This window comes from Aotus nancymaae, unplaced genomic scaffold (assembly GCF_030222135.1).
Source record: "Aotus nancymaae isolate 86718 unplaced genomic scaffold, 86718_ANA_hifiasm-v0.15.2.pri h1tg000076l, whole genome shotgun sequence".
NCBI lineage: Eukaryota > Metazoa > Chordata > Mammalia > Primates > Aotidae > Aotus > Aotus nancymaae.
In genome coordinates this window covers 10,785,918-10,926,342 of record NW_026988491.1, presented here as the reverse complement: position 1 = coordinate 10,926,342, position 140,425 = coordinate 10,785,918, and the positions used below count along the sequence as shown (strand labels likewise).

General features: G+C 51.2%; 2 protein-coding genes and 1 pseudogene across 3 annotated transcripts; 1 reads left to right on the top strand and 2 right to left on the bottom strand.

Annotated features, from left to right (window-relative positions):
- Window positions 1-23,127: 23,127 nt before the first annotated feature.
- MYH9 (myosin heavy chain 9) lies at window positions 23,128-139,197 on the top strand. Of its 2 annotated transcripts, none has more exons than XM_021676246.2 (41): window positions 23,128-23,292; window positions 63,602-63,953; window positions 73,341-73,497; window positions 92,067-92,094; window positions 92,887-92,980; window positions 96,985-97,077; window positions 97,667-97,730; window positions 98,912-99,010; window positions 99,441-99,584; window positions 100,831-100,926; window positions 102,087-102,205; window positions 103,594-103,746; window positions 105,636-105,809; window positions 108,054-108,227; window positions 110,720-110,834; window positions 113,499-113,692; window positions 114,066-114,187; window positions 115,138-115,207; window positions 116,038-116,198; window positions 117,520-117,628; window positions 119,569-119,700; window positions 120,154-120,360; window positions 120,955-121,092; window positions 122,164-122,287; window positions 124,165-124,336; window positions 126,250-126,462; window positions 126,882-127,026; window positions 127,789-127,995; window positions 128,243-128,347; window positions 128,605-128,757; window positions 129,851-130,099; window positions 131,479-131,691; window positions 131,837-132,049; window positions 132,360-132,521; window positions 133,830-133,958; window positions 134,706-134,794; window positions 134,878-135,001; window positions 135,319-135,527; window positions 136,102-136,210; window positions 136,328-136,500; window positions 137,731-139,197. In XM_021676246.2, the coding sequence occupies exons 2-41, from the start codon at window positions 63,621-63,623 to the stop codon at window positions 137,846-137,848; spliced, it is 5,883 nt and encodes a 1,960-aa protein (XP_021531921.1). In that variant the 5' UTR covers window positions 23,128-23,292; window positions 63,602-63,620; the 3' UTR covers window positions 137,849-139,197. The 2 variants fall into 2 exon arrangements, with proteins under 2 accessions (XP_021531921.1, XP_012331782.1); XM_012476359.3 differs by lacking the exon at window positions 23,128-23,292 and adding an exon at window positions 54,748-54,822.
- On the bottom strand, window positions 66,144-66,945 carry LOC110569398 (large ribosomal subunit protein eL29-like). Its single transcript, XM_064367996.1, has 2 exons — window positions 66,756-66,945; window positions 66,144-66,452 (listed from the first exon to the last, which is right to left on the bottom strand). Exons 1-2 carry the CDS (start codon window positions 66,924-66,926, stop codon window positions 66,144-66,146), a joined length of 480 nt encoding a protein of 159 aa, XP_064224066.1. The 5' UTR covers window positions 66,927-66,945.
- Window positions 118,594-119,228, bottom strand: LOC105733757 (dynein light chain roadblock-type 1-like; annotated as a pseudogene).
- Window positions 139,198-140,425: the final 1,228 nt, after the last annotated feature.

The following is a 140,425-nucleotide window of genomic DNA, read 5'->3' as shown; positions in this document are numbered from 1 at the left end:
TACAAGCATGTGCCACCATGCCTGGCTAATTTTTGTATTTTTAGCAGAAACAAGGTTTCACCATGTTGGTCAGGCTGGTCTGGAACTCCTGACCTCAAGTGATCCACCCACCTTGGCCTCCCAAAGTACTGTGATTGCAGACCTGAGCCACTGTGCCCGACCTTCTTTTTCTTTCTTAAAAAAAAAAAAAAGGATTCTGCTAACCTCCGGGGAAAAGTGCCTATCACATATCACATAGTAGGTGTTCAATATTTGTTTCTTTTTTTTTTTTTTTTTTTTTTTGAGACGGAGTTTCGCTCGTTACCCAGGCTGGAGTACAATGGCGCGATCTCGGCTCACCGCAACCTCCGCCTCCTGGGTTCAGGCAATTCTCCTGCCTCAGCCTCCTGAGTAGCTGCGATTACAGGCACGCGCCACCATGCCCAGCTAATTTTTTGTATTAGTAGAGACGGGGTTTCACTATGTTTACCAGGATGGTCTCGATCTCTTGACCTCGTGATCCACCCGCCTTGGCCTCCCAAAGTGCTGGGATTACAGGCTTGAGCCACCGCGCCTGGCCTCAATATTTGTTTCTTACTTTTATTTTTTAGAGACAGGATCTTTGTCATCAGGCTGGAGTGCAGTTGCTCAATTATAGCTCACTGTAACCTCCAACTCCTGGGCTTAAACAATCCTCCTGCTTCAGCCACCTGCGTAGCTAGGACTATGGTATGCCACCATATCTGGCTAATAATATTTCTAGTTAATGAACGCTGAATGAAGGTTTTCCTGCATTGTTCCATCTTCTAAATGTGAGCTGAAGCAGAATCTTAACACCAGTGGATGGGAATTACGAGGAGACAGAATCCAGGGCAATTAAAAAAAAATTGTGTAGTAATAATAGGCACCACTTATTAAAGTCTGTTGTGTGCTGGACACATAGTAGGCGCTTTCTATACATCGTCCTACCAATGCCCACAATGGTCCTATGAAGGTAGTATATTAGTGGAGAGGGAACCTGCCCCTTCAGCAGGTGAAATCATCTGTCCAATATCACACAGTAAATAAAAGGCCCAGCCAGGGCCAAGGTCATGCTTTTTCCAGTGTGCTGGCTGCCTCACCATACCACTAACTAACATTGGTGTAATGTTTTCCTGTTTATAAACATGTGTCATAAGCTATTTAAGACTCATGACAATCCTATGAGGCAGGCAGGGCAAGCATTAACACATACAGAAGACAATTGGTAAGATGAAACCAGGTTCCAGGAGGCACCATGGTTCTGCCACCACATGTGGCCTGGCTCTGTGCCAAGTGCCTTGAAAATCTTAACTCAGGCTGGGCACAGTGGCTCACATTTGTAATTCCAGTACTTTGTGTGGCTGAGGTGGGAGGATTGCTTCAACTCAGGAGTTCAAGACCAGCCTGGGCAACACAGTGAGATCCCATTTCTAGAAAAATAAGAAAAAAAAGTAGCCAGGGGTGTTGGTGCATGCCTGTAGTTCCAGCTACTTGGGAGGCTGAGGCAGGAGGATCGTTGAGCCTGGGAGGTTGAGGCTGCAGTGAGCTGTGTTTGTGCCACTGCACTCCAACCTGGGTGACAGAGAGACTCTGTCTCAATCAATCAATAAACCTTAACTCATTTAATTCTAACAACAGCCCATGGAATTCTTTACAGTTGAAGAAAGCGAGAATCAGAGGGTAAAGTAAGTAATTTGCCTAAGGTTGGACCACAACTAACCGGGAAAACTAGGATTTGAATTCCAATCTGTCTAATCCAAGTGATACTCTTTTTTTTTTTTTCTCTCCCAGACGGAGTTTCGCTCTTGTTGACCAGTTTGGAGTACAGTAGCGCGATCTCGGCTCACGGCAACCTCCACCTCCTGGGTTCAAGCGATTCTCATGCCTCAGCCTCCCAAGTAGATGGGATTACAGGTATGCGCCACTATGCCTGACTAATTTTGTATTTTCGGTAGAGACGGGGTTTCTCCATGTTGGTCAGGCTGTTCAGGTGATCTGCCCACCTCTGCCTCCCCAAGTGTTGGGATTACAGGCGTGAGCCCCCACACCCGGCCCCAAGTGATACTCTTAACCACCAAGCACAATGGCTTGCAAAGACCCTCGTGTTTTCCATTTGACTAGCCATTGGTCCTCATATCGTAGCTGGGAGGGCAGTGTTATTATTCCCATTTTCCAGATGAAGAAAATGAGGCTTAGAAAGGTGACGCGGATTGCCTAAAGTCGCATAGCTAACAAGTGGTGGAGGCAGAATTTGAACTTGACTCTTGTTCTCTGAAAGGCTCTGACCCCCAGCAGCGAGGCCTTGGTTCTCCTGCTAACTCAGAGCAGCGTGGCTATGTATGCAGTGATTTCTCTGCGTTCGTCTACGTGGGCACCGGGCACCTGGCACCTGGCACCTGGCACCTGGCACCTGGCAGGAATTACGCGGAGGGAGGGAAAGGGTCAGCCTAGGGATCAGGCGACATGGCCTGCAGTCTCCTTGAAGCCTGAGCCTGTGATTGCAGGGCTGTCGGCCTCGCTTCAGCAGTCTTGATGCCTGCTTGTTTCTCAGGCTCCTGCAATTTCAGCTCTTCCTGCGGCAACAGAAACGTGGCAGAGCTCCTGGAGCATCGTGAGAACCGGAATTTGGGCGACCTGCGGCGCCTCCGGAACCATTGGTTGTCCTGAGGGTCGGGGAGGTGTGTCAATTTGCATAACGTATTCGATTGGTTCATGCGACGGAAGTGGGCGTGCCCAAACGAACCCACCTGTCCGTGGGTGGAGCGCGCAGAACTTCCGAGCAGGAAGGGTGGAGGGGCTACCTGGCTGCGGTGAGTGGGGTCGGGCAGGGACCTCAAACCTCTTGGCTGACGCGCTCTCGGCCGCACCGCCCGTGTAACCTGAAACGGCGGGTGTGAGGACTCACTGTAAACAGGAATCGGCTGGAGCAGGACACGAAACATAATGACGTTGGTAACTTCTTGGGGTGGGCAAATTATGGAAAGGAAATTTTCATTGTAAAACCTTTTATGCCCAAACTAAATCATGGGAGACTAGTAAAACATAAATTAAAAGGCCGGGCGCGGTGGCTCATGCCTGTAATCCCAGCACTTTGGGAGGCCGAGGCTGGCGGATCAACTTGAGGCCAGGAGTTCAAGACCAGCCTGGCCAATATGTGGAAACCCTGTCTCCACCAAAAATACAAAAATTAGCCGGGCATGGTGGCAGGCGCCTGTAATCCCAGCTGCTCTGGTCGAGGCAAGAGAATCACTTGAACCTGGGAGGCGGAGGTTGCAGTGAGCTGAGATTGCACCACTGCACTCCAGCCTGGGTGACAGAGTGAGACTCCATCTGAAAACAAAACAAAACAAGGGAAGGGGTCAGCCCTAGAGAGTGACATTGGTTCATTTGGAATAGGGCTTTAGCAATGGCATCTTTGTGGAGGTGACATTTTAAGAGTGTCCTGAGTGAAATAAGGGAGGGTGCCATGTAGCATCTGGGAAAACTGTGCTCCCAGTTGAGGGACAGCAGGAGGGAGTAGCTATGTGCCTACTCAGTGCCCAGAAAATAGACATGAAATTAAATTGGGCAGTGGAGGAGGGGAGAGGAGATGGTCACTGGTCCAGACATCTTAGATTCTCTAGAAGTGGCCAGCCTGGCCTCTACCCAGGTGACTGAGCTGTAACCATTTAGCATAAGGTTTGGAAGCCACATCCAGTGAGCTAGAGTTCTCTAGGGAGGCAGCAGGGGATTGCAGGAAAGAGAACCTGGCTGTGGGTTCTGGTCCCAGTTTCGATCTTTTTTTTTTTTTTTAATTTATTTTTTTAAAGATGGGGTTTCACCATGATGGCCAGGCTGGTCTTGAACACCTGACCTCAGGTGATCCACCCATCTCGGCCTCCCAAAGTGCTAGGATTACAGGCGTGAGCCACTGCGCCTGGCCCTTTTTTTTTTTTTTTTTTTTTTAATAGAGACAGGGTTTCACCATGTTGGTCAGGCTAGTCTCGAACTCCTGGTCTCAAGGGATCCACCTGCCTCGGCCTCCCAAAGTGCTGGTGCTGGGATTACAGGCATGAGCCACCACACCCGGCCGATGGTTTCAGTCTTTAGGAGCCACTTTGGCTCCCTGAATTTCACTTTCTACCCTTTTAGTAGGGTTATAAAGCCCAGCTTGCTGGTGTGCTGTAGGGACAATGGTATTAAGAGCTGCCTTTTTTTTTCTTTTTTTTTTTTGAGATAGTTTTGCTCTTGTTGCCCAGTCTGGAGTGCAATGGGAGGATCTTGGCTCACTGCAACCTCTGCCTCTCATGTTGAAGCAATTCTCCTGCCTCAGTCTCCCAAGCAGCTGGGATTACAGGCATGCACCACCTAGCCTGGCTAATTTTTGTATTTTTATTAGAGACAGGGTTTCACCATGTTGGTCAGGCTGATCTTGAACTTCTGACCTCAGATGATCCACCGGCTTGGCCTCCCAAAGTGCTAGGATTACAGGCATGAGCCACCATGCCCGGCCTGTCTTACTTTTTTTATTATGTTTTGAGGCAGAGTTTTACTCTGTCACCCAGACTGGAATGAAGGGTTGTGATCTCGGCTCACTGCAACCTCCATCTCCTGGGTTCAAGCAATTCTCGTACCTCAACCTCCCAAGTAGCTGGAATTATAGGCACGGACCGCCGTGCCCAGCTAATTTTTGTAATTTTAGTAGAGACAGGGTTTCACCATGTTGGCCAGGCTGGTCTCGAACTCCTGACTTCAAGTGATCCTCAGCTTCAGGTGATGCCTCAGCTTCCCAAAGTGCTGAAATTACAGGTGTGCACCACCATGCCTGGATAATCTTTGTATTTTTAGTAGAGACGAGGTTTTACCCTCATTCGCCAGGCTGGTCTCGAGCTCCTGACCTCAAGTATCTGCCAGCGTCAGCCTCCCAAACTGCTGGGATTACAGGCATGAAACACCGCGCCCAGCCAAAATGCTGTTTTTGACATTGCCATGGGTAAAGCAGCCACTACAGAGTCTGGCACAAGTGGTTTGCCCTGAGGGTTGCTATTGGAATGTAATTAATTAGGCAGCACACACGGAATTGCTGGGTGGTCCTGAGCCCTGAGACCGCCATGACTATTATTATTAAGGTCCTAAAAATGACACCTAGCCCTAATCCCTTTGCTACTTGGCTCTCAGGCCAGGCTCTGACCAATCATCCGCATCTCAAGTCTAAAAAGCAGAAGATTAGCTAAGAAAGTGGGTCCTGGGGGCTGGGTGCAGTGGCTCACACCTGTAATCCCAGCGCTTTGGGAAGCCAAGGCAGGTGGATCACCTGAGGTCAGGGGATTGAGACCAGCCTGGCCAACATAGTGAAACCCTGTCTCTACTAAAAGTACAAAAATTAGCCAGTTGTGGCGGTGGGTGCTTGTAATCCCAGCTACTTGGGAGGCTGAGGTGGGAGAATCCCTGGAGCCCAGGAGGTGGAGGTTGCAGTGAGCCGAGATCGTGCCACTGCACTCTAGCTTGGGCAACAGAATGAGACTCCCTCTCAAAAAAAAAAAAAAAGAAAAGAAAAGTGTGTCCTGGAGCCAGATGGCCTGGGCTTGAAGCCTGGGTCTGCCACTTGCAAGCTCTGTGATCTTGGCCAAGTCACTCAGCCTTTCTGTGTGTCAGTGACCTCATTTGTAACAAGGAGAATCTAAGCTGTACCTCATAGAGTGTTGTAAGGATTACAGGAGTGAACCTATGGAATTGTTTTCAGAAAGTGCCTGGTGCATCCTATGTGCTATATAAATGTCAGCTGCTATTGTCCTTCTCGAAGGCCACAGGAAGCCACCGAAGGAGGCAGGGACTGTAGGCACAGGAGGAGTCCCCAGCCCTCTGGGAGCCACCTTAAACTTGGGGATCAGCAATGACAGGAGGACTCCGTCTGTCCCCTGCAGCCGGCCTCCAGCAGCATGACCCCTTTGCGGCCTGTTTACCAGGAGGCACTCAGCTGCGAGCCTCTTGCCCCACTTGCTGGCACCTCCCTGTCTTGCCCAACGGTGCTCTGTGGTTTTGTCTCCATTTCCTTTGGTTGAGTGACTTCGAGGTGGAGGGGTTTCTCTTGGGTAAGAGCAGTGCTTCCTCAGTCACTCTGCCTGCTGGGATCTTTGCCCTTCTGCCAGGAGCCTCAGCATTGCTCAGAGCCTTCTCTCATCTCCGGAATCTTGCAAATCACTCTCTTTCCACGTTGGCCAACATAACTGTGCAGGCCTCTCAAGTTTCTATGGGGTTTTCCCCACACGTTTTGCCAGAGAAGCGTCAGCAAACCAAGCTTGTTAAATGGGGCCTATCACATTATTGTCTTTTGACAGATGAGGAAACAGGCCCAGAGTTGAGAAATGACTAGTCTAAGATCACACAGCAAGGAAACAGCAAAGTTGAGACCCCAGTCCAGATCTCTTTTCTACCTAACAATAAAACACCATCCAGCCTCAGCAACGCAGGGAGGCCCTGTCACTATAAAAATAAAATGAAATTTGGGAGTTCGAGACCAGCCTGACCAACATGGCAAAACCCCATCTCTACTAAAAATACAAAATTAGCCGGGCATAATGGTGCATGCCTGTAATTCCAGCTACTCAGCAGGCTGAGGCAGGAGAATCGCTTGAACCCGGGAGGCTAAGCCTGCAGTGAGCCAAGATTGCACCATTGCACTGCAGCCTGGGCAACAAGAGCAAACTCTGTCTAAATAAAATAAAATAAGCTGGGTGTGGTGACATGCACCTGGAGTCCCAGCTACTCGGGAAGCTGAGGTGAGAGAACTGCTTGAGCCCAGGAGGTTGAGGCTACAGTGAGCTGTGATCAGCACTGCACTCCAGCCTGGGCGACAGAGTGAGACCATGTTCCAAAAACAAAAAAAACAACCAAACAACTCCCCCCGACCCTGCCCAGTAATATCCATATGTATGGCACTGATTTTGTGCTAGGTTTTAAAAGACAAAATCTTTTAATTTTCACCCAGCTAGTAGGTAGTGGAACTAAGATTCACACCCAGGTGTTTGGGTACCAGACCCAGGATGCATATCCTTCTATCCCAACTGCTTTGCACTGGAAGGTCAAATTGCATTTGCTCCAAATTGCTTAAATCCTGTGATGTCACCCGGATTCCAATAGCACCCTGCTGGGCTGGGCTGCTAAAAGGGCTTTGGATGTTGGCTTCCCTCTTGGAATGAATTTCACACCACGTGGCCTGACCTCCCAGCAAGGGGTATATTATGACTGTAAAGTCCTTTGCCATGCAGAAGTAACACGAGGCCAAATGTTTAAAATGCAACCTTGAAGAGTCTGAAAGACGCTACCACACCAAGTCAAACATGCCAAACTAGGCTGCGGTGCTGTGCTGGACCAGGCTGAGAGGAGGCCGGGCACGGTGGCTCAGGCCTGTAATCCCAGCACTTTGGGAGGCCGAGGTGGGTGGATCACCTGAGATCAGAAGGTTGAGACCAGCCTGGCCAACATGGTGAAACCCTGTCTCTACTAAGATTACAAAAATTAGCTGGACGTGGTGGCGGGTGCCTGTACTCTCAGTTACTCAGGGGGCTGAGAATTGCTTGAAACTGGGAGTCGAAGGTTGCAGTGAGCAGAGATTGTGCCACTGCACTCCAGCCTGGGTGACAAGAGCAAAACTCCATCTCGAAAAAGAAAAAGGCCTCTATCATGACATGCGTAGAATGAGATGACTTGTTAGTGGTTCTTACCTTCAAACACCTGTTTCCATGGAACTGGAAAAGACAAAGGTCACTCCATTTCTTTCTTTGTATTCTTTTTATAATAGCTTTATTGAGATATAATTCACATACCATAAAATTCACCCTCTTAAAATGTGCGTTTTCAATGACTTTCAGTATATTCAGAGTTGTACAACTCTACCACCACAGTTGAATTCCAGAACATTTTCCTTTCTTTTTCTTTTTTGTTTTGAGACAGCATGAGGCTCTGTTGCCTAGGCTGGAGTGTAGTGGTGTGACCGCGCTCAGCCTCCAGAACGTTTTCATCACCTCATACCCATCGATACAGTCACCACCCGTTCCCTCCTCCCCAGCCCCTCGCACCACTACTCCACTTTGTGTTGCTAGAGATTTGCCTATTTTGGTCGTTTCATATTCATTGAATTATATAATACATGGCATTTTGTGGCTGACTTCTCCCCCCCAACGTTTTTTTTTTTTTTTTTTTTTTTTTTTTGACAGCTTCTCACTCTGTTGCCCAGGCTGGAGTTCAGTGGCACGATCTCAGCTCACTTCAGCCTCTGCCTCCCAGGTTCAAGTGATTCTCCTGCCTCAGCCTCACGAGCAGCTGGGACTACAAGCACACACTAGCCTGGCTGATTTTTTGTGTTTATAGTAGAGACAGGGTTTCAGCATGTTGGCCAGAGTGGTCTGAAACTCCTGAACTCAGGTGATCTGTCTGCCTTGACCTCCCAAAGTGCTGGAATTACAGGCATGAGCCACCGCACCCAGCCTGATTTCTTCTATGTAGCATGATGTCTTCAGAGTTCATGCATGTATGACTGTGTGTCATCACTTTATTCCTTTTTATTGTCAAATATAATAGTCCATGATTTGGATATGACACATTTTGTTTATCCATTCATCAGTTTGTGGACATTGTTTTCCATGGTTTTACTATTACAGATAAAACTGCTATGAACATTCATGTACATTTGTATAGAAATGTTTTGTGGGCATATGCTTCCATCTCTCTTTGGCAGATTCTTTTACCTAAGAGTAGGAATTTCTAGGTGATAAGGGCAGCACGGTGGTTCACACCTCCTGTAATCCCAGCACTTTGGGAGGCTGAGGAGTTCGAGACCAGCCTAGCCAACATGGCGAAACACACAAAAAATTAGCTGGGTGTGGTGGCAGGTCCCTGCAATTCCAGCTACTCAGGAAGCCAATGAAGGAGAATTGCTTGAACTCTGGAGGTGGAGGTTGCAGTGAACCAAGATCATGCCGTTACACTCCAGTCTGGGCAACAAGAGCGAAACTCAGTCTCAAAAAGAAAGAAAGAAAAAGAATTTCTAGGTAATAAGGTAACTCTATGTTTAATTTTTTTTTTTTTTTTGAGATGGAATCTCGCTCTGTCGCCCAGGCTAGAGTGTAGCAGCAGGATCTCAGCTCACCACAACCTCCGTGTCCTGGGTTCAGGTGATCCTCCTACCTCAGCCTCCTGAGGTAGCTGGGATTACAGGCAAGCACCACCATGCCCCGCTAATTTTTGTATTTTTAGCAGAGACAGTGTTTCACCATGTTGGCCAGACTGATCTCAAATTCCTGACCTCAGGTAATCCACCCGCCTTGGCCTCCCAAAGTTCTGGGATTACAGTTGTGAGCCATAGCACCTGGCTTTATTTATTTATTTTTAGTCACCTACTCCATCTCTTACTGTCTTAGGCTTGTAAACTTTGCCTTTCTGTGTCCTCAATTTTTCTTCTATTAGAAGGAGATTGGACGTCACATCATGGGGTTATTATCAAGATAAGATGGTAAACATGCAATAAATGCTAGATGTTTTTATTAAAACACAGGAAGATCCATTCACCCCACCACGGCTGACAGACTTCCTATTTAGTGCCAGTTGCTGTGATACTAAGATGATTAGGACCCTTGAAGTTTTCGGCTCACAGATTGGGGGAGCAGACATATAAACAGATAATTGTGTCCCAGTACGGCAAGTGCCGTAAAGGAAGCGTGTTTAAAGTTCTCTGTGGTTGTAGAGGAAAGGGTGTGGCAAGAAGGGTCAAGCAGCAGGAAGTGGCGATGGGAAGGGCTGGGTGGCACTGGAGCAGGTGGGAGAGGTCCCTCTTCTGCAGAGTGAATGGTGAGGCCCAGTGGATCCCTGAGCTGTGGGGTTCCTCTTGGCTATGCCTTACCCACCTACATCCGGGATCCAGAAATCACCTGCCTGCACTCAGGCTGGAAGGAGGGCTGACCTTTGGCTCAGGAATCCAGTTCAGATAAGAGCTTGACACCCTCCCAGAGCGCACACCCGAAAGCTCTGGGTATCCAAGTCCAGCTGGCCATAGGTGTGGACACCGTGAAGAGTGGTTGTATGAGGGGAAAAGAGTCTTGTGGCATAGTTGGATTGGGGAGGGAGGCAGAATAGCGCAGAGAAAAGGGCTTCGAGTTATGACTCTGCCAATTAATAGCCTGTGATTTCTGTGGCAAGTCACAACTGCTCACTCTGGCCTCGGTTCACTCATCTGCAAAATGAGGCTAAACACAGCCCTCCTCAAACAGTAAACATCAAGATGAAGTGAGGCGGCATGAAAATGCCATTTCAAAGGCCAAATGCTGTACACCTGGGGAAAGGTTAGTTATTATCTGATGAACGAATCCACAAAATGTGGCTCATCCATACAATGAAATAGCATTTGGCAATAGAAAGGAATGAAACAATCAGAGATGCTACAACACAGATGAACCCTGAAGACATCATGCTACGCCAAAGAAGCCAGACACAAAAGACCACATACTGTATGATTCCATTTATATGGAATGTCCACGCTAGGCAAATCTAGAGACAGAAGGTAGAGTAGTGGTTGCCTAGGGCTGGGGGAGGGGCTGGGGGAGGGGCTGGGAGAAAGCAGGAAGTGACTGTTAATGGATACGGGGTTTCTTTGGGGTGATGAAGATGTTCAGGAATTACTGGTCATGGTTGTACAACTCTGTGAATATACTGAAAACAACTGAGTTGTACACTTTAAAGGGGTAAAATGGAAGGTGTGTGAATTTTTTTTTTTTTTTGAGACAGAGTCTCACTCTGTCCCCCAGGCTGGAGCGCAGTGGTGCAATCTCGGTTCATGGCAACCTCCGCCTCCCAAGTTCAAGCGATTCTTCTGCCTCAGCCTTCCCAGTAGCTGGGACTACAGGCATGTGCCACGACGCCTGGCTAATTTTTTGTATTTTTAGTAGAGACGGGGTTTCATTGTGTTAGCCAGGATGGTCTTGTTCTCCTGACTTTGTGATCCGCCTGCCTCGGCCTCCCAAAGTGCTGGGATTATAGGTGTGAGTCACGCCCAGTCAATAATGATGTTTTATCCCAATAACGCTGTTTAAAAAAACAGAAGCATGGTTACTATTTTCCGGCACCCCTTTGTGATAAGACCCCACAGAACACACATAAATGGATTGTATTACCTAGCTTATAATATATATTCTTCCATATATATATATATATATATTTTTTTTTTTTTTTTGAGACAGAGTCTCACTCTGTTGCCCAGGTTGGAGTGCAGTGGCGTGATCTCAACTCACTGCAACCTCTGTCTCCCAGGTTCAAGCAGTTCTCCTGCCTCAGCCTCCCAAGTAGCTGGGACTACAGGCATGCACCACTGAAGCAGGAGCAGCCATGAACAAACCTCTCAAACACCGAACTGGGAAAGAAGTGGCAGTTTTATTCAGCTGGGAGCTGCGGTTGGCTCAAGCCTCAATAACTGAGCTCCCCGACAAAGAAAGTCCTGGCCCTTTTAAAGGCTTACAATCTAAGAGGTACACATGTGAGAGGGTCGTGATCGGTTAGGTAAGCGTGGGGGACGTGACTAGGTAGGGTCTGAGCAGTTGAGCAAGAACAATACCTTCCCCGGGAAAATTCCTCCATACCATGTCCGTGATCTAGAGATAGGACTGTAGTTAGGAGTAGGGGGTTTAATCCTTAACCTTTAGACCTGGCCAGTGCCGCCAACTGGTCCTTGTAATGACCTCATCTGGCTGACCTTAAACTTTTACTTCCTCCTTTTCTTCAAGCCCAGGCTTAGAGAGGGGGTCTCCTTCCTCACCACCACCCCTGGCTAATTTTTTTTGTATTTTTAGTAGAGACAGGTTTCACCATGTTGGCCAGACTGTCTCAAACTCCTGACCTCAAATGATCCGGCTGCCTCGGCCTCCCAGAGTGCTGGGATTACAGGCGTGAGCCACTGCACCTGGCCCACATACATTTTTATTTCAGTTTATTAGCTTATTTATTTGCTTATTCATGCCACAGACATTTATTGAGGGTCTTGCAGAGTGCTAGGTTCTGCGCCATGTACTTGGGATATAAGCATAAAGCACTTGTCTGTTTTTAGTAAGCTCATGGCCTCCTTGTCCAGAGGTTGGCAAGCTGACAGCTTGAGAATCCTATGACAGAAGCAACCCTAAGGCCAGGTGGGGTGGCTCTCTATTATAATCCAAGGACTTTTGGAGGCTGAGGTGGGAAGATCGTTTGAGGCTAAGAGTTTGAGACCAGCTTGGGCAACATAGCAAGACACCGTCTCTACAAAAAATAAATTAGCTGGTTGTGGCAGCACATGTCTGTAGTCCAAGCTACCTGGGAGGCTGAGGCAGGAGGACCACTTGAACCTGGGAGGTTTAGGCTACAGTGAGCCATGATCACACCACTACACTCCAGCCTGGGCAAGAGAGTGAGACCCGGCCAGGCGCAGTGGTTCACACCTGTAATCCCAGCACTTTGGGAGGCCAAGGCGGGCGGATCATGAGGTCAGGAGTTTGAAACCAGCCTGACCAACGTGGTGAAACCCCGTCTCTACTAAAAATACCAAAATTAGCTGGGCGTGGTGGCACGTATCTGTAATCCCAGCTACTTGGGAGGCTGAGGCAGGAGAATTGCTTGAACCCAGGAGGCAGAGGTTGCAGTGAGCCGAGATTACACCACTCCACTCCAACCTGGGAGACAGAGTGAGACTGCGTCTCAAAAAAAAAAAAAAGAAAGAAAGAAACAAAAAACATAAAACAGAAGCAACCCCAAGTACAATGGGAGTGCAGGGGAGAACATCCGTGCCAGGCAAGAGAATCCAGAGAGGCCTCCGGTAGGAGTTACCACACTCTAAGACTCAAAGGGCAGTGGGGAAGGGACAATAGTATGCAGACCAGGGTGATCCCTAAATATACAGTGTTGCAAATCAGGCACAGGAGCCATTGTCTCAGATTCCTGGAACGTTTGTTGAGTGCACGCTAGAGAGAGGGGCCCTGAGCGCTGATCCAGGGAAGGAGGAGGTGTGGTCCTTCAGATGGAGGGCACAGAACTGATGCTCAGTGATCATTTGCTGAATAAATGGTATGAAATGTGGGTGTTCAGGACTCGCCACCTGAGATACTGGTTTAATTAAAATCTCCCTAGGTGGCTGGGCATGGTGGCTCATGTGTGTAATCCCAGCACTTTAAGAGTCTGAGGGAGAAGGATTGCTTGAGCCCAGGAGTTAGACCAGACCAGGAAACAAAGCAAGACCCATTCTCTAAAAAAAAAAATAAGGCTAGGCACGGTGGCTCACGCCTATAATCCCAGCACTTTGGGAGGCCGAGGCAGGTGGATCACGAAGTCAAGAGATCAAGACCATCCTGGTCAACATGGTGAAACCCAGTCTCTACTAAAAATACAAAAATTAGCTGGGCATGGTGGCGCGTGCCTGTAATCCCAGCTACTCAGGAGACTGAGGCAGGAGAATTGCCTGAACCCAGGAGGTGGAGGTTGCGGTGAGCTGAGATCCGTCTCAAAAAAAAAAACAACAATGAGCTGGGTGTGGTAACATGTGCCTGTAGTCCCAGTTTGCTGGGAGGCCGAGGTGGAAGGATCCCTTGAGCCCAGGAGTTTAAGGTGGCAGTGTGCTATGATTGTGCCACTGCACTCCAGCCCGGGCGACAGAGTGACACCCTGTCTCTTAAAATAAAACCAAAACCAAAACCCTCCCCCAAAAAAACTCCCTAGAGATTCTAATGTCTGATGGATTAAAAACTCCTCAGCACAACCACAAGACACTTCCTGATTAAGCCCAGTGCTTTGCACACTTTAATATGATGCCAGCCACCTGGGGGCTTGTTGACATGCAGATTCAGATTCAGTGGGCCTGTGCCGGATGCTCAGACTCTGCATTTGTTTCCCTTCCCCTTCTCCTTCCCCCTCCCCTTCCTCTTCCCCTTCCCCTTCCCATCCTTCCTTTCTCTCTCTTTTTCTGATGGAGTTTCACTCTTGTTGCCCAGGTGGAGTGCAATAGTGTAATCTCTGCTCACTGCAGCCTCTGCCTCCCAGGTTCAAGCGATTCCTTCCTCAGCCTCCCAGGTACTGGGATTACAGTGGCATGCCACCATGCCCAGCTAATTTAGTAGAGACAGAGTTTTTAGTAGAGACAGAGTTTCACCATGTTGACCAGGCTGGTCTTGAACTCCTGACCTCAGGTGATCCACCCATCTTGGCCTCCCAAAGTGTTGAGATTACAGGCATGAGCCACCTTGCCCAGCCCTTTTTTTTTTTTAGACAGGTTCTTATTTTGTCGTCTAGGCTATAGTGCAGTGGCCTGATTATGGCTCACTGTAGCCTCAACCTCCCAGGCTCAGATGATCCTCCCCCTTCAGCTTTCTGAGTAGCTGGGACTATAGGCATGCACCACCACCACACATGGATAATTTTTTTAGTTTTCATAGAGATAAGGTTTTGCTGTGTTGCCCAGGCTGGTCTTGAACTCCTAGTCTCACGCGATCCTCCTGCCTGGGCCTACCAAAGCGTTAGGATTACAGGTGTGAACCACTGTGCCTGGCCTGAGACTCTGCATTTCTAAAGGTTCCAGGTGAGGTTCGATGCTGCGATGCTGAAGTTCCCAGGATCCGAAGGTCCCAGATCGCACCATCTGCTGCAGGGCCTTGCCCCTTACAACCCCCGCTGCCTTCTTGACATTCCTTTCCCTTACGCTGAGCTGCACACAGTCCTGTGCAGGCTGTCTTTTCCCCTCTGGGCTATGCGCCCAGTTTTTCCTGTGTAGAATAGAGTGCTACTCCCCCTTTCTCTACACAGCTCGCCCCCTCTTTCCCCAACAGCACCCTGTGCTGAAGCCTCTGCAGGACTTACCAGGCTGACCTGTTAGTGCCTGCGTGGATGTCTTCGGAGCAGAGACTGTGTATTGTCTATCACCGAGTTCCAGCACCTGGCACAGGATCTGGCAAATCACAAGCCCTTAGGAAATATCTGGGGAATGGAAAATGAACCTCTTAGAGGAGATAAGATAGGAAGATGCATAATCATCATGACATCATCACAGCAAATACCACTTGGCACTTACTCTGTGCTGGTCCTGTTGTTGGTGCTTAATATTTAGTTAAGTCATTTAATTTTCACAACAACCCAGTTTTGAAGGGATTATCATCAACCTTACTTTAATTAATTAAGTTAATTATTTGAAATGGAGTGCAGCGGCATGCTATCAGCTCATTGCAACCTCTGCCTCCTGAGGTCAGGAGTTTAAGACCAGCCTGGCCGATGTAGCAAAACCCTATCTCCACTAAAAATACAAAAATTATCCAGGTGTCACAGTGGCACGTGCCTGTAATCCCAGCTACTGGGGAGGCTGAAACAGGAGAATTGCTTGAACCTAAGAAGCGGAGGTTGCAGTGGGCTGAGATTTCGTCACTGCACTCCAGTCTGGGTCACAGAGCAAGACTCCATCTCAAAATAATAATAATAAAAATAATAATAATACAAATATCTGGGCTGGGTGCGGTGGCTCACACCTGTAATCCCAGCACTTTGGGAGGCCAAGGTGGGCAGATCATGAGGTCAGGAGATTGAGACCCTCCTGGCCAACACGGTGAAACCCTGTCTCGGGGCCGGGCGCGGTGGCTCACGCCTATAATCCCAGCTACTCGGGAGGCTGAGGCAGGAGAATCGTTTGAACCAATAAATTGGAGGTTGCAGTGAGCTGGGATGGCGCCACTGCACTCCAGCCTGGCATCAGAGTGAGACTCCTCAAAAGACAAACAAACAAACAAAACCCTCTGATTGTGGTTGAGAAAATGACAAAACAGTTTAGTAACTACCTAGCATTTACATTCTACAGTGTATTAGGGATTATAAGTAATCTAGAGATGATTTAAAGTATATGGAAGGATGGTTATGTAGGTTATTTAGCAAATACTGTTGTTTTATACAAGGAACTTGAGCATCCGTGAATTTTGGTATCCTCAGTGGGGGGCAGGGGCATTTTAAAACCAACCCCCTGTGGATACTGAGGAAGGGCTTTTTAATAAAAGATAATGTAGGACGGGCGCGGTGGCTCACGCCTATAATCCCAGCACTTTGGGAGGCCGAGGCGGGTGGATCACTAGGTCAAGAGATCGAGACCATCCTGGTCAACATGGTGAAACCCCGTCTCTACTAAAAATACAAAAATTAGCTGGGCATGGTGGCATGCGCCTGTAGTCCCAGCTACTCGGGAGGCTGAGGCAGGAGAATTGCTTGAACCCGGGAGGCAGAGGTTGCGGTGAGCCGAGATTGCGCCATTGCACTCCAGCCTGGGTAACAAGAGCGAAACTCCGTCTCAAAAAAAATAAAATAAAATAAAATAAAACAAAATAAAAGATAATGTATATGCCAAACCCTTAGCACCATGCCTGGCATATAAGGACTCCTTAAGTCTGTGCCGAGCTGATGCTTACAGCTGGGCTTCGGGACCACTAACCAAGGATGCAGAGTTACAGGTAGGAGTGGGAAGAAACGGTGGGGGAGGCCCTGTTGGGAAGCTAAGGTCGTGGTGTGGAGGGGAGGAAAGGAGGGCAAGTATCAGAGTGGGGCAAGAGTGCTGGGGAGGAGAGGATGGCTGGGTAAGATGGTGGGAGGAGTGATGCGTCCTGGGAGCCACGGAAGAGGGAGGAGAAGGACTGCGCGTGAGTCCGGTTGACATAGAGAGGCTGGAAACCTGAGCGGAGCAGGAAGTCAGGCATTCGGACAGGTTTGGCAAGAACCAGGATGCTGGGAGCCCAGCTAGACACTGTGTGCTGGATTTAAGGAGAAGGTGGTTAAGCAATAGGGAAACATGCCAAGAATCTTGAGCTTGAGAATAGAATAGAACTACAGGTAACTAAGGTGGATTTTCATTCTTTTAAAATATTTTCTTTCTTTTTTTTTGGAGGCAGAGTCTCGCTCTATCCCCCAGGCTGGAGTGCAGTGGTGGGATCTCGGCTCACCGCAACCTATGCCTCCCAGGTTCAAGCGATTCTCCTGCCTCAGCCTCCTAAATAGCTAGGATTACAGGCACCTGCCACCATGCCTGGCTAATTTTTGTATTTTTTTCTGTTTTTTTCTATTATTGAATTAAAATTCCTATGTTACTGCTTAAGGTGTTCTAATATTTTTGTATTTTTCAATAGAGACGGGGTTTCACCATGTTGGCAAGGTTGGTCTCGAACTCCTGACCTCAAGTGATCTGCCGGCCTTGGCCTCCCAAAGAGCTGGGATTACAGGCGTAAGCCACCGCACTGGGCCTTATATTTCTAACTTTTCAAATGAGCACGTATTCTTTTGTATCTATATTTGAATTTATAGCATCATTTTTCACATTAAAAATGGATTTACTTTAATAGGTAATACAGCCGGGCGTGTTGTAATCCCCAGCACTTTGCGGGGGCCAAGGTGGAAGGATTGCTTAAGCCCAGGAGTTCGAGACCAGCTTGGGCAACAAAGTGAGACACCCCCTCCCCATCCCTACAATAAAATACAAAAATTGGCTAGGTGCTACTCTGGGCACACTGCCTATAGGGTAGCCCTGCTCTGCAAGGAACAGCACTGGGGGAAAAAAAAGGAAAACAAAACAAAGGAACAAACAAAACAAGAAAAAAAAAAAGAGAAAAAAAAATTAGCGGGGCATGGTGGTGAGTGCCTGTAGTCCCAGCTACTCAAGATGCTGAGGTGGGAGGATTGCTTAAGTCCAGGAGGTTGAGGCTGCAGTAAGAGTGATCAGGCCACTGCACTCCAGCCTGGACAACAGAGCTCACTGCAGCCTCAACCTCCTGGGCTGAAGTGATGCTTCCACCTCAGCCTCCCGAGTAGCTGGGACTATAGGTGCACAGTACTCTGCCTGGATGATTTTTAAATTTTTTTGTAGAGACAGGATTTCGCCATGCTGCCTGGGCTGGTCTCCTGGACTCAAGTGATTTCCCCACCCGTGACCTCCCAAAATGCTGGGATTACAGGCGTGAGCCACTGCATCCTGCCCTTTTTTCTTTTTTGTGAGATGGAGTCTCGCTCTGTTGCCCAGGCTGGAGTGCAGTGGCACGATCTCAACTCACTGCAACCTCTGCTTCCCAGGTTCAAGTGATTTTCCTGCCTTAGCCTCCTAAGTAGCTGGGACTATAGGCGCCTGCCACCACACCCAGCTAATTTTTGTATTTTTAGTAGAGACAGGGTTTTGCCGTGTTGGCCAGGCTGGTCTCGAACTCCTGACCTCAATTGATCTGCCCACTCTGCCTCCTAAAGTGTTGGAATTACAGGCGTGAGCCACCACGCCCACCTACAAAGTTTGTTAATAGTAGTTCTGTTGGGGTTGTAAGGTTATGGGTGAGTTTTCTTTCCTTTTCTTTTCTTTTTTATTTTCCACACCAAACAAAATAGTAATACTCAGCTGGGCGCCATGGTGTGGGCCTGTAGTCCCAGCTACTCAGGAGGCTAAGGTGGGAGGATCGCTTGAGCCCAGGAGTTCTGGGCTGTAGTGCGCTATGCTGATCGGGTGTCTGCACTAAGTTCAGCATCAATATAGTGACCTCCCGGGAGCGGGGGACCACCAGGTTGCCTAAGGAGGGGTGAACCAGCCCAGGTCAGAAACAGAGCAGGTCAAAACTCCCGTGCTGATCAGTAGTGGGATCGCGCCTGTGAATAGCTGCTGCACTCCAGCCTGGGCAACATAGCAAGACCCCGTCTCTTAAAAAAAAATAAAATAAGACTGGACAAGGAAAATGTGGCACATATACACTGTGGAATACTATGCAGCCATAAAAAATGATGAGTTCGTGTCCTTTGTAGTTACAGGGATGAACCTGGAAACCATCATTCTCAGCAAACTGACACAAGAACAGAAAATAACACTGCATGTTCTCACTCATAGGTGGGTGTTGAACAATGAGAACACATGGACACGGGAGGGGAGCATCACACACTGGGGTCTGTCGGGGGGAAATAGGGGAGGGACAGCGGGGGGTGGGGAGTTGGGGAGAGATAGCATGGGGAGAAATGCCAGATACAGGTGATGGAGAGGAAGGCAGCAAATCACACTGCCATGTGTGTACCTATGCAACAATCTTGCATGTTCTTCACATGTACCCCAAAACCTAAAATGCAATTAAAAATAAAATAAAATAAAATAAAATAAATAGTAATACTCAGACAAAATGAAGAAATCTTTTTCCTAAAATGTACAGGAGTAGAAACCATTAAGGGTGCAGGTTCTTAGAGGATGGAAGAGGGGTTAGGCTTTATGCAAGTGAGACGACTACCTTAGTTAAGGGACCCATGTAGCCTAGGGGATGGGGAGGAAAGAATTCAGGGCCTGCCTGATGGAGGCCTTCTGTCTTCTCAGTGACCTTAGCTTTCTCTGGAGAGCGTGATGCTCGGAGGCTGGGGGCATGAGGAAAATGGAAATAATCATTACCAATAATGCTCTGTTTTAAATGCACATTGCTTAGTGGTTTATAAAACACTTTCAAGTCCATAGTGCCCTGTGCTCCTCCCAACAGTCCTGTGGGCTGGGCCAGGTCCAGTGATTACACTCATTTTGCAGATAAGGAAACAGGCTCTCTGAGTCCTGCTCAGGCATTCACTAAAGGCCATTTTATGCCAAGCCTTGTGCTAGTTCTGGACCCAGAGAGACAAATAGGGCTCAGTCCCTGACTGTCCTCAGGCAGCTTCCAGCCTGGGCAGGAAAAGCACAAAATAAATGAATGATTAAAACTCAGTGTGTAAGTACAATGAGAGAATGGATACAAGAGACTGGAGTACAGAGGAGGAGCTCCTAACTGACCTTGAGAGTTAGAAAAGATGTTTTAGAAGTGGTGACATCGAAATGAGTCTTTTTATTTATTATTATTATTATTATTTATTTATTTATTTTTATTTATTTATTTATTTTTTTTGAGACGGAGTTTCGCTCTTGTTACCCAGGCTGGAGTGCAATGGCGCGATCTCGGCTCACCGCAACCTCCGCCTCCTGGGTTCAGGCAATTCTCCTGCCTCAGCCTGCTGAGTAGCTGAGATTACAGGCACGCGCCACTATGCCCAGCTAATTTTTTGTATTTTTAGTAGAGACGGGGTTTCACCATGTTGACCAGGATGGTCTCGATCTCTTGACCTCGTGATCCACCCGCCTCGGCCTCCCAAAGTGCTGGGATTACAGGCTTGAGTCACCGCGCCCGGCCTATTATTATTTTTTTGAGATGGAGTTTCGCTCTTGTTACCCAGGCTGGAGTGCAATGGCGCGATCTCGGCTCACCGCAACCTCCGCCTCCTGGGTTCAAGCAATTGTCCTGCCTCAGCCTCCTGAGCAGCTGGGATTACAGGCACGCACCACCATGCCCAGCTAATTTTTTGTATTAGTCGAGACGGGGTTTCACCATGTTGACCAGGATGGTCTCGATCTCTTGACCTCGTGATCCACCCGCCTCGGCCTCCCAAAGTGCTGAGATTACAGATGTGAGCCATTTTTTTTTTCCAACTCCTGAGCTCAAGCAGTCCACCTGCCTTGGCCTCCCAAAGTGCTGGGATTACAGGTGTGAGTGACTGCTCCAGGACAAAGCCATATTGTAAGAGCATTTTATAATTTGCTTGTCTTCACTTAGATTTTCTTTTTTCTTTTTTTTTTTTTTGAGACGGAGTTTCAGTCGTTACCCAGGCTGGAGTGCAATGGCGCGATCTCGGCTCACCGCAACCTCCGCCTCCTGGGTTCAAACAATTCTCCTGCCTCAGCCTCCCGAGTAGCTGGGACTACAGGCCTGCGCCACCATGCCCAGCTAATTTTTGTATTTTTTAGTAGAGACGGGGTTTCACCTTGTTGACCAGGATGGTCTCGATCTCTTGACCTCGTGATCCACCCGCCTCAGCCTCCCAAAGTGCTGGGATTATAGGCGTGAGCCACTGCGCCCGGCTCTTTTTTCTTTTCTTTTCTGAGACAGGGTCTCACTCCCTTGCCCAGGCTGGAGTGCAGTGGTGCGATCAAGGCTCACTGTAGCCTCAACATCCCAGGCTCAAGCAATTCTCCCTAAGTTTCCGAGGTAACTGGACATACAGATCTGTGCCACCGTGGGCGTCTAATTTTTGTATTTTTTGTAGAGATCGGATTTCGCCATGTTGCCCAGGCTGGTCTTGAATTCCTGGGCTCAAGCAGTCCTCTCCCTTTGACCTCCCAAAGTGCTAGGACTACAGGCATGAGCCATTGCATCTGGCCACTTAGTATATTTTCACTCAGCAAATACAAATCTACATAAAATTTTTTTTTTAATTTAAATTTAAATTTTTAATTTTTATATTTTAGAGATGAGGTTTCGCCATGTTGGACAGGCTGGTTTTGAACTCCGAGGTGATCCACCCGCCTCAGCCTCCCAAAGTGCTGGGATTACATAAAAATTTTAATGACCTTTTTTGGTACTTTTTGACCTATGAATATATCACAGTGTATCACAATGTATTCAATCTCCTAATATATTGTACATTTATTTCTAACATTTAGTGACTATAAACAATGTTGCAAAGAACTTTAAAGTTCATATCTGCGTACTTTTCTAATGTCTTTTCAGATGAATTCTCAGAATTGATCAATATACTTTATCTCTCTTTTTTTTTTTTATCAATATACTTTCTCATCTGTATCTATAAACCTGACCAATATTGGGCATTTTAATTCTTTTTAATTTTTTGAATGAAATAGGTGAAAAATAGCATTCTATGTTGTTTTGTTTGCATTCTGATGACTTTTAAAAATAATTATTGGCCATTTATAATTCTTCTTTAAAGTCACCTGTTCCTGTTTTTGGCCATGTTTATTTTGGAGTCTTTGAGGTTTTTCTCATCAACTGGGAAGAGATCTTTATATATTGCTGATAGTAATTCTTTGTCACAGACTTGCAAAATCTTTTTTTCCCAGCTTTCTTTTGCCTTTAGAACATAGTTTTTTTTTTTTTCTTCTAAAGTTAATTTGGAAGAATGGTTTTGTCATGATAGCAAGAACATTCCAGTAAGAGAGTAATGATGAAAAATTTGCCCTCATAGATATAGAATGTATTATAAAGCTATCATCATTAAAGCATTGTGGGATTGGCACAGGTGCACACAGAAAGATCAATGTATCCAAGTCAGAAACAGCTTCAAGTATAAAATAGTTCAATAGGCAATGGAGGTGCCAAATAAAATCAGTGGGGAAAATAGAGTTTGGATAAATGGCTATTACAAAAATTATGTTAGGTTTCTTCCTCACTAATAAATAAATTTTAAAATAAATTTATTCCAAAAATAAATTCCAAATGGATCAAAATATTTTTCATTTAAAAATGAAAACATTTGTCCCCTCTTGTAGTGGACGGTAACAAACAAGTGCAATTTCTAACAAGTACTTGAGAGGATGTATGCGAGTTAATGACATGGAGTGAAGAGAGGCTCAGAAGGGTATTATTCCAGACAGAGAGAACAGCCAGAGCAAAGATTTGGAGGCTGAAAGGCAGCAGCGTGCTAAATCCAAAGAGGCAGGGTCAGGAATCGAACTCAGGACGCCCACAAAGGAATGCAGGGCTGAGTCCATGCCCGCTCCCACAGGCATCATAATTATGTAAAATAGCGCTTTTCCCATATATGGTACTTAATATCTGTCCTTCTGGTGGGACGACAGGAGTCTCAGAGCACAGCTCGCGGGGCGGGGGTGTCAGAGTTCCAGACCTTCCCAGTAGGCTCCCGCCCGGCCTCGCCCGGCCCAGGCAAGGCACCAAAACCCCGGTCCGGAGCTCTCCGCGCCCCGAGTCGCCGCCTCCTGATTGGATTCCCTCTGTGTCAATCCTTGTCCTAGAACCTGGCTGTCCGTTGGACCCGCCTCAGGGGGCGGAGCTCCCGCCTAGGAAGCGCGGGGGAAGGTGGAGCGGGCGGAGGTGGGGGCGAAAAAGGAGGATGAATCTCCACCCCTCTGGCCGCAGAGGCTCCGCCCATCCCCCGTTTCCACAGGCCAACATGTCTGCCCATCAAGACCAGGCGCGGTCTGCAGTGGGTGAAGCAGGAAGCGGGGCGGGATAGTTCCCCAGGCACCGCCCCGGAGCCGGCTCCTGGCTGGGAATGGGCCCGCGGCTGCGAGGGCGGGGCGGGAAGGCGGCGAGGAGCTGAGCTGGGTGCGGTGAGGCGCGCAGATCACCGCGGTTCCTGGGCAGGGCACGGAAGTCTGAGCGAGGCTGACCTGCTGCAGCTCCCGCCTCGTGCGCTTGCCCCACCCGGCCGCCGCCCGAGCTCTCGAGAAAGTCGTCTCAGGAGAAGCAGCGCCTGTTCCCCGGGCAGATCCAGGTTCAGGTGAGCGAGCCCCACCGCGGTCCCGCCCCGGGCAGGCGGGCGGGGGCGAGACCCGCGGCCGCCGGGTAGACTTGTGGTTCTTGGCCTCGGTGCGGCCCGCCACCCTCGTGGGCGGGTGCGAACGCCGGCGACCGGGGCCCGGCACCGCATCCTGCCCAGGGGCACCGGGACCCCCGCGCGGGCGCTCGGGGAGGGCGCCGCCGGCTGCGAGGCCTCGGGGTGCAGGGGCAGCCCCGGGACCCGGTGCTCCCCGGCGCCCCCCCGTGCCCCCCGGCGCGTTCCCGGGACTGGGCACCGGAGCCGACCTCCCCCTGCCGCTGGGGCACGCGCCCCGCCCTCGCCTCGCCTTGCCCAGGCCCGACTCGGGCAAACTTTTTAACCCGCTCTGTAGCCGCGGCCCCCGGGACGCAGCCGCACGGGTTGGGAGCCCGGGGCAGCTGCTCCCGTGGAAGTTCCCGGCGTCGGAGGCACGGAGGTAACGGGCAGCGGGCACCGTTTGGCAGCTGTCAGGGCGTCCTCCTGAGTCAGAGTCGGCCCGTCCCGCCGCAGACCTTGCACCCGGCCGGGTTTCCGCCTCCGCGGCCGACTTCCTCATTCGCCCGCTGCGGTCGGGCCGGCCGGGGAGGGCCCGGGGGAAGGTGCGGGGGCTGCCCGGACAAGGGGGACCCGGCGGGGACCCGGGCGCGAGGCAGGAAGGGCCACCCCAGCCCCTGCTCCAGCCCTCGACCTCCAACGTCTGTTCCCCCCGGGAGGAAGGCCCGGAATGCGGCAGCCGTCGGGGCCTCCCGGGCGTGCACCTGATTCCACCGCACCCAGGGGCCGTCCCGCCCGAGCGGGGCGCGGGGGCAGCTGGCCCTGCCGTTACCACCAGGCCTGAGCGATTGCTTGTTTCGTGTTTGAGCCAGATCGGAGTTTTCGATTCTCCACTCCCCGCACCCGCTTCCCTGTGCTGGGGTCCTCACCCCATCCTGTTCTGGGGCCACGCCCAGGACACAGGACCGCGGCACCCCTATTCCTCCTGTGAAGCCCCGCTGTTTCAAACTGACATGGAGCACCCCCAGCACTAGCTTGCCGGCTGTCCTGAGGTGGAGGGGTGGGCAGGGTGAGCGCGCGGCCCCACCCATCCGGTGTGGGGAGAAGACTCCTTGGGAAGCCCCAGGTCTTGGAGACTGGCGGCTCTCTCCACCGGGCAGCTGAGAGGCCCAGCCACTTCTCGGTTCACTGCGCCCTTTTCTGGGCTTAACAGGATTTCAAAGTAACTGTTGAGTAACTGTGGAAAGGGAAGAGAGCCTTAGCTCCCTCTCCACGCGGGGCAACACTGTGGCCATTCTAACTCCACTGTCTGGGCCAGGGCTGATCACCTCACCTGATGGCTTAGGAGTCCCTTTTTGGGTAAGGAGGGAGGCCTGTTGAGACAATCACTCAATTAATAATAGTCAGTTTATATACAAGGCTGCTGTGTGGGGGGAAGGGGACACAGATGTGTAATTGAGCAAATATTTAACTGGCCTTTCTGTGCCAGGGACTCTGCCAGGTGGTGGGGGGTGGGAGGTTGAGTAAGACCTGGCCCGTGCCCATGGGCACTTAGAAGAGAACTGAGACAAATCTGTAGATGAGTCTATCGTGAGGTGGAGATGACAGGGACCCCGGAAAGGTACCGTGAGTCATGGAGATTGGGAGAAGGGAGCCAGATTGCCCTGTGAAATCCCGGGGCCCTGCCTCTGCCCTTGGGGAGTTTACAGTCCTCAAGGGGAAAGTGGCAGAACGAGTGAAATACAAAGGCAGCCTGTGATGTGTTTCCCAGGCATGCCATAGACAAAGGACTCGAGGAATTTCAAGGCTGAGAGGGGCCACTTCTCTGGGACAAGGAGGAAGTTGCTATGAGGGAGCAGCACATTGCAGGTTTGGCAAACTGAGGCAAGCACGCGGTGTTAGAAAGTGAGGAGCCTCTTAGTGGGTAATTGGGGGATAATTAAAAACATGGAGAGATTTCTCAGTGTAATTTAAGAGCCACTGTGCCCTCCATGACTGTGGGGAGACACCAAAGAGCTTCATTCTTCACGCTCAGCAAGCCCTGGCAGTATAGGTGGGCAGATCCAGGTGTCTGGAGAGCCGGGCGTTGGCAGACTCTGTTTGGGGAGTTCTCCAGCCCTGGAGAGAAGAGCAGCATTCTGTGGGGCTGCTCATCTGAAAGGTCCGGGAGGGTAGAGGAGAGGGAGGATCAGGGCCCTGGCTTTCTTGCTTTTATTTTTAAACTTTTTAACCTAAGGGGTTGGAGATGGGACAGCTTCTCTCTTGTAGGATGAAGGACGCATGTTAATCACAGCCTGTCTTTTGCCCGCTCTTGCTCCAGAAAAAAAAACAAAACAAGGATGTGTTAGCTCTTTAAAAGAAGAAAAACACACTCAAAAAATGCAGCATTGTTGTGTAGCCTGGTAGGGTGTTGCTAGAAACCAGGCTGGCTGTGCTTCCTTGACTTCCTCTTCTAGCTAATCCTTCAGTAAAGTACTTAAGACACCCCTTACCAGCTTGACATCTTTATTTCAAAAGGAGCTGAGGGGCTGGCTGTTGTTTTCCTCCGAGCCTGGCCCTACCCTTCTCTTGGAGGGGGAGAAAGAGAAACCCAAAGCAAAGGAAAAAAAAAATCTATGTCTTGACAGCTTCCTCCTAAGCATCATGTTCCAAAAATATTTAGAATAACAAAATCTGTGTGTCGTCTTAATTAAACAAACGACCTAATTTACTGAGCATAAAACAGCATCTCTGCCTGCTGGGGCAGGAAGTACATTTCCCTTTGTGCAGCCCCAGAGAGTCACTGCCTCTCAGCCTTAACCCTTGATGTGCTGAGACCCTGGGCTGGAGTCCTCTGCTGACAAAAGAATGCAGCCCTGGTAGTGCTGCTCCTGTGGCTTACTGAATCCCATTGTTAGAGCTGGGAAGAGTGGGGTAGTGGAGAGACATGAGCTTTGGAAACAGGCAGAGTTCAAATCCTGACCCTGCCACTTACTAGCTTTGTGACCTTAGGCAAGTCATATAGCCTTGTTGCCTTAATGTGCTTATGTGTAATATGGGAATCAAGATACTACTCTGCGGGGTTAGATGTGTTAACTGAAAGAAATAATGTATGTATACAGCCTAAGATGTACTGGCTGTATGTATAATATATATGTAATATACATGTAACATATATAACATGTAATATACAATATATGTGTATATGTATATGTGTCTATAACTTGTATATGTATATATTAATATATGCATTTATTATATATAAATGTAATATATATAATAAATATATGTGTGTGTGTGTGTGTGTGTGTGTGTATATATGTATGGTTTTTTTTTGAGACAGAGTCTTGCTCTTTTGCCCAGGCTGGAATGCAATGGTGGGATCTCAGCTCACTGCAACCTCCTCCTCCCAGGTTCAAGCAATTCTCCTGCCTCAGCCTCCTGAGTAGCTGGGATTACAGGTGCCCACCATCACATCCTGCTAATTTTTTGTTTTTAGTAGAGACCAGGTTTCACCATGTTGGCCAGGCTGGTCTCGGTCTCCTGACCTCAGGTGATCCACCTATGTCCTCCTCCCACAGTGCTGGAATTACAGGCCTGAGCCACCATGCCTGGCTTGTATATGTTTTGTTTTCTTTTTTTTTTTTTGAGACGGAGTCTCTGTTGCCTAGGCTAGAGTGCAGTGGCACGATCTCAGTTCGCTGCAACCTCTGTCCCCTAGGTTCAAGTGATTCTTCTGCCTCAGCCTCCTGAGTACCCGAGTAGCTGGGATTACAGGTGCCTGCTACCACACCCAGCTAATTTTTGTATTTTTAATAGAGTTGATGTTTCACCATGTTGGCCAGGCTGGTCTTGAACTTCTGACATCAAATGATCCACCCACTTTGGCCTCCCAAAGTGCTAGGATAACAGGCGTGAGCCACCATGCCTGGTCCCCTACCCTTTCTGTTTTTTTGAGACAGGGTCTTACTCTGTCACCTAGCCTGGAGTGCGTGGCACGATCTCAGCTTACTGCAACCTCTGCCTCCTGGGTTTAAGCAATTATTGTGCCTCAGCCTCCTGAATACCTGGGACTACAGGCACCCGCCACCACGCCTGGCTAATTTTTTTGTATTTTTAGTAGAGACGGTGTTTTACCATGTTGGCCAGGCTTCTCTCAAACGCCTGACCTCAGGTGATCCACCCATCTGGCCTCTCAAACTGTTGGGATTATGGGTGTGAGCAATGGCACCTGGCCCGCCCCCCGACCTTTTTTTTTTTTTTTTTTTTTTTGAGACGGAGTTTCGCTCTTGTTACCCAGGCTGGAGTGCAATGGCGTGATCTCGGCTCACCGCAACCTCTGCCTCCTGGGTTCAGGCAATTCTCCTGCCTCAACCTCCTGAGTAGCTGGGATTACAGGCACGCACCACCATGCCCAGCTAATTTTTTGTATTTTTAGTAGAGACGGGGTTTCACCATGTTGACCAGGATGGTCTCGATCTCTTGACCTCGTGATCCACCCGCCTTGGCCTCCCAAAGTGCTGGGATTACAGGCGTGAGCCACCGTGCCCGGCCCTTTTTTTTTTTTTTTTTTTAAATATAATTGATCAGTCTTAACTCCCTGGGTTATCAGGTTGAAGGGGTGGGGGTGAGGGTGGGGGATAGATTGTTTTCCTGGCTTCTAGCTTGGTGTTCTTTCTATCCCTATGCAGTACAAGGCATGCATGTATTGTGCTTGTGGACTGTGACACCCAAGTGGTGAATACGCAGGTGGCTCTGAGGCCCATCTGCTGATACTTTTGGATGCACTTGGTGATGAACTTGTGCTGAGTAACCTCTTCACAGGGCCCTGGCTGGGCCAGAAGGTGTGCAGACTGTGGTTTTAGTTCCAACACATGGTTTCCCGTGGTCTAGGAGATAGCCAAAGGGCTATACAGGAAGAGGACTGCACTTGGGTGACTGGAGACCTTGCTTCCAACTCTGGCTCTGGGCAAGGGAAGGTTTGATTTCCTTTTTGTTTTTGATTTAGTTTTGAAGCAGGTCTTGCTCTGTTGCCCAGGCTGTCGTGCAGTAGCATGATCATAACTCACTGCAGCCTTAAATTCCTAGGCTCAAGCAGTTCTCCTGCCTCAGCCTCTTAAGTAGGCAGGACTACAAGTGCACACCACTACCCCTGGCTACTTTTTGTGTTTTTTGTAGGGATGGGATCTTGCTGTGTTGCCCAGGCTAGTCTCAGACTCCTGGGCTCAATCGACTTTCCTGCCTCAGCCTCCCAGAGTGCTGGGATTACAGGTGTGAAATATTGCACCTGACCAGAAGGTTTGATTTCCTAGGAGGTGCCGTATCTCCCTAAAAAGACATCATACCAGCTTATGTGCCCACAAGTTATGTGTGGGAGTACCTGAGAAACTGAAAAATTAAGAAGTAAATTTATTTATTTATTTATTTATTTATTTTAGATGGGTTCTTACTCTGTTGCCCAGGCTAGAATGCCCCATAAGCTCTTGGCTCACTGCAGCCTCCGCCTCCTGGGTTCAAGCAATTTTCCCACCTCAGCCTCCTGAGTAGCTGGGATTACAGGGGTGTACCACCATACCCAGCTAATTTTTGTATTTTTTTTTTTATCTCTTCAGTATTCTGAAAATTTTGTATTTTTAGTAGAGATGGGGTTTCACCATGTTGGCCAGGCTGGTCTCCTGACCTCAGGTGATCCACCCACCTTGGCCTCCCAAAGTGCTGGAATTGCAGGCATGAGCTACCGCATCCTGCAAAATTAAGTAATTTTAATTTCCTATGTACTCTTTTTTTTTTTTTTTTGAGATGGAGTCTTGCTCTGTTTCCCAGGCTGGAGTGCAGTGGCACAATCTCAGCTTACTGTAGCCTCTACCTCCCGGGTTCAAGCCATTCTCCTGCCTCAACCTCCCAAATAGCTGAGATTACAGGCTCCTGTCACCACACCTGGCTAATTTTTGCATTTTTAATAGAGACCAGATTTCACCATATTGGCCAGGCTGGTGTTGAACTCCTGACCTCAGGTGATCTGCCCGCCTCGGCCTACCAGAGTGCTGGGATTACAGGTGTGAGCCATCGTGCCTGGCCAGCACTCTTGTACCTTATTGATGGGAGCGTATATTGTATAACCCTGTTTTTAGATGGTCATTTTGGCCTAGGCATGGTGGCTAACACCAGTAATCCCAGCACTTTGGGAGGCCGAGTCGGGGAGGAATACTTGAGCCCAGGAGTTTGAGATCAACCTGGGCAATGTAGGGAGATTCTATCGCGTTAAACAACAAAAAGAAGGTTATTTGGCAATATCTGTCAAAGCATAGTCCTTCTGCCTGCATTCTAGGAATTTATCTCACAGATAAACTCAAATGTGCTAAAGGAAATGTCTGAGAATATTCATTGCAGCATTGACATAGAAAATGACAGGAAACAGGTTGTTTATTAAAAAGGCCAACTAAATCATGGCATAGCTGTACAGTAGAAATCCTTGCAGCCCTTTGAAAAATGAGGCCAATCCATAACAATCTTGGCTCAGTGCAACCTTTGCCTCCTAGGTGCAAACAATTCTCCTGCCTCAGCCTCCTGAGTAGCTGGGATTACAAGCGTGCGCCACTACACCCAGCTAAATTTTTAAATATTTTCAGTAGAGGCGGGGGTTTCACCATGTTGTCCAGGCTGGTCCTGAACCCCTGACCTCAGGTAATCTACCCACTTCTTCTTCCCAAAGTGTCGGGATTACAGGCATGAGCAACTGCGCCCGGCCATGATGTCCTTAAAGAATAGAAAATTCAGCCAGTTCTTAATTTTCTTACCTCTAAAAATAAGGGGGTCCAGCTGGCCAGTCTGTAGTTCTCAACTTTAAAGTGCATTGCTTTAGGTTCCATGTTACATATTGAATGCCTATCTTGTACAAGGAAGGAGGGAAGGGTCTTTGTGCTTGAAACCTTTGGGTCCTGCTTTCTTCCCATGATGTCACATCACTAGAGTAACCCCTTAAATTGAAGTCCCTTCTGATCCACTTCCTCATATTCTGGAAAATGGAGATAATTTTGCTTTTTCTTTGCTGTATGAGAGGAGAAATCCTGCATGTATGTCTGGAAAGCATTTTGGGATACCCTCTTGCAAGGTTTCCATAATTTGCTAGGCTCCAAATCATAAGCTATCTTGTCCTGGGGAGCTTACCCCAACCTGAAGCCCAACCCAGGTCCTCACATACCTGTCCTTTTTTTTTTTTTTGAGACAGTCTCACTCTGTTGCCCGGGCTGGAGTGCAGTGGTGCAATCTGTTCACTGCAACCTCTGCCTCTCAGGTTCCAGTGATTCTCCTGCCTCACTCTCCTGAGTAGCTGGAATTACAGGCACCTGTCACCACACCTAGCTAATTTTTGTATCTTTAGTAGAAACAGGGTTTCTCCATATTGGCCAGGCTGATCTCAAACTCCTGACCTCAGGTGATCCACCCGGCTCAGCCTTCCAAAGTGCTGGGATTACAGGCGTGAGCCACTTCGCTCGGCCACCTGGCCTTCTTTTTTAACTTGGAGTCATTGTATCCACTAGTATGCCCCTTCCCACTTTGTCCCTAATTTCCCCTGAGACATCTGGCCTGTGATTTTTATGTATAAAAACACTGGAAAAGCCCAAATTCTTGAGAAAATATGATCAGGGAGTGTTTTGAATTGGAGGTCCCTGACCCCCTCTCAAGGACGTCTGTCTTTCGCCTTGGATGGTGTGGGCTCTGGAGGAGCTACCGGCGCTGCTGCGCTCGGTTGACTCCTTTCATGACTGAGGTCTGGAAGACCCCATCAGGGTCCTGAGGTCCTGCAAAGCAGCCTCCAGGCCTCCTGGGGGAATGTCATGAGTCACACATGAGTACACGCTGTGAGCCTGGCTCTAAAATGGGACCGCCACTGCACGGGCAGGCGGCCTGTATCTGTACCCAGCCTCCTGTCCCTTGTGCTTAGATGGCATAAATATTTGGGAGGCAGGAGGGGAGCTGCCCACTCAGAGGCATGTCTTTTTAAAAAGTAACCTAGGCAGGCTTCTGTTGGAATTACTCAGGTTCCCATTCCCACGACTAGCTTCTCAAGCCTGAGATGATTCAGCACCCAGGCAGGTGTCCCCAGAGAAGGCCCTTGGCTGGCCTTCTGCCGAGGGCCGGACCAGCTGGGAGTCCCTCAGTGGCTGTCTGCATCTCTAAGCCGGGACCCTCCTGCTGTGGCTGGAGGGAGCCTTATGGGGCTTTCTGGAAGGGTGTGGCTTCCTGCCACGCAGGTTGGGCTGAGGCCTGTAGTGCGGTTACAGGTAGCTGATCTCCTCCACCCTGGTGTCACTTCCTTGGTACCTCTCAGAGGCCCTTATTGTCCTTATGGTGTGTCCCAGAGGAGAAAGGCAGCTTCTCAGGGAGGTCCCTCTCTCACCTTCTTGGGCCAGCATGATGCGTCTCTGTACATTTTTTTTTTTTTTTTTTTGAGACGGAGTTTCGCTCGTTACCCAGGCTGGAGTGCAATGGCGCGATCTCGGCTCACTGCAACCTCCGCCTCCTGGGTTCAGGCAATTCTCCTGCCTCAGCCTCCTGAGTAGCTGGATTACAGGCACGCGCCACCATGCCCAGCTAGTTTTTTGTATTAGTAGAGACGGGGTTTCACCATGTTGATCAGGATGGTCTCGATCTCTTGACCTCGTGATCCACCCGCCTCGGCCTCCCAAAGTGCTGGGATTACAGGCTTGAGCCACCGTGCCCGGCCCATTTTTTTTTTTTTTGAGATGGAGTCTCACTCTTGTTGCCCAGGCTGGAGTGCCATGACTCTATCTCGGCTCACCTCAACCTCTGCCTCTAGGAGTCAAGCAATTTTCCTGCCTCAGCCTCCCAAGTAGCTGGGATTACAGGCATGCGCCACCATGCCTGGCTAATTTTTTTTTTTTTTTTTTTTTGTATTTTTAGTAGAGATGGGATTTCTCCATGTTGGTCAGGCTGTTCTCGAACTCCTGATCTCAGGTGATCTGCCCATCTTGGCCTCCCAAAGTGCTGGGATTATAAGCATGAGCCACTGCGCCTGGCCTCTCTGTACAATTTTTAATGTGTTGGAGGAGCTCAAAGCTAATCTCTTTTAGTAGGTTGCCACTCACCAAAAGGACATTTACATTTTGGGAACATGGGTCTTAGAAAGAAGAGCCTTTCTTCTTTCATTTTAACTCTAATTTGAAATGATCCCTTGCTTAAAAGAAACAGCAACAATAATGAAATGAAAACCCTCCTGACTGAATTTAGAATTATAGAATGCCTGGCTGGAAGAAATCTTGGGAATATTTAAAATAATATATATATTTTTCTAATTAGAGAAAGGGTGATTTGCCCAAGCTCATTCAGTGAATCAGTAGAAAACCTTGGCCCCTGGTTTCACTCATCCCCGGTGCCTTCCAAATCAGGAGGCTTCATTTAAACGTGTTTTCTAAATGGTGAGTCTCCCTTTTTTTAATGTTTCTGCCCTGTTTAGCCAAGCAACACATACTTAGCTCCTTTAATCTTTCCTTAAGAGTCTATTCTACTTTCTTCGTCTTTTTTGTTTGTTTTTTGGTGAGGGGGCACTAGGGTTAAGGAATGGGGTGGGAAGTGTTTTGGGTTTCTCTGAACTTCTTCCAGCTGGACGTGACCACTTGGGCTGAAAGTTCCCACAGCTCGAAAAATCAATATTTCACGTGGAGTGGTGCCAGGTAGCAGGGTGGGCCACTCAGAAAGCCACACTGCTGTCCACTGCCCTCAGCCAGCCCTGATTTCTAGTAACTTTGGGTCACTTAATGTCTTGGGCGATAATTTGTTGTATTTTCAACACAAAATGCATGGGAGAAGGGACAAAGCAAGGGTTTGGGGTCAGGCAGAGCTGTGACCAGACCACCTGCCTTTTCTCCTGCTGCTCGCCTTAGTTTTCCCATCTGCACCATGGAGAAGCCTCTTTCTTAGCATTATAAATGGATGTGAAGTGGTCTGTACCTCCTCTTCCCCCCTCCTCTGCCTCGTCTTTTTTTTTTTTTTTTGAGACGGAATTTTGCTCTTGTTGACCAGGCTGGAGTGCAGTGGCTCTATCTCGGCTCACCGCAACCTCCGCCTCCCGGGTTCAGGCAGTTCTGTGCCTCAGCCCCCTGAGTAGCTGAGATGACAAGGCGCCTGGCACCACACCCGGCTAATATTTTTTTTTTTTTTCTGGTAGAGACGGGGTTTCACCATCTTGGGCAGGTTGGTCTTGAACTCTTGACCTCATGATCCACCCCCTTTGGCCTCCCAAAGTGCTGGGATTACAGGCGTGAGCCACTGCACCCAGCCTCTTCTTTTTTTTAGAGATAGTGTCTTGCTTTGTTGCCCAGGCTGGAATGTGGTGGTGCAGTAACAACTCACTACAGCCTCGGCCTCCGTCTGAAGTGTTCCTCCCACCTCAGCCACCTGAGTAGCTGGGACCACAGGCATGCACCAACACACCTGGCTAATTTTCTTTCTTTTTTGGTAGAGACTGAGTTTTGCCATTTACCCAGGCTCGTCTCAAACTCTTGAGCTCAAGCAATCCACCTGCCTTGAAGCACCCAGCTTCTCCTTTTCTTCATACTAACATCAACATCATCCCTCCTTGGGTAGTAGGAAATACATTTTCAAGTTTTAAAGATTTCATATTTATCCAACAAGACTGTCCCTTGATAACAAGGTGTGGTGATGAGGATGACTGAGGAACCTGCTGGAACTCGCCCCCAGCATTGATGCTGGGGTTTCTGATGCCTGCAACTTTTGCATCATTTTCCCAAACAGTACAGTTCATCTCGTCACACTGATCCGAGCTGGTTTAAGTGTTTTTTCTTTTTAGAAAGACTGTTACAAAGCAATAGAGAGGCACCTTTATTTAGAGTTGTCTGTGTTCAAAAACCACTGCGTTTCCTGTGTTTTACATTAAGTCATTGAGCTAGAGAAGGCAGCTTCCTGTCTGATAAATATAAAGAACGAGGCATTTGGGACAGTTTGGGTGACTTAATCTAACTGAGCCAGAATGGCAGAGAAGATTTGAGAACTCGCTGGCCTGTGTGTCAAAGGCAGGGTCTTCTTTCATTTCTGTCCTCAGGCTGAAACCCCATGTCTGGAACAGTAAGAGTCGGCTCCTAGTCCTTGTTGCACAAATGAGGTTCAAGTCTCACTGGTGTCTTCACTTCTTTTTTTTTTTTTTTTTTTTTTGAGGTGGAGTCTCGCTCTGTTGCCCAGGCTGGAATGCAGTGGCATGATCTCGGGTCACTGCAGACTCTGCCTCCCAGGTATAAACGATTCTCCTGCCTCAGCCTCCCAAGTAGTTGGGATTATAGGCATGCACAACCACACCCAGCTAATTTTTGTGTTTTTAGTAGAGATAGGATTTCACCATGTTGGCCAGGTTGGTCTCAAACTCCTGACCTCAGGTGATCGATCCGCCTCAGCCTCCCAAAGTGTTGGGATTGATTACAGGCATGAGCCACCGCGCCCAGCTGGTATCTTCACTTCTAAGCCTGTGATGGGGAGGCCTGGACAGCCAAAAGCTTTTGAATGCCAGTTAGTGACCTCTTCGTTTTATGAAACACTGAAGGAGTAGTCCCTGGGAGGAGAAAGGTGGTGGCAGGGAGGCATTTTAAAGCTTTTATTTTTTATATTTAAGATCCAAGTATTGGGTGTAAGGGAGTTGCCCTTTGCCCAGTCAGTCTGCAGAGACTCCCTAAGCTCCAGCTGTGTGGTCTGCACTGTGCTGGCTTGGTGTGGCTCAGCAGGGATGGAGGCCTAACAGCCCATCCCTGCCACCAAGCAGCGTTATCCTCCAAGGATAAGGAGTTGGGATACTGAGGCAAGCCCATGCTGCCCTGAGTCACTGGAGACATCTGAGCATCTTGAGCCAGGTTTCTGGAGGCTAGGATTGCCTGGCAGGAGGAGGGAAGATGGGAAGGTGGACATGGAAGGGAGGAAGAGCTGCAGCCTAGAAATCAGGATATCTGGGTCTACATCCCAGCCTTGCTATTAATTATAATTATTAAAATTTATCGGCCCGGCGCGGTGGCTCACGCCTGTAATCCCAGTACTTTGGGAGGCCAAGGTGGGTGGATCACCTGAGGTGAGGAGTTTGAGACCTACCCAACATGGTGAAAAACCCTGTCTCTACTAAACATACAAAATTAGCCGGGTGCGGTGGTGCATACCTGTATTCCCAGCTACTCGAGAGGCTGAGGCAGGAGAATTGCTTGAATCTGAGAGGCGGAGGTTGCAGTGAGCTGCGATTGTGCTATTGCACTGCAGCCTGGGCAACAAGAGCGAAACTCCATCTCAAAAAAAAAAAAAATTATAGAGCACTTGTATGTACTAGGTACCATGCTGATGCTTTTAAAAAATTATTATTTTATTTAAAGTTGTTTCATTAAAAAAATTTTAACTTACATTTTAAAAAATGGGCTGGGCGTGGTGACTCACGCCTATAATCGTAGCATTTTGGGAAGCTAAAGCAGGTGGATCACCTGAGGTCAGGAGTTTGAGATCAGCCTGGCTGGCCAACATGGTGAAAACCCGTCTCTACTAAAAATACAAAAATTAGCTGCGAGTGGTGGTGCGGGTGTGTAATCCCAGCTACTCGGGAGGCTGAGGCAGGGAAATCACTTGAATTCGGGAGCTGGAGGTTGCAGTGAGCCAAGATCATGGCATTACACTCCATCCTGGGCAAAAGAGTGAGACCCTGTCTTAAAAAAAAAAAAAAAAAAAGGAGATGGGAGTCTCACCAGGTTGGTCTAAAACTTCTGCTGGCCTCAAGTGATCCTCCTGCCTTGGCCTCTCAGTGTGCTGGGATTATAGGCGTGGGCCACCACCGTACCCACACCTGGCCATGCTAGGGCTTTTACATGGATTATCATTTAATTCTTCCCTTGTTTCCATGAGGTAGGAACTTATCCTCAGTTTTGCAGATGGGGATACTGTGCAGGGATTGAAACTCGGGTGTGTCAGCTCCTGACTCTCTGTGGCCTTGGAGACGCCCTGCACTCCCGGACTTGTGTTTCCTCACTTGGCGGTGAGTGGTTGGGCTGGTCCTTGAAGCCACCACCCTTGCCAGTGGCTGAGTATTCATTCAGTGGGCAGAGAGAATGTTGGGCTGCAGCAGAATGGGACCTCCCGTACTGCAGTTGGCAACCCACAGCGGGGTTTCCGGGTCAGCAGTGTTGCCGTGGCTACTGACTTCACCTTTAACCCCACTGGCCACTTTTCGAATGAATGTGGTTGGTCCTAAGGGAGAGCAGGTGGAAAGACCCTGCCCCCAGTGTGAATCCAGGTACTGCTGTTCCTGCCTGAATACTGCCTTCTGGGGAAGCAGGTAGCTAGATGACTGGCCGTCATCTTGCCTAGTGGACTCTTGACATCAGCCCACTTGAAACTGTTGGGTTCCTTTCTTCCTTTGTATGTCCACCCATCAGATCCATAGTCATTCGGTAGTGACTCCTTAGAACTTATTCTAGGTACAAGGCATGGGCTGGGTGCTGGGAATATAGAGGTAAAGGAAACATGGGCCCTTGTTTCCTTTATAGCTGATGGTCTCCCACCAGATACAGATGTTGGGAACCCAGGGGGAAGGGTTGGGGGAGTCTGAGAAGGCTTCCTGGAGGAGGCAGCCTCTGAAATTGTGAAGTAGAGACATGGTGTGGCAAGTCCAGAGAGCAGGGCTGGGACCTTGTTCAGTTGCCCAGACTCAGGCAGAGCTTTGTTCAGGGGTGATTCAGGGTGGCGAAGGCCCTGTGAGTCACCTGGGACTGGCGAAACGTTTCCTCTCCTCCTTAGGCCAAGACCAGCCCCTTCATAGGTCAAGACAGCCCATGAAGGCTTGCTTCCTTGTCCCATTTCCCAGGAAATGTGGGAGTGCAGGATTCCATTCCCAGGTCGCTCACCTCGGGGTGGATGCTGGGAATGCTGCCTGCGCCTTCTGGTTGTGTGGTCAGCACATTTTTCCAGCCAAAGGACTTGGGATGAGATGTTTCATGGAATACTGATAGAGACATAATTGTAATTAGAATCAGTTCTTCTCTTGTTATTTATTTATTTATTTATTATTATTACTGTTTTTTGAAACAGTCTCACTCTGTTACCCAGGCTGGAGTGTACTGGTGCAATCTCGGCTCACTGCAACCTCTACCTCCTGGGTTCAAGCAATTCTCCTGCCTCAGCCTCCCAGGTAGCTGGGATTAAAGGCACCAGCCACCACACCTGGCTGATTTTTGTATTTTTAGTAGAGATGGGGTTTCACTATGTTGGCCAGGTCACAATTCATATTTTAATGACTCTCTTATGTCCACTGAGGGGAGGGACCATTTTTCATGTTGCCAGAAAGTTCCGTGGGTTTTACTGACTCTTTTGGAAATTCATTCAGCAAATGTATCCAGTACCTCTATTCTAGATCTAGGCCAGAAATGGCCCACTGGTCAGGATGCAGATGAATGAGAGGTCCCAGGCCCTGTCCTGGAGGGGCTCGCAGTGAAGACTAGGAACATACCACTTCACTCTGGTGTTGTGGTTGTGTTTGAGGGGGCTGAGGAGGTGGTGGCTGCTTGGATGCCCAATACCAGTTGATTCCAGTCGATGGAAAACAGGTAAAACCACTTTGTCACTAGTGGTGAGAAAGCTTAGGAACAGGGAGCTCGCAGATCTTTCTGGGCTTTTGGAGGAGACTCTTCAACCTGTTCACTCCTCCTCTGCTCTGTGTGTCATTTCTAAGGCCCCTGGCCAGAAAACCCATCGGGAGGAAGTGAGGGAGCGAAAAAGTCTCCAAGGGACCAACGAGGAGGCTCGGGAAGTAGCCCTGGGCCCTACTGAGAGAGACCTTATAGAGGGTGGCAGGGGGGCAGGGGCAGGGGGAGGACAGTGGGATGGAGTGGTCTTGGAAAGTTGAAAGGTCACTGGCAGGGGACTGACTTGGGCTCTGCTGAGGCCGGTGTCTTTCCTTGGCTGGCGTGAGAATGGTAGCAACAGGTTGCAACAGTTTAGTTTTGTTGTAAAGAGGAAGTTTCAGAATCCTAGTGGCTACTTTTGAGCAGACAGATGTTTGTAGAAAGAGGATTTGGGCCGGGCGCGATGGCTCAGGCCTGTAATCCCAGTACTTTGGGAGGCTGAGGTGGGCAGATCACGAAGTCAGGAGTTCGAGAGCAGCCTGACCAACATGGTGAAACCCCGTCTCTACTAAAAATACAAAAATTAGCTGCGTGCGGTGGTGGGCGCCTGTAATCCCAGCTATTCGGGAGGTTGAGGCAGGAGAATTGCTTGAACCGAGGAGGTGGAGGCTGCAGTGAGCAGAGATTGTGCCACTGCACTCCAGCCTGGATGAGACAGTAAGACAACGTCTGGATGGGGAGGGGGGAATAATATTTAGGGGAGGGACTAAGGGGAGAAGGTGAGTGTCAAGAAGCTAGAAATTGGAACGCAAGAGTTGACTTTAGGCCGGGCGCAGTGGCTGACGCCTATAATCCCAGCACTTTGGGAGGCCGAGGCGGGTGGATCACGAGGTCAAGAGATCGAGACCATCCTGGTCAACATGGTGAAACCCCGTCTCTACTAAAAATACAAAAAATTAGCTGGGCATGGTGGCGCGCGCCTGTAATCCCAGCTACTCAGGAGGCTGAGGCAGGAGAATTGCTTGAACCCAGGAGGCGGAGGTTGTGGTGAGCCGAGATTGCGCCATTGCACTCCAGCCTGGGTAACAAGAGCGAAACTCCATCTCAAAAAAAAAAAAAAGAGTTGACTTTGCTCTGGTATTTCCTTTCATTCCAGAGAAAGGCTTCCTGGGCCGGGTGTTGTGGCCTCCTCTTTTGGCCTCCAAGAGCAGTCCCCCCCACCCCCGCCCCCTCACCCCTTCCAAAGTCTTTTTGCTCCCCACCCCGCCGAGGGCACGAACGGCGCTGGGGGCCCAGGTGGTCACGGTGGCCACCGCTGCCCTTGTGTGTTGCAGGTTTGCCAGGCTCCTTGCATCCCCTCCAGCCTGCTCTTGGAACCTGGATCAGCACCAGGCCTCTTGGGTTTGAGGTTTCAAACTGAGCTCTGTCACAGTCCCTAATACCCTCCCACAGTTAAATACGAACTCAACAAAAACACAACCTAAATCTTAACCTGTTTTTTTTTTTAATTACTGTCAATTTTTTTTTTTTTTTTAGAGACAGGGTCTCACTCTTTCTTTTGCCCAGGCTGGAGTGCAGTGACAGTCATAGCTTATTGCAGCCTCAACCTCCTGGGCTCAAGTGATCCTCCCACCTCAGCCTCCCAAGTAGCTGGGACTACAGGTATGTATCACCACACCTGACTGATTTTAAAATTTTTGGTAGGAATGGGGTCTTACTGTGTTACCCAGCCTGGTCTTGAACTCCTGGGTTCAGGTGATCCTCCTGTCTCAACCTCCCAAAGTGCTGGGATTACAGATGTGAGCCACTGCACCTGGCCTGAATTTATACTATTTAGACTTATTTAGTAGCTGTTATATTAGAGGAAGGAGAGGTGAGTACAAGGAATAGAGAAAGCAAGAGGAAGTGGGGCGTGGGACAGGGAGTGGCTGACTTCAGAAGCGGCAGCTGGGTTTACATCCCATTTTTATTCAGTTTATTTGTTCATTAAATACGTGCTGGTCTCGATTCTCAGTTGCTAGAGACTGTTCTAGGTTCTGGGGACACATCATTGAATAAGGCTAAGGCAACTGAAATCCCTGCAGTTTCCTCTCTAGTAGCAGAAACAGACAACAATCAAACACACTTACTAGGTAGGTCAAGACTCAGTAAGAGCTGTAGAGAGCCCAAGTCAGGTGAGGGGATATGTTGAGAGGTAATAAATTGCTCAGGCAGCCAGGCACAAGGGCTCATGCCTGTAATCTCAGCATTTTGGGAGGCTGAGGCGGGTGGATCCCCTGAGGTCAGGAGTTCGAGACCAGCCTGGCCAACACAGCAAAACTCTATCTCTATTAAAATTACAAAAATTAGCTGGGCATGGTGGTGTGTGCCTGTAACCGCAGCTACCTGGGATGCCGAGGCCGGGGAATTGCTTGAACCTGGGAGGTGGAGGTTGTAGTGAGCCGAAGTGGCACCACTGCACTCCAGCCTGGGAGACAACGTTTCAATCAATAAATAAATAAACAGAGCGAGACTTCATTTCAATAAATAAATAAATAAACTGAGCGTGACTTCGTTTCAATAAATAAATAAATAAAATAAAATAAATTGCTCAGGCTGCCACGATAAAATGCCAGACTGTGCTATTAAGCAGCAGACATTTAATCTCTCAGTTCTGGAGGCTGGATGTTCAAGATCAAGGTGTGGGCAGGCTTGGTTTCCTTGGATCCCTCTTTCCTTGGCTTGTAGGTGGCCGTCCTCCTACTGTCCTCACGTGGTCTTCCCTCTGTGCACGCACATGTCTGGTGTCTCTTCCTCATCTTGTTTTATAAGGACACCAGCCATGGGATTAGGGCCTACCCGAAGGACCTTGTTTTAACTTAATTACCTCTTCGACAGCCCTGTCCTCAAATACCATAGTCACATTCTGCAGTACTGGGAGTTAGGGCTTCCACATAATGCATATTTTTGGGAGGGACATAGTTCAATCCATAACAGGGAAGAAGGGAGCAGGGGAGTGTGTCTTTGTCAGCAGAGGGTTCTCTGATCCAGGGACATTCCATTGATGCCTTCAGGTCTGGGGGCCGAGCCCTCCAGGACAGTGCTCTACTAGTTGTTTATTTCATTGCTCTGAGCTCCAGTTTCTCCATCTGTAAACTCCGATTCATGAAACTCTCTCAGTGTTCTCTGGGTAGCTAAAGTATGGAATGCTGTCAGCACAGTGTCTAGTTTATGATGGACTCTCATGATAAGTATCAGTGCCCCTCCTGCCCTGCTTCCTGTGCCACCCCCCACCCCCGCCCCTGGTTCACCAGCACTTTTTCCTTTTGTCCCACTTTCTTTTTTTTTTTTTTTTTTTTTTGAGACGGAGTTTCGCTCATTACCCAGGCTGGAGTGCAATGGCGCGATCTCGGCTCACCGCAACCTCCGCCTCCTGGGTTCAGGCAATTCTCCTGCCTCAGCCTCCTGAGTAGCTGGGATTACAGGCACGCACTACCGTGCCCAGCTAATTTTATGTATTTTTAGTAGAGACGGGGTTTCACCATGTTGACCAGGATGGTCTCGATCTCTTGACCTCGTGATCCACCTGCCTCGGCCTCCCAAAGTGCTGGGATTACAGGCTTGAGCCACCGCGCCCGGCCTTGTCCCACTTCCTTGCTCTGGGGTTCTACTTCTGATGAAAACACTTGAGTACCGGAGTTGCCCCAGCTGCTCCCAGCTCCCAGGCTGCCCTGTCTTCTGCCCAGTTCCTGTGGGCCAAGTGTTCCTGGAGGTGGCTCCTCCCCTCTGTGAAGTCATAAGCACTTTTGACACCAGTAAGGAGGAACTGGTTGAAAGAAAGCTGGTGCAGGACTATAACCTAAACTCCCGGTTGCTTGCCTGAGTGCCGGATGGCTGCGGTTCGAGCGTGCCTTGCCGAATGCATCACTTATGTGATGGGAACAGCCTACTGTTCCCAGCAGGGCTTCATGTCTTAGCACTTCTCTGCTGGCTTATGTGCTGATCTCGCTTCTCCTTTTTGAGGTCTTGCCACCAGGACCCTTGCATGGTGCTTTGCCCATGGTAAGCGCTTGATACATGCTTGAGAAACAGGTGAGGATATTCATCCTTGAATGGCAGACCCTGGTGTGCCCTGGGTAGATGGCTTTATTTCTTTGGCTTCTGAGCCTCGCCACCATGATGGGTGTGTGTCTAGTGCTTAGGTAAACAGGCAGGTACTCTGCACTTGGACCATCTGCCCTAATCCTAGTTCTCCCCTTGCAGGCTCTTTGACCTTGAGTGAGTCATACAATCTTTCTGTGTCTCAGTTTTCCTTATCTGTGGAATGAGGAAAATAAGAAATGCCACAGAGGGTTTTGATGCTCAGTAAAGTTTACCTTTACTTTTTATATGTTTTATCTGTACACAGTTTGTCCTACACAGTGCCAGGTTATGTATTTTTATCCATTTACAGTTTTCAGTCTACTTTTTCTATCACTTGATAAAGGTTAAAGTCACTTTCAGGTTATTGCAACAAAAATCTCTCAATTCCATGAGGGTTGGCAGTATTGGTATTCCTATTTGATAGCTGCGAATGTTGAGATTCCAAGAAAACCTACGTGACTAGCCCCAGGTAGCAAGTGAGAGATGTGAGATCCTTATTCCCAGCTCATTTTCAGGCCAGTTATTTTCCATATCTGCTTCCATCGCCTCTCCTGCGTTCTCTTCCCACTTTAACCATTATATGGACAGTATTTGTGAAACTGGGTTTTCGTAGACTTCCATACACAGCCACACAGCAGTGGTTGCTGGGTCGTATTACCTAGTTGGCTTTATGGTGCCAGGTGTAAATTACAGTCCTCCCTGTCCCTGTTTCATCCTAAGAGACCTGTCAGGTAGATAGGTCTAGCAGGCTGGTGTGAGGTCTAGTCAGCCTGGTCCTTATGGGGAGTTTGGGCGTTTGCTGTTCTCCCTGCAAAGAATGGATGCCACCCCCTCGTACCTTCCTAGCCCACCAGCATGCCGTTCTCAGCCTGCCTTCTGCCCAGAGCCGGCCTGCCACCCACCGTTTCCTGCCTTTGCCAGGGCGAGGGGGAGGTGGATATATAATGCCAAGTGCTCATGAAAAACGCCTCATCATGAGATTAATTACTTGCTGCCAAGCACTGTGGAATTCACAAGGCTCCATCAGCACCTTGATGTCTCCCCTGAACTCTACGTGGGATTAGCTTCATTGACTCTCTGGCTAGAACTTTAAACCTATGTTAGAAAGATTTAGATAGTGGCCTCTGGTACCATGCTGAAGATCAGTCTGGCAGAGTCCCTCCTGCCTTTGACTAGCTGTGTGTGCCCTGGAGCCTTGATGTCCTCAAAGCGGGGACTCGGGGGCTGAGGGTGCTTCCGTGGGTTGTGAGGCCCAGGTGTGCAGACCTGTGCATATCATACACCTTGGAGGACCAGCATGGTACAGAGGGGCCACAGAGGGGTAGGTCTCTTCTCTTCTAATACAAGTCACAGGCTTTAATGACCCTTAGGTTGAAATTAGAGCCCCTCACCCCCACCCTCTCGCCTTTCTCGCCTTACTTCTGGCTTTTACACAAGAATCTGAAGAATGTGATGCTCTGTTGCAGAAGGGGCAGGCTTGCAGGCTCTTCCGGGGCTTTGCAGGGCAGCTTTTTTTGTGCTGCAGGACCTGGGGCATTCGGATTGGTTGTGGTTGGGAGTCAGAGACAACTCCAGGCTCATTAAATTCCTGGCTGTTTAGGGCCATCTAGACAGCTGGGAGGGGTAAGGGTGGAAAGATGACACTCCTCCACCTCCCGCACTCTTATCTTAGAGAAATTGGGTTAAAAGTGAGTATGTGGGGAGGGGGTTGGTAGCAGCCAGGAGGGCAGATACTGCTGCTTTGGCTCTGGGCGACTGGGAAGCTTGTGAGATGCTTGGAGGCTTGCTGATGCTCTGTGTGCATCTGCTGTCTCATTGCATCCCTAGAGGCAGTGGAGCAGAGTGGTTAGGCATAAAGACCCTGAGCCCCAAGTGAGACCTGCAGGGTACAGACACCAGCAGCCACTGCCTGCGTGCCCTTCAGCAGGTAAGCCTTCTGGCCTTCAGTCTACCCATCCGCAAAACAGGAGTCCAGTAGAACCTACCTCACAAGGTTGCTGTGTGGTAAAGTGAGATTCCTGGTGAAAAGCACTCAGAATAAAGTGCAAGCGGCCATTATTTCATTGCCAACAACGTCCTGGGAGGTGGGCTTTTTCATTCCCATTGTACAGATGAAGAAAGGGAGCTTCAGAACATTTAAATAATTTGCCAGATTTCCTGAACCAGTGAAGAGAATCCAGGGCTGACTCTGGAGTATCTCATTTGGCCATATCCCAGCATCCTCTGGGGTGCCTGTGTGCAGGCATCTGTGGGTGTATTTGTATATGTGCATATCTGTGTGCACAGGTCTCTGTGTGCATGTCTCTGCTCCTCTGTGCACAAATCTTTGCACGTGTCTGTGTGCATGCATATCTGTGTGGATGCAAGTCTCTGTGCACACATCTTGGAGTGGGGAGGGGAGGAGGGGGCTTGGGGCTTGATCCAGGGCAGGATGGCATGGCCCAAATTTGGCAACTCTCTAGGGCAGGGGCCACTCCCTGCTGCTTCCTTCTCTCATGTGCAGCTACAGCTTTGGCCACTTTCAAACCAGACTGTGGCCTGGGCAAAGGAGCACTGCTTGGTGGGTGGTAAAGTAAGCGGTAGTCAGGTTTCTGGGGAAGGACATGGTAAGGTCATCCCTGCCAGCCAGGCTCCCTGCTCAGGGACAGCTGGGGTTGGCCAGCCTTTCAGACAAGGGTGCTGCCGCAACCCAATCTAGGAACAGTAAGTTAATTTTCTGTAAAGTGTGAAATAAGTGGATTTCATCCTCGCTTGTATTTGATTTCCCCCGGGGAATGCAGGAGGCTCTGGGATGCTTCTCTGGAAAGCTTGGCACTGCCTGCCATGCCTTCTGTGTGCCCAGGGCTGGCTCTGTGCTGGCTCAGTAGAGAATCAGACCAAGGGATGGAAATGTAGGGAGGAGAGACTGTTCACCCTTCAGTATTGGGTTTCTTGTTCCTGGAGTCCAGGGCACCCCAGAGCAGCCCAGGAGAATTGGCCTCCCTCCGGTGCCACACAGATTCTCACTATTGGATTGTTCTGCCCACAGCTTTGCTTCCTCAGTGAGATCCTGCTTAACCCTCTGGAGGGTGACAAAGGAAGCGATCTTGCCTCAAGTCTTTGTTCATGTTGCCTTGGTAGAAAAGGAGGCCACTTGAGGCCAGGCACAGTGGCTTATGCCTGTAATCCCAGCACTTTGGGAGGCCAAGGTGGGCCGATCACCTGAGGTCAGGAGTTCGAGACCAGCCTGACCAACATGGAGAAACCCTGTCTCTACTATAAATACAAAATTAGCCGGGCATGGTGGCACATGCCTGTAGTCCCAGCTACTCGGGATGCTGAGGCAGGAGAATCTCTTGAACCTGGGAGGCAGAGGTTGCGGTAAGCCAAGATCACGCCATTGCACTCCAGCCTGGTCAATAAGAGCAAAACTCCATCTGAAAAATAAATAAATAAATAAATAAAAAGGGAGGCCCCTCTAGTGCCCCATTACCTTTGAGCTTGTGATCAGGGGACTCCTAAAAGTCCGTGGACTGCACTTTAGAGTCTCTGTGAGCCCCCTAAAGAGATATGCAAGGCATTCACCACCTTTCACAAGTTCTCAAAGGGGTCCTTGACCACTGACCTAGAGAAATTGAAGCTTTGGGTTTTCCATTTGTAGAGTGTGCACACATATGAGTGTTTGGGTAACAGAGGCAGCCCGAGGGCAGTTAGGATCAGGGTGGGAGTTTGTTCCAGTCTAGGTTGTGGCACCCCAGGGGTAGAAAGATGTGGAGAGCACCTTCCTGGGGCTCGTCACTGTAGCTCCAGCACAGGGGCCCTCCCCCACCCCCATGATCCTTCTCGTATTAAGCCTTTAATACACTGTCACTTCCCGGTGTCTCTTCAGTGTGGGGCTGGGCCTGGAGATGGGAGGGGCGATGTTTCTGATGCCAGACTCCATGTGTCGTTACCTTGGGTGCTGAGGAAGGTGGGCTCTTCTTTCGTCCTTGTGCTCCTGCACCTGCACATCGGCCAGGATGTTCCCAGGAAGCCCTGTACCTCAGCAAGTCACTTAGTCCCTGAGCCTCTGAGGCCCTCTCCTTTTTTAGGGGGAGGGGCAGCGTGACCCTTCACGTTGCCAAGGCTGGCAGAATCAAATGATGTAAACACCGCAAAATGAATGTGTCAGGTGATCGTGTTGCTGCAGCTGTGTCTCACCTGCCTGGTGTGGGACACTCCTCCTCAACCCCCTACCTGGTTTCCCTTTGGCTTTGGACTTGAGTTTCTGCTCAGCCTGACTGTGTGATCTTGGGCAGATCGTTTGAGCCTCTCCTGCCTAGTGGAGATGAGGCAGGGTGGTGGTTTTCAAAGACTTTCAAGTGAGACTCATTGGTGGGTCGTGAAGTGAGTGGCAGCCAGTTTGTTGGTGTGTTTATTTATTTATTTTTGAGATGGAGTCTTGCCCTGTCACCCAGCCTGGAGTGCAGTGGCAGGATCTTGGCTCACTGCAAATTCCGCCTCCCAGGTTCAAGCAATTGTTTTGCCTCAGCCTCCTGAGTAGCTGGGATTACAGGCACCCACTACCATGCCTGGCTAATTTTTGTATTTTTAGTAGAAACGAGGTTTTGGCATGTTGGCCAAGCTGTCTTGAATGCCTGACTTCAGGTGATCCATCCGCCTTGGCCTCCCAAAGTGCTGGAATTACAAGCGTGAGCCACTGTGCCCCGCCGGCAACCAGTATGTTTAGAAATGAAATAAAATAGACTTGAACGGAAAAAAATCAGAGTGCATAGCATGTGTATGTCACGTTGTGACAGTTTTGTTAGACATGTTTGTATTTGTGACAAAAAGTTTTTAAATTAAAATTTTTTAAAAAGGCTGGGCACAGTGGCTCATGCCTGTAATCCCAGCACTTTGGGAGGCCAAGGTGGGTAAATCACTTGAGGTCAGGAGTTTGAGACTAGCCTGGCCCACATGGTGAAACTCCGTCTCTACTAAAAATACAAAAATTAGCTGGGTACAATGGCACATACCTGTAGTCCCAGCTACTTGGGAGGCTGAGGTAAGAGAATAGCTTGAACCCAGGAGGTAGAGGTTGCAGTGAGCCAAGATCGTGCCATTGCACTCCAGCCTGGGTGACAAAGTGAGACTCTGTCTCAAAAAAATAAAACAAAATAAAATTATAGCTTAAGATAAAAAATGTTGGGGCCCCAAGGATGAGATGCCCTGGTGCCTCTGGCTGCCCTGACTTAGGGTGGTTCCTGCCTCCAGGTCCGAGCTGAGCTGCGTGTCCAGCCAGGGTAAAGGGAGCCCCTTGCCAGATCAGACTCTTTAACTAAAGGGCTTAACAAAATTCTGGGAAATGAGCTACATTCCTGGGTTGGAATAAATCATGTCGAGTTGGGTTAGGCAGGATGTGACTTCAAACCCTTGAAGCGGGCTGTGTGAGGGCAGCGTCTGTGACTGACTCATTATGAGCTCAGGGGCGACACAGGCTGTCTTGAGAGAAGGCAAAGATCATGGGGGAGGGGCTGGCATGTCGGGGTGCCCTGAGCCCAGCTCTGGGAGCTTATTTTTTCCTCACAGTGGCTCTGTGAGTTAGACAGTACTCTGATCCAATGCAGAATACGGACTGGCAGAGGTTGGGGTGGGGGCTGTCAGCTAAACTTACTGGGGCTCCCTGTAGCTGTCCACAGGGGTAACTGGGATCAGCTCCATTTTTTTTTTTTTTGAGAGGGAGTCTCGCTCTGTCACCCAGGCTGGAGTGCAGTGGTGCGATCTCAGGTTCAAGCAATGCTCCTGCCTCAGCCTCCTGAGTAGCTGGGATAACAGGCACCCACCACTACGACTGGCTAATTTTTGTATTTTTAGTAGAGATGGGTTTCACCATGTTGGTCAGGTAGTCTCAAACTCCTGACCTCGTGATCTGCCCACCTCGGCCTCCCAAAGTGCTGGGATTACAGGCGTGAGCCACTGTGCCCAGCTAGCTCCATTTTACAGGTGGAGAAACCGAGGCTCGGGGCCCAAGTCAGGCTGGCAGTTTGTTCTGTTAGTTAAGTGGTGGATCTGGCATTCCGCATCCAGCCTGTCTGCCTCCTGGGTTCGGTTCCTCCTCAGATGTCTTCTGTGAAGGTTTTAAGTGAATAATCACCATTGGAAGGTCCCTCTCCTTTTGAAGCCCGTGATCAGAGTCGACTGCAATGACCACTTGATCAATTCAGGAAGATTGCTTTTGACCCCTGGCCAGTGATGTGTCTCTTGGAAATAAAGATTAGGGTACAGCAGACATAGTTATCAGTAAGGCAGAGGGTAGGGCGAAGGGTGAGGACCCTGCATGGCCACAGAGAAGCCATGGCCTGTTGTGGGTGGCCCTTGCTGTCTGTCCTACTAAAAGAAGACATGAACCACGTGATAGTCACGTCTCTGGACAATAAGATGGAAGATGGTGGGACTTAACAACAGGCACTTAAGAATGGGTGACGCTGGCTGGGCGCGGTGGCTCCCACCTGTAATCCCAGCACTTTGGGAAGCCAAGGTGGGCAGATCACCTGAGGTCAGGAGTTCAAGACCAGCCTGGCCAACATGGCAAAACCCTGTATCTACCAAAAATATAAAAATTAGCTGGGTGTGATGCTGCGCACCTGTAATCTCAGCTACTCGGAAGGCTGAGGCAGGGAGAATTGCTTGAACCTGGGAGGCAGAGGTTGCCATGAGCCATTGCACTCCAGCCTGGGCGACAGAGCAAGACTCTGTCTCAAAAAAAAAAAAAGGCCAGGTGTGGTGGCTCACGTCTGTAATCCCAGCACTTTGAGAGGCTGAGGCAGGCGGATCACGAGGTCAGGAGTTCAAGATCAGACTGGCCAACATGGTGAAACGCTGTCTCTACTAAAAACTACAAAAATTAGCTAGGCATGGTAGCTCATGCCTGTAATCCCAGCTACTTGGGAGGCTGAGTAGGAGAACTGCTTGAACTGGGACCCGGGAGGCGGAGGTGCAGTGAGCCAAGATCACGCCACTGCACTCCAGCCTGGGCTACAGAGCGAGACTCCACCTCAAAAAAAAAGGGTGACGCAGATTTTACTGAACTTGATCCCTGGAGTCTGGACCTTTGGGAAGACAGGAACCTCCCCCATGACTTTAGTTCAGCACCTCCTATATGTGGGACACTGAGGATGCAGTGGTGACCCAATCTCTGCCTTGGAGCCCTCAGCCCAGCAGGACTTGAGGCAGGACTTGAGGTGAGACGGCTACTGGAGGGAAGTGGCTTCTCATTCATTTGCTTTTTTTGTGTTATTTAAATATCACTCAGAGGATACAAGCTGCTGAAGGCCCAGCAGATTCTAGGCTGAGGGACTTTCAAAAGTGCTCTTCTGTTTTGGTCTCTGGTTGTACTTCTCAGCAGTTGTGATGTGGATTCAGAAAGCCCTCATGCTGCACTTTCCCTGAGACCGTGGCCATATAATTACATCTTCTGAGTATGGTTATTTTTCTGTGTTGGGTTTCAGCAAACTGTGCTCACATGCTTGAAAGAAAAACCCTTCTATCAGCAGAAGCTAAGGGAAGGAATAACTTTGCTACAGGAATCTGAAGGGCTCAAGTTGCCCCTCCTGGGTGTGTGGAAGCCTCCAGCCAGCCGGGGAGATACCATCTGCAGGAGGACATGCTTGGTGAACACAGCCAAACCGTTCCCCTGTCAGCCTCTTCCAACTTGGGGGCGAGTCACAGGGGATCAGCTGCCCCTCGCTGTTTAGGAGAGGATGCCCCCACCATACCTGAAACAACTTGCTTCTCTGCAGTTTCTCCTGGGTGGCTGAGAGAAAACTCGTTACTGAGTAGGTAAGGCACAGGTGTGATCTCACTATGCAAATATTGAACAAATTAAAAGCAAAGCCAAGGGTCCAGTGAAGACACCTTATCTGCAGATCCAGCCCTTGGTCTGTCTGCCTGGCCTCTTAACACGGGCAAAAGCTGCTTAACCTGTTGTTTCCCTCCCTTCATCCCTCCCTTCGTCCCTCCCTTCATCCCTCTCTCCCTCCAGATACCCTTGGAGTGGTCACTCTCTGGGACAGCCAGGTTCCCAGAAAACACTTGCAAGCATTTTGAACAATTCATTTCTTTTCAACAAGCATGGATGCTCTCTCTGCAGTACCCTGGGCTCAGTCCACACTTGAGCAAGAGGGGTGGGGAGACAGTCCCTGCCTCCAAAGAGTTCTAAGGGACAGTGCAGGAGACAAGCAGAGAAGCAGTGGTTCTGGTATAATGCAGATTGTGCTGGGGCTGTTGAGGAGGAGGAAGAAGGATGAGTCATTCATCCTAGGGTGTCAGGAGAGGCTGCCTGGCAGAGGTGGCATGTCCACTTGGTTTTGGGGACTCTCAGTCTGTGGAGAATTGGGGAGATGGGCCCTCCAGCTTGTCTCTAGGTGACAGCGTAAGCAAAGGCTGCTCTGGGGAGTCTGCTCTGGTGGATGGAATGGAGGGTTCCATCAGGGGACGAGGCGTGGCTGGAAAGATGGTTGAGAGGCCGTGATGGAAGGAGTTAGGGTGGAGTTATAAAGGCTGTGGGGGCACACTTCTATCCATACTGAATGGGCTGTCATTCTGGGGTGATGGCAGGGCTGACCTCAAGCTCTTGCTGCTTTCTGCCCTGGCTCATTGGTTGATTGATTTATTCATTAAAAAATGGTTTTAGACCTAGTGCAGTGGCTCACGCCTGTAATGCCAGCACTTTGGGAGGCCAAGGCAGGTGGATCACTTGAGGTCAGGAGTTCAAGACCATCCTGGCCTACATGACGAAACCCCGTCTCTACTGAAAATACAAAAATTAGCAAAGCATGGTGCCACACACTTGTAGTCCCAGCTGAGGCAAGAAAATTACTTGAATCCAGGTGGCAGAGGTTGCGGTGAGCTAAGATTGTGCCACTGCACTCCAGCCTGGGCAGCAGAGCAACTCAGAAATGGTTTCTGTGCTGAGGACCCAAAGCCATGTCTGTGTGGTCCTGAGGTTGGTATCTTAGTGGAGGACACCCAGTTGGACACTTTCTTATGTAGTCCGTGTGACATGTGCCGCATGAGATCTGTGCCCAAGATGCTTTGGAAACACTGGCCCTAGAGCTGCTGGGATTGCTGGGTTACTTCTCACCGTCGTAGGACAGTGATTCCAGGACTCTCCTCGAGCCAGGCTCTTTGGAGTAGGAGATCAGAGGGCGAAATCTGTGTCTGCACTTGTCCCTCTCATGTGACTTCATCACTCTCCACCTGGCCTGGTCAGGGAACTGTCTTTTCTTCTCTTAGATTGGAAGCTGTCTCCTTGCAAGTCCCCGGTACTTTCCAACCACTGGCTTCTCACCGCCCCCCTCCATGGAGGTAAGGGAGGATGATTTCTTTGTTTGTTTGTTTGTTTGTTTGTTTTTGAGATGGAGTCTCGCTCTGTCACCCAGGCTGGAATACAGTGGCGCGATCTCGGCTTACTGAAACCTCTGCTTCCCGGGTTCAAGTGATTCTCTGCCTCAGCCTCCTGAGTAGCTGATATTACAGACACGCACCACCATGCCCTGCTATTTTTTTTGTATTTCTAGTAGAGATGGGATTTTACCATCTTGGCCAGGCTGATCTTGAACTCCTGACCTCATGATCCGCCCGCCTCAGCCTCCCAAAGGGCTGGGATTACAGGTGTGAGCCACTGTGCACCCTGCCAATTTCTTTAAAATACAAATCTGATGATGTCACCACTGCTCCTTCCCCCCACCCCGCCCCCCCCCAGAATAAAGTCCACATTCCTGAATGGCTGATAAGATCCTGGGTTAGCTGCCCCAGTTTATCCCCTCCAGCCTGTCCCAATCTGCTTCCCCCACCCCTTCACACACAGGAGGAGGGAATCTATGCACAGCATTCTGGCGTCATTTTTAAAATAAATTGTTCATTTAAGTTTTAAGTTGACAAAAATTGTTTATATCCATCGTGTACAACATGATTTGAAATATGTACTGGTGCTGTTTTTGATGGCCTGGGTTTCCTTGGGTGCCAGGCAACTCCCAGGCCCTCCCTTGGGCAGGCAAATGCCGTCATCTTTCAGTGTTCCCTGGACTTTCAGCAGTCAACTAAGCCCCTCCATGCCCGCTTTGAGGAGGCAAAGACAGAGCCTGCACATGGGCAGGCTCTGTGGCCCTGGCACTAAGTTCCTCTCTGGTTTTCTTATCTGCTAACCATCAACACAGGCTTGGGTTGGAATACTGCTAATGGAAACAAGTCCCAGCTTCTTCTGTAAGCAAACAACATTCCTGAGGTGGGAAGGGAAGGGGGGCGCACCCGCAGTCCTCAGCTCCTACTCCTGGGCCCTGGGCAGCTGGGAGGAGCCCCCCACCCTTGTTAGCCTGGAGAAAATGAGCGCCTACGCCCAGGCTGCTGTAGGTTCGCCCTGGGTGACAGAGGAGCCACTTTGCTGACCCACCCTGTAGATAACTGCTTAACAACCCTGATGTGTATTGCAGAGAGTGGGCCTGTGCATACCTGTGAGCACACAGGACATCTTGCAGGTGGGAAAGCTGAGGCCTGGGTGGTGCCTGCAGGATGGCACAGCTGGTCAGCGCCTCGCCAGACTCAATTCCAACTCTTCTGCCACAGGCTTTGTGCACATCTCACCAGACCAGTGTTTCCCAGACCAGCATGGAGAGAGATCTTTCCTGCAGGATATTCCTGGGTTGGAGTTAAGCAGATTTCCTTTTGCAGGCTTCCTACAACCTTTCATGCATATTGGGATTGCAGGAGGACCATAGGGAGGCAGCATTCCAGCCTTACTCGGCCATGATGTAAATTTCTCTCTGCAAATTGCTGTCCTTAGGAGTCACCGTCCCCTTGAGAGCTGTGCTCTATGGATGGACGTAACCTGCAGAAAGAGTCACTAGTCTTCTGGAAACTGATTTTCAGAGGGCCCAGATGTCATTCCTAGGAAGGATAGGGATTAAATAGCTCAGGATCACAAGATAGAGGAGTTGGGAGGGGAATTCTATCATGTTATTCTCCGCTGGGAATTTGAGCTGCAACTCTTCTGATATTAGGTGTTGTTGGTTTTTTTTTTTTTTTTTAGAGACCGAGTCTTGGTCTGTTGCCTAGGCTGGAGTGCAGTGGCGATGTCTGGGCTCACTGCAACCTTTGCCCCCAGGGTTCAAAGGTTCTCCTGCCTCAGCCCCCCAAGTAGCTGGGATTACAGGTGCCTGAAACCACACCCGGCTAATTTTTTGTATATTTAGTAGAGATGGGGTTTCACCATGTTGGCCAGGCTGGTCTTGAACTCCTGACCTCAGGTGATCCACCCACCTCGGCTTCCCAAAGTGCTGGGATTACAGGTGTGATCCACTGGCCCGTTGTTTTTTCCTCATTTTACAGCTAGGAAATTGAGGTGCTAACAGCTTCAAGGTCACAGGAATTGTGAGTAGGGGACTTGGGACTCCAACCCAGGTCTGTCTGGCCCAAAGCCATAAATCCCATCATGGTGCATTACAAGCATTTATCTTGGGATTTGCAGAATCAGTGCCTCACATGGCTGTGGTGGTTCTACCTTCCGTCTCTTGGTTCTGAGTTGATACCAAAGGTCAGTGTTGCCAGCATTTACTTGATAGGTGGAGGCATAGCATTCCAGGAAGGCACAGAACCTTCTCATGGCATCCCAGTGAGAGCAGAGGCCATGCCAGCCAAGATTCTTTCTGGTATGTCGGTCTGGTAGTAGGTGGTAGGTGCCTCTACACTGGTTAATCAGGGGGTGCTAGAAGGTTCCAGAAAACTGAGATGGTTGAACTCAGCCAATAAATTATCTTCAGTACTACTTCTCTTTGTAGATTGAAAGCCCCAGTATGTATTCTTTCCCTTTTTGTTTTGAGGGTATAAAAATTAGTCCATAAATGGTTTGGTGTTTGTGGGTTCAACTTGGCTCTCTTGCTACCTTCAGCTCTCCAGCCCTGGCCCTCTTTGCACAGCCACAGCCCCAGGGGATTTTCCAGCCTCTTGGGACCTTCCCCATGAACTCTTTCTTCCTCATTTTGACCTCGTTCCTCATTCATTCATTTAGGACACTTTAACTGAGCACCTGGTCTGGGCCAGGCATTGTGTTTGGAATTGATGAATGAGACCCAATCCCTGTCCTCAAATAAAACTACAAATCATGAATATTTAGCTGTTTGGTTTCAGTGGAACAAGTACAGAACACAGACAGAGGGACATACATACGAGGTGTCCTTTTGCTGCAGAAAGTCTTTAGAGAAGGGAGTGTTTGAGCTGAGATCTCAGAGAGGGTTCCTAGCACAAAGGACACTTCTGGCTTCTTCGAAGGCCTGGAGGCCTGAGCAGAGTGCACTGTGAATGGGAAATTGATTATATGGCGCTGGCAGGGGCAAGATGAATGGGTGGGGTTCTAGAGGGTTTGCTTAACCATGCAGAGATTAGATTTTATTCTGAAGGAGGTATGGAGCTGTTGGACTGTTTTGAACTGGCCAAGTAATATCAATAAAGTAGGAAGTCGTATAAATAGGAATTTGAGTTTGTGAGTCATCAGAAATGAGTTCTGTAGAAGTGGCAGAGGAGATCAGGAGGGAGGCAGTTGTCACAGCCCAGAAGGGAGGGCATGTAGGGCTGGACTGAACAGTACACAGGCGGTGGTGTTGGCGGAGGGCTGGGGAGGAGTTTACGGTGACTGTTTTGGGTGACCAGATGGACAGTGTCTCCCAGAGTTGGACACACAGAAGAGGGTATGGACCGGGGGAGAGAAGGTGGGGGGAGTTCAGGTGTGATGGTGCTTATGGGTCCTCCAGGCAGAGACGGCTTGTTGGTAGGTGCTTAAATATATTTATTAATAATGAGGGGTGTCGGGGAGAGCTCTGGGTGGGAAATAGTCATCCAGGTATCCCAGTGGTGGAAGCTGTGGATTCTCTGGGTCTAATCTAGATTGATTTGCCAAAATTATTCAATAAATAGCATTTGATGGGATTCCGAGGGTGGGGTGAGCTGACACAGCCATGGGAACAGCTCCCACCCCCGACCTCCAAAATGTAGCTGCCGCTTTGTCTTCCGTTAATCATCTGGACCCTTTGATGCTGGTGACTTTGCTTATGAGTCACAGGCTGAGCTGCCGTGTTGGAGGTTCTGAAGGTGCTTCCGCCTGATTGATTGGTTTACTTTTAAAGTGGTTATTCAGGATCTGGAAAGCTCAGTCCAGTAGGCAAATCTAGGTCGGATCTCTTAGAATACAGGATGTTACAAGGGGCTGTATTCCTTGGTGACAGTGCCATCCGTAATGGCCCCCCTTTTTTAACCACATTTCAGCTAATATAATGGCCATTTTTATGGGGTCCTGTTAGTCGTTTTGCCCTGAGGACTTAATGTTTTGTTAAGGAGATTTGGCCCATGCACTTCAGAGATGGGGGAGGATGCCAACTCAGAGGTCTGGCTACATAGTGCAGCGTTTGCTCACATGCATCCCTTAAATCACTGCGCTCAACTGGGGGGAATTTATCTTCCCCCCAACCCCCAAGTCTCACCTTTGGCAATGTCTGGAGACATATTTGGTTGTCACAACTGGGGACAGGGTGAGACTGGCATTTAGTGGGTAGAGGCCAGGGATGCTGCTCTGCTGCTAAATATCCCACAAGGCACAGGACAGCCCCACCACAAAGGATTCTCTGGCCCCAGATAGCCAGAGTGCTGTGGAGCCGTTTAGTATGTGGTTAATGAGCGACTGTATCTTCTTTCTGTACATTGGCTCTTGCTCTTCTCCCTCGGCCTGGAATACTTTTCCACCATCTCTTCCCTTCTCCATCGATGTTCTACCCATCTTCCAGGACCCAGCTTAAATGTCACATCCTCCACAACACTCTCGACTGAGTTTCCAGGGAATTGTCCCTTTCTCTTTGTTCCCACGGCAAGTTGCGTGTTCCTCTTCTCTTCTTCATTGAGTCTGTGGTGGAGCTGGCTGTGGACACACGTCTTCCTCTCTGCATGAATGTTCCACAGTGGCAGGTGTCCTGTCTCATCGTTGTGTGCATTTAAGGAATATATGTTGTATTAAGCAGTCCCGTGAGGCAGGGAAGGCAGCATAAAATATTATCTGCATTTATAGTGAAGGCCAGAGAGGTGGCACTGGACCAGGGTCACACAGCAAGGAGTGTCTGCATTCATCCATACTGCAGATCTGCCTAGTGGGTGCTTACTGCATTTGGGTGTTGGGTTCAGCAGTCAACAGGACGGAAGGAAGCCAGGGAGCTTGCTTTCTGTGTACTCTACCATATCACCCAGGTGGACACTCTGCCTAGTCACCTAGTCGTGTGCATGCCGGTCCTGCCGCCCCACCTCATTAGAAACCCCTTGGGATCTTTATGCCTTTGTCATGATTTTTTTGCATGTGAATTCTCTATGTATCAGTTGATTGAATAAATGAATCTAATGAGCTTGAAAAATTCTACATTATTATAGCAGCTGCTTTCAAAGAATCTTTTTTTTTTTTTTTTGAGATGGGGTCTTGCTCTGTTGCCCAAGTGGGAGTGCAGTGGCACAATCTCTGCCTCCCAGGTTCAAGTGATACTTGTGCCTCAACCTCCCAAGTAGCTGGGATTACAGGCACACACCACCACGCCTGGTGAATTTTTGTATTTTTACTAGAGATGGGTTTCACCATGTTGGCCAGGCTGGTCTCGAACTCTTGACCTCAGGTGATCCACTCTCCTTGGCCTCCCAAAGTGCTGGGATTACAGGTGTGAGCCACCATGCCTGGCCCAAAGAATCTTAAAAATGGAAGCCAGCTACTTTGACAGTTTTATTTAACTCAAAACCAATGGCTGTAAGGAGAAAGAGAAAGGACTGAGTTCATCTGTGTTCTCCAGAATGGGGGTGGGGAGAACAAAACAAACAGAGGGGCTGCTTGCATACATCAGTGGTGAGGCTGGAATAGGGCTTCCAGTGTCAGAACTGAGGCTGCTGGGGTGTCTCAACTGAAACCTTGGCGTGCCCAGGGCTGTTGGAGATTGGTTAGGTCAACTCCTGGCAGACTGGGCTCAGAGAACTCAAATGGCTCAGCCAAGGTCACACCCCCACCTTCTTACTTTTAGCCCTAGCAGTTTAGGTTGGAAGGATGGAATCCCTTGTGCAAGCCAGCATGGGGAGATGAGGTTTACAGCTTTTAGGTGACATTATTATTATTTTTGAGATAGAGTTTTGGTCTTGTTGCCCAGGCTGGAGTGCAGTGGCATGATCTTGGCTCACTACAACCTCTGCTTCCTGGGTTCACGCGTTTCTCCTGCCTCAGCCTCCCTAGTAGCTGAGATTACAGACATGCACCACCACACTGGTCTAATTTTGTATTTTTAGTAGGGATGGGTTTCTCCATGTTGGTCAGGCTGGTCTCAAACTCCCAACCTCAGGTGATCCATCCGTCTCAGCCTCCAAAAGTACTGGGATCACAGGCATGGGCCACGGTGCCTGGCCCGAGGTGACATTATTAATGTCTGTTTAGCCAGGGGGGTTCTCAGTTTGTTTGCTTCCTGTAGCTCCAGTGACTTCACCAGGGAGGCACCTAAAGGGGAAACCGAGCAGGGCATTGAAGCCACATGAGGCTGAGTCTGACCGTAGGTTTTGTGCCTTATCTGAGCCCCATTTTCCCCACCTGTAAAATAAATATGACAGCACGTATGTGCCTCCTGAAATTAATTGAGAGGACTGAGTGAAACACACAGCGCTTACTCACAGGCCCTCAGTCTGTACAGCTTTACGGTGAAGGTGATGACTTGGACACTCCCAGCCTAGAACTGGGCCCTTGGAAAGGTTTATATCAGCCCGCGTTGTCTAGGAGTGGAAATGCTCTCAACATTTCGACCAAAGATTTGATAGTAGAATAAATTCTGTCTTTAAGGTGCTAGCAGTTCATTTTCCAGACAAACCCACAAACAAGTAAAAAGAGAAATGGAGGGAAGAAGGGAGGGAGAGGATTCTATGAGAAAACGGGAGAAGTAAAAGATCCATATGGATGTTTGGAAGGAAGGGGAGAAGGCAAATAATTGAGGCATTACATTTTGGGTTGAAAGAAGATGTTTTTGGTCAACCTATTTACTTTCAGTTTCATCATTTCCTGAGAGTCCTAATTTAGCCTCTGGTTGTGTCCTGCTCGATTATGGCCTAAAAAGGCAACTGCTTGGGTTTCTTAGAGTTGGACTGGCACCCGCAGGAAGCCGGCGGGAAGGAAAGCACTGGGGGTTGGCCTCAGTCTGATCCAATCTCATCTCCAGGGGCGAGAGCTGCTTGCTTCCTTCTGAACCCTTGCTGGCCTGCCCATTCCCACAGGAGCTTGGGACTTTCTGAGCCACGGAGATCTTTCCTGTGTGTGTGTGTTTTATAGTGGTAGACAGTGCTGGTTGGTTGCTCTCACACATACATCCTGCTCAAATGGCAGTGCACGTCAATTCAGCCCTTTTGGAAAACAATTGGATGAGACATCCCAGGACTGTAGAAGTGTTTGTATGTTCTTTCCTCCTGTAACTCCACTTCTGGGAATGTATCTCAAGGTGGTATACACTAGGGCCGGGTACGGTGGCTCACTCCTGTAATCCCAGCACTTTGGGAGGCCGAGGTGGGCAGATTACCTGAGATCAGGAGTTTGAGACCAGCTTGGCCAATATGGTGAAACCCCATCTCTACTAAAACTAGAAAAATTAGCTGGGTGTGGTGACGGGCGCTTGTTATCCCAGCTACTCGGGAGACTGAAGCAGGAGAATTGCTTGAACGTGGGAGGTGGAGGTTGCAGTGAGCCAAGATTGTGTCACTGCACTCCAGCCTGGGTGACAGAGCAGGGCTCTGTCTCAAAACAGTATACTAGGTAAGAGGTTGAAAAAACCTTGTAAGTGGTCCTTAAAAAAACCACTTGAGAATATGATGCAGCCATTAAATGATTGACAGTGAGGCCTTGGATTCAGGAGTTCTGGGTTCAAGTCCTCATTCCCCAGCTTGTGTGACTGAGTAGAGTTACTTTCTTTCAAGGCTACTGCTGCATCATCACCTGTAAAATTGATTAACAAGCAAATCTGAGGCCAGGCCTGGTGGCTCAGGCCTGTAATCCCAGCACTTTGGGAGGCCGAGGCGGGCAGATCACTTGAGGTCAGGAGTTTGAGACCAGCCTGGCCAACATGGTGAAACCCCGTCTCTACTAAAAATACAAAAATTAGCTAGGCATGGTGATGGGCACCTGTAGTCCCAGCTACTCAGGAAGCTGAGGCAGGAGAATTGCTTGAACCCAGGAGGCAGAGGTTGTAGTGAGCCGAGATCACGCCACTGCTCTCCAGCCTGGGTGACAGAGTGAGACTCCATCTCAAAAAAAAAAAAAAAAAAAAAAAGAAGTTTTCACAGAGGCCGTTTAGCACGGCCCCAGAACAGAGTAGGGAAGAGTGGCTGCATGCTGGCTGCTGTGTTTGATAGATTGCCACCCCCCACCCCGGGTATCCTGCTGTCGTGCCCCTTATTGAATTTTTAGTAGCTCTTTACTGTCCCCCATTCATAAATGAGGCATATGGATTGTAGATAAGGTGGTTTAACCCTCATGCATCCTGGAGAGGTGGGTATTAACCTGACTGAACACACTTATACCCACGCACATGCACGCACACCCTCACACACGCCCCCAGGGCACAGGAGCCTCCTCACTGGATACAGGTGGAAACAGCAGCTCAGCTGCAGCCCTGTGGCCCCCCAGTTTGTGGCTTATCCTGCCCAGGTGGGCGAGGGGGCTTTCATAGAAACTCCACTGTTTATCCTGACCTTCGCGGCTCTCCCTGCTGGTCTAACCCATGTATTGATCTTGGCGCTGCTGCTGACCCACGTCATTCCAGCGGAGTTGCTGAAACCAAATAGCCCCGTCCTTGGCCAGGCCGAGCAGAGCCCAGCCTTGTTTAATGAAAAGTTCTGCTGGGAGGGAGGTACCCAGGCAAGCGGGGTCTGTGACCTTCAGTGAGAGCCTTGGTCTTTAGAGGCGGGGGGTGTCCCTAGGGGGATACATTCTCCTGTCCTCTTGCAAGAACCATGGCTTTGTTGCCAGGCCTCTGCTAGCCTTCGAGGGGACACCACTGGCCTGTGACTATCCCCTGCCCTCCCACTGAGGCCTGAAAGTCAGTCAGGGTGAGGTTCTGAGGGTGGTTGGTTGGGTAGAGTTCCTTCCCACCAGCTGGTGTGATGTTTGTGACCCTCCAGAGTGGATTTCCAGGACAGTCTGAGTGCCTGGGGCCTGCAGCCTGAGGGAGCCCATGGGCTGCCCAGAAGCCAGGCTACCAGATGGATTCTTTGCTGTTAGGGTTGGCATTGCAGGGGTGAAGCAGAGTTTGAGGAAGGCCAGACCTCATTCTGCCCTTGCTGATGGGCTGCAAGCTTGCTGCCAACGGTATCGGGCCGAGGGAGTGAATGGTGAGTTGTAACGTGCCTGCTTTTTGATGGGCCACGTGGTCCACACTGGGAAGGCTCACTCAGCCTTCCTGCCTGCCCAACAACCTCCTGTAAATATTTGTTGAATGCTCTGGGATGCATTCCTCTCCATTCCCCATGTCACACTCAGCTCATGGGGACAGTTATGGCCCAGCTCCAGTTCCGGCCTGACTTCCAAGGGATCCCAGGCACAAGTATTCTGGGGATAGGCCAGGCACAGGGGCCTGGCGTCCCTGGGTTAGCGTCCTACTCCATGACTGGGCTGGGCAACTCTGGTCAAGTGACTTGCCCTTTCTGATCCTGTTTTCTAGTTTATGATTTGTGGATGATGAGAGCGCTCTTTTCCAGGGTGGTTGCCGGTTAGGTGAGGTGGTGAATAAACAACTTGGTTCTGGGACGTACTTAGTAACTGTCCCCTGCCCCTTTTGCTCTCAGTAGGAGTCTCATGAGGGGCAGCGATGTCCTCAGATACCTTCATTGGCAGGGTCATTCGGCAGACTTAGGATTTGGGGGCATGGGGTTGAAGTGAGTCTCCCTCTGCTATTCATGGAGTTATCCATCGTGAGTTTGGGGTCTGTGAAAAGGTTGAAAACCAGCAGCCTCTGAGACCTGTGTTCTGTGATCGCCGCACGGTCTTGAGCAGGGCAGGGACACGATGGGGAGACTCCAGGGAGCCTTGGTGCTGGGACACTGGGGGTGTCTATTGACTAGTTAGTGGTCAGATGCATGGTAGGGAGGCAAAGAACTAGGATTTACCTTGCAGGGATAATTCTTGGATTTGCTTGAATGGACTGGCCAGGGCGGAAGTGCAGACAGCTGAAAATAAGCTGGCGGTGCCCTGGGGGCTGATCCTGGTGTTGACCCTAGACCTTAGACCCCCAGCAAAGACAAGGGGCAGCCAGGCAGTTCACAGCCACTGTTCCTGCCTTGTTTGCTCCCACTGACTCTGGGCCTTGCCTTCTCTCAGGGTGGTCCTTGCAGAGTGGCTGTGCCCGTGGTCCTCACAAGGGTCTATGGGGTTTGCCTGTGCTGGGAATGTCAACGGAGGAAGCTGGTGAGGCTGCCAAGCTCTGCTCCTGGCACTTGTGTCCCTCCTGGCAGGAGGGAACCAGCAGGGCAACCCCTCTGCCTTGTCTGAAAACCACTTAATGAGCCCAGATGAAAAGGTCTGGGCAGCCTAGACTTTGCCTTTTGTTCTCTGCCTCCCATGCGCCCAGCCTCCTTGGCATCCAAGTCCCTCTTGGAATCTGGAAGCGCAAAAGCCCATGGTATTCCTTATTTGGATCTGGGGACTTCCTGGATTGCAGGGGCCTGAGGGGAGGGGGCTTGAGCTCACAGAGGGAAAAGCCTTCCTGATGTTCCTTGATTTCACAAGGAAAGCTGCGCAGTGAGCTTCTGGGCTACCTCCTCTGGTGGCCACGGACTGAGTTTGTTTTATACTAGAATAGTCATCTCAGGTGATCCCAGCCTGCGTCTCTGAGCAGGAGTAACTGCTGTGTTTGCAGTGGAAAGGCCACAGGACTGGATGACTATGGAGAAACTCCTTACATCCAGGGAGCATGTTTCCTCATCTGTAAAATGGTGATAGTAATATATACCTTTCCAGGTTTACAGAGTTGTTATGACAAAGACCTTCCCACTCCATGACTGGGCTGGGCAGCTCTGGGCAAGTGACTTGCCCTTTCTGAGCCTGTTTCCTAGTTTATGGATTGGGTTTGATGAGAGAGCTCTTTTCCAGGGTGGTTGCCAGTTAGATGAGGTGGTGGATAAGGTTGTGAAATATGTGTGAAAGCATTTCATAAACTATAAAACCACACAGATATAAGGCACTATTATTTTATGTCTTTTTTTTTTTTGAGACAAAGTTTCGCTCTTGTTGCCCAGGCTATAGTTAAATGGCACGATCTCAGATCACTGCAACCTCCACCTCCCGGGTTCAAGTGATTCTCCTGCCTCAGCCTCCCGCATAGCTAGGATTACAGGCATGCGCCACCATGCCCGGCTAATTTTGTAATTTTAGTAGAGACGGGTTTCTGCATGTTGGTCAGGCTGGTCTCAAACTCCCGACCTCAGGTGATCCGCCTGCCTCGGCCTCCCAAAGTGCTGGGATTACAGGCCTGAGCCACCTCGCCTGGCCTATTTTATATTTTCATTTTGCAAATGAGTTTTCAAAAAGCAAACACACATGAACTTAAGTTCTCCTGGCCCATGTTTTGTGAGGGTCACTTTTGACCCTAGTGTCCCCAAAGGGAAACACTGTTAGCATTCTGCATGTTTCCTGGAGCCTGGCCTCTTTTCTGTTTGCTTTTTTTGGGCTGTATTATCAAGATGGAATTAGAATCTAGTGGCAGCATATATTGGTGTTTTATTTTCTTCTCGTGTCTTAGTTGACTTCATGAAATAAGAACAAGTTTTTTAAGCTGGAAACTTCTGCCATGTGGAGTTGTAGTCAGCTGCATTTTTTTGGCTAATTAGGAACCTGTTTTTGTTGGAAATCCTTCTAAACTGTGTGGCTGCTTCGCTGCCTTTGTATGTGTAGCATCGCGACTTGAATTGCATCTGTCTTTGAGATTCTTGTCATGTTCATTGGGGCAATAGTTTTCTTGATAGATTTGTTTGATTGTGTATTGACCCTAGGGTGATACACCTTACCATTAATTGCTAACAAAATCCCTGCTATCAACTTGTTTCTCCGTTGCCCAGGCTGGAGTGCAGTGGTACGATCTCGGCTCACTACAGCTTCCACCTCCGGGGTTCAAGCGATTCTCCTGCCTCAGCCTCCTGAGTAGCTGGGATGACAGGCACATGCCACCACGCCCAGCCAATTTTTGTATTTTTAGTAGAGATGGGGTTTTGTCATGTTGGCCAGGCTGGTCTCGAACTCCTGACCTGAGGTGATCTGCCTCCTTTGGCCTCCCAAAGTGCTGGGATTATAGGCTCAAGCCACCGTGCTGGGCCCAACTTGTTTTTCCAATGATGCATATCTTTTTTCTCCCAAAAGTGTGGAGCAAGAAAATTGTGCAACCTGGTTATATAGCATTTTAGTGCGTCTTAATCCTATACAGTTTGCAAAGAGAAGAGGTGTGAGCATGAATGATCTTGTGTGACTGAGGTAGTTGTATGTAATGTGTTGTCTTTTTTTTTCCCCATCTTAGGTCCTGGCTATAAGTCACCATGGCACAGCAAGCTGCCGATAAGTATCTCTATGTGGATAAAAACTTCATTAATAACCCGCTGGCCCAGGCCGACTGGGCTGCCAAGAAGCTGGTATGGGTGCCTTCCGACAAGAGTGGCTTCGAGCCTGCCAGCCTCAAGGAGGAGGTGGGCGAAGAGGCCATCGTGGAGCTGGTGGAGAATGGGAAGAAGGTGAAGGTGAACAAGGATGATATCCAGAAGATGAACCCGCCCAAGTTCTCCAAGGTGGAGGACATGGCAGAGCTCACGTGCCTCAATGAAGCCTCAGTGCTGCACAACCTCAAGGAGCGTTACTACTCAGGGCTTATCTACGTAAGTAGCTGCCGTGGCACCCCGTAGGACAGGGCCAGGGGCTCCGAGGTGAGGGCAGGCCAGGTCTTCCCATCACCCTCACATGCCTGGGCCCTGGCTCTGTGGTTGAGAAGGGGGCTCGAAGGAGTGCTGGGGTGACATCCTTGAACTTTGACAATGAACATCCTAGTGGGATGTTCGCATAGCATTACTCTTTTTTTTTTTTTTCAATGAATGAGAGGTTCTCATATTGCCCAGCTTGGCATCGAACTCATAGCCTTGCCTCCTCAAGCACTAGGACATCTGGCCGGAGCCATCGCGGCTCCCAGCATTACTCTTTAACCTTTGCAGCCAAATACAAAACAGGAAGCCTGTTTTAGAACAAGTGGAGGGAGAAGAATATGGCCCTTTCTGAGGGATGCCCACTCACTGGCTTTTGTCCTCAAGTTTTGGTGGAGATAGGAAGGTTCAGTCAATGTTGTAGATTCCTTCTTTTTTTTATTTTTTATTTTTTTGAGACAGAGTCTCACTCTGTCGCCGAGGCTGGAGTGCAATGGCGTGATCTTGGCTCACTGCAACCTCCATCTCCCAGGTTCAAGTGATTTTCCCACCTCAGCCTCCTGAGGAGCTGGGATTACAGGCATCCACATAGCTGGGATTACAGGTACCCACCATAATGCCCAGCTAATTTTTGTATTTTTGTAGAGATGGGGTTTCACCATGCTGTCTAGGCTGGTCTTGACCACCTGACCTCAGGTGATCCGCCCGCCTTGGCCTACCAAAGTCCTGGGATTACAGGCATGAGCCACTGCACCTGGCATCTTTTTACAATTTTTAATTATTTTTAAAAATATCTTTTTTTTTTTTTTTGAGACGGAGTCTTGCTCTTGTTGCCCAGGCTAGAGTGCAGTGGTGTGATCTCGGCTCACTGCAACCTCTGCCTCCTGGGTTCAAGCAATTCTCCTGCCTTAGCCCCCCAAGTAGCTGAGATTATAGGCATGTGCCACCATGCCTGGCTAATTTTGTGATTTTAGTAGAGATAGGTTTTCTCCGTATTAGTCTGTCCGGTCTTGAGCTGCCGACCTCAGGTGTTCCACCCACCTCTGCCTCCCGAAGTGCTGGGATTACAGGCGTGAACCACCATGCCCAGCCTAACAAATATCTTTATCTCTTCAGATTTCTTTCCAATAAGCCTTTTGCACTCAAAATACAGTAGATTCCTTGTAAAGTAGGGAGTGCCATCTCCTGGTTTCCTGCTTTGTTCCTCTCGCACCACCTGATCCCCTCTCTCTTCACCATTTTTTGTCCGAATCCCATTTTTGGTATCTCTGCCATTTTTTTTTTTTTTTTTTTTTTTTGTGACGGGGTCTTGCTGTTGCCCAGGCTGGAGTGCAGTGGCATGATCACAGCTCACTGCAGGCTCTGGCGATCCTCCCATCTCAGCCTCTCTGGTAGCTGGGACTACAAGCCTGTGCCACCACGCCTGGCTAATTTTTTATATTTTTAATTAGAGACAGGGTCTCATTATGCTGCCCTGGGCTGGTCTCAAACTCCTGAGCTCAAGTGATTCTCCTGTCTAGGCCTCCCAAAGTGCCAGGATTACAGGTGTGAGCCACTGTGCCCAGCCCTTCTTGTTCTTTACAGATGCATGTTGGTGTGGCTTGCTTCCCTAGGGAGCGTGTTTTGAGCAGAGGTGAACCACCAAGAGTAAGACTTGCACTGGGACTCTGTCCAACACTTTAGTGCTGGTTCTATGCCAGGCTTGACAAAGGGGAAGTGTAGGGAGAGTCCAGAGAACAGCATGTGCAAAGAAAGGCCCAGCATATACAACTGATCGGGGTGGTCATTCTCTTTCTTCTGGCAAGCCTACATTTGCAGAAAGACAGCCCATCACCAAGTTAGGAGACGGGGAGATGAGCATTTACGCGTCCCGAGGCAACCGGCCCTGGGATCACAAAGTCCTTTCCAATATCAACCCCAAATTCCTCTGTTCAACTTGAAGATATTTCCTTCTGGTTTTGTCCCCAGTGGGAAAGAAGTATCTGGTTGTTATTATTCCTAAAATAGCTCTTTCTTTCTTTTTCTTTTTTTTTTTTTTTCCTGCATCAGGTTTATTTGTACAAATAGCACAGGAGGACCCCAGCCCCATGCCGATGGCAGCCCCGGGGGTCGCACCAGTCCTTCTATCCTCATGTTGGCAGACAGAGATATTTACTCTGAAGCTTTTGTAGGGGCCTGGGCACCTTTGGGAGCCTGAGCTGGAACTGAAGCTGGAGCTGCAGCCTGGGCCTTGGTTTGATCCTTGGCCTTGGCCTTGACCTTTGGCCGGCAGAGCCTGAGCCCCTTGGCAATGCGTGCACGAGCACGCTTCCCAAGCTTGGGGTGGGCAATGTAGGCAAGTCGATCGAGCTTGCGGCTGATACCCTTTGGGATCTTGGGCTTAACCTCCTTGGGCTTTACGAGGGCCTTGATGGCCTCGGCACGTGCACTCATGGCCTTGGCATTGTTGGCCTGCATCTTCTTTAGGCCCTTCTTTTTTTTTTTTTTGAGACAGAGTTTTGCTCTTGTTACCCAGGCTGGAGTGCAATGGCGCCATCTCGGCTCACCGCAACCTCCGCCTTCTGGGTTCAGGCAATTCTCCTGCCTCAGCCTCCTGAGTAGCTGGGATTACAGGCACGCGCCACCATGCCCAGCTAATTTTTTGTATTTTTAGTAGAGACGGGGTTTCACCATGTTGACCAGGATGGTCTCGATCTCTTGACCTCGTGATCCACCCGCCTCGGCCTCCCAAAGTGCTGGGATTACAGGCTTGAGCCACCACGCCTGGCCCTTTAGGCCCTTCTTGTTGTGCTTCTTGGCAAAGCGCATGTTTCTCAGGAACTTGGGGTCCACCCCCTTAAGGGATTCGTATCTTTGTGATCGCGGTTTCTTGATACCATTTCTGTGCCATTTTCGGGACTGGTTGTGTGTGGTGTGGTTCTTGGACTTGGCCATGTCTGCACCTAAGCCGCGGTTCCTGGCTCTTTATTTCCTTTTTTTTTTTTTGAGACGGAGTTTCGCTCTTGTTACCCAGGCTGGAGTGCAATGGCGCGATCTCGGGTCACCGCAACCTCCGCCTCCTGGGTTCAGGCAATTCTCCTGCCTCAGCCTCCTGAGTAGCTGGGATTACAGGCACGCGCCCCCGTGCTCAGTTAATTTTTTGTATTTTTACTAGAGACGGGGTTTCACCGTGTTGACCAGGATGGTCTTGATCTCTTGACCTCATGATCCACCCGCCTCGGCCTCCCAAAGTGCTGGGATTACATCTTTATTTCTTTATGCTGCTCTAGCCACCTTGAACTTGGGGCTGAGTAAAACAGTTCTCAAAATGCTTTTGTCCTAGAGGAAAAAACCCATCAAGAGATTATTATAGGGCGGGCATGGTGGTGCACGCCTGTAATCCCAGGACCTTGGGAGGCCAAGACCAGAGGATTGCTTGAGCTCAGGAGTTGGAAACCAGCCTGGGCAACATGGCGAAACCCCATCTCTACAAAAGACACAAAAATTAGCTGGGTGTAGTGGTGCATGCCTATAGTCCCAGCTACTTGCTGGAGGCTGAGGTGGGAAGATCGCTTGAGCCCAGGAGGTCAAAGGTACAGTCAGCCAAGATTGCACCACTGCACGCCTGCCTAGGTGACAGAGTGAGAGACTCTGTCTCAAATTTAAAAAAGAAAAAAGATTATTATGGCCCTCCTACCCTACAGATGGGAAGACCAACTTTCAGACTGAGGGGTTTTGCTCATGATCACATGTGTAATCAAAGGAGGTGTGGTGACAGGCTCATTCTGTTACAGAGACAGCAGGTCTCAAAGGGTCAGCTGTTTAATTTTCTGTCTGATTTCAGAGTGACTTAAGCACATTTCCATGAGGTGGACTCATGATTCTGAGTGCCCTGCACTGTGCTACAGCCTTCAGTGGAGCCGTGGGCCATTCTAGTTTGCCAGGAATTCCTGACTGCACCAGACTCTGCAAAGGCTGCATTTCCTTGTTGATTGCTAGATCAGTCCATGACAATGAAGTCCTTGTTTTCTGCCATCGATGCCCACCCTTTGGGGATGAGCCTGGTTCATCAGGGACCTATCAACAAGTGGACATGTGGAACAGTCTCCTTTATAGTCCAGCCTTCTAATATGGCAGGTGGGAAGAACTGCTGAGGTCCAGAGATAGCAAGGAACCTAAGCAGGGTAACACAGCCAGGTGTTGGCCGGGCTGAGGCTGGAACTTAGGTTCCTGATTTTTCAGCCCAGTTATGTCTCATCTGTGTGTAGTTTTTTTTTTTTTTTTTTTAATTTTTGAGGTGGAGTCTTACTCTGTTGCCCAAGATGGAGTGCAGTGGTGCAATCTTGGCTCACTGGAACCTCTGCCTCCCGGGTTCAAGCTGTTCTGTCTCAACCTCCCGAGTAGCTGGGATTACAGGTGTGCACCACTATGCCTGGCTAATTTTTGTATTTTTAGTAGAGATGGGGTTTCACCATATTGGTCAGGCTGGTCTCCAACTCCTGACCTCGTGATCCACCCGCCTTGGCCTCCCAAAGTGCTGGAATTACAGGTGTGAGCCACCGCTCCCTGCTGTCTCATCTGTTTCTTGATGAGATTATCATGGGGACCATATTAAAAGCCCCTGTCCCTAAGGAGTGTTAACTACTGAAATTCAGAATTAGTGACTTGCAAATAAATGAATGGGAGACTGTGCTTTAAGGAAGCACAGTGTGTCTGCGGGGGTGACATGGAGCTGTAGCCTCACTGTCTGGGATTGGGAGGCGCTCCTCTTGGCAGGCTTTATAGCTTATGTCACACCCACTCTACTGTGCCACTAAGCTGAGATGGCTTCTGCTCAAAAGCATAAGCAGAAACCATCTACTCAAAGGAGATGGCTTTCTACTCAAAGCAGAGCCCTCAAGTGCTGGAGTTGGAGCCTCCAGGATCTGGCTCTGATCCCAGCTCTGCCCCTTACCATGAGACAGGGATACGTGGAGTCTCACTTCCTCATCTGCAAGGATTCCATGGGAACCTTCTAAAGCAACCAGCCAGCACCTGGCTCTGCACACGGCCTGGGGGCCTGGATTCAGGCTGCCAATGTTTGTTACAAGTGAAAGCAACTCCTCTTCTGCTTGGCTCTTTATTGGTGCCTTTTTAACTAGAGTTTCTTTTGGGATCCGCTGGATGTGAATTGAAACAAGTGGAGCACCTGAGCCTGCACAGGGCCTTTCCCTCCCATGAAGAGGAGCAGTCATTGTTCAGATACATTCAGTGTTAGTGGCTGTGTCTTTCCTCTGCAAGCAATACGCAGGGGTTTTACTGTGGGTGGGTGTGGTGGGTAGTGCCCATGCCTTTTCTGCAGAACTCTTTGGCTGGAGGCATTAACTCATTTTTGCTTCCTTGCTGTCACCTATGGTGTGCAGTTCCTCTTGCCTCTCACCAGCCTTCTCTTTTTTTTGAGACAGAGTCTCACTCTGTTGCCCAGGCTGGAGTGCAGTGGTGTGATCTTGGCTCACTGCAACCTCTGCCTCCTGGGTTCAAGCGATTCTCCTGCCTCAGCCTCCCGAGTAGCTGGGACTACAGGTGCATGCCACCACACCTGGCTAATTTTTTATTTTTATTTTTAGCAGAGATGGGATTTCACTGTGTTAGCCAGGATGATCTCGATCTCCTTATCTCGTGATCCTCCCACCTCAGCCTCCCAAAGTGCTGGGATTACAGGCGTGAGCCAACGCGCCCTGCTCACTGGCCTTCTTCTAAGCATAATCACTCAGAGGCCCATTGACGGCCTCTGCAGTCATTCTAGTGGAGACCCCAGCAGGTGCAAAACTATTAGGATGTCAGTGCCCCTGGGCAGGGCTGCCTGGGCAGGAGGTGCTGCCTCATTCAGTCTGTCTCTCCACGCAAGCTTCCAAATTCATGACCTCAGGAGGCCTTCGCAGCCTGTTTGCCCAGCATTGTGGGTGGCGTGGCTAATTCTGAGCCACAGCTGCTCTGTCTTTCTCTTCAGGGGGTGAGGTCCTGGGATGGGGGCGGATGGGCACAAAGAGCCTCTGTGGCCTGTGAATGGAGCAGCGCCGTGGCGTGGCCGCGTGGGAGCAGAGCCGCTGGCTTGATGTCTGTGCCTCCATGAGCCTCCAGTGAGTCGCCTTCCTCCCACCTGAGCCTCAGTGCTCATTCCTCAGGGTTTAGCTCCATCATCACTGATTTGACAGGATTAGCCCAGAGAACTTTGAGCCCCCACAGACCACTCCACAGGACCATCTGCCCACCCAGCTGTCAGAAAGACTTGTCCTCATGACCCGCAGTCCCCTTCTGCAGTCAGCACCAGCTGTTTTTACACATCTGGCTCCGTGGCACTCCCTTAGTGTGCGGCCATGTGTCCTTGGTTTTACTGGGCTGGATTTCCTAGAGTGTGGGCTTTCCAAACGTCCAGGAACAAAGCTTGATTGTTTCTGAGCTCCTGGGACGACCTTGCTGCTACCTGGCCTTCTATCTTGTCCCTTCTCGACATGCACTCAGAGTGAAAGCCAGAACAGGCTCCCGCTTCTCTTCCTCCCAGAATGCCCGGGCCTGCAGGTTGCCAGTACCACGTTTGCACTTCTTTGCTTCAGAGCTTTCGCGGTCTCTTGTGAAAAGAGTAGTTGGAGGGAAAGCAAGTGACGAATTATCCCAGGAAGAAAGGAAATCAAGGGCCCTGCATCCTCTTTTCCAAGCAGCCAAACATGCTTGTCCATTTCTAAGCTCAGCTGCCTTTTTTTTTTTTTTTTTTTTTTTTTTAAGAGACGGGGTCTCCCTCTGTCACCCAGACTGGAGCACAGTGTTGCCGTCGTGGCTTATTGCACCTCAAACTCCTGGCCTCAAGTCATCCTCCTATCTCAGCTTCTTGAGTAGCTGGGACTACAGGTGCATGCCACCTCACCCAGCTAATTTTTTTTTATTTTTTAATTTTTTGTAGTGATGGGAGACTTGCTTTGTTGCCCAGGCTGGTCTCTCTCACCTGGCCTCCCCAAGTGCTGGATTCCAGGTGTGAGGCCCTGTGCCTGGCCTCAGCTGTTTTGAATGCATACCATTGTGTGGTTGATGGGAGCCTGTGGGTTCCGCCTTTAGTCTGATTGCTGCTTGGAAATTCCCTGTGCCATAGCCTTAGGCCAGTGCTTGAGAAGAGCCTTCTCTTCATGACTGGCTCCTGTGTGGACCGCGTCTTTGGGTTCAGCCAGAAGATCCATCCTCAGTTTTGGAGTGACTTGAGAGGGCCCAGGTGGAGGGGGCTGGGTTGACCCCATAGTGCAGTCCCTAAAGTGGTGGCTGCTTCAGGAACAATGAAGGTGCAGGTCACTTGTGATGAAAACAAAAAGATGGAAGGAGCTCGGAGAACTGGCCTCCATGTCCAAGGCGGTTGGGGTTAGAGACCCGAGTCTGCTCCCAGCTCTGCCCAATGCCTTGTGACCTTCCGTTGTCACTGTACGGAGGCAGGGCTGTAGGTGATGTGGTACGTGGAGCACGGCTTCACTTTGCTGGGCCCCTCAGGCCCATTTTCTTTTTTCTTTTTTTTTTCTTTTTTTTTTTTTTGTTTTTGAGACGGAGTCTCACTCATTGGAGTGCAATGACGTGATCTTGACTCACTCTAACCTCCTCCTCCCGGGTTCAAGCGATTCTCCTGCCTCAGCCTCCCGAGTGGCTGGGACTACAGGCATCCATCACCATGCCCAGCTAATTTTTGTATTTTTGGTAGAGGCAGGGTTTCACCATGTTGGTCAGGATGGTCTCGATCTCTTGACCTCATGATCCACCTGCCTTGGCCTCCCAAAATACTGGGATTACAGGCGTGAGCCACTGTGCCCGGCCCCCTCAGGCCCATTTTCTTAGGAAGAGGGTAATTCGGTCACTCCAGCTGCCTAAAGAGAGTTGTGTCCCCTAACTGAGCACCTGCCACCTGGGTGGTCTCGAGGGTCTTCCACAGCTATTAGGAATCTCTTTTTTTTTTTTTTAAAGTGGGGAAGAGGTATCTTGGGAGAAAAAAATAACAGGTAGTTTATTAGAAAAAGAACTAATAGTCACAAGATAAAGTATATTTACCTGAAGACACAGAGGTAGTCACAACGTAAGGTGTATTTACCTGAAGACAAGGAGGAAGGACAGACAGATGTGTGTAAACCACTGCTGTTGGAAATGGTTGTCCTGACCTTCACAGAGCTGCTCTCCAAGGCTGTGCTGCCTGCTGTGCTAAGCACTTCATTTAATCCTCATAACCACCCTGTGAGGTCTAGAGCTCTGCCTGTCCCCATTTTTCATATTGAGAAATGGAGGGAGAGAGGTTAAGAACCTTACCCTTTCTGAGATTTGAACTTAGGACGTCTGACTCTGGGGGTCTTTTTTTTTTTAAGGGGGAGTCTTGCTCTGTCCCTCAGGCTGGAGTGCAGTGGCGTGGTCTTGGCTCACTGCAACCTCTGCCTCCCAGGTTCAAGCAGTTCTGCTTCAGCTTCCCAAGTAGCTGGGATTACAGGCACCTGCCACCACACCCAGCTATGTATTTTTAGTAGAGATGGGGTTTCGCTGTGTTGGCCAGGCTGGTCTCGAACTCCTGACTTCAGGTGATCCACCCGCCTCGGCCTCCCAAAGTGCTGGGATTACCGGCTTGAACCACCGCGCCCGGCCAACTCTGAACTTGACCAAGTCACACTTGGAGTATTGGGTATGTTTTAAGTGCCTCCCATTAAGGATGTTGATTAATTGGGTTCCCCTCCAGAGAAGACCCAAGTCTTGGAGAGGGCTCACAGGGGATGTGAAATAGTCTTAAAGTTTTTGAGGGATTTACATGTGAATATCTCCAGAAGATTCCAGAGAAAGAGGTGTTTGTCAGGGACCCACTAGCCCACAAAAGATCTGATTGGTTTAGGACACAGTGAGTTTTTCAGTGCTAGAAAGATTTAAGCTTCACTCTCTCTCAGCGTCCTTCAGTGTGAAATAACTTGTGTTTCTACAGTTTGCTGCGCTGCAGCTGAGCCCTTTTCTCTTTGTGCATTTCTCACAATGATGAACACATCTCTCATTGTGCTCGGATCTGGGCTTTGTAACTGGACTTCTGCCGTCTGCTTGGCCGTGGACCTTCCCTGGTGGATACACACACTCAGTGACCTATGAGGCTGGAGCACTCCTGCAGTGGAGAGGGAGGATCTTCACTGACAGAGCAGAGGGAGGATGCTGGTGCCCCACAGCTGCAGCAGGGCTGTGGGAGCTGGGGCACTGGGAGCAAGGGCTGTCAGGGACTGCTTTCACATCAGGCTGACTCGGGGGTTCTTTGAAGCTGCAGATATTTTGCCACATAGTTTGTACACTACTGAGAATCAGACTTCCTAACCCATTCCTGTCTGCCGTTCTTTCCTTTAGACCTATTCCGGCCTGTTCTGTGTGGTCATCAATCCTTACAAGAACCTGCCCATCTACTCGGAAGAGATTGTGGAAATGTACAAGGGCAAGAAGCGGCATGAGATGCCCCCTCACATCTATGCCATCACAGACACTGCCTACAGGAGTATGATGCAAGGTGGGTGCCGTCGTGTCAGCCCTCCCGGGGCCGAGTCTTCACCAGGGGCTGCAGGTGCTGATTCACTTTTGGTGCCACATCGATCTAGTGGCTGGTGATGGGCAGTGCATCATGGAGGTCTGGAGGTCTGTAGACTGCTGTATGAGAGCCAGGGCCAATGGCTATCCAAAGGACATGTTTATATGTTGATAGAATGTTCTAGAAGCTTTAAAGTGCACATTTCCTGATTTTTCCCCCAATTTCTTATTCTTTTCAAGAGCTCTTGTGCCTGTCCCCTCTGCTTTCTTTTAGGTCCCTTCTACCTGTTATTCCCTTCCCTTTGTGTTTTTCCCTCTTCCTCTCTTGCTCCTTCCCCACAGTCTTTCAGTTCTTCCCATCTTTACGAAAACATGTAGAGCCTCTCATGGCTTTTGTCCCTCGTCACTCTGGCTTCTGTGCCCCTTCTGTTCCATCGCAGTGAAGCTTTGTGGAGGAGGAAGTGTCTGTGCTCACTGCCTCCGTCCCCACCTCCCGGTCACTCCCCTCACCCTGGCTGGTCTGTCCCCACCCCTTCTCCAGACTGGCTGACAGAGGGCACCCACGATCTGTGTGTTGCTAAGTCCACGTCTCTCGGGAGTTCCTACCTCACCTCTCCCCAGCATCGTACAGTCTTGACCACTCCCTTTCAAAAGCCATTCCCTCCTGCCACCCCTCTCTGGTTCCCCTCATCTCTGCCTTCCCCGTTTGTTTCCCAGTCTGTTTGGCTCTCCCACCACTCTCCCTGCCCTTGCTCATTGGTGCTCCTTAAGATGTCACCTCAACTGCTGGTCCTCTTGCTCTGAGGATTCCTCTGGATGGTGGCCCCATTCACTCGAGTGGCTTCCACCATCACTTTCCAGCTGAGGAGTGTCACTGTCACCTGAGCACTGCTAGCCACATACTCCCAGCTGCCATCTCTGCTGCCATCTCTCCAACCACCCAGTCACCCAAACCAGGAACCTGGGACTCTCCATTTATCTATCTATGTATCTATCTATCTTAACAATCATCTTTCCACTTACCCACCCACCTACCCAGTCACCCAAGCCAGGAACCTGGGACTCATTCATTGATTCATTCATTCATTCATTCATTTATTGAGATGGAATCTTGCTTTGTTGCCCAGACTGGAGTGCAGTGGTGTGATCTTGGCTCACTGCAACTTCCACCTCCTGGGTTCAAGTGATTCTCCTGCCTCAGCCTCCTGAGTAGCTGGGATTACAGGCGCGTGCCACCACGCCTGGCTAATTTCTGTATTTTTAGTAGAGACAGGGTTTCTCCATGTTGGCCAGGCTGGTTTCGAACTCCTGACCTCGTAATCTGCCCACCTTAGCTTACCAAAGTGCTGGGATTACAGGCGTGAGCCACTATGCCCGGCTCTTCTTTTATTTTTTTTTCTGTCGCTTCATTTTTTTTTTGAAAGACTAATCAAGTGCATTAGTGAGAAGGGAGGAGTAGAACAAGTTCTATAGCTGAACAGTCAGTCGAGATAGCTCACTATCTTCAGACCAGACTTTTAATTAAGGACTCATCTCACACTCCCCTCTTCCTCTCTCACCCCATTTTCCAAGTCAGCCAGTACTTTCTGTAGGTTTTTTCTCTTTCCATGTTTCTGATCCCCTTCTCCCTCTTTTTACCCCTTTAATCCTGGCCTTAATTATACCTTTCCAATTTTTTGCCTGCATTATTGTGTGGCCCTCTAAACATCACTCTTTTTTTTTTTTTTTTTTTTCTTATACGGAGTTTCCCACTGGTTGCCCAGGCTGGAGTGCAGTGATGCCATCTCAGCTCACTGCAGCCTCTGCCTCCTGGGCTCAAGTGATTCTCCTGCTTCAGCCTCCCAAGTAGCTGGGATTACAGGTGCCCGCCACCACATCTGGCAAATTTTTTGTATTTTTAGTAGAGACAAGGTTTCACTATGTTGACTGTGGCTGGTCTCAAACTCCTAACCTCAGGTGATGTGCCCTCCTCAGCCTCCCAAAGTGCTGAAATTACAGTTGTGAAACACCACGCCAGTGTTTTTTTTGAGACAGAGTCTTGCTCTGTTGCCCAGACCGGAGTGCAGTGGCATGATCTCGGTTCACTACAGCCTCCACCTCCCAGGTTCAAGCAATTCTCCTGCCTCACCCCACCCACCAGTAGCTAGGATTACAGGCATGTACCACCATGCCCAGCTAATTTTTGTATTTTTAGTAGAGAAGGTGTTTTGCCATGTTGGCCAGGCTTGTCTTGAACTTCTGACCTCGGGGGATCCACCTGCATCTGCCTCCCAAAGTGCTAGATTTACAGGCGTGAGCCAGCATGCTCAGCCAACTTCATTCTTAATAGAGCCCCCTACCCCATGCTTCTACCAACTGGTCATCTTTCTGGGATGTAAATGTGATCAAGTCACTTGATTTGAAATTTTGACAAATCATGAAAAAGCTCCTCATTGCCCCGGAACTATTAGGTTGCTGCAAAAGTAATCACGGTCTTTGCCATTAAAAGTAACGACAAAGACTGTGCTTACTTTTACACTAACCTCAAATAACACTCAGACTCTGTGGCAATATATACAGTGCCCTTCAGAATTGGCCCCCTGCCTACCTCTCCTGCTTCTAGCTATGTGGAACACCTCCATTTCCCTAAAAGCTCTTTCTGCTTCAAAACACCATACCTGCTCCATCTGCCTACAATGCCTGGCAAATCCCTACTCTATTTTTTTAAAAGCATGACTGAAGCATTAGGGCCTCCAGGGAGACTGTCTGGGCTAGATTTGCATCAGAGCCCTGGTAATGCTTTATTTGACTCTGGTGTTTACACATTTCTTTTTCTCTCCTCATGTTGCCTTTACATTCTCAGAGCTTAGCCAAGTACCTGGCATGTGTAATCCTGACTCAAACCCAATTTTCAGGCAGGGCTGTGTTCTCCCATCTTGTATGGATAGTGGTTTGTTATGTCCTCTTCCATAAGCATCCTTTTTTCTTTGAACTTTGCAGTCTATCTAGACAGTGGTGGTAATGAATCTTGTTGGGTTAACCACCTTGTCCCTGGTTTAGAGGTTTAGTGTGGCAGCCCATGGGACCGTCCTCCACCACCTGCACTGTTGAGCTTGATGAATTATGTAGGATGCACAACTTTGGCCGAGTCTTTGGCTTATGCTCACGTCTATCAAAATTCCTTGAAGACGTCAGCCCTTTATTTCTAAAGTAGAATGAGTGTTTCAAAATGCTAACTAGAACAGCCTGGTGGCAAAACATTCTGTGGGATTCCAGAAAAGTCTGAGTCTTTGTCTCTAGAGGTTATGAGTCAGGTTGTTCCCAGCTCTCTTAATTGGCCTAGTGCAAGAAGTGTACTCTGGAGTCAGTCTTGAGATCTGAGCTACTGAGTGAGGGCCTCTTCTCACACTTGGATCCCGGATTGGAACAGTTAACTAGCAACTGGGCATTTTTGCTTTTAGGCAAGACATTGTGACTGAGTAATATGTACTGATGAGGCAGGAGACAGAGTCCTCAGGTCTGGACTTTAGAATGTCTTCAGTTAACCTGTAGGACTCCTTCTCCAAGAGATTCATTCAATCTTTGTTCAACAACAACAAAAATTTGGTGGGGATAGGCTGAAAGCTCCATACATTGAAAGTAATTGGGGAACAACAACAAGAAAAGATGCAGAGAACTGGAACTTTACATTGTCTTGGCCATAACCAAATGGCCTTGATAGGAACTCAGGGGCTGCCCTCTACATCTGTACAATGGAGGATCTCTTCATGATTTGTCAAGATTCTGAATCAACGGGTTTGATCTGATTTGCAAATTATCAGGGCAGGTAGGTAGGCGATTTCATCTTGTGGAGACCAGGGATAGGAAGTACATGTGTGAGCACAGGAAATCTGCATTGTCGGTGCCTCCTTCAAAGTAGTCTGTGCAGGTATTGGGTCTGTGTTTTTCTAACCCTCAGTCTTAGAGGTTTTCACTTTGCTTTTGGCCTAGCATTGGACTTGCTGCAGCTCTTGAGTTCCCACGTTGACTGACAGAGGACATTTGTAGGCTATTAGAAAGTTCCTTCTTCTTCAGCCAGGCGCGGTGGCTCACGTCTGTAATCCCAGCACTTTGGGAGGCTGAGGCAGGTGGATTATCTGAGGTGAGGAGTTTGAGACCAGCCTGGACAACGTGGTGAAACCCAGTCTCTACTGAAAATACAAAAAACTAGCCAGGGAGAGAGATCCAAGATGGCTGATTACTAGCAGCTTGGGATTGTAGCTCCCAGAGAAAGCGCACAGAACGAGAGGACACCACACTTTCAGACGAATTTTTGTTACCCACGGACCAGACGATCCCCAGTGGAGGAGCCCCATGGGTTGCCAGGGTGACTCTTGTGGCCGGCATGGCGGTTTTGTTGGCGCCCCGCTGCGGCGGTTCTCGGTGCAGAGTAAACGGGACTGGGTCCCCTTTTGGTCGACGTTTGGAGCTCCGGGAAGGCAGAGTCACCCATTTACCTGATTGAAAAAGGGACTCAAGAAGGAAACCAGACCAGAGATTCCCGGGCAGAAAAGCACCACGAATCGTAATGCCGCTGTGGGTTAACGGTGCAGTGAGTTGCTCAGATTTTGGCGCTGGGAATCAACAAGTTGGACATCCACTCAGAGACCTAATTTGAAAGTAGGCAATTAGAAAGATGACAGTTGGATGAACTCACAATCATGGGAAGAAACCAGCGTAAAAAGGCTGAGAATACCCAAGATGAGAATGCCTCTCCTTCTACAGGGGATCACAGTTCCTCAGCAAGAGAACAAGGCCTGATGGAGAATGAGTGCATTCCATTAACAGATTTAGGCTTCAGAAAGTGGATAATAAGGAACTTTAGTGAGTTAAAAGAACATGTTCTAGCCCAATGTAAAGAAACTAAGAACCTTGAAAAAAGGTTTGACGAAATGCTGACGAGAATAGACAACTTAGAGAGGAATATAAGTGAATTAATGGAACTGAAGAACACAATACGAGAACTTTGCAAAGTATGCACAGGTTTTAACAGTCAAATTGATCAAGCAGAAGTAAGGAGGTTGAAGCCAACTTAATGAAATGAAACGAGAAGACAAGATTAGAGAAGAAAGAGTAAAAAGGAATGAGCAAAGTCTCCAAGAAATGTGGGACTATGTGGAAAGACCTAATTTACGATTGATAGGTGTACCTGAATGTCATGAAGAGAAGGAATCCAAGTTGGAAAATATTCTTCAGGATATTATTCAGGAAAACTTTCCTAATCTAGTAAAGCAGGACAATACTCAACTCCAGCTAATCCAGAGAACACCACAAAGATATTCCTCAAGTAGAGCAACTCCAAGACACATAATCGCTAGATTCGGTAGGGTTGAAATAAAGGAGAAAATTCTAAGGGCAGCTAGAGAGAAAGGTCACGTTACCCATAAAGGGAAGCCTATCAGACTCACAGCAGACCTCTCACCAGAAACCCTACAAACTAGAAGAGAGTGGGGGTCAATATTCAATATCCTCAAAGAAAAGAATTTTCAACCCAGAATCTCATATCCCGCCAAACTAAGCTTCATAAGCGAAGGAAAAATAAATTTTTTTGCGAACAAGCAAGCACTCAGAGATTTCATCAACACCAGGCCTGATTTATAAGAGCTTCTGAAAGAAGCACTACAAACAGAAAGGAACAACCAGTATCAGTCATCCCAAAAACATACCAAAGACGTAAAGAGTATCTCTATAATGAAGAATCTACATCAACTGATGGGCAAAATAGCCAACTAGCATTAAGTGACAATATTGAACTCACAAATATTAATATTAATTCTAAATTTAAATGGATTAAATGCCCCAATCAAAGACACAGACAGGTAAATTGAATAAAAAGTCAAAACCCATAGGTACGCTGTATCCAGATCTATTTCACAAGCAATGACATACAAAGACTCAAAACAAAGGGATGGAGGAAGATTCACCAATTAAATGGAGAGCAAAAAAAAAGGAGTTGTAACTTTCGTCTCTCACAAAATAGACTTTAATAGTAACAAAGACTAAAAGAAACAAAGAAGGACATTACATAATGGTAAAAGGATCAATGTAACAACAGGAGTTAATGATTATAAATATATATGCACCCGATACAGGAGCACCCAGATACATAAGACAAGTTCTTAATGACTTATAAAGAGACCTGGACTCCCGCACAATAATAGCGGGAGATTTTGACACCACATTGTTAATATTCGACAGATCAACAAGATAGAAAATTAATATGGACATCTATGATTTGAACTTAAACCTGGAATAAGTAAACTTAGTGAATATTTATAGAATTCTCCATCCCAGATCCACAGAACATATATTTTTGTCAGTATCATATTACACCTATTTTGAAAGTGACTGCATAAATGGAAGTAAATCACTCTTCAGCATTTGCATAGCATTTCACAGACTTAAATGAAATATTGGTTGGCTGTTTGTTTGTTATTTTCTTCCCTTATTCCTTCCTGTCTCCGTTGTTAAGCACAATTATCAGCATAAAAGAGGTTTTTAATACCTATTTTTAGATTGCATTCCAGCCCGGGCAATAGAGCAAGAATCCTGTTCTCTCTCCCTCTTTTTCTTTCTTTCTTTCTCTCATTAAAAGAAAAAAAAAGTATCTGAACACAGAAAGGGAATAAATTTTCTGGGCCCACCTGGAGACCTCAAGGGGTGTTATTTGATCTCTGCTTTAGTTTCATGGACATAGATGACCTCTTCTGATTCTCAGCAAGTGACCAAGATTAAAAGTGCCAACTAAGGTAATCAATAGAAAACCTGGGTCTTTATTAAAAAAAAAAAAAAAAAAAAAAAAAAAGCTGGCCAGGCATGGTGGTGCACACCTGTAGTCCCAACTACTCAGGAGGCTGAGACACAAGAATAGCTTGAACCCAGGTGGCAGATGTTGCAGTGAGCCAAGATCACGCCACTGCACTCCAGCCTGGACAACAGAGCGAGACTCCGTCTCAGTTAAAAAATAAAAAAGTTCCTTCTTCTTGTATATAGCTGACCTGCAAAGCAATTAGTAATAGATTTCTTGTTCTTGGAGCAGGGAGGACGTTATTAACAGAAACTGCTCACATTATGACAAGATGGTTCACTAGTAAAAGAAAGGTGTCCAGAGGAACCTTTGGTTCTTGCCCTGGGTCATGTGTCACCTGTGGAGCCTCGGCGTCTGCAGTCTGTTAAAATCTGCCTTCTCTTTTGGAGTGAAGTCTTAGTGCGTGCTGCCCACCCGACTTTGGGGGAAACAGGTTTGTTCTCTGCCACTGACATCTTAAAAGGCACAGCCAGAAGGTTCCTTTTCTGCTTTATCTGTAAACAAGAACTAGACAAAGATTTCCTTCCTGAGCTGGCTGTGGCTTATGACATTTTGGCATTTATTCTGCCAAACAGGCCAGTTTGTCTGGGGACTTGTAGGAGAGGAGCTGTTTGACCCTTCCTGGGGACCTCTATCCTCCATCTGCCTTTATCTGTTCAATGTCCTGATTTGTGCCTGTTGTTCCACAGTTATTATTAATGGCACTCTCTTTCACTTTCAGAAGCATCTCAGTTTGGAGGAGATATTATATGTTACTCACCTATTGTCAGACTGAGCCAGGGTTTCTCACACTTGGCACTAGTGATATTTGAGGCTGGATGATTCTCTGTTGGGGGTGGGGAGTTTTCCTGAGCACTGTAGGATATTTAGCAGCATCCTGGCTCCTATTCATTAGATGCCAGCTGCACCTTCCCTCTCCAGTTGTGACAACCAAAAATGTTCTCAGACATTGCCATCAAGTTGTTTGTGGGGGGCAAGATTACTCCCAGTTAAGAACTACTGGACTAAGCATTGTAGATTAGTTTTACTTTGAGCATCATGTTCGATCGATCAGTAGTGGCTGCCTGGAGCCCTACTGATCCTTCTGTGCTGGCAAAGATTTGAGACTCGATGCAGGAATGCTGAGATGGATTAGTGCTGTCTGCCATGGGCCTGGGTGGGGCATGACAGCATGTAGTGCCTTGGATTAGGCTGTGGAGGTAGGTAACAGAAGGTGCCAGAATGCCAGGAGGTTTTGACATCCTGTTACTGGATGCCCTGGCAGTCCAGGTGGAGAGATGAGACATGTTTAGAGACAGAGATATGTGGCCATAGATACAAAACATGATACTTGCTGCCTACATCTGCGCCAGCACGACTGAGCTGGTGTCAGGTGTCCTGGGAGTTTGTGGGAAGGTGTGGCTGTGTGGCCTGGGGTGGTTGGATCTTGCAGAAAGGCAGTGGTATGTGTCAGTCAAGTAGTTACAGGGCATCCCAGACATGCCCAGCATGGCCTTGGGTTTAATTAAAGTCGTGGTGACATGGTCAGTTCACCATCCTAACCCTGGCTTTCCCATATGGTTAATTCATTGTCATGGCCATTCCTGGGTCTTCCAACCTTGGAGATTGGACCATTCCTCTGAACTCTGTGATGGCATTGAAGGCTTTGAACTGGCCGAAGCCACGAGAGTGAGAGAGCGTAACGTTGTGTTGTGTTGGTGGCCCTTGCTAGGCGGAGACCAACTTTAAGGGGGGTGGAACTGTGTCCCCGGGCAGGCACAATGGTCTGCTGTAGAGTTCAGGCGGAAGCGGCTGTGGTCTGCAAAACATCTGCCTCGCCTGGGAAATGATGCTTCTGGCTCCCAGGCCAGACCTTCTCGGGTCTCCCCCGTCGGGAGAGGTGTGTGTGTCTCTACAGGAGCACTTGCTGGTTGAAGAATTTGACTCAAGCCCAGTTATCTCCCCAGTGAGTAGAAAAAGCCCCTTCTGGAAGGCTGAGGTGGGCGGATCATGAGGTCAAGAGATTGAGACCATCCTGGCCAACATGGTGAAACCCCATCTCTACTAAAAATCAAAAAAATTAGCTGGATGTGGTGGCACGCACCTGTAGTCTCAGCTACTTGGGAGGCTGAGAATCCCTTGAACCCAGGAGGCGGAGGTTAGAGTGAGCCCAGATTGCGCCACTGCACTCCAGCTTTGCAATGGATTGAGACTCTGTCTCAAAAAAAAAAAAGAGCCCCTTCTCTGTGAATTAGGTAGAATGCCAGGTTTGGTTCACTTTTGGTGACTTTGTGGTATTAATATTTTAATGAGTTCCCAGTATTTTGGGGGAAGTGAGTCTGCTTTCATTCTAGACCTCAACTGGTCTGAGAGCAATTTAACCCTTTGCTCTGTGCCAACCTCCCCCCCCACCCAATCTCTGGTTCTCAGGGGAAGCTGCACCAGAAGTGGTTGGTCACCAGCAGCTGCGCAGAGTACCAGTGAGTGTCCACGTTCCCCTTGGTTTCTAACCTTTTTCTGTAAACGATGAGGGGTAGAATTTTTATGTATCTTCACGTCTCAGCACGGCTCTTTGAATTCATATGGAAAGAGGCAGGCCCAGATATGTTAACTGACTTGTCAGCCCCAGAAAGCAAGTCTCCTGATTTCCCGTCCTGGCGCCTGTTACCCCGGCACAGGCCCGCAGGCTGCTGGTGCCTCTCATTTTCTCTGGCTGGTCTTGAAGGAATTCTTCTCTCGGGCTCAGTGGTTAGGTGGGGACTAGGGGAGGAGGGGCCCTCTCTTTCCTTCTCTCCGCATTCTTCTTGTCTCTCCTGTGGAACCGTCTGTTTTCCAAGGTCTTTCTGAGGAAAAGTGCCATGTTGGGCAGAGGCCCAGGAAAATGCTTCAAGGGGGCAGAAAAGCTCTGTTTGAATAGCCTCACCGGGACAGGCAGCTGAGGAGCGAGTGCTTTGGAAGCCACAGATGGGATGACTCTGCTGAAGCAGGAATGCGCCCAGCCGGGAGGCTGCCAGCCCTGCCAGCCGTCAGCACACAAAGGCCCTGCTGTCTGCTGGGGAGGTCGGGAACAGGCCCTGTGCGCCCAAATGTGCCGTGGAGGCAGCTCGGGCTCTCCGAGATGGGGTGTGTCCCGTGTCTGCACCCACTGGTCTCCCTGTGCTGGCTGAGCACCTACTGTGTGTTTGCAGGGCACTCTGCAGAGAGTGTATGGACAGCAGGTTGGGGCCTGCCTGGAGGAGGTGATTGTCTTGTGCCCAGAGACAAGCAGATCAGCTTCACGATGAGAGCAAGTAACTAGCACAGAGAAGGGGGGGCCCCACTGAGCCTTGAGAGCTGCTGGGGTGGGGACGGGGCTTTGATAGATGACACAGCACTTCCACAGGGCACCAAAAAGGGGCTGCTGGGCCTGTCTCAGCCTGAGATTTGGGAGAAGTGCCATGTTTTGCCTTTGAGCAAGAGGAAGTGTGTTGTGGAGGAGAGACCGTGGGCTTTGGACTAGATAGAGCAGGAATCGGCCTCTTTCGCTGCCTGACTGCAGCTTGGCTGGAGCAAGTCAACTCACTCTGATTGAGCCTTCGTTCTCTTGCCTGCCTCTTGGGCTTCGTAAAACTCCCTGGCAGGGTCATGGTAAGAAGTAAGACGCCACGTGTGTGATGGCTGCGGTAAGCACCTGTTAGAGCTGGCACTAGGAGTCCAAACGCTTCTTGACTGAACTGCCCCGCCTTTCACGGAGCCTTCAAATTGCTCATTCCTTCCGTCCACACTCCTGCTTGCTTAACGAAGGTGGTGGCCAAATGCATGTTTCAGGCAGGCGTTTGAAACTCCTCAAAAAGACTCCCCCGAGAGTCCAGCCGCAGGAAGTGAGTTGTCACAGCCGCTTCCCCTGCAGCGACCGCGCCACACGCTGGAACGCGATAGCAGACATGGTCCCTGGCTTGTCTGGTCTGGTCCACGCAGAGCTGAGGCCTGGGGTGGATGTGGCCTCAGTGGACCTTTAGGAGATGTGGTGCTTGATCCAGAGTTGGTTCTTCTGCAGCCCTGATATACTTTTCTGTCCCCTGGGCTGCTGGTGGACCAGAGAGGTGCTGTGGGAAGCAGGCCCTGGGCTACCACCCAATACCATGGCTGCAGCCGGGAGGCGCTGTCCTCGAGCTGATGTGAGCTGGCTGCTTTGTCCTTCCTACCAGGAAGGAAAGCCTGGACCCAGCACGAGGCTGCTGAACTACCCATGGTCCTGCCTGACAGTCTCATTTTTAGAACATCTTCTCTCTAGAAGAGGAGTCTCTGGGCCCGGTGCAGTGGCTCAGGTCTGTAATCCCAGCGCTTTGGGAGGCCGAGGCAGGGAGATCAAGAGGTCAGGAGTTCAAATCCAGCCTGACCAACATGGTGAAACCCCATCTCTACTAAAAATACAAAAATTAGCTGGGCGTTGGTGGTGCATGCCTATAATCTCAGGAGGTTGAGGCAGGAGAATCATTTGAACCCAGGAGGCAGAGGTTGCAGTGAGCCGAGATTGTGCCATTGCACTCCACCTGGGCAACAGAGCAAGATTGTCTCAAAAAAAAAAAAAAAAAGAGGAATCTGGTTAACAGGCCCTTTTCAAGGATTCATCGTTAGTCTTACTTCTTTTTGGAAATTCAACCCAGCAGACCCACCAGGCTTTGATCTGCACCCACTGAGACGGAGATAAAAAGGAAGTGTCCTCTTAGAACCTGAAACTTTGGGTGGGGGTGTTTGGAAGCTTTGCCCAGGGTTTTTGTTTCTGCTCCCCATCCCCCAAAACAAACCAACACCGAAAACTCACATCAGATCCCTGCTGACCCTGAGCCACTTGGTGCTTTTGGCCTCCTGTGAGTTCTCTTGCTGCCTGGTGAGTGTCGGCTGCCACTGCCAGCCCGTTTTTCCTGTTCTCCCAAGCGCTGGCTCTGAGACTTCAGTTGGACTGTGTCCCAGTTTGTCAGGGCTGAACCATAGCGTGTTGAGAAAAAGGAGTTGCTTTCCTTTACCTACCTGATTTCTGGAATTAAGGTATCGGTTGACAACAAAAGTAATTTCCTACAACTAAAGAAAGATAAATGAGCTGAAAGTCTGCAGGTATACAAGTTGGGATTCTGGAAGTGGCTTCTGTAAAATTTGTTTAGTCTTGACCAAGACTATCAGCCCCGTGTAGGCCTTGATAATAAACTCTTGAGGACCCAAGCTGTTCTTTGGGAAAACAGACGGTGCTGATGGGGGCTCAGGATGTCATTCCCACGTGGCTTACTGATTCTTCTTGAAGATCTTGTCTCTTCCACATGATCTGGTCCACAGATACAACAGGGCACAGGTCTAAGCTGCAAGGAGAGGAAGTGTGAGCTGTGCTCCAGGAGTGAATCCTGGCCTGACAGCTACCGACACGCCTTTCCTTCTACCCATTGCTTTTCCAAGGCGGCATGGTCATGCGCTGCTACTATTCCCCTCCAAGCATTGGTGTCCCTGGTATTCTCAAGCACGATTGACTCATCAAAGGAAGTTTCACAAAGCCGGTTGCTGTCTTTGCAGGCCTGTTAGTGCTCCAACAGGGAACCGGGTTTGTCCTGAGCAGTGCCTGGCTCCCAGTGTGTGTCCCGGGTCCTTCCCTCTTGTTCCCCATTGCTCCAGCCCTCTGCAGAACTCAACAAGGGCCCCTCCTCCCTTGCGTTTCCTTTTCCTAAGGGGAATGTTAGGTAGGAGCAAGGCAGAACTGGACTGGGAGCATCCCGGTGGCATGTGCTGTGGGTGGTCAGCCCTCACATGTGGCTTTTGAACTTCCCTCCAGTCTGACAAACCTGTTAGAGCTGCCTTGACGACAAATCCACTAGGAGAACGTTCTCCCTCCTGACCCTGCTCACGGGAGGGGCAGAGAAACACCCAGCAGTGCTGTTTCTGGCAGGTTTGCTTGTATGCTGGGAACTTACCTGTGTTTTCCTAATGCATCTTGGCCAAGAGAAGCCTTGTCTGGGGCCTCGCTTGGTCTCTGACATAATGAAAGTTAAGAACAATCCCTCAAGCTTTAAAAAAATTATCCAGGGTGCCTGGAAGGGGCCACCCATTCTCTGCCTCCTGTAACTGGAGACTTGGGTCTTGGCAGGTTCAAACCAGGGTTCTACCTGGGGAAACACGGGCTGTGGGCAGAGGCACTGGGACAAGTCAAGCTGGCTTCTGGCGTAGACGCAGCTGAGCAGGCAAGTCTTTTGGTCTGGGCCTATCGTGGTGCCCTAGAGGGCACACTTGCCCATGACCGCATCGTGTGCCTGGGAGCCACGGCAGGGGCTTCCTCTTTTGCTGGCGGATTGCTAGGCAGACAGGCTGCCAGGAAACTCCACCCCACTCGACACAGATCTGCAGCCCCTGCTAATATGAAGCATCCTTTTGCACTTGCTTTTCCTCACCTCCCCGTTTGCCTCCCAAGGGCTTGTAACCCAAGCTTGTGAATTGAGCTGGCTGTGGGGAGGCAGAGCCTCCGGTCGTGAAAGCGTTGTGGCACTTTCTTTGCAGCACTGAGGCACGTCTGCGGGAGGTGCCGAGTGCTGTGCCCATCCGGGCATTTGATGGAGGGGAGTCCGGGGGAGGGTGAGGCCTCCAGAGGCCTGAGATCTCAGCCCCATTCGTGTGACTCTGATCAAGCCATCGGATTTCTTAGGACTCTGCCCTAATCTTGGGGTCAAGTTGAATTAGGTGCTCTCCAAGGCCTTCCCAATCCCAAGTTCCAAGCTTCAGCCCCATAGGTGCTTTGTGCTTTGACCAACTGAGACCAGATGCTGTCCACATGAGGGTCTTGGAGAGAAGCGACTCTGGGTCTAGGTCTCTGCCCAGGACAGCATGAGATGCCTATCCTGGCAACGCAGGGCAGGGCTCACAGTGCCAACACAGCAAGCCACCCCCAGGGGCCACTCTGAAGTTTCCCTGAAAGCAGAAGGCTCCCTGGTGGTGGAAAGTTTTGGTCCCATTTGTCTCAGATTATCTCATCGGTCTCACCCAATGTGGGGACGTTGCCCAACGTGAAACTCCCCTTTCCTTTCTTTCTTTCTTTCTTTCTTTCTTGGCCCGTACCCATTTCTCAAGAAACCCAGTGGAGCTGAAGATGGGGTCCTGTAGGGGCCTCTCCCAGGTGGAGCCCGAGAGAGCTGCTCCGTGCCGGAACCTGGGGAGGTGTGATCTTGGGAGTGGGGTGATGAGTCAGTCCCAGCAGTGGCTGCTGGTGAACCAGGCCCCTTCCTCTGTACTTCCTGTCAGGCTGATGTCACCGCTGTGTGAGCCTCGTGGCCTTTTATGGACAAGAATGAGCTGCAGCTCCTCTCACAGAGGAAGTGAGCCTTAAGCCCCCAGCAGAAGTCAGCACCTGGGATGAAATACCTGCGGTCAGATTCCCCTTCCTCCCTTCTGGACCCAGCCTTCTAGGCTGGCTAGAAACACCTGTGCACAGGTAGATGGCCACATCAGCTCAGGTCCCTCACTGCATGGGCTTGGCCTCAGGACATTTCAGGTTTCAAATGAGATCCAAGGAGGGAATGACCTGGTTCCTGAATATATAACTTTTATAAAAGACTTTCTTGTGGTGGTGCCAGGGAGTTGCTCAGATGGGAGCTCCGAAGACAGCAGGCGGGTAAGGACAGCGTGTCTGGGCATCTGCCTCACACTGTGGACAACAGATACACCATTTCCTTCCATCCTCAGAGCAGTCCCTTCATTCCCAGAGGGGTCAAGGGGCAGGCACCGCGTGGGAAGAGCGGAACCCAGGGCCGCAGCGCTCTTGGCGGTGGCTTCCTCCTTTGCAAAGCTGCTCCAGACACATGGACCAGTGGTTGTCAAACTGTGTGTGCTCTGAGGAACCCTGTCTCCACCATCTGCTGTCCCTTGCTCAGGGATTTGGGAAGATTTCATCTGAGGAAGGACTGCCGCTGCTTTTTGAAAAGTCTGAAAGCTACTGCAGAGTGACTCATAACCCCGGCTCTACCCCGCCCTCACCAAGAGAGGGGCTGGGGCAGGGAATTCAGGCGCCTACCATGGCTAGGCTTTCATCTGGCAGGGGGCTCATGTCCCAGAAGGGGCGTGTTCCCAGTGGCCTCCTCCTGTGTAGAGGAAGGAAGGGTGTTTTCAAGTAAGCCTTCAGTCCTTACGGGCCAAATAAGGACTTGAGCCAAAACAAGCGGATTGGGCTGGACTCTGAATGTGCTCATCCAGTGAGATGGCGGTGTGGGGGAAGGGTGATGGGGTGGGCACTGATAGCAGTCTCCACCAGAATGCACAGGGTGGGGAGGTGGGCTGCAGAGTAAACTGAGTCTGGCCAAGAGCCCACTGGTTGCTAAGAATTCTGACTACCTCACTGCCCAGAAGAGATGCCTCTGAGATAAGGAACAAATCCAGAAAAACCACTGTGCGGAAAGACCCCGCAAAACAGTGACGATAATACCTGCTTTATCTACTTTGTAAGGTTATTGGAGGCCATACAAGATAACAGACCAAACCCTTTCCCGAGCATCGGAAAGACCTTTCCTGTTGCATGGGGCCATGGTGCGATTCAGGGTGCGTGGGGCAGGTGGATTTGGGATGCTAAGCAGCAGGGCAAGAGGGGAAGCAATGAGGAGGCCTCCCAGCAGTTTGCTTTTCAGAAAGCATTTGTCCGAATGAATGTTCCTGGCAAAACAAATCCAGATTTCTTTTTTATTTTTTTTTGAGACAGAGTCTCTCTCTGTTGCCCAGGCTGGAGTGCAATGGCGAGATCTCGGCTCACTGCAACTTCTGCCTCCGGGGTTCAAGCGATTCTCCTGCCTCAGCCACCTGAGTAGCTGTGATTACAGGTGTCTGCCACCATACCAGGCTAATTTTTGTATTTTTAGTAGAGATGTGGTTTCACCATGTTGGTCAGGCTGGTCTTGAACTCCTGACCTTGAGATCCACCCGCCTTGGCCTCCCAAAGTGCTGGGATTGCAGGCATTAGCCACAGCACATGGCCCAGAATTTTTTAAGGTATATTTAGGCTGTGTTGACAGCGGCAAGCTGGCCTCAGGAATTGGTGGGGGAAGGCTGGAGGAGTCAGAGAGCTGGGGATTGTGGGGTGAATGGAAAGAAGACACTCTGAGTTTGGCTCTGGGGTTTCGGAATGTGACGTGTGTGTATGTAGGCGGCCTGTGTGTGTGCGTGTGCATGCCTGGGCATATGTCCCTGTGTGTGCATGGCTGTGTACATACATGTATGTCCACATATGCCTGGGCATACATGTGCCTCAGGTGCCAGTGTTTGCACTTGTGTTTGTGTGTGGACATGTTTGTGAATGCATGTGCAGCTGTGTGCCTTGTGTGGGTGCATGTACTCATCTATATATATAAGGCTTTGCACACGTCTGTGCACATGTGTGTGCATCTGTTTCTGTGTACATGTACCTCTGTCCACTTGCCTCCATATGTGACTGTGTGTGCGCAGAGGCTTGTGTGTCGGTGTATGTGTCCATGTCCTTGTGCACGCACGTGCCTGTGTGTGCATGCCTTCGAGTGTGTTTCTGGGCTCTGCTTCCTGTTGTTCAGCCACGGAGCCTCTGACTCCTCCTCACACAATTAGAGGAATTCCAGTCATCCCAGGGACAGCCCTGGGAAAACGGTTCCTCTGGAAGGGTTGGGGAATGTTTCCTTTTATGGTAGCATTGAGCCGTTGCTGCTCACGACTTGCCAGCACTCGCAGGTACATTCTAGCCTGCGAGTAGAGCCGGTGACTAAACATGCCTGCAGCTGGGGCAGACCACAGGGATCCTCAGTGGGGGAGGGCAAGGGCCTGCGATCACAAAAATGTTTGTTCCAAATCCCTATCGGTTGCCACACTGTTGTTAGGGGCCAGCAACAAAATTGCTCTGTCTTCCCCAGGCTGTCGTTCCTGCTGTCTCCCTCCCTTCTGACTTCCCGTCTGTCTTATCAAGGATGCTGGGCTCTAATCTCTGTCCTTGCCATGCAGGCTTGAAGGACTCTGTTTTTTTGAGAAAGGCAAGGCGGGGAGTAAGGCCTCCCTAGAGCTTGCCTCCCCAGCAGTGCCCACAGCAGAGAGCAGAGTGTGGGATGTGTTAGAGTGACCTAGCCCCTCTGCGCCCCCACCCCGTTGATGCTTAGGGGGCTGGGAGGAAGCTGTGGCCCAGGGCACAGCTGATGTCGGTGTTGGGTGTGAGGTTTGTTTTTTCTTCTCTCTGTTCGGGCTTCCTTTTCCCTCCCGAATGACCAGTGGGCAGAAGAAGAGATAGGAGGCAATGCCCAGCCCCGCAAGCTGCTGAGGTCAGGCATGGTAGAAAGCTCGCCTCGGAAGAGGCAGGCTACCTAGCTGGTCGGCGTCTACTGGTGTTGAACAGTTAAATGTGTCTCCTGAGGCCATGTGCGTGGAAAGCCATGAGTCATTCTCCCAGTGCCTAGTCATGCAGGGCCCTGCTCAGGCGGGCGGTGCGAGCCACTGAGTGTGTCCTTCACATGTCGCTGAACCCGTGTTTCCATCCAGTGCCGATACTGTACCAGCAGCCACGGATGCTCCCACTGCCCCGACAATGCCACTGCCACCCATCGTGTCGACGTCGTGGTGGGGAAGTCAGTAGGCACCAACCATTGGTGGAGCTTCCTCTCTTTACAGGGACTGTGGCAGGTCCGTTTTGTGTGTTATTTCTATTTTGCAAATGAATCCTACAAGGGAGTTAGTAGCATATCTCCTTTGTGGATGTAGAAACTGAGACTCAGACTTAAATACTTCACGCCAGCTCAAATATTTGTAAGTAGCCTGATCCTGGATTCAGGCCAGTTTGACTTCAAGGACAGTGGGAACTTTAGATGGGGTGTGATAAAACGGAAAAAAATGAGTTTGTATTTTCAGCTGTTGCTTAAGATTGGATACCTGGTACTGAACAGCCAGGATGCCTTACTGTTACTGGCAAACTCAGCTTTCAGACTGTGGGCATTACTGCCCCTCCTGTACCAGGGGAGAATGGGTATTTATAGCCTTACTTGCCGAGTGGTTCATAGAGCTGTTGATAGTTGCTGAAAGTTCCTGACACTCGGCTCTAGAACAGGTTGTCACAGAAACCCATCAGAAGCTGTCATTCTTTACAAGCTGCCTCTAAAGTGACATCATTGCACGCCTTCCACTTGCCAGACACCATGCTGGTGTGGTCACATGTGTTGTGGACACATGTACTGTTATCCCACGCTGTGGAGGAGGGAGCTGGGGCTCAGGGAAGGCTGTGCACCTGTCCTGGGTCTCACGCTGTGAGGCAGTATCTTACCCCAGGGCCTTCCCGTTGCAAAGCCAGGCCTCGGCACGCCTCCTCCCCTGGCCTCTTAAACGGTGCTCCTTCCTTCAGTGGGGTTGGTATTTAGAGCACCTGCAGCGGGCTTATTTCTAACAGTCTCAGCCCCCATTATAAACACACAGGGCAGGCCTCACTCAGCTCCCCCTAAAGTCAGTTCCTGGAGAGCTTTCCAAACATTGGTTCCGCTAAGGTGGGAGACAGAGAACTATTTCTAGTTTTCTGGTGGTGGCTGGGCAGCATGGGTGGGCACTCTGAGCTCCCAGCTGCTCAATGGCACTGTCCCCCACAAATGCCCCTCCCAGCAAGGTGTACTGTCATCCTATGAGGGTGGGCTGCAAGATCCCGGCAAAGACAGCGTCTGTGGCTCTATGCTCCCTTTCTGGGAAACAGACAGCTCTTTGGGAGAGGGAGGCTTTGTGTCTGGTGGGAGTTAATCTGTTCTCCTTTGTTGCAGACCGGGAAGATCAATCCATCTTGTGCACGTGAGTATTTCTCCATCTGAGTAGTGATTCGTTTCGCCCACCGATCAGTTCTCATTCTTGAGGACTCCTACTGAAACCACGACTGGGGATTGTGGACTCCCCCATTCCCAATTCAAGGCTCCCTCCTCTGCTTCCCCAGGGGACAGGACTTCAGCTTGTACGTTTGCTACTGGGGGGCCCGCTGCATGAATGAGCTCAATTTCAGTCATCCTTCTTCAAGAAGCCTGTGGGAAGAGGGGTGGATTTCATGGCAGAAAGGAAAACCAAGATCCTCTCCACAATCCAGCTGGGAACTAGCCCCTCCATAACTTCTGGGCAGAAGGCATTCCTTCGCACCCTGTATGGTGGCTTTCTTTACCTGGATTGAAATAGACCCTGGGGCCTCTCACCCTCTGAACTTAAGGAGATCATAAACCCCATTGCTGAGGGAGTTAATGGTACAGAACATTCCTTCAAGTGAAGTTTTGGAGGAACATGTCCCAGTGCCTTTGACCCCTACGTCCACAGCTGCCTAAAACTGATTTTTAAAACACTTGCATGTGAAGGCTGCCAAGTGACCGGGGCAGGCAGTGGGTTTCAGTTGACTTCTGTCCGGCCCCTGGAGAGCCATGGGAAATGGACTACATGAGGATTCCAGAGTGTTTATGTGGCTGTCCCTTTTGCTGCCAGTAGATGTTGGGTCCTTCACGGGCACCTGACAGAAGGCGAGGCAGTCGAGTGTGCAGTGGGAAGGGACGGAAGTCAAGGACTTGGCCAGGCCTAACCCCGGGACTTCTTTGCCTCTCTTGATAGGGGTGAATCTGGAGCTGGCAAGACAGAGAACACCAAGAAGGTCATCCAGTATCTGGCATACGTGGCGTCCTCACACAAGAGCAAGAAGGACCAGGTGAGTGCTGTGGTCCCCACGACTGCTTGCTGGGCCTCAGCGGGGTGACGCAGGAAGAACACTTAGTGGTCATGGCATCAGGTTCACATGAGGATGCTTTGGGGAATGAAGCAGAGGCTGGGCCCACTTCCGTTGAGGCGACAGCGTGGCCGTCTTGGGAGCGGTCTGGCAGTACCAAGCCCATTCCGTCCTTGGCCTCCTAGCCTTCTGAGTTGCTATGGAAACTGACGAGGTCCTGGAGTTTGCGCAGCAGCCCTCTTGGCATCTGTAGCTAATTGCTGTGTGTCCTCCCCTTCTGAGACTGGAAGGCAGGTTCCAAGACTTGGTCCTCAAGTTGCTGGACGCTTGCAGGGTCTCGAGTGGACCTGTGTTTGAATCCATTTCTTTTCCCTGCCCTTGAAATGCCTCTGGGTGGACAGCCACCCACTCCCAGCACCCCAGCGAAGAGTGAAAGGGCAGTTGGAAAGTCATCTCACCTCCGTTTTTTTCCTCTCCCTTTTGATGGCTTATGGTTGAACCCAGCAGTGTCCTCGCTAGGTGAGCTGCACGTTTACTGCACGTTCTGCACTGCGAATGCGTGTTCTGCCCATCGTGTGCCCTTGAATTCTGTATTTTGTTCTAAGCAGCTTTTCACCCCACACTGGTCACTTTCTGCAGCTAGAACTCTTTTAGACTCAGCTCACAGACTGTCTTGGGAGGAGGGGCTGGGTGTGGCACACAGTGACCTCCTGTGCACTCTGAAATGACAGCTCCTGCAGAATGGGGGCGGGCCTCACCTAGTTATTCTCAGAAACTCCAGTCATGCCCGGGCTTCCCCACAGTGCACCATAGCTGTCATGCCCCGTGCAGAACCTGACCTCTGCATGGTGGATGGAGACTCCACTCTCATGGAGCCCTCCCCGCTCCGTGGTCCAGACCAGATGCAGATGGCCGGCTGCCCTCACCTGCCACCGCTGTGGCAATCGGAAGCAGTGCCAGGGAGGTCTCACGTTGGAGTTTTTCAGAGGTTGGGGTGATCAGATGTCAGCATGACTGTGGGGTGCTCTCTCTCTCTCTCAAGCACACATTCTTAAACTCCCCCATGAAAACTAAGTGCCAGTGGTGTTCCTTGAAGCCATCGGGGAGCTTGGCTGCTCCTGGCGGCTCCACCTTACTGGCGTGCTGTGTGCGACATTCGTAAGTAAGGAGGGGTGTGAGTCTGCATGCAGGTCTGGGGTGTGGCCTGCAGAATGGCCTAATGAGTACAGTCTTCTGGAACCGAACCAAAATTAACTTTCCATGTGCCAAGCTTCTCAAGACATTCGGAATCTTTTTCCATGGGGCGTCAGGAGTTATATTTAGAAACTAATAAAGTTTCTTTTCTTTTTTCTCTCTCTCTCTCCCCGTCCCCCCTCATTCTCCATTCTTTTTAGGAGGCCTATTTTAAAAACAGAGCTGTGAGGTTAGGAGTTCTCTAGCTGTGGTTTTCCATCTCTGAATTTGCAGTAAAATCTATTTCCCAACTATGGATTGAATGCCTAGTATGTGACCCGTTCTCGGGAGGGTGACATTGGAGTCCCTGCCCCGGAAGACAGGAGATAAGACACAGTTAGAGGGCAGTGAAATCGATCATGTGCCTTCCATCTGGGGTCCCTGCTGTAGAGGGGAAGGCAGCACTGGGCAAAGACAGCATGCTGGGGTTGGGGTGACAGTGGGAGCCACGTCGTCAAAATGTGGACTTTGGTAGGCACCCTGTCCCTGCCCTGAGCCCACTGGAGTGAGGGAATAGGTTACCCCTGGCTTCCAGTCACAGCTCAGGCTGTCGGCACGAAAGGCCGTTGGCCAGTTTGGTTGATTTCCTTGCCTGAAGCTGTGCAGTGATTTTCCACAGGCAGCTGGGGCACAGAATACCCTTGAACTTGGTTTGGGAGTGAGCACTGTCTCACTTGCAGTGGCCAAGTTGATCCTCCCAACACCAGCAGAGGGGTTGCTCCAGACCTCACCTTGCTGCGGGGAGGCCAGGTTTGGCCTGGGCTGCGGGTTGGCAAAGCAGAGCTTGGGCCAAGGGTCTTTCCAGGCAGGTGCCCAGAGCCTGACCCGCTGACCTTTGACTCGCCCTGCTCTACTATTTGTGCACTAGTTGGGCCCTACTAGCAGAAACAGTGAAGCCCTTCAGAAACCGGTAGGTGACCCCAAACCTTTTGAGCATGTAGTACATACGGTAGCGTGTCATTTCATGTTTTGCAGATTCCACTGAAAAATTAAAGTCTCTTCTGTGCCCAGTTAGATGTCAGTAGAGAAAAAGCCGTAGGTTAGTCATCACCGTCATCAGCAGGGAACTCGGCTCTGGAATCTGAAGTGGCTGCTCCCAACTTGGCTCCGCGGCCCCAATTTCCACGGCCACAGCGTGTGGTCCCACACAGAGGCCCCAGTTCACCTCCTAGCCAGGGCGAGCGCAGGCCCTGTAGGGGGGCCGTGCTCCCTTCTGTCTGTCTGCGGGAACGGGAGCGGCTCTGCCAGCCTGGCAGCCTGGCCCATGCTCTGAGAAGAACATCGTAGTGGGTGGGGGAGCCATTCTCATCCAAATCTGGCTCCGTGGGCTGCCTCAGCCGACTTCCCAGGCCCGCCCTAGGCCTGTGGGTAGAAGCATGGTGTCCAGTTACCACTGGTGCCCAGCACACATGTAGAGCCTACTCTGTGGATTTGACCCCTGCCCCCTGTCCTGGCCCCGCTGACCCTCCTTCCGGGTGGGCAGCAGAGCAATGCCTTCACTTATCTGGATGGCTCTCAGACGGAAGGCTTCCTAGCTCTGGGTTGTGGGGTCCTGGCCTAGGAGGGCTGCCAGGGGAGGAGGCTCTGCTTTGTCCCTTGTGGTCTCGGGTGGGCTTCCAGCCTGGCTCGGCTAGATTCCAGAGTGTCTCCAGTGCCCTGCAGACAGGCCTCGTCTGTGGCAGGTGTGCTTGTAAGGCCAGAGTCCAGGACTCTCCTGGGAGCTCCTGCTACTCCCGGTTTTCCTTGTCATCACTCACAGGCAACTGTCGTTCCCGGAAAACTCTGGCTTGATTCCAGTGTTTAATAAATACAGAGGCTAGCCTGGGCCTTGTGTGATGTTCTTTCCCCGAGAGGGCACTCAGGCATTAAGGAGAACGAGCTCTCCGGTGTCCTCAGCCAGCGTTAGCTATTCCCTGGCCTGCATGGGCTGCTGCGCAGGTGTGAAGACAGGGCAGTGGCTGACGGGTTCGGTTGGGGACTTGAATCCTGCCACCCAGCTCTGCTGATTGATAGCGGGATGACCTTGCCTCAGCTTCCTCTGCTGTGAAATGGGGCCACTCTGTCCTACCCCCTGAGTATGGTGGGCGTCCAGGGGTAAGAAGGCACAAGGGTGCATTTTGTCAACCACAAAGCACCGTTGAGTCCACAGCAGGATTTATTGACATTTTCAGTAAATAGCTTGCAGTTCATGGATCGCATGCTCACTGCCTACCATGGTGGGTTTAGAGTGTGGCAGTGGAGGGGCTGGCACAGAAAGGGAAGCGTTTATTAGGACACAGATGAGATGCGCATGTATATTTTCCAGATCTGATTCTCTCATTGCCTTTTCCTATGAAAAGGAATAAAAATGTGAGGATTAGAGGCAAGGAGGGAAAGGGAGGCCGGTGGACACAGGGTGGAGCCACTGTCCCAGGGTGTCTGTGCTACCGGCTCCCCTAGTTCATGTGCTGCTATCATCTGGGTCCTCCAGGGCCAGGTTCCTAGAGCTGAGGGAGCTTCCTGCCTGCTGTTTCTAGGGCCATGGAAGTAAGTTGAAACTGACCAAGGTTTCCAAAGCGCGGCGGGAAGGCCCCACTTGGGTGATACTGGGGCCTGGCCTTGGCTGGAGTGGCACACTGGAGCCCACCCAGAAGCCTGTTCCTGGCACTTTGGATGTGCTGACACGGCTCTGCCCATCGTCCCCTTCTTGGCAGGGCAGGCTCGGCAGCCCAGGTTGCTACCTGGCCTTCACTGCATCCCTGGGTTCTTTGCAGGGCGAGTTGGAGCGGCAGCTGCTGCAGGCCAACCCCATCTTGGAGGCCTTCGGGAACGCCAAGACCGTGAAGAATGACAACTCCTCCCGCTTTGTGAGTAGCGCGGCGGTGCCCCAGCTCTCGGGACGGAGGGCTCTGCCCAGAGCTTTGGCTCATGCTGCCTTCTCCTGGGTGCCCTTCCCTCAAAACCAAGGACAATTCAGACTCAGTACTCAGTACCGTCTGGCCTGTTGCGTGGACTAGGCCAGATCGAATGCCAGTTGGTGTGGACCTGCCCTGCCCCTCTTAAGGAAGGAGACCACGAGTAGCTTCTTCAGCCTCCCCCATGGCAGGAGGAAAGGCCAGTGAGGGTGTTGCTTGTGCTGCCCGAGAGTGTCCTGCTGCCACCAGGAGCCAGTTAGTTCCCAGGTCAGGCAGAGAGGAACACTTCCAGATAACTGGCCTCTCTCCCACTCTGCGGAGGAACCTGGGTGTGCGCTCTGCTTATCTTGGGCTCATGGCCTCAGGCAGTGTGGGGTGTGGTGCCAGAGTCCTGAGGGCCCACACAAGGTATAGGGGCATGGGTCCAGTCTCTCCCTCCAAGCTGTGCCCACTGGAGGTGGGGCGGGGGGCTCTGGTCTCTCCCTTACTACCTCCCCAAGGCAGGGGCACCCCTGATCTCTCATTATCCTCCTTTACTTAGGGCAAATTCATTCGAATCAACTTTGATGTCAACGGCTACATCGTTGGAGCCAACATTGAGACTTGTATCCTTGTGGTTTGTTGGGATGAGAGTTCTGGATCCGGAGGGGCGGCATGACTTCTGTGGAGAAAAAGCTGCCCCCTGATTCCAGCACTTTCCCCATTCTGGGCTGGTCATGATACCTTCTCTGTGGAGTTGGGAGGACTGTCAGGGTCAGCTCAGTGCAAACCCAACACAGAGCTTAGGACTTTATTCACGGGAAGGGTAATGTTCTGGTTTGAATGACATGGAGTTGTCGAAAGGTGTCTAGTGTGACTCCCAGAGGTGGGCATTTAGAGGATGCTGGTTTCTCTCTCCCACATACCAGCATTTAACCTTCACTTGTGGGACTGTTCTTGTTTCCATTATCTGTAAAAACGAGACAAGGAGGCCCAGTGGGGTGGCTCCCGCCCTTCATCCCAGCACTTTGGGAGGCCAAGGTGGGTGGAGCGTTGAGGTCGGGAGTTCAAGACCATCCTGGCCAACATAGTGAAACCCCATCTCTACTGAAAATATAAAAATTAGCCAGGCATGATGGCACATGCCTGTAGTCCCAGCTACTCAGGAGGTTGAGGCAGGAGAATCACTTGAACCTGGGAGGCGGAGGTTGTGGTGGGCCTAGATTGCACCATTGCACTCCAGCCTGGGCAACAGAGCGAGACTCTGTCTCAAAAAAAAAAAAAAAAAGAATGAGACAAGGGTCCTGAGGGGTGCGAGCTACTCCTGGACGTGCTGTGCCTCTTGAAGGTGAGAACCAACGTAGTTTGCTTTTGCTGTATTTTGTCATTTTGTGCCATTCTTCCTTCCTGATGAAGTTCAGTTCCTTTGGATGAGAATAAGAGGGCAGTGGAAGGCAGGCTGGGTGTGGTTGGCTCACGCCGGTAATCCCAGCACTTTGGGAAGCTGAGGTGGGTGGGTCACCTGAGGTCAGGAGTTTGAGACCAGCCTGGCCAACGTGGTGAAAGCCCGTCTTTACTAAAAATAAAAAAATTAGCTGGGTGTGGTGGGACACGCCTGAAATCCCAGCTACTTGGGAGGCTGAGGCAGGAGAATTGCTTGAATCCAGGAGGTGGAGGCTGCAGTGAGCTGAGATCGCACCATTGCCCTCCAGCCTGGGCGACAGAGTAAGACTGTCTTCAAAAAAAAAGAAGACAGTGGAGGGCTTGCCTTTCTCCCATCTTGTGTTGTTCCTTAATGTTTGCGAAGATCTCCTGGAGAAGTCTCGTGCCATCCGCCAAGCCAAGGAAGAACGGACCTTCCACATCTTCTATTATCTCCTCTCTGGGGCTGGAGAGCACCTGAAGAGTGAGTAGTTGCCTGCAGCCTGATGCTGGGGCTGCCGGGCTCTGGGTCTCCTGCCAGAATTGGGCCATAGACGTCATTTGGGAAATGAAAACTTTGACCTTGGGTTTAGTGGGGAGAAGTGAGAGCGACTCCTGTTCTCTGTGCCATCCGAAGGACTTGGTCTTCTGTTTCTGACCATGCCAGAGAAGAGCTAGGGTGGGTTGCACATGCAGCTGCAAATCATGGGGCCCTGGCGCTCTCCTGGGCCAGGAGACATTAGTGTCGGCATCTCAGACACAGGAAAGCCGACGTCGCTGGCTACTCCGCAGTTTCCAGGGCATTTCAGGGCTCAGGGTCTGTCCCAGTCTCTCCGGCCTTTGAGGTCACAGCGTGGATGGAGCCTCTGCTTTCAGCGCCTCACTGAGACACCCTTGTCCTCCACTCCTTACAGCTGATCTCCTGTTGGAGCCGTACAACAAATACCGCTTCCTGTCCAACGGGCACGTCACCATCCCCGGGCAGCAGGACAAGGACATGTTCCAGGAGACCATGGAGGCCATGAGGATTATGGGCATCCCAGAAGAGGAGCAAATGGGTACAGGGCTGGCCCTCCTGTGGGGGAGGGTGGGGCAGGGGAAGGCTGGGCATCAGGGACATCAGGGCAGCCGATGGGCCTGGGGAGCCTGATAGAGGCCAGTGGGAGGGGAAGACCTTCAGCGTGTGGGAAAATGGTTCCTCAGAATTGAGGTTCAGGATTATTTGTTTCTGGTGGTCTCACAGGCATTTACACAGAAAGGGTGCAAAGGACATGTCCTTAACTGCCCAGGGCCTGGGTCCACTGCGTGACCTTTGCCATTTGCTGAAAGTAGCATACTCCTGTCCTGTCTCAGGGAGTGTGGAAGAAGCTGGGGATGGGTGCTTTGTGCTGGTGAAGCCCAGAATGAGTGGCAGTGTGGAACACGCCTGTGTCTTCCCTCTTCCCAGAGGGAGGGTGAAGAGGGGCTTGTGTGCTCAGCCTGCTCGAGCCTTTAGTCTGTAGAAAGATTGGGGGTGCCGGGCACAGTGGCTCATGCCTATAATCCAAGCACTTTGGGAGGCTGAGGTGGGCAGATCATGAGGTCAGGAAATCAAGACCATTTTGGCCAACATGGTGAAACCCTGTCTCTACTAAAATAGAAAAAATTAGCCAGGCATGGTGGCGCGTGCCTGTAGTCCCAGCTGCTCGGGAGGCTGAGGCAGGGGTGTTGCTTGAACCTGGGAAGTGGAGGTTGCAGTGAGCCGAGATTGCGCCACTGCACTCCAGCCTGGTGACAGAGTGAGACTCCATCTCAGAAAAAAAAGAAAGATGGAGGGTTAGGGAGAGCTCACCTCGCTCTCTAGCTGTGTCTGCTTTGTGGCAGAATGCATGTGACAGGAGAGTGGAGTGAGGGTTTGGGTCAGAGCCACCTTTGCTCAGCCATAGACACTATATGAATGAACAGGCATGGCTGTGTTCCTGTAAGACTGTATAAAAGCAGGCGGTGGGCCCCTGGGCCAGACACATGTTAGGATTCTTAACAGAGCTCATGCCTAAGCATAGGGCTTCCCAGCTGAGGTCCTACGGGAGGCCTGGGAGACAGAGAGGTCATGCTGGCCGGGAGCGGGTGAGCCTTCCAGGGTGGCTGGGCCCACCACACACCATTAGACCCAGACCTGGCGCCTCTGTGGCCCCAGGGAGTTGGGGGTGTCCCTGCTTGGCTTGTCTGGCTTGAGGATCTCTGGGTGAGTGAACTCCACCCCTCACTCCCGGGAATTACCCTGACCCATGTGTGCTTCTGAGCTGCCTCTGATTGTACCCAAAGGCCTGCTGCGGGTCATCTCAGGGGTTCTTCAGCTCGGCAACATTGTCTTCAAGAAGGAGCGGAACACCGACCAGGCGTCCATGCCAGACAACACAGGTAACACCCAGGCCCTCTCGCCAGAAACGCGGGTGGGTGCTTGGACGTGGATTTGCTCAGGAGGGAAGGTCTTGCAGAAATCCCAGACACTGTTCTTCCTGATGTTAGGTGTGTTTATGGCCACGTATCCGTCGGTACTTTTTGTACAGATGTAAAACACACAGAAACACGTCCCTGCTTTTTTCTCACCAAGTAAGCATTTCAGAATAACTTAAACTTGTGATCATGTGGACCAGGGCTTCCCCCATTCATTCCTGAGACCAAACCATTTGTCAGGACACGAATGATTTCTGCTGTAGCTCCACCTTAATGGGAGCCTTGCCTACAACTAGGTTGAGATCTTGAAATTATGCCCTTGCCGCACCCGACTCATACGAGTTATTCAGTCTTAACGTGCCCTTCTTAGGGGCTCTCTAAAGATGTAACGCAGGGGTATGTGGACTGTAAAAGACACTCCTGACCGGGTGTGTTGGCTCACGCCTGTAATCCCACCACTTTGGGAGGCTGAAGTGGGCGGATCACGGGGTCAGGAGTTTGAGACCAGCCTGACCAACATGGTGAAACCCCATCTCTATTAAAAATACAAAAATTAGCCAGGCATGGTGGCCTGCACCTGTAATCCCAGCTACTTGGGAGGCTAAGGCAGGAGAATTGCTTGAAGTCAGGAGGCGGAGGTTTGCAGTGCGCTGAGACCGCACCACTGCAGTCTAGCCTGGACAGCAAGAGCAAGACTCCATTTCAACACAAAAAAAGACACTCCTGTGGGATCCTGTGCTGTTCATGCCCCAGCACCAGGCCAGCCTGCTTCTGTCAGTCCCATTGGTGGGTGGGGACCTGCTTTTACACTCCAAGGTGTGCGGCTGAGAGTGGGCAGAGGAACCACTGCCACCACTGGGGCTTCCAGCCAGGATGCCTTCCTCCCTGCCCCATGGGGCTTGGGGGAGGTACAGCTGCCCTGCCCACTGTCCTGCGTGCGGCTGCTGAGTCGGGGGGGTGCTGGGTGTCTGTGGCCCTGCTAAAGAAGGACCCAGATGTTGTTGTCCCGGTAATGATTGCTCATTGTGGCTTGCTTCCTCTCTGCTCCCAGGTCAAGCAGAGGGACTCGTTTGCTTGTGTCTAATTAGGACTCCCCCCCTTCCTTGTTCTCTGAAAAATCTTAGCTGCCCAAAAGGTGTCCCATCTCTTGGGCATCAATGTGACTGATTTCACCAGAGGAATCCTCACTCCGCGCATCAAGGTGGGACGGGATTACGTCCAGAAGGCTCAGACGAAAGAGCAGGTATGTCCTCTAGGGCCAGGGCACCCAGCTGCCACCTGGCTGAATGGCTGAATGTCCCTGCAGCAGCACAGTTGAGGCTGTTCTGGGCCATCCTGGGGTGTCTGTGTCTGGTACTTTTGCGTGACTCCTTGATGCGGTCCTCACAGCAACCCGGAGAGAGGTGGCATCACCCCATCTAAAGCACTGGAGAAGTTACTTGGCGCTTGCAAGGCTTCACGCCTAGCAAGTGCCATCTTGAGGCTGCACTGTGTGTGCCTCTTTACATTGTGACGATATTTTGGCTAATAGGGCATCAAGGATACAGGCATGTCCTGTCTGGTATAAAGCAGGAACTCGATGCCTCTGTAGCTTAACTCCTTCTGGTGCCAGGGTGGCGACTCCTGCCATCCACCTGCTGCCTTGGCCTTGCAATGCGTGCTGAGAGATGAGCTCAGTGCTTGCTCCTTCCTGCCAGACTGATGTGCCTGCCTGCCCCGAAGTGGAGGTCCCTCCCAGTGTGGCCTGCTCTCCATCTCTATTGGAGGTTTCTAGTTTCTTTTAGGGTGCCAGACTCCTCTCTCAAAAATACTTGGAAGCTCATCTTGTGAGTCCTTCTCCCGTTTACTGTGCACTGACAGCTCATGGCTGCTTCTGCGCAGAGCGATTGTGTGAAGGATGAGGCCGTTGTTTTCAAAAGACATCGTGCATCATTATTGCTGCCTCTTCGTTTCCCTAACAATTAAATAGAAACCTCCATTTTTTAATTACAAAAATACTACATGACTCTTAATACAGAAAAGCCGAGAGAAGGAAAAAAACTCCCAATGATGAATATCGTTGGGCCGCTATTTCCTGCAAGACGTAAAAGAATGAAACTTAGTTCTCCTTCTGGCTTTTTATTACAGAGCTTTTCAAACATGTACAAAACAAAGAAGAGGGGAGAGTATACAGAGTCCCACGTGCCCATCGCATGGGCAGCTCCAACAGTTGCTAACTCATGGCAAGTCTCGGCTCATCGTTCATCTCATCTCCCCCCACCCCCTCTGCCCACTGCCTTATTTTGATGAGATCGGACGTGTTTAGGGTGCTGTGGCCGTAGACCCCTGCCTCATTTTGAAGCATCACTTCTTCTGTAAATACTTTAGTGTGTCCCCATTTTATTTAGAAAGAGCTAAGTTTATTTTCTCCACATTGTTGGAAATTAGGTTGTTTCTACTTTTCATCATTTGAAATAACATTGCAGTGAACATATTTGTGCACCAAGATCCCCCACCCCGCCGGCCGCCCTTCACATACTAGAAGCTGCTCTTCTAGTGGGAGAACTCTAAAAGTGAAATCACTGGGGTGAAGGGTATGAGGGTTTTCAGATCCTTTGTATCTAACAGCACGTTCCCTGGTGTGTCCTGCAGGCTGACTTTGCCATTGAGGCCTTGGCCAAGGCCACCTATGAGCGGATGTTCCGCTGGCTGGTGCTGCGCATCAACAAGGCTCTGGACAAGACCAAGAGGCAGGGCGCCTCCTTCATCGGCATCCTGGACATCGCGGGCTTCGAGATCTTCGATGTGAGCCTCGCCCTCGTTACCCACCCCGCTGCTTCCTTGGCCTCTTGGTCGCCTTCTCCTTGGTTAAGAACCCTGCTTCCCGTGGTCCCGCACCAATCTGAGTTGGCTATCTCCTTTGCATAGAGACTGGCTGGGTGTGGTTTTTTTCTTTTTTTTTAAGGAAAAAAAGGGTCTTCCTCTGTCATTCAGTCTGGAGTGCAGAGGTGCAGTGGTAGCTCATTGCAGCCCTGACCTCCTGGGCTTAAGCAATCCTCCCACCTCAGCCCCTCCTAGTAGCTGCTCGAACTATAGGCACACACCAGCACTCCCAGCTAATTTTTAAATATTTTGTAGAGATGGGGTCTCACTGTGTGGCCCAGGCTCAGTTAGATGTGTTTTAAGCTAAACAGAAGTGCTTATTTTCAACCAGAAATGCTGGAGAGAATGAGACCTTTTGTTCATTTTTTTTTGAGGCAGGGTCTTGCTCTGTCACCCAGGCCGGAGTGCAGTGATGTGAACATGGCTCACTGCAGCTTCACCCTCCCAGGCATAAACCATCCTCCCACCTCAGCTTCCTGAGTAGCTGGGACTACAGGCATGTGCCACCACACCTGGCTAATTGTGTTTTTTCTGTAGGGCCGGGGTTTCGCCATGTTGTTCAAGGCTGGGAGAATGGGACGTTTTAGGTCACATTTTTGGAGGCTCCCTGGACCGGTGCTTCCTGTTTATTCTTCCAGCAGATATTTCCTGAGAATTGGGATAAGACATCTCCCTTGCCCATGAAGACTTTGAGGTCTAGTAGGGAAACCGACACTTACAGTAGATTAGGGGTTCTTAACCTGGAGTCCATGGTAGGTTTGAGAGGAGCCATGAGCTACGATAAGAAAATTATATCTCTATTTTTTACTACCCTCTCATTGAAATCATGCATTTTTTCCAGTTGTGAATTGATCATACTATACAAACCGCAGTTGTATTAGCAGTGCTTGTGATCTGGCACCAGCAGAAAGCACATGCTTTCATATCACATTCTCGTTGTTGCAGAGATCTGGTAGTGTCATTTATGCATCGATCGCTACCTCAAAACTTTGGAAGTTATTAAGCCCATGGCTAGTTCTTGTTAATAAGGAAGCACAGAGGCCGGGTGTGGTGGTTCACGCCTGTAATCCCAGCACTTTGGAAGGCTGAGGCAAGAGAATTGTTTGAAGCCAGGAGTTTGAGACCAGCATGGGCAACAAAGCAAGGCCTCATCTCTTCAATAAAAAAAGAAAGGCCTGGTGCAGTGGCTTACACCTATAGTCCCAGCACTTTGACAGGTTGAGGCAGAAGAATTGCTTGAGCTCAGGGGTTCAAGACCAGCCTGAGCAACATGGTGAAACCCCGTATCTACAAAAAATACAAATATTAGCCAGGCATGGTGGTGCATGCCTGTAGTCCCAGCTACTAGGGAGGCTAAGGTGGGAGGACCACTTGAGTCCAGGAGTTAGAGGCTGCAGTGAGCTGAGACTGCGCCATTGCACTCCAGCCTGGGCGACAGAATGAGACTCTGTCTCAAGAAATAAAAATAAAAAACAAGGAAGCATAGTGTAGTACGCAGTCACAATATTTTGATGATTATATTTCAACATAACTACTTTCTTTGTAATCTATTGGATGCAATTTAAAGCATTATTCTGAAAAGGCTTTACCAGATTGCCAGAGGTCCCTGGCTCCAAAGAGTAAATGTCACCTACTTCTGGGGGGATAAAGGGAAGGGCCAGGACCATCTAAGCTCTGAAGGCAGCAGCATGGAGGTGCCCAAGGAGGCCCTCCCTGTATCCCTACCCTGCTCTTCTTCTCAAGGGGTGTGTGTCTGGGTGTGTGTTTGTGCAGGTTTGGTGTCTCTCTGATGTTGTTTTCTCTCCTTGCAGCTGAACTCCTTTGAGCAGCTGTGCATCAATTACACCAACGAGAAGCTGCAGCAGCTCTTCAACCACACCATGTTCATCCTGGAGCAGGAGGAGTACCAGCGAGAGGGCATCGAGTGGAACTTCATCGACTTCGGCCTCGACCTGCAACCCTGCATTGACCTCATTGAGAAGCCAGTGAGTACCAGGTTTGCTTTGACCTCAGACCTGCCTTTGGCGTTTCCCTTCTGGGCACTTGTATCTCCCCTCAGCTCGGTATTGGTGGTAAAGGTGTCTGACTCCCCTTCCTTTTGGTGCCACCTGGAGGACAAAGCCCCGAGGCTGAGATCTGGTGCCTAGGAGGCCTGACTCCATTAGAGGAGATGCTCTGTGCTGTAGCTGCGGGCTGGGCTTCCCCCAGCTGCCAGACCAGGTGTGGATGTGGTGGGGGCCCTAGCATCCTGTTTTCAGTCCCAGGAGACCACCCAGCATCCACCTGAAGACTGGGCTCAATAAGTATTTCTTTGTCTTAAAGAAACAGCCATGCATCCATGTAGTAAGGTCCTATCGCAGGGTCCTTTCACTGTAGCGTGGAATTGTGCAGACCCTGGGCAGTGAGTGCTGTCCCCAGTGCACATGTAGCAAAGCTCAGCTTATCCCCCCATAAACCCAGCATGGCCCCAGTGCTTTGATCGCCAGCATTAGCTGTGTGAAGATGGAAGGAGGAACCTCTTCCAATGAGTTCATATTTAAACCTCTTGCCAGGTGGAGGTTGGGTCACCTGTTTGTGTTTTAGGCTTGATGGGGGATGTGATCTGTAATGAAGCCTGAGCTGTTTCTGTTTCTGGGTTTCCTTTTTTTTTTTTGAGACAAAATTTTGCTCTTGTTGCCCAGGCTGGAGTGCAATGGCATGATATCAGCTCACCACAACTTCTATCTCCGTGGGGTTCAAGCGATTCTCCTGCCTCAGCCTCTCAGGTAGCTGGGATTACAGGCACATGCCACAACACCCAGCTAGTTTTGTATTTTTACTAGAGACAGGGTTTCACCATGTTGGTCAGGATGGTCGCGAACTCCCAACCTCAGGTGATCTACCTGCCTCGGTCTCCCAAAGTGCTGGGATGACAGGCGTGAGCCACTGCACCTGGCTCTGGCATTCCTTTTGATTATGGTTAATTAATCAGAAGGCCTAGGACAAAGTTTGTTCAGTTTGAAACAATTTCCTTTTTTTTTTTTTTTTTGAGACAGAGTTTTGCTTTTGTCGCCCAGACTAGAGTGAAGTGGCACCATCTTGGCTCACCACAACCTCTGCCTCCTGGGTTCAAGCAATTCTCCTGCCCCAGCCTTCTGAGTAGCTGGGATTACAGAATTATTTTTGTTTTATTAGTAGAGACAGAGTTTCACCATGTTGGCCAGGCTGGTCTTGAGCTCCTCACCTCAGGTGATACGCCTGCCCTGGCTTCCCCAAGTGGTGGGATTACAGGTGTGAGCCAGTGCACCCAGTCAACAGTTTACTTTTGTAATGAGCTTTTTTCTTTCTGCTTTTATTTATTTATTTTTTTGAGACAGAGTTTCGCTCTTGTTACCCAGGCTGGAGTGCAATGGTGCGATCTCAGCTCACTGCAACCTCCGCCTCCTGGGTTCAGGCAATTCTCCTGCCTCAGCCTCCTGAGTAGCTGGGATTACAGGCACGTGCCACCATGCCCAGCTAATTTTTTGTATTTTTTAGTAGAGACGGGGTTTCACCATGTTGACCAGGATGGTCTCGATCTCTTGACCTTGTGATCCACCCGCCTCAGCCTCCCAAAGTGCTGGGATTACAGGCATGAACCACCGCGCCTGGCCCGTAATGAGCTTTTTTCTTTAAGCAACTGAATTTTCCAACTAATAAGAACCTGCTGGGCTTCAAGTTTTGTGAGACAGCCTCTCTGCAGTGTCCAAATCTGCTTTCTTGTCTTGTAAACTCAGTGTGCAGAAGGCTGCTGGGACCCTGGGACTCTCTTCCTCAAGGGCCTCCTCCTAGGTATCCTATCTCATCAGAGACAGGCAGATGCAAAGCCTGTGGGGTGGTATCTCCCGTGGCAGGATCACAGGGTGCTTGCTGAGGGCGGCCTCCTGGGCAGAGCTCAGTACACTGTGAAGTCACGCTGTGGCCCCCGTGGGTCAGTGGATCTGCACTTTTCATCAAGCCACCAGGGGTTTCAGTAATGCTGGGGAACCACTGTGATGGATGCTTGGGTAAAGGTCTTAGCCGCAGCCTGGGCCCCCGAGGTTTCTTTATAAACTAGAACTCCTCAACTGAGTGCTTTGCTCCTCCTGGGGAGCACATTTCCCACCCTCTGTGGGATTCAGGGGATGCTGATGTCCAGGCTTTAGCTTCCTGAAGGGTGTGGTGCGCTTCCCAGGGCATGCTCCCCGGTGCTGATGCTGCGCTTCTTCCAGGCAGGACCCCCTGGCATCCTGGCCCTGCTGGACGAGGAGTGCTGGTTCCCCAAAGCCACCGACAAGAGCTTCGTGGAGAAGGTGGTGCAGGAGCAGGGCACCCACCCTAAGTTCCAGAAGCCCAAGCAGCTGAAGGACAAAGCCGATTTCTGCATCATCCACTATGCCGGCAAGGTGAGGAGCACTCATGGGAGGAGCCGGGCAGCTCCTGGGGGCGCGGGGGTGTGACCTGTGTGCAGTTCTTGCACAGTGACTCACCCAGTAATGTGGCCGCATCAGTATTTACTGATCAGTAAATACTAACAGCATCAGCATTTACATAGCTTGCAGAGCCCGTTCACCTGGTGGGTGCTGTTGGAAGCCCGCAACACTCCACCACGGTGCCCAGGCTGGTTGTTGTCATGCCGTCTTCTTTATTGTTGGGTCTGTCTGCCAGGTGCAGAGATTTGGCTAAAGACATCTGCGCAGAGTTTAAATACAGCTCTGCCACTCATAAGCTGTTTGACTTCAGGTCAGTTACTTAGCCTCTCTGATCCTTGGTTTCCTCATCTGGAAAATGAGAATGACCACCTACCATACAATTATGTGGATTAAATGAGCTCTTGAGGCCCAACACGTGGCACGGGTTAGTGCCCCAGGGCAGGGCTCCTCAGCCTCGGCATTACTGGTAGTGCGGGCTGGGATATTCTTTACTGCGGGGCTCTCCTGTGCATACTAGGATTTTTTTTTTTTTGAGATGGAGTTTCACTTTTGTTGCCCAGGCTAGAGTGCAGTGGCGCGATCTCGGCTCACTGCAACCTCCGCCTCCTGGGTTCAAACAATTCTCCTACCTCAGCCTCCCGAGTAGCTGGGATTATAGGCATGCGTCACCACGCCCAGCTAATTTTTTGTATTTTTAGTAGAGACAGGGTGTCTCCATGTTGGTCAGGCTGGTCTCGAACTCCCGACCTCAGGTGATCCGCCCGCCTCAGCCTCCTGCTAGAATGTTTCATAGCATCCCTGGCTGCTACCCACTAGAGTTAGGAGCACCCTCCTTTGTCATGACAACCTAAAATGTCTCTAGACATCGCCAAACGTGTCCTAGTTTGGGGGGTGGGGAATTGCCACTGCTGTGGGTGACAGCTGCTGTTGCCAAGTCTGCCACAGTCAGTAAATGTCGGACTCGCCCTCAACACTTAGCTGGCAGACATCTTCCCAGTCCACGTGTGACTGGGGCTGAGACCTGACATAGTCCATAGAGGTGCATGCTTAGACAAAAGCTGGTTTTTCTCAGCACGTTGTGTGCTTCTTGCACAAAGACCCTAACAATTAATTGCTGTGGCCTGAACATGTGAGATTAGGCAGGGGCTGCGCCATGTCCTTGTTGGTGGCGACTGGCGAGGGGATCTGGGAGTTTCACAGCTCTGTTCCCAAGCCATGTGGAGTCCAGGCCCAGTTCTAGCAGGCAGCTCCCCACCACTGGCCTCTTCTGCTTAGCTGGTTCCTGAGGCTGCGGAAGCAACTGTCTTCAGTTACCCATGTAAAAAATAATAAAGCCAAAAAAACAGTTTACACCATTACCCAAGCAATGTTTCCTGAGCCTCCTTTCCACTCTCACCTTTGGGAAAAGCACGTGCTCATCAGCACAGAGGCTTCCAGAAGGGCTTTTGCTGTGGGATTATTTGTAATGCTGGTGATTAGGAACACCCTAGTAGAACCTACCAAGGGGCCTGCATGATGGTGTCAGCTGTGTTGTATCTTTCCTTGGGCTGTGCTGTGGCAGCTAACAGGACAAGGATGTAGGCCTGGATGGGAGGGTTGCTGAGACTCTGAGCCTGGAGAAAGGAGAAAGTGGCATCACCCACCTCATGATGGACAGCAGCGCACACTCGCCTCCATACTGAGAGTATGGGGACACGGAGGCCCAGGCTACCTGCTGCTCTCTGGGTATTGTTCTGGGACCTTTTGCAATGCAAATGTAATGCTCTATTGCTTGTTTTGTTAAGTATATATTTTAGGGGACCACAAGGGCTCATGCCTGTAATCCCAACACTTTGGAAGGCCAAAGTGAGAAGACAGTTTGAGCCCAGGAGTTTGAGACCAGCCTGGGCAACATAGTGAGACCCTATCTCTATGTAAAATTAGAAAAAAGTAATATCTTTCTAGAAGTCTCTCTGAACCCTCTGGTTTAGGAGGCTGCCCAATTAAAACAATATATTAAAATATATATATATTTCCGAAAAGATGAAATTGACACATACTCTCAGAAAATGTGAACATTCTGTAAAGACAAAGAAAAAACAAAAATTACTTGTTTTATGACTTAAATAGTAACATTTTGTGGTCCTTCCAGGATTTTTTTTTTCTTTGTTCATATTACCTAAAAATTAAAAAAGCTGGAACGCAGCCCGGTACCATGTGGCCACCACACCGTGACCGGAGCCAGGATTCTGTTGTAGGTCATGCCTTGCTTTGAGGCGTTTGCTCTGCGCGAGCCACCGCAGAGAACATCGTGAGGCCTTGCGTCCCTCATCCTCTCACTTCCTTCTTAGGGTGGAAATGTTGGGTCAGAGGGTGTTCACACTTTCTGGCTTTTCCACGCGTGGGGTCGGCCTGTGCTTGGGAGAGCCTGTGAGCCCTGGTGTCCCCATCGCAGCTCGTGACTCAGACCTCTCTGACCCTGCCAGGTGGATTACAAAGCCGACGAGTGGCTGATGAAGAACATGGACCCGCTGAACGACAACATTGCCACGCTGCTCCACCAGTCCTCTGACAAATTTGTCTCGGAGCTGTGGAAGGATGGTACGCCCTTTGCCCTTCGCCCCCTGCCTCCTCTTGGCTGCGGCTGGTCCTCTTCCCACCTCCACAGTGGGCTGAGCCACCAAACCCAGGGGTACAGGTCTCTCCCGACATAGGCCAGGTGGTCTCCACCCTCTGTAGCTCCCAAGAGAGAGGGCTCCTCGGCCTGAAAGAGGAGGCTGCCCTTGAGCACACGCCGTGGCCAGGTCCTCCCGGGCGGAGCGCTTTCCGCGTGTGGGAAATTCCAAGGCACCCTGAGCCTCCAGCCTAGTCTCCCAGTCCCCGCGCCAGGTCGAATTCCCGCCTTCTACACCTTGGTAGGCTGGTTGTTTTGCGTGGTTCTTTTTAATTCTTTCTGTTGGTTTCTCCTTTTCCTTTGCCTGGGTTTTGCTTTAACCTCTCTGTTGCAGAGATGCAGAGCACTCAGAGAGCCTATTTCTATCACCGCTTTCCTATTCTCCACCTAGAACCAGGTGACTGGCCGCCCGAGTGGTGTCTCTTGTGTGTGGTGCGTCCAGAGCTGTGCAAGAAACGCTTCTGCCTGGGTTTCCTTCCTCCTTGGCTTTTCCCGCCTGCTTACACCCCTGTTCCCTGATCTGCCGCTGGGCTCCTGGGCAGGCTCCGCGCATGGTGCCTTTCGCTGGCCTCTAGTAGCAAGCTGGGCAAATGAGAGGCTATGTCTGGAATTCGGAGACGTCACATTAAAATCTGAAAGCACTGTAATCCCAGCACTGGGAGGCTGAGGTGGGAGGATCACTTGAGTCCAAGAGTTTGAGACCATTCTGGGCAGCATAGGGAGATTCCTGTCTCTACAGAAAATTAAAAAAAAAAAAATTCTGCTGGGTGTGATGGTGCCTGCCTGCAGTCCCAGCTGCTCAGGAGGCTGAGGCGGGAGGATCACTTGAGCACACGAGGTCCAGACCACAGTGAGCTGTGATCGCACCACTATACTCCTCCAGCCTGGGTGACAGAGTGAGACCCTGCCTCAAAAAAATCAACCTTAAAACAGCAAAAATGGTTTAAAAATTTGTATCCTCCTTAGAGCTCTGTCCCTAAAGGCAGCGTCTTACTGCTTGAATGGCTGCGGGTGTCTTGGCATGAGCTTCAGGTATGCACACTGTGTGTATCTGTGCACCTGAGAGCTGAAGTGGCATCCGTGTGTTCATTCCACAGTCACTCAGCAAGGCCTGCTCCATCTGGGTGGGGCCCTCTGTGGGACAGGACCCACTCTGCTAAAAGAGTCAGTTATGCTGAGGCCACATTAACCTTTCTCTGGACAACCTGAGTGGCTTTTGCAAGTTACCACTCCCAGGAAAGCCTGTGGTAGCCAGGAATATCGGCCCTGTGGTGGGTGCATAAGGTCAAAGATGCCTCCCTTTTCTTTTTTTTTTTGATACTGAGTTTTGCTCTCGTCACCCAGGCTGGAGTGCAGTGGCACAATCTCAGCCTACTACAACCTCTGCTTCCTGGGTTCAAGCGATTCTCCTGCCTCAGCTTCCCAAGTAGCTGGGATTACAGGCGCGTGCCACCATGCCCAGCTAATTTTTGTAGTTTTAGTAGAGATGGGGTTTCGCTATGTTGGCCTGGCTGGTCTCGAACTCCTGACTTCTGGTGATCCACCTGCCTTGGCCTCCCAAAGTGCTGGGATTTACAGGCGTGAGCCACTGCACCCGGCCCCTTCCCATTTTAATTGATTGGTTTGTAGGTTCTATCCACACTCCTGGCTTCTGTCTTAAGCAAGGATCCTTTTTGCTGTCTTCAGATAAATAACAGGAATCTGGCCATGAAGGAATATGAAACAGGCATTGTCAATATTCTTAACTTTTACATCCAGTAATGGAAGGCTTCAAATTTAAAATTAGCTCTTGCTTAAGCTGATCTCAGATCGCTAGCCACTTGGGTTTGGCTTGTTTGCTTTTTTTTTTTTTTTTTACCTTGGAGGATGCAGTTTGTTTCATTGCTGCTGGGCATAAGTTCCAGGGCTGGGGGCTGCTTCCCTTGAGGGTCGGTTTAGATAAGAAGGACTTGTGCGCCAGGAGACAAAACCAAATATGAGAGCGTGAAGAGATCTCTACACTTTGGAGTATTAATGGTTAAGAGCAGTTCTTTGGAGCTCTCATTTCCTGAGGTATCTGCGTAGATACAGAGGGGACCCTGCCGAGCTCTGCAGACAGTGGCAGGGTGGCTCCAAGCTCTGCCTCCTGACTCCCGGCCCAGTGCTCTTACCACAGGGTCAGTGGGAATTCAGGATACTGATTTTTTTTCTCCTGACTGTGACCATAGGACTGCAGGATTCCGTCAGCCAGGTTTTAACACTTCCTTAGAGCCAGGCTAGTGGAATTCTCACTATTCCAAAATCCATTACAAGCTTCATTGAGTCTTTTTGGAAATAGAAGCTCCCAGAGCAGCTGAAGATAGGTGATAGGAAGGAGAGGTGGCCGTGGCAGACCCATGGCCCCCGAGAGACAAGCCCAGTGCCGTTGCAACCCCCTTGGCTTCCTGCTGTGTGTGGGGATGACCTTAGCACCCTGTGTAGGCGCCAAGCGGAAAGGGTCCCATTGTTCCATTCTGTCTCCTTTTCCTGTCTGATGTCTGCCTGTCTCTCCTCCTCCCTCCGCCCCCGGCTGGAACTGTGGGGCACTCACATGTTCTCTATGGACTCCGCAGTGGACCGCATCATCGGCCTGGACCAGGTGGCCGGCATGTCGGAGACGGCGCTGCCCGGGGCCTTCAAGACGCGGAAGGGCATGTTCCGCACCGTGGGGCAGCTGTACAAGGAGCAGCTGGCCAAGCTGATGGCCACGCTGCGGAACACCAACCCCAACTTCGTCCGCTGCATCATCCCCAACCACGAGAAGAAGGTGCGGCCGCCTGGTGGGGTGGCCCGGGCAGAGCACCGTGGTGGTGTGGGGCTCTCAGCCCTTGTCTATCTCCCCAGCAAAAGCAGCCCTCCAGCCCCCCAGCATGCATAGAGCCCTCAGCCGTGTCTCTGCAGGGTGGACCTTGGCTCGCTTAGGAGATACGCTGCATTCATAGCCTGCTCTTCCTCTTGGTGACATTGGCTCGCTGGAGCCTCTCCCAGACCTGGATCCTTTGACTTAATAGTCAAACCGTTGGGCTGCAGCAACTCCCTCTCTCAAACTCTTGCCTTGTCAGGGTCACAGGAGTTGCCCGACCTTTCTCTGACTGTCCTCGGCACAGAAGCCGGACCACATGTGTGCATTTTCTTCCTAGGCCGGTAAGCTGGACCCGCATCTCGTGCTGGACCAGCTACGCTGCAACGGTGTTCTCGAGGGCATCCGCATCTGCCGCCAGGGCTTCCCCAACAGGGTGGTCTTCCAGGAGTTTCGGCAGAGGTAAGCCAGCGCCTGGAGCCTGCTTCTCCTGGGCCCGGCTGTGCGTGCAGTGAGTCCCAGAGCTGGGCTGGTCCCTGGCACGGACCTGTCGAGAGGAAGCTACGTCCTCCATCCACGTAGAACTGAGTCTGGCCAGCTTTTCCCCACTTCCTTCTCTCTTCCACCCTTTGCATGAGAGGAGACATCCCATTTTCATACTGAAATCCAGGTCATCATCATCATGTTGACTTTTGCTCCTAGTAAGTGCAGGCCCTGGTGCTATTTGCTATAGGTAGAGGAGCTATGAAAAGAAATGCAAAAGAATCAGCCAGATACCTAATGTAGATGATGGGATGATGGATGCAGCAAACCACCATGGCACGTGTATGCCTATGTAACAAACCTGCACGTTCTGCACATGTACCCCAGAACTTAAAGTATAATAATCATATAAAAAAGAATCAGCCAGAGACTGGAATATTACAGGAACTGTGTGGAAATGAAAGTCAAAGGCGGTGTGACACCTCCCTCTTTCTCTAATGACTGTGCTGAGTATCAGTGGCTGTCAGGATGCAGCCCTTTATTTATTTTTTGGGCCATCCCTGTTTATTAGCAGCTCCCTGCAGCATCCCAGGGAAGCTGTGTGAGCGTGGCTGTCCCTGGGTGACAGATGAGGATCCCAGGCAATTAGCGGTGAGTGAGCCCAACCTGAAGCACACCCTTGAGTGATTAAAACAGTCCTACATGAGTTTCCATTCACTTTCCGAAAAATACCAAGCTTTCCTTGTGTCATTCAGCCTAAGAAAAGAGCAGGGTGGGGGTTTACCTGTGTCTTCTTTCCTGAGGAGAGTTTGTGTAAAGAATTCTATGTCTACTGCACTGTAAGAATGATTTTAACCTCTCGCCTATATTCCAGGCACGTGGAATTGAGGCAATGGGTAAAATGACCAGGCTTCTCTTTCCTTCCTCAGATACGAGATCCTGACCCCAAACTCCATTCCCAAGGGCTTCATGGACGGGAAGCAGGCGTGCGTGCTCATGGTGAGTTGAGCTGCAGTCCTGCCTCTCTGGATGGATGGCCCCTTGGCTGGGGAGTGCCCACATGGCCAGAGCCCTCTTGCTGTATCAGCACCGTGTGGTGGGTGGATGCCCAGGCTGTGTCCCTTCTGATGCTCCAGGTCTGACTCTGCCAGGCACTCTATGCAGTAGCCCCTTGGCCTCAGATAGCCAGGGTTGGTGTTGGGCACCAGGGTGGTGTGGAGGAGACGGGAATGGTGGGCACGGCCAGGCTCTGATGTGGGATCACGGCCTCTTCCGTTTGGGGGGCATTCTCCTGCTTTCTTGCTCACGGGCCTGACTCCACACCCAGCGTGGTGAGCAGGGTAGCTCACAGCCAGGGCAGCAGGCCTGCTGCGCCATGATCTGGGCTTCCCCCTCCGTCCCTCCCTACTCCCAGCCCTAGCACAGTGCTCTGAGTTCTGGTTGAATGAAGGCCCTGCAGTGACTCAGAGCCAACCCTGGTCCGTTTTTCCCCTTCCCAGCATCCTGTTGTTTTCTGGCACGTCCAGGGTTAGCAGCCACTACCTTTGGCCTCGTTTTACTTCACATTCTTTCTAAAGAATCAGAAAGCATTGGCTGCAGAGTGGGGTGTTGGCAGGAGGAAAAGAGAAGGAAAAATTCAGCACCTACTATGTGCAAAGCCTACATTCAGTGACAGGGAAATTGGGGACAGGAAGAAAGAGGGAGAGGAAATGGCTTTCTGTTCTCCAGAAGCTCATCAGCCAGTGGGAAGAAGATGAAGGGTGCACCTCCAGCTGTGTCTGGGCTGCTCCTTCATGGAGCCAGGTAAACAGCTTACTCCTCCCACCTAGATCAAAGCCTTGGAGCTTGACAGCAACCTGTACCGCATCGGCCAGAGCAAAGTCTTCTTCCGCGCTGGTGTGCTGGCCCACCTAGAGGAGGAGCGGGACCTGAAGATCACTGACGTCATCATAGGGTTCCAGGCCTGCTGCAGGGGCTACCTGGCCAGGAAGTGAGTCCCGGGAGATACTCCTGCCCCACACGCAAGGCCTTGCCATGTCCTTCTGTGGCCAAAGAGCATGTAGCAAGCTGTGGTCTAGGACATCCCACTGCAGCCAGTCACGTGCCTGTTAGGGAGGCCCAAGTGGCTCTTTCTGCCCCTGCTCCTGGATTTCTACCTCTGAGGAATAGACTTGGGCAATTCTTTCTTTCTTTTTTTTTTTTTTTGAGATGGAGCCTCACTCTGTTGCCCAGGCTAGAGTGCAGTGGCGCAATCTTAGTTCACTGCAACCTCTGCCTTCCAGGTGCAAGCGATTCCCTTGCCTCAGCCTCCTTAGTAGCTGAGGTTACAGGTATGCGCCACCACAGCTGGCTAATTTTTTTATTTTTAATAGAGACAGGGTTTCACCATATTGACCAGGCTCGAACTCCTGACCTCAGGTTGTCTGGCCGCCTCAGCCTCCTAAAGTGTTGGGCTTACAGGCATGAGCCACCGTGCCCAGCTGAATCAGGCATTTCTGATTGAGGTTTAGAGTGATGCATGGGAAGAGGGTGGCTCTACTTGGATTTGCCTGCCTGAAAGGTCCTGTTTGTCGGGACTCTTCACCGTGTCACCCTTGTGGGGACAGCACCCATTGCTTGCCTGTCCCTAAAGGACCCTGTGGTTCCAGAGGAGCAGGCCATCCTTAAGTCCAGAGCGACTCCCTGGGGAGTGAGGGCTCCCCTGCTGCAGGACAGTGGGTGTGGGCACTGCATGCTCGTCCCCTTGTGCTCCAGGATAAGGGTCCCAGCCGGATCGCCGGGCTCTGGAAGATGGAGCCTGCGAGTATGGCATTTGCACAGATGGGGCCTTGTTTATCCAAAAGCCCTCCAGCTGACACCTGCAGCCCACCTTTGCAGAACATCAGCTCCTGACGTTTTCCCACCAAACAAAAGCTCAGATAGAGGACAGCACAAAGGATGGGAAGCTGAAGTCCAGAGTCGCCTGGGGCCAGTCGGCTTCAGGACCGGGAATCATGCTCAGTCCCACGCTGAGTAGGATCTGTGGTTACCTCACATGGGCCTTCATCTCCGTGGCTCCTCTGTGGAGGGGTAGTCTGGTGACCTAGGTCCCCCGCCCACTGTAAGATTAGTGCCTCTTGGGTCACATAGCCTGTAAGTGGGAGGAACATATCTCAACCCCAAGACTGGGCACCCTCCCTGAATTTTTTTCTTGAGGTGCCCCAGGCAGGGATAGAGACCCCCCAGAAAAGCCTTGAGGACAAGGCCCGGACTGTTAGGTTGGGTCTGCTGTCCACTGCCCCCTGGTGCTGACCCTGTTCCTCACCCCGCAGAGCGTTTGCCAAGCGGCAGCAGCAGCTGACCGCCATGAAGGTTCTGCAGCGGAACTGCGCTGCCTACCTCAAGCTGCGGAACTGGCAGTGGTGGCGGCTCTTCACCAAGGTGAGTGCTAGGAGGGCCTCTGGAGTAGCTGGGACTACAGGTGCACACCACCACACACCTGGCTAATTGTTGTAGTTTTTGTTGTTTGTTTGTTTGTTTGTTTGTTTGTTTGTTTTGGAGACAGAGTCTTACTCTGTCACCCAGGCTAGAGTGCAATGGCATGATCTCGGCTTACTGCAGCCTCCGCCTCCTGGATTCAAATGATTCTCCTGCTTCAGCCTTGAGTGGCTGGGATTATAGGCGTGTGTGACCATGCCTGCCTGATTTTTGTATTTTTAGTAGAGACAGGATTTCACCATGTTGGTCCAGCTGGTCTCGAATTCCTGACCTTGTGATCTGCCCACTTTGGCCTCCCAAAGTACGGAGATTACAGACCTGAGCCACCATGCCTGGCAATTTTTGTATTTTTTTGTAGAGGTGCGGTCTCACTGTGTTGCCCAGGTTGGTCACAGACTCCTGGGCTCCAGCAGTCCTCCCACCTCAGCCTCCAAAGTGCTGGAATTAGAGGCATGAGCCACTGTGCCTGGGCCTTTCTGATTTTTTAGTAGAGACAAGATAGTGATAGGTCTCACTATCTTGCCCAGGCTGGCCTTCCTGGCCTTAAAAAAAAAATCCCTTTATTTTTAAACTTGTCTAGGCTGCTTTTGTGTATACTACATAATTTATGGTAATTGCAAAAAGCCAGCTAACAAATAAAAATGAAATAAAAACTCATCCATAAGCCCTTCACCCTAAACCAACAGCATCCGTTACTTTAGTGTTTATTCTCTTGCTCTTTCTCACTGCCTATAAAACCTCAGCTATGTAAACCATATACATTCTTCCATAGCTGAGTTTAACTCATATAAACAGTGCTGTAGTTTGCACGTTCCATTTACGATTCCTTCATAAGCATCGTTTTTTTAGAGGTAGTGTACTATTCCCTGGGGGACACATCGTTATCTGGGTACTTTTTTTTTTTCTTTTTGTAAGCATTTTGGTTATTTTTACTTAAAGAAAAACAGCCTTCTCCAAGGGCAACAAAGTGAACTGAAGGTCAGAAGGAAGCTGGGTGCGGGCTTCTCGCAAGTTCTTGCTCCAAAACCTGGAAGTGAGGCGAGAGGGCCCCCCCGGAGCTCTGGGGGAGGACAGCACAGCACAGGGGTTCCTTTGGTTGGGGAGGAAGAGCCACCAGCCCACACATGGTCACTGGATTGGTCTGAGTGGGCTCCAAGGTGACTGTCACATGCCAGTCTGCTAACATGATCGACATTAACATTTTTGGGGGGGCATTAAATTAAGGAATGACACAGGGAGTCAGAAGAGTGGCCTATTCGGTTGGATTCTGAATCACAATCAGGAAATAGTCTTTATCTGGTGCAACCATAATCTCATTTTTCTTGGAGCGAATTCGAAGGAAGGTGAGATCGTTCTGGGAGTCGATTTCACACACGGTGCTCCGTGCCTTCAGGATGAAGCTGTGCATGAGGCTGGCATACTGGGTGGTGGTGGGGTTGTCCATGGTGCTCTTGATGGGAATGCCTTCTGTGTTCACCATGATGATTCCCTGCACTCCCTTCTGGCTCTGAAGTCACTTCAGTGTCTCCTCCACCTCTGCCATTTCCGACGGATCCCGTAGCCCAGCGTAGCCCATCTGGGTACTTTTTTAGAGATGGGTCCTTCCTAGTTTTCTTGCTATTATAAACACTGCTGAGGTGAATATCTTCATGCACACGCAGGGATAGTTTCCCTGGAATGTAGTTGGCAGTGGGTCGAGGCCCATGGTACAGAGCGCCAAATCGATTTCCAGGAAGGCTGTGCCTGCCTGCAGCTGACCCCACCACGTGTCTTCTTCTTGCCCTCACTGTCCTGTTTGAGAGGTGAGGGAGCAGCCTCACACCTGTTGGCAGTGGTGGGCATCTTCCAGCCAAGCATGTCTCTACCTCCATCTCCTTTCCCAGGTCAAGCCACTGCTGCAGGTGAGCCGGCAGGAGGAGGAGATGATGGCCAAGGAGGAGGAGCTGGTGAAGGTCCGAGAGAAGCAGCTGGCTGCGGAGAACAGGCTCACGGAGATGGAGACCCTGCAGTCTCAGGTGGGTGTCTGCGCAGGCTCTGTCCAGGTTGCCCTGCTGCCTGCCTAGTACTGCCACCTCCTGGCCATTGGCAGTCATGGCAGGCTGGCAGCTTCGATTACTATAGGAGTTTATTACAACTGCATTTCCTGTTACTGTAGGAACAGAGATCAGTCTCTCTGCAGACCCCATTTGGGGTTATGTGTTGTAGGGAGGCCACCTAATAGGATGGAAAGTTCTCCAGCGTTGAGGTCAAGCCCATTTCCCAGGACCTTGGTGTGGCGCTCATGGGGTAGTGAAAAGTAAAAGACAGGATGTCTGGAAAGTGTGTGGAAGCTTCAGAGCTCTTCAGATGAAAGCTACTCTTTCCTCCATGTTCCTTTCCCACTGGGATCCTGAGCCACAGCATCTGTCCTAGAGGATGGAGTGTCTTGAGGGTGTTGCGAGGAGCTTGTGTTTTCCACTTGTTTGCAGCTCATGGCAGAGAAATTGCAGCTGCAGGAGCAGCTCCAGGCAGAAACCGAGCTGTGTGCTGAGGCTGAGGAGCTCCGGGCCCGCCTGACTGCCAAGAAGCAGGAGCTAGAAGAGATCTGCCATGACCTGGAGGCCAGGGTGGAGGAGGAGGAGGAGCGCTGCCAGCACCTGCAGGCGGAGAAGAAGAAGATGCATCAGAACATCCAGGTGCCCGCCCGCTGCGCCCAGGGAGCGGCGGGGCCTGAGGGCCAGGGCGGGGCAGAGGAGCAGGGACCAGGACCTGGGAGAACATGGAATTGGGGTCGTCCGAGGAGGCCAGCTCCTCACACTGTCTGCTTGGGGCACTCAGTGAGGGGTGTTCTCTTTGGGCTGGTGGTTTGTGACGTGTGCCTCTAAGATCTCCATGAGCACTGCCTGGGCCAGCATCGAGGCCAATTTGATCTCCCTGCCATCAGCCCTGGCCCTGGCTCTGGCTAGCTGGAGGTGCACAGGACCAGCAGCTCTGCCTCCTGCCTGTTCCGTGGGTGGGAGCTTGCTCCAGGAAACCCTTCAGAACATGGCACCAGGGTTCTGGCCCCTTGTCCCAGTTTGAAATCTGGAATCCTGCACATAGGGCTTGGGCCCCGCCTCAGCTGTGGCCCTGGGCTCATGGATCTTGCCGTTCCCCACCTCAGCCATGGCCCTGGGCTCACAGATCTGGCCGTCCTCACCTTGGCGTAGCCATGACCTTTGGACCTTGCTGCTTTTGCCTTGGCCATGCCCTTGGGCTTGCTGTCCTCACCGTGTCTCTGGCCCTGGCAGGAGCTCGAGGAGCAGCTGGAGGAGGAGGAGAGTGCCCGGCAGAAGCTGCAGCTGGAGAAGGTGACCACCGAGGCGAAGCTGAAGAAGCTGGAGGAGGAGCAGATCATCATGGAGGACCAGAACTGCAAGCTGGCCAAGGTGAGACCTGTGGCCGCCACCTGCTGCCACTCCACGGGGGCTGTGGGTGGGAGAGTGTGGTCGCCCTGCAGGGCTCTAGCTCCCCACTGCTGCTTCCTGTCTCTTCTGCCTGCAGCATGGGGGCTTCTGCTCAGCTGCAGGTGCTCCTGGAGGTCCCATGGGCCTTAGTGGAGAGATTTTTCTTATAAATTGAAGGGGCCCTGGGGAAGGGTTTGTCCTTTCCCCTCTGGAAAGCTCTTCTTTGCCAGCTGTGAGACCCAAGCCTCTGTAAAGGTGGCCGTGTGTGCAGCATTGCAGGTGTTGGTCACTGTGGGGTTGGGGGCACCTTAGTGGCTCTGTGTTGAGATGTGGGGTACTCCTCCGCTGTCCCTGGGCAGCAGCTGTTCCTCCTGAGAACGAGTTGTGTCCCTGTCAGTGTCTGCCCAGGGAGTAGATGGCAGCCGGGGAACGAGTTAGAGAAGAAAGCAGGAGAAGGCAGCCTCCCCACCTTTTGGGGCTCCTGTGTTCTCACTGAAGGGTGGGGAGGCTGAGGTGGCAGGACGCCCACCCAGGACTGGGACAAGGGGACTGAGATGCTTGTGCCGAGCTGTGGCACCTGGGCAGGGGTGTTGCGGGGGCCACGCAGGGCAGAAAGCAAGGAGAGCAGCCCGTGGCACTGCGGGGCTGAGGAACAGGGAGGCCATGGTGCACCTGGCAGGTGAGTGGGGCACGGAGAAGATGGCCTGGTGGCACAGGTGAGCGCCGTGTGGCAGCCTCTTGAAGGCATGGAGCCATCTGTCCCTGTTGATACTAGCTGTCACCTGGAAGCCTTTCTCACCCAAGCCCATGAGGGCAGGGGAAGGGCCTGGGCACCCACATTTTCTGATTCTGAGGAAGCATACCTTGCTGTTGCAGGAGAGCTGGTGACCTTTCAAAGTCACCCTTTGATCCAGGAAATCCTAATGAATTTGATCAGGTGTCTAAAGCCCTGTCCGTTCAGCCTAGAATTTCCTGGCGAGTCATGCTTTGAGGAGAGCCAAAGTGTTCTGTGTTCTACCGACACTAAACAACGACCTTCCTCCCTCTCCCCAGGAAAAGAAACTGCTGGAAGACAGAATAGCTGAGTTCACCACCAACCTCATGGAAGAGGAAGAGAAATCTAAGAGCCTTGCCAAGCTCAAGAACAAGCATGAGGCAATGATCACTGACTTGGAAGGTGAAGGAGGTGACGGGCAGGGGGCTGGTGGGCAGGGGCTGGCCTGTGACCGGAACACCGAGGTATCCTCAGCTCACGGGTGAGCCTGGGCCACACTGCAGCACTGGCTGCTGCCCTTCAGACCCAAGGTCAGCAGGTCGAGGGGAGCTGTGTCTGGTACCTGCGGGAGCCTGGGCTTCTAGGCCCCTGTTGCTCTGTGGCTAGATGCTCCCCAGAATGAAACATGTTAGGAGGAGAGCCTTGGTGTTCCCCTGTTGTTGTGTACCATGGGTTTCGGGAGCTGCTGAGACTTCCAAGGAGGCTCTGGTTTTGGCCTACAGGACTCACTAGCTCTGTCACTGACAAGCTGGCTCAGCTTACACCTTTTACTTAAGCTCCATGAGCTTTAGTTTTACCTAAAAAGGGGACACAGTGCTAAGGTGTCTGTGAGGATTTCATTAAATACATGTGAACACGTGTGTGCCATAAAGTGCTAGACAGATACTACGGGAACTCATTGCTTGACTTGGGGCAGGGTGACAAATCCTGCCTTGTCTCTCTGTGCCCTGGGGATCTGTGGCAGGAACGGGGGACTGGGGTAGAAGCACAGGTCTGTGGCTGTCTGAGGACCCCCACCTCTGCCCCTTGAGAGGAGTGGACAGCTGGGGAAACAGGAGAACCCAGACTACGGTGGGAACTCTGAGCTCACACCCAGGGGAGGGAGGCCAAAACCTGACCACTGGGAGGATTTTCCCCAGCTTGGTTTTACTGCCCTGTCCGGCCCCGTCACATCTGCAAGAAATGAGGTGAGTCAGGTCATCCAGTGGAAGAGAGGTCCAGACACAGAGAGATCTCTTCCCCCACAGATGCCCTCCCTCACATGGGAGGGGCCCGGAAGACAGTCATCCAGGAGGTCTAGGGGTGGTGCCCACCAGATGGACCGACACGAAAGGTTGACACTGATAAGCACTAACAGATACGGAGCTGTCAGAGCACACACATGCTGCTGCTGGAACTGCAAACTGGTAGACAACCTCAGAGGGCGATCGGGCAGTCCTAGCAAGGTTGAAGCTGGGCATGCCGGTGACCCGGCCGTTCCGTCCGTCACTCTCAGTCGTGTGCACTGAGAGTGAGCAGGGCGCTCGCAGCAGCGTTGTTTATCAGAGCATGCAATGAACACAGCCCATGCCTGCCAGCTGCAGGACGGGTACATAAGTTGTGGTGTGTGCGCATCATGGAATGGTAGGGAAATGTCCATACAAATCTATTCCGGCGAAACTTCACAGGCTAAATGTCAAGATCATGAGATGGGGCGGCAGAGGCCCGGCAGGGAATAACCATTGCCGACCTTAGATGGGCCAGGCACTGTTGTCGGTGCTTTTTAAGATGTAACTCACTGGCGCCTCACAACAGCCTAATGAAGTAGGTCGTCGAAGAGGTATTGAAAGTAGCTTTCCTAAGTGACATCACAGAGTTACAAAACTAGACATTGAGCCCTGACTCTGCAATTCCAACTGTGGAATTCACACAAGTCAGTTCCATTACATAAGTTCAGATTCACACAAAATTGAATGTAGTTTTTAGAGATACAGACATGGTACAGCCTTCAAGGGAAAACAGGGAATTATGAACACCAGCTTTAGGAGAGTACTTAAGTACTTAACTCCTGGCAGGAAAGGACAAGGGGTGAGGTGGAGAGTGACATGCCAGGAGCTGGCAGTTTGCAATGATGTCCTCTTCCTGCATCTAGGAGTTGGGTACAAGTGTCTGTGTATTTGTGATGCCTTCAGCCTTACACACTTTTCATAACGAGGACTCAGTATTTCATATAAGTAATTAACACGGAGACAGAAGAGCCCAAGGCACTGAGGGCTGTGTGGGCTCCCCGCTCCTTGCAGAGCGCCTCCGCAGGGAGGAAAAGCAGCGGCAGGAGCTAGAGAAGACACGCCGGAAGCTGGAGGGAGACTCCACGGACCTCAGCGACCAGATCGCCGAGCTACAGGCACAGATTGCCGAGCTCAAGATGCAGCTGGCCAAGAAAGAAGAAGAGCTCCAGGCTGCTCTGGCCAGGTGAGGCCCCCGCCTGTCCGAGCCCAGATGGCCGGGACAGCCCTTTCTGCTTGCTGCCTGCTCTGGCCAGGTGAGGCCCCACCTGTCCACCCAGGCCAGATGGCCAGGACAGCCCTTTCTGCTTGCTGCCTGCTCTGGCCAGGTGAGGCCCCCGCCTGCCCACCCAGGCTAGATGGCCGGGACAGCCCTTTCTGCTTGCTGCCTGCTCTGGCCAGGTGAGGCCCCCGCCTGCCCACCCAGGCTAGATGGCCGGGACAGCCCTTTCTGCTTGCTGCCTGCTCTGGCCAGGTGAGGCCCCCGCCTGCCCACCCAGGCCAGATGGCCGGGACAGCCCTTTCTGCTTGCTGCCTGCTCTGGCCAGGTGAGGCCCCTGCCTGCCCACCCAGGCCAGATGACCAGGACAGCCCTTTCTGCTTGCTGCCGGCCCTGGCCAGGTGAGGCCCCCGCCTGCCCACCCAGGCTAGATGGCCAGGACAGCCCTTTCTGCTTGCTGCCGGCCCTGGCCAGGTGAGGCTCCCACCTGCCCACCCAGGCTAGATGGCCAGGACAGCCCTTTCTGCTTGCTGCCGACCCTGGCCGGGTGAGGCCCCTGCCTGCCCACCCAGGCCAGATGGCCATGACAGCCCTTTCTGCTTGCTGCTGGCCCTGGCCAGGAGAGGCCCCCACCTGCCCGCCGAGCCCAGATGGCCAGGACAGCCCTTTCTGCTTGCTGCCGGCCCTAGCCAGGTGAGGCCCCCGCCTGCCCGCCGAGCCCAGATGGCCGGGACAGCCCTTTCTGCTTGCTGCCTGCTCTGGCCAGGTGAGGCCCCGCCTTCCCACCCAGGCCAGATGGCCAGGACAGCCCTTTCTGCTTGCTGCCGGCCCTGGCCAGGTGAGGCCCCTGCCTGCCTGCCGAGCCCAGATGGCCGGGACAGCCCTTTCTGCTTGCTGCCGGCCCTGGCCAGGTGAGGCCCCCGCCTGCCCGCTGAGCCAAATGGCTGGGACAGCCCTTTCTGCTTGCTGCTGGCCCTGGTTCTCTGCACCCATGAGCTGTGAGCATTCTTTCCCCTATTGTCTCAGAAGAGCCATTTATTTCATAGCAAAACGGTTCTTGTGCATTCAGGGCACGGTGAGGGACCTCATTTGTCTTTTGTTTATTTGTTTATAATTTGAAAAAAGTCATCCACAGCTCTATCACCCACCTACAATAGTCCTTTCCTTTCTTAATTTCTTTCCTTTTTTTTTTTTGAGACGGAGTCTTGCTCTGTCACCAGGCTGGAGTGCAATGGCACTCTCTTGGCTCAATGCAACCTCTGCCTCCCGGGTTCAAGCGATTCTCCTGCCTCACCCTCCTGAGTAGTTGGGACTACAGGTGTGCACCACCACTCCCAGCTAATTTTTGTATTTTTAGTAGAGATGGGGTTTCACCGTGTTAGCCAGGATGGTCTCAATCTCCTGACCTCGTGATCTGCCCATGTTGGCCTCCCAAAGTGCTGGCATTACAGGTGTGAGCCACCGTACCCGGTCCCTTAATTTCTAATTGTTCTAATTAGTGAACTTATGTTGCTCTGTCATAACCATCTAAACTCCATAGCACATTTGTATTTTTATTTAGTTGCAGTCATTCTGTGGTGTAGCATTTTATTTCCTTTTCTTCCCATTTAATAAATCATTTGAGTCTTAAAAATAATTGAAGCAGTGAATCTTACTTTGGAAATGGAAACGATTCCTCTATGAGGTTTTCTAGTTCTGAGTGGTATTGCCCTTAAATCTGGTTGCCTCAGTTGTTGTTTTTGCTGAGAGTGGTCCTGAGTGCTATGATCGTGACCGCCAGAGGCAGCTTTGGCTGCCGCGCCTCTCTCAGGCCTGTCCTGCAAACACTGTTCCTTGGAGGTGAACTGGCCTCATCCTGATACTGTTGGTTGCTTTGGCAGAGTGGAAGAAGAAGCTGCCCAGAAGAACATGGCCCTCAAGAAGATCCGGGAGCTGGAATCTCAGATCTCTGAACTCCAGGAAGACCTGGAGTCTGAGCGTGCTTCCAGGAATAAAGCTGAGAAGCAGAAACGGGACCTTGGGGAAGAGCTAGAGGCGCTGAAAACAGAGTTGGAGGACACGCTGGATTCCACAGCTGCCCAGCAGGAGCTCAGGTGTGCCCTGGGGCCAAGTCCCTGGGGATGGGGAGGGCAGCCGGGGAGGCCTTGGCTTGGAGGCATGGACCCCCGGGCCTTTGCACACACGCACCGTGGCCTTGTTAAGCATCAGCAGGCATGGAAGCTATTGATTCCTCAGTGGTTTCTTTCTACAGAGTAGAAAGGCTGTTGAAGAACCTGGCTCAAAATTGGGGGTGAGGCAAGGGTGGGCTTTAAAGCTGAAAGGCTACAGAGGCCTCTCACAATTCACGTTTGAGCCTGGGCTGTGGGATGGATAGCCAGGAGGGGCCGATGGGTAGAAAAGCTGCCTGGAGTGCCTGTGCTCTGGCCAGGCCTCTGTTTGGTCAGGGAAGAGCCTCAGGGACAGCTTGCTCCAGTGCCCCCGGCCTCCACTCTGAGAGGATCTCTCTGTCCAGGTCAAAACGTGAGCAGGAGGTGAACATCCTGAAGAAGACCCTGGAGGAGGAGGCCAAGACCCACGAGGCCCAGATCCAGGAGATGAGGCAGAAGCACTCGCAGGCCGTGGAAGAGCTGGCGGAGCAGCTGGAGCAGACAAAGAGAGTACGGAGCCCCCCCGAGACCACTGCGGGAAGGCAGGGCCCCTATGCTGGGCAGAGCCCCGCTGAGACTGCCAGGGGAAGGCAGGACCCCCGTGCTGGTGCAGAGCGCCCCCAAGACTGCCAGGGAAAGGCGGGGTCCTCTGTGCTGGGCAGAGCTCCCCGAAGACTGCCAGGGGAAGGTGGGGTACCCTATGCTGGGCAGAGCCCCCCTGAGACTGCCAGGGGAAGGCTGGGTCCCCAGTCTCCAAACCAGTCCTGCAGAGCAGTTAATAGAGTCCAACCCGACTGTCCGGTTCTGAGGCCAGTGTCCCCTTCCTAGGGGCTGTGTGACTTGTGCCTCAGTTTCCCTGTTCATTAGAGAGGATTATGATAAGTCTGTCCCATGTGGTTATGTGAGGGTGAAAACATTACATTGTTACTTTGAACATCAAACTTCGGAGAGGCTTTATTGGAAGTCTAACTACAAACAATTATAGTTCCCCTCGTTGCGTTATAAATATTGCTAAGATTAGAAGGCTGGGCAGGGATTATTTTAGAGAGGGGGAAGCTGAGGTCCTCGGCAGTGAAGACAGGAGCCAAGTGTCACTCACCAGCTTAGAGAGAAGGGGCAGGACAGATGAGGCCTGAGCCCTCTGAGTTCAGCTGGCACACCGTCGTCGGGGCTGCAGGAGCTGCGATGTCTGGATCTAGGGTCCAGTGATGAGGCCAGCCAGCCTCGTGTCAGGAGACACCCCACTCACGTCTTTGCTTTCTCCCCCACCAGGTGAAAGCCAACCTCGAGAAGGCAAAGCAGACCCTGGAGAACGAGCGGGGGGAGCTGGCCAACGAGGTGAAGGTGCTGCTGCAGGGCAAAGGGGACTCGGAGCACAAGCGCAAGAAAGTGGAGGCGCAGCTGCAGGAGCTGCAGGTCAAGTTCAACGAGGGAGAGCGTGTGCGCACGGAGCTGGCCGACAAGGTCACCAAGCTGCAGGTGAGGCCTCTGCTGGGCCCCCGGTGTGGGCGGTGGGCCCCAGCAGCAGTCACGGCCCAGACCCCCGGGTGCACCCGTGCTCTGTCTCTGTCTCTGTCTCTATCTCTCTCTACTCAAACTGGCTCCTGAAGGAGGCCCTCACGGTTCAGCTTGTGACTCAGGTCCAGCTTTAACCTAAAGGAGCCGAGGTGGGGCTGGAGCAGTGGGGCCGGGTCCATGGTGCTTCATGTCTGCCTGCCTGGTGCAGGTGGAGCTGGACAACGTGACCGGGCTCCTCAGCCAGTCCGACAGCAAGTCCAGCAAGCTCACCAAGGACTTCTCTGCGCTGGAGTCCCAGCTGCAGGACACTCAGGTAAGGGTGGCGCCAGGTTCCCGGAAGGTGAACTCCTCTAGGAAGGCCCCTGTGCCTATACAACATTAGCTCCAGAGCCCATCCTCCCCTTCATCCTGGAGGGGCAGTCTCTGCATCCTCCCAGCTCCCACCAGATCTTTATGTGGCCATCCCGTGAATCAGCAGGACCGGCTCCTCCCTCTTCTCAAGGGTGTGGGGTCCCTGCGGTTCAGAAACTGCTCTCCTGAGTGCCCGCACCCATCTCATCCTGGGAGTAGGAGCTGCTGCAGGAGGAGAACCGGCAGAAGCTGAGCCTGAGCACCAAGCTCAAGCAGGTGGAGGATGAGAAGAATTCCTTCCGGGAGCAGCTGGAGGAGGAGGAGGAGGCCAAGCACAACCTGGAGAAGCAGATCGCCACCCTCCACGCCCAGGTTTGGAGGCCCAGGGAACTGGCCAGACTCTGCAGGCTGGGGAGCTGCTGGCATGGGCACTGCAGGACAGCCTGCCCGCTGGGCCAGCCTATTGCCCTCTCTCCCAGGGAAGCCCCCCCAAACCCCCGCTCTCCCACGTCAGTGCTCTCAGCCTGAGTCCCTAGGAGAGGAATCCAGGGGTCTGTGGACTTAGATGGGGGACACCACTATTTTCACTGCTATTTTACACTTTATTTTCGCCAGTCTAGCTAGAATGTAGCACTGCTTCCATTATGAACGTAGCTGCAAGCCATGGTGCTGGCAGTCCCTGTGCCCTCATCACCTGGAGAAATGGCCAGTTACCCTGTCAGGGTTATGGCTGAGCTCTTTGGCCTCATGATTGCCAGGTCTGCGCTGTGTTTGCTATCTGATGTGCTACCTGGCATCACGTGGCTTCCTGAGCCACAGTGTTTAGAATGTATGACAACTGCATTTTTCTGTACTGGTTGCCTGGGTGATCCCTTATGTTTATTTCATGCCTGTTAAAACATTGTCATGAGAAGGAGTCCCTAGGCCTCTCTAGACTGTCAAGGGGTCCATAGACTAATGTCAGGGCCCTTGTCCTAGATCCCATCTTAGGCCTCCACGTGGCAGGCCAGAAGGCCTGAACCACCTCGGGATGGGCTGGGAGTTCATTCCAAAGTCAGGGTAGGAGTCGCCTTCAAGTGCATGTGGTTACAGGTTTATCTGCAGATGCAAGGGCTGAGTGATGGGGACCCCATGTACACCCCCACAGGGCACTGGCCTTGCTCTCTGGGAGTGGTCTCCAGAGAGCGAGAGGCTTGGTGTGGATGAGGGCTGGGAGTCCCCACAACGGGTCTAGGGGTCAGCCTCCCCCCAGCTTCACGCACTAGATGGATACCTTTCTGCAGAAACTCCATTTGTCTTGCCCCCATGGAGAGGGAAGTGACTGGGGGAGGCAGTTTCATAACTGGGCAGATCCCTGGTGCCCCTTTCACAGTGTGGCAGGCAGGCTCCCAGCTGCCCCAGGGACAGGTGTGTCACCTGAGCAGGTGCTATCTCGGGCATCTGCTTACTCCTTGCTCCTGCCCAGGTGGCCGACATGAAGAAGAAGATGGAGGACAGTGTGGGGTGCCTGGAAACCGCAGAGGAGGTGAAGAGGAAGCTCCAGAAGGACCTGGAGGGCCTGAGCCAGCGGCATGAGGAGAAGGTGGCCGCCTACGACAAGCTGGAGAAGACTAAGACGCGGCTGCAGCAGGAGCTGGACGACCTGCTTGTGGACCTGGACCACCAGCGCCAGACCGCATGCAACCTGGAGAAGAAGCAGAAGAAGTTTGACCAGGTGTGTGGCCGTCCACCCCATCCTTTGCATTTCCTCTCCTTCGGGCACTGAGCCCAAGGCGAGGGCCTCATCAGAGAAAGCCTGGGCTCCCTCGAGACCTTGCCCTGGAGGGGCCGTGCAGGGCCAGCACTTAGAGGTCCCCTAGTCTCTGGCTTGTTGAGGGGCTGGGGGAGAAGGACAGTGGAAGAGGGTGTCTTCATGCAATGGGTTGAGGAGGAACTTTTCCTTTCTGGGTTTTCACATTTTTTCAGATTTTCTATAATGAACTGGTTTTACCGTCATTTAAACCATTTATTTATGCATTCATATTGCTTCCTTATTCCAAAAGATCTGAGGGAAGCTGAGGGAGATTGAACACCGGGGCGGGATAGACATCGGGCATGCAACTGCGGCGGCCGGGTCCAGCCCGCTGCGGACCGAACGCGCACACACACTGTCGTTCTTGTGTTGTCTCTGGTTGTTGCGCTGTGGTAGTGGGGTTGAGCTGTTGCTGCAGAGACTGTGGGGCCTGCATACTCTAAAGAATGCACTCTTGACTGGGCGTGGTGGCTCATGCCTATAAGCCCAGAACTTTGGGAAGCCGAGGTGGGCGGATCACCAGGTCAAGAGTTCGAGACCAGCCTGGCCAACATGGTGAAACCCCATCTCTACTAAGAATACAAAATTAGCCAGGCATGGTGGCACATGCCTATAGTCCCAGGTACTTGGGAGGCTGAGGCAGGAGAATCACTTGAACTTGGGAGGCAGAGGTTGCAGTGAGCTGAGATTGCGCCTCTGCACTCCAGACTGGGCAATAGAGTGAGACTCCATTCAGGGGGAAAAAATGCACTCTCTGGCCCTTTAGGAAATGGTCAGCAACCGGCAACCCATGGAATAATTAAGGTTTGGGGAAAGGGAAGGGAAGGTGGGAAAGTAGGATAGAGCCAGGTGGGTACAGGTGGAGAACAGATGCCAGGGGGACTGAGGCTGTCGTTAGAGGGGACCACAAATGGGGTTCAGGCTTCTGGGCAGCCAGCTTGGTATTCACTTCATGGAAAATGCCAACCAAATGCCAACGTCGGTTCAGGAGAACCAAAGCTTTTCCAGGTTTGGAGGGCTCTCATGGAAGGGCCAGCGTCCCATACAGGGGGTTATTAGTAAGTGATAAAATCTCAACAGACGTTACCACATGGCGTTAGAGGTAGTGCCTGCCCCAGGCCGGTCATCCAGTCCTGAGGATGCACTGGACTGTGTGTGTGGACCCGAGCACAGCCCTGGGCCTGCTCCTCCTCGGCTGCTCCTCTACGCCGTGGCGTCTGGGTTCCTCATTCCCCAGGGAGCTTGGGCCCGTAGCTCTGAGTTTGTGGTGCTGAGCCTCACGGTGCCCCTCTCTTTCCCAGCTCCTGGCAGAGGAGAAGACCATCTCTGCTAAGTACGCAGAGGAGCGTGACCGGGCCGAGGCTGAGGCCCGAGAGAAGGAGACCAAGGCGCTGTCGCTGGCCCGGGCCCTGGAGGAAGCCATGGAGCAGAAGGCGGAGCTGGAGCGGCTCAACAAGCAGTTCCGCACGGAGATGGAGGACCTCATGAGCTCCAAGGATGACGTGGGCAAGAGCGTGAGTGCTGGGCCTGGCAGCCAGGCCTTGGGAGGGGCCCGAGCGGGGTCATCACAGAGGGTCAACGCATGCACACGTTCCGGGTCTAGCAGACCCAGGTCCCTGCCAGTCCCTTTGCTCCTGACTTGGGCTCTCTGGTGCTCAGGTCCATGAGCTGGAGAAGTCTAAGCGGGCTCTGGAGCAGCAGGTGGAGGAGATGAAGACCCAGCTGGAGGAGCTGGAGGACGAGCTGCAGGCCACTGAAGACGCCAAGCTGCGGCTGGAGGTCAACCTGCAGGCCATGAAGGCACAGTTCGAGCGGGACCTGCAGGGCCGGGACGAGCAGAGTGAGGAGAAGAAGAAGCAGCTGGTCAGACAGGTGTGTGTGGGCTCCTGCTACCCTGCGGTGGCCAGGGCTGCCCTGGCTTCACGCAGGCTTCCTTTCCCTCCTTCCACCTGGATTGTGTTAGGGCTCTTGACCACGCCTCCCCTCCCCTGTCCCTCCTGTCCAGTCCCCTGTCTCAGGGGTCAGCGACTCACCTTCTTAGAGTTCTTAGGGTCAGTAATCCCCACTGGCCCCCGGAGGCCTGCGGGCCCTGCAGAACTGGACTGACACACCTGGGTTCAGAGCTGGAGCAGGGTCTCTGAGTGGGTCCAGCTTCCCAAGCTGTCAGTGTTCCTTCCCCCAGGTGCGGGAGATGGAGGCAGAGCTGGAGGACGAGAGGAAGCAGCGCTCCATGGCAGTGGCCGCCCGGAAGAAGCTGGAGATGGACCTGAAGGACCTGGAGGCGCACATCGACTCGGCCAACAAGAACCGGGATGAAGCCATCAAGCAGCTGCGGAAGCTGCAGGTGAGGGCGGGCGGTGCCCAGCTAAGCCAGCTACATGCGAGGGTGCTGGGGCGGGAACCTGGCAGGGTGGCACCTCTTGGGGAGGTCCTGGGTGCTTCCAGCCCCATCTCACTGACGGAGGCTCAGGGGTGAGTGGAAACACAATAGTCCAACAGCAAACTTGCAAAACGGTGCATGACTGAGTACATAAAACAGAAGCAAACAGACAAGTGCAGGCGCAGACACGGTGGAGTGCGGAAGGCCTCACCTAATGCAGACTCCAGCATCAGCCGCGTCCTGACGCTCCAGCCTTCTGGGCTCCGGCGTGATGGTTCTGAGAAGCAGCCTAGAGTGTGGGATACGTACTTGGAAATTTTCACTTCACCAATAATTAAAGAATAATGAACACATAAAAACAGCTCTGATATGCCATATCATGTAGCAAGAATAACCCTAGGTTTAAAATAAATTTTTTTTGAGTCAGAGTCTCGTTCTGTTGCCCAGGCTGGAGTGCAGTGGCACAATCTCGGGTCACCACAACCTCCGCCTCCTGGGTTCAGGCGATTCTCCTGCCTCAGCCTCCCAAGTAGCTGGGATTATAGGTACACGCCACCATGCCTGGCTAATTTTTGTATTTTTAGTAGAGAGGAGCAGGTTCACTGTGTTGGTCAGGGTGGTCTCGAACTCCTGACCTCGTGATCCGCCAGCCTCGACCTCCCAAAGTGCTGGGATTATAGGCGTGAGCCGCTGTGCCTGGCCAAAAAAAATCTGCAAAAGCTAGCTGCAGGCAAGGTTGTGGGGCATAGATACTCTGCTGGTGGCATTTTCTGCTGCTGTGGTCTGGCTGCACACACCCAGTCATGCGATTTGGCTTGGAGAACCTGTTTTTTGGAGTTATCTGCAAATGGAAAAAAAGACTATTTGACAAAAATCTTTAGTGTTAAAACATATAAGAGGTGAGTAACAAACGGTGTTTCCTGCCTGTGGTGGGGACACCTGGCAGGCTGGGCACTGGTTTCAAGCGGCAGGTGCGCATTAGGGGTGGCACCGTGGGCACTGCTCTCCAGCCCACAGAGGGGACAGAAGTGGAAAATGAAGCTCAGCCTGGGCTTGCATCCACAGTGACCAACACTGTCAAAGTGTGCGTTACGAGATGGGACACAGATTTTTGTCTTCAGTTGCTTTTTCTCCCTGTCACCATGGTTAGTTGGTTAAATACAGCATCGAGCAGAGCGCCGGCCAACAGCCCTGTGGGCGAGGTGACACGCGAGGGTGGGGGTGGAGGGCCAAGGACCTGGGTGGGGTGCCAAGCCTCTGTCCCTGCCCCAGGCCCAGATGAAGGACTGCATGCGTGAGCTGGATGACACCCGCGCCTCCCGCGAGGAGATCCTGGCCCAGGCCAAAGAGAACGAGAAGAAGCTGAAGAGCATGGAGGCCGAGATGATCCAGTTGCAGGAGGTGGGTGGGGCGGCAGTGGAGAGCGGCAGTGCTGCCCTGTAGCCAGCAGGTGGCAGCACGGGGCTTTCAGCAGAGGGCAGGGCTGGAGTCCGACTCAGCTCCAGGAATTGGCTGAGAACAGCTCTCACGTTACAAAAGGATTCCAGGGTTCCCTGGTATGATCAGTGTGTGTGTGAGTGAAATTGGCATGCCTCACATAAGATGAGGCTCTGTGGCTGCCATCACCTCCTGCTGTGAACGTTGCCTGGCGAGGGAGGGTCTGAGCATTCCCTTGGCTGCCCTGCCAGTCACACCTGAGCTAGTCCTGAAGTGTTTCCTGGGTCTAGAGAGTGCCCTGCAGTGTGACATGCCGGGTGTGAGTGCGTCCAGGGTGCAGCTGTCTCCTGCCTGCAGGCTCCAGAGCTGACTCTGGGCTCTGGCTCACCCAGAACAGGGAGGGGGCAGCAGTGAGCAGCTCTGTCCATGTAGTCTCCCCTGGTTAGGCCAGGACACTTGTCAGTCATCACCACACCCTGGCACCTGGCTTGATTCCTAGCACTTAAATGTAGTTGAGTTTTATAAACATAGAATGCTTTTAAGCTATGACTTCAGGGGGCGCCAGCCCTGTGAGCTAGAGGAATCCTGGAGGGAGAGCTTTGTGGGGAGGTGGGCCTGGGGAAGGGCTTGAGAGGAGGGTGCCTGGGCTGGGAAGGATGGTCTTGCGGGGCTGTGGCTGCCTTCGGGTCACATTCTGGATCTTTGCGGCAGGAACTGGCAGCCGCAGAGCGTGCCAAGCGCCAGGCACAGCAGGAGCGGGACGAGCTGGCCGACGAGATCGCCAACAGCAGCGGCAAAGGGTGAGCTGAGTGAGGGGGCAGAGTTGGGAGGGACCAGGTGTGTCCCTGGGCTAGGCCCCTCATTCCTCCCGCCCACCCCACAGAGCCCTGGCATTGGAGGAGAAGCGGCGTCTGGAGGCCCGCATCGCGCAGCTGGAGGAGGAGCTGGAGGAGGAGCAGGGCAACACAGAGCTGATCAATGACCGCCTAAAGAAGGCCAACCTGCAGGTGGGTGCCAGCGCCAGCCAGCCTTCTCCCGTTCGGCTCTGGAGCTGCCCTGGCAGAGCTGGCCTCGGACCCAGCCAGCAGACGCACAGGCCCCGTGCCGCTGTTCCCCCGCCGATTGAGGGAATATGTCCAGGCAACTGGACATGAAAGATCACCCTCTGGCTTCTCTGTTGGGTGTTCAGAAGTTTCTAATCCTGCTTTTTCTGGGAGACCCGAGCCTCTGGAGCCCCAGGGTGTGGTGGGATCCTGCTGCCGCCCTGCTCGTGCCCTCCAGCCCGGGCCAGCCCTCCCCGAGGTCACCAGCCCTCCTTCTGCAGATCGACCAGATCAACACCGACCTAAACCTGGAGCGCAGCCATGCCCAGAAGAACGAGAACGCTCGGCAGCAGCTGGAGCGCCAGAACAAGGAGCTCAAGGTCAAGCTGCAGGAGATGGAGGGCACTGTCAAGTCCAAGTACAAGGCCTCCATCACTGCCCTCGAGGCCAAGATCGCACAGCTGGAGGAGCAGCTGGACAACGAGACCAAGTACGTGCTCCTGGCCCTGCCCCAGCTGTCCTGGAAAAACCTCCGGCCCCCCTGTAGTCCTGCCCGGATTTGGGTCAGCAACCAGCTGTGTCTCCTGAGTCCTGGGGGCTGTTTTCCTCCCTCCTGATGGGGCCCTCATCCCTTCCACTGGGTGGGTGGTTGGGGGAGCTTGTGGGGTTTGAACAGGATCATCTATTCCACCTCTAAAGCCAGGAGCTTTGGTGGCTATGTCTAAGGATGAGAAGGTAGAGAGCGGTCCTGCCCACTAGGGCAGCTGATCTCTGGGCTCAGCAGGACTGAGACTTCCTTGGGGAGAATGGGAGTTACACCAGGCCCCAAACCTCTTTTCCAGCTACATAGATGCTCTTTGAGGCCTGTTGCCTCATTTGTAGGTGGGGCTATTTGCAGTGCCCCTCGTAAGAAGCCAGGCACATCGTAGGTGTCCAGCAAAGGCCTCCCTAGGTGATCCCTAGATGCCAGTGAGGCCCGGGAAATGGGTGGTTCAGGTTAGGATGTGTTGGCCGGACCCTCTGAAGGAGGGTGGTCCCTCTGAGCCACCTTGTCTACCACACAGGGAGCGCCAGGCAGCCTGCAAGCAGGTGCGTCGGACGGAGAAGAAGCTGAAGGATATGCTGCTGCAGGTGGATGACGAGCGGAGGAACGCCGAGCAGTACAAGGACCAGGTGCGGGCGCTGGGGGCATCGAGAGGGGCAGCGGGGCCGAGAGTGAATAGGGCAGCAGGCGGGCCGCACGCCCAGAGCCCCTAACCAGGGTCCCACATCACACGTCCATCTCCACAGGCCGACAAGGCATCCACGCGCCTGAAGCAGCTCAAGCGACAGCTGGAGGAGGCCGAAGAGGAGGCCCAGCGGGCCAACGCCTCCCGCCGGAAACTGCAGCGCGAGCTGGAGGACGCCACCGAGACGGCCGATGCCATGAACCGCGAGGTCAGCTCCCTCAAGAACAAGCTCAGGTGAGCCGCCCCGCCCACCAGCCCCTTCGCCTCAGCACTTCCGTCAGAAGGTAGCCTGTTCTGAAAAGCTTGCTTCAGCAAAGCTAGCTCCTGGTAGACCTGTTGAGGTTTCTCAATCCGAGCCCACAAGCAAGGCACTAATGTCACCAAGAAGGGACAGCACAAAGCAGTCTCTGCCCCTTCTGCCTTCTTGCCTTTGAGGCTTTAGCTTAGCCTTCTGAACAAACAGTAAACTCCAGGGAATTGATCCCCAGCCTGTCCTAAAAGTCTGTTCTCTTTTGAATTAGAAGTTGCTTGAGGTAACCTGGCTCCATCCTGGCACATATTAGGTGCCTGGTAAATACCTGCAGAATGAATATTGCCTGCATGAACAATGCCTACAGAGGTTAAAAAGGCTTCTTTGCATTTCTCAGGGAGCCTTAACGTTCCAAATGTAGTGAATGTTTGCAGCAGAGGATCTTATTTTCTGAGATTCTCATTTCTTACCTCTTTTTCATGGGATTTTTTTTTTTTTTTTTTTAGAAACTTCACTCTTATTGCCCAGGCTGGAGTCCAATGGCACAATCTTGGCTTACTACAGCCTCCGCCTCCTGGGTTGAAGCAATTCTCCTGCCTCAGCCTCCCCAGTAGCTGGGATTACAGGCACCTGCCACCACACCTGGCTGATTTTTCTATTTTTAGTAGAGATGGAGTTTCACCATATTGGTCAGGCTGGTCTCAAACTCCTGACCTCAGGTGATCCACCTGCCTCGGTCTCCCCAAGTACTCGGATTACAAGCATGCGCCACCATGCCTGGCCTTCATGGGGCCTTTTTTGAAGCATAAGTAGTCTGTATTGGATGTGAATTTGCTGCCGTGTGGTAGGAAGAAGGTACCTGTGTGAACAGGCACACCTGTGTACCCGCCATGGTGTCACCTATTTTATAGGAGTCGGAACACAAGGTGGCATTTTACACTTTTCTGCCTGTCCTGTTGTAACTGGTCCCGTTTGCCTGAACTGTTTGTGTGCTACTGTTGTGTATGAAGATGTCTGACCACTAAATATTTTGCGGGAAGCTTTTTTGAGAGCGGTCCTTCCAGCTGAGCTGTGGCTCCCAAGGCTCCGTCTTGCTTCTTCCTGGTGGGAGCAGCCAGGCGCCCGATTTCCCTCTCGAATTTGCTTTGGGATGTGTGCGCTGTGCTGCGGCCGCCCCCGGCCAGGCCCCGCTGACTCTCTGCCTCTGCCCCCAGGCGTGGGGACCTGCCATTTGTCGTGCCCCGCCGAATGGCCCGGAAAGGTGCCGGTGATTGCTCGGACGAGGAGGTGGACGGCAAAGCGGATGGAGCTGAGGCCAAACCTGCCGAATAAGCCTCCTCTCCTGCAGCCTGCGATGGATGGACAGAGGGAACACCGCAGCCTCCCCTTCCCAGACCCCGCAGCACGCCTCCCCCGACCTTCTTGGGACTGCTGTGAACGTGCCTCCCACCCCCATCCCGTCTCCCTCCAGGCGATGTGGAGGGCATTTGGCTTCCTCTGCTGCAACCCCTTCCAGCTCCCTCCCCCGCTCAGAATCTGATACCAAAGAGACAGGGGCCTGGGCCCAGGCAGAGAGTGACCAGCAGGTTCCTCAGTCCTCTCACCAAAAAGCACAAGATGATGAGGCGAGGAGGCAGGCCCCTAGGGAGGGGCCAGAGTTTTCTATGAATCTATTTTTCTTCAGACTGAAGGCCTGTTTGGTAGTCGGACACCCCCGCAGGCATCAGCCTCCCCGACCTCTGCCACCAGCGCCCCCACTCCTCCCCTTTCTTTGCTGTTGGCAATCACACGTGGTGACCTCACACCCTGCGCCCCGTGAGCCTCTCCCTCCTGTAGCTCTGGATGGTCCGGAAGGAGCAGGCCTGGGGGGCTCCACCTCTGTGCAGGGCACAGAATGCTGGGCGCGGGGGAGGAGTGGATTCCTCCCCACCAGTCCCAGGCCACTGTCTCCCTCCCGATTCTAAAACGTCTCAAGTGCAATGCCCCCTCCCCTCCTTTACCGAGGACAGCCTGCTCCTGCCACAGCAAGGCTGTTGGGGTCAAGCTGGAAAGGCCAGCAGCCTTCCGGTGACTTCTCCCAGCATTCTTGGGGACCAAATATATTTAATGGTTAAGGGACTTGTCCCAAGTCACAGCCAGAGTGTTAGAGGGGCCAGCGGCCCTCCCGTGCGATCTCGTGCCTACTGCAGCACGGGGCCCAAGGGTAGTTTACCTGCACCGTTGACTCAGTATAGTTTAAAAATCTGCCACCTGCACAGATATTTTTGAAAGCAAAAAAAGGTTTTTTCCCCCTTTCTTGTAATAAATAAAATTCTGAGTCTTTCTCACTGCCTTTGTTTAGAAGAGAGTAGCTTGTCCTCACTGGTCTACACTGGTTGCCGAATTTACTTGTATTCCTAACTGTTTTGTATATGCTGCATTGAGACTTACAGCAAGAAGGCATTTTTTTTAAAGGAAACAAACTCTTAAATCATGAAGCGATATAAAAGCTGCATATGCCTACAAAGCTCTGAATTCAGGTCCCAGTTGCTGTCACAAAGGAGTGAGTGGAACTCCCACCCCACCCCCTTTTTTATACAATAAAAGTGCCTTAGCATGTGTTGCAGCTGTCACCACTACAGTAAGCTGGTCTACAGATGTTTTCCACTGAGCGTCACAATAAAGAGTACCATGTGCTACGAGTCGTGTCTGTAGCATTCGTCTGCGGCAGGAGGGCCCTGGATGGGACTGGGCCTGGCTCCTGCGGCCAGTGCCGGCTCTGCCTTGTCAGGGAGCCAGACTGCCTGTTGCATAGGCAGGGCTAGCTGTGGGCAGTTGTGCAGAAAAGGTAAGATAGAAAGGTGGGCCAGGCCAGATGTGAGGAGGCTAAGAGCATCTTAGAAACCTTGGTTCAAGGCTGGGTGCGGTGGCTCACGCCTGTAATCCCAGTGCTTTGGGAAGGTGAGGTAGGCAGATCACAAGGTCAGGAGTTCGAGACCATCCTGGCCAACACAGTGAAACCCTGTGTCTATTAAAAATACAAAAATTATCTGGGTGTGGTGGTGTGTGCCTGTAATCCCAGCTACTCAGGAGGCTGAGGGAGGAGAATCACCTGAACCAGGGAGTTGGAGGTTGCAGTGAACCAAGATCATGCCACTGTACTCCAGCCTGGCAACAAAGCGAGACTCCACCTCAAAAAAAAGCTGGACTTGGTGGCGGGCGCCTGTCATCCCAGCTACTGGGAGGCTGAGGCAGGAGAACTGCAATGAGCCAAGATTGTGCCATTGAACTCCAGCCTGAGCAACGAGAGCAAAACTCCTTCTCAGGAAAAAAAGAAACCCTGGTTCATTTCAGTTACTGAGCACCTACTAAGTGCAGCACGCTGAGCTGTGTAAGGGATAGAGGCACAAAATGGGCCCAGGCCCTAACACGCAGGATCTTTCCTAGTGAACAACACACCTGCTCGATGGAGGTGCAGCCCGGTGCTGCGGACGCCCAGTGGGGATTGGAAGCTCTTCACAGGACCGACAAAGCTTTTGTTCATTCATCCTTTCAACGGAACCTGAGCATAAACCAGCCCCTTCCTAGGTGCAGGGAGAAGGAGGGCAATGAAAGCAGATGCCCCTGTGATTGGTTGCAGGGAAGAGGCTTTCCTTGGAGAAGGCTGTGGCATTCTCTGGAATGTGTGCGTTTGGCTGGCAGGGTTACTAGGGAGACCTCGTGCCGCTACACAGGACACCGTTCAGGCCTCCAACAGAAACCTGTGCAGCCTCTGAGCAGGTGCCCTTTCAGCCCCTGGGCAGGGAGGAGAAAATGACTGGAGAGCTGCTGAGAGCAGGTACTGGAGGGCTTTGTGTGCTTCTCTTTCCCTTCAGTAACATTGGAGTTTCAGGCTACAGAGTCGGTCCACGCTTGTTATACATCAGACAC

Excerpts from the sequence above, each read along its gene's own strand:
- MYH9 (XM_021676246.2), top strand. The coding sequence starts at position 63,621 with ATGGCACAGCAAGCTGCCGATAAGTATCTCTATGTGGATAAAAACTTC. Across the intron at positions 99,011-99,440 it reads GGCTGGAGAGCACCTGAAGA|CTGATCTCCTGTTGGAGCCG; the intron begins GTGAGTAGTTGC and ends CACTCCTTACAG. Across the intron at positions 134,795-134,877 it reads GCCAACAGCAGCGGCAAAGG|AGCCCTGGCATTGGAGGAGA; the intron begins GTGAGCTGAGTG and ends CCCACCCCACAG.
- LOC110569398 (XM_064367996.1), bottom strand. The coding sequence starts at position 66,926 with ATGGCCAAGTCCAAGAACCACACCACACACAACCAGTCCCGAAAATGG. Across the intron at positions 66,453-66,755 it reads AGAAGGGCCTAAAGGGCCAG|AAGATGCAGGCCAACAATGC; the intron begins GCGTGGTGGCTC and ends AAGGGCCTAAAG.